Source organism: Parambassis ranga, chromosome 5 (assembly GCF_900634625.1).
Source record: "Parambassis ranga chromosome 5, fParRan2.1, whole genome shotgun sequence".
In the NCBI taxonomy this organism is placed as follows: domain Eukaryota; kingdom Metazoa; phylum Chordata; class Actinopteri; family Ambassidae; genus Parambassis; species Parambassis ranga.
Window position 1 is genome coordinate 20,218,632 of NC_041026.1, and position 144,179 is coordinate 20,362,810.

At 42.4% G+C, this 144,179-nt stretch overlaps 5 protein-coding genes across 11 annotated transcripts; 1 reads left to right on the forward strand and 4 right to left on the reverse strand.

The window, feature by feature from the left end:
* Nucleotides 1-11,180: 11,180 nt before the first annotated feature.
* On the reverse strand, nt 11,181-21,933 carry dyrk3 (dual specificity tyrosine phosphorylation regulated kinase 3). The gene is made up of 6 exons (XM_028404941.1): nt 21,060-21,933; nt 17,808-17,917; nt 14,886-15,091; nt 14,492-14,795; nt 13,947-14,363; nt 11,181-13,847 (listed from the first exon to the last, which is right to left on the reverse strand). Exons 1-6 carry the CDS (start codon nt 21,100-21,102, stop codon nt 13,116-13,118), a joined length of 1,812 nt encoding a protein of 603 aa, XP_028260742.1. The 5' UTR covers nt 21,103-21,933; the 3' UTR covers nt 11,181-13,115.
* A 2,024-nt stretch (nt 21,934-23,957) lies between these two features.
* rassf5 (Ras association domain family member 5) lies at nt 23,958-46,457 on the reverse strand. 2 transcript variants are annotated; one of them, XM_028404942.1, is made up of 6 exons: nt 45,581-46,457; nt 35,078-35,199; nt 27,263-27,376; nt 26,414-26,720; nt 26,220-26,335; nt 23,958-26,085 (listed from the first exon to the last, which is right to left on the reverse strand). In XM_028404942.1, exons 1-6 carry the CDS (start codon nt 46,341-46,343, stop codon nt 25,942-25,944), a joined length of 1,566 nt encoding a protein of 521 aa, XP_028260743.1. In that variant the 5' UTR covers nt 46,344-46,457; the 3' UTR covers nt 23,958-25,941. The 2 variants fall into 2 exon arrangements, with proteins under 2 accessions (XP_028260743.1, XP_028260744.1); XM_028404943.1 differs by lacking the exons at nt 35,078-35,199; nt 45,581-46,457 and adding an exon at nt 31,142-32,234.
* A 906-nt stretch (nt 46,458-47,363) lies between these two features.
* ikbke (inhibitor of nuclear factor kappa B kinase subunit epsilon) lies at nt 47,364-55,516 on the reverse strand. Of its 3 annotated transcripts, none has more exons than XM_028404938.1 (21): nt 55,326-55,516; nt 54,748-54,850; nt 54,405-54,542; nt 53,340-53,469; nt 52,998-53,179; nt 52,383-52,543; nt 51,814-51,924; nt 51,523-51,702; nt 50,911-51,107; nt 50,756-50,814; nt 50,570-50,661; nt 50,367-50,468; nt 50,090-50,147; nt 49,910-50,022; nt 49,750-49,826; nt 49,631-49,670; nt 49,421-49,522; nt 48,938-49,031; nt 48,688-48,779; nt 48,518-48,589; nt 47,364-48,428 (listed from the first exon to the last, which is right to left on the reverse strand). In XM_028404938.1, exons 2-21 carry the CDS (start codon nt 54,847-54,849, stop codon nt 48,365-48,367), a joined length of 2,166 nt encoding a protein of 721 aa, XP_028260739.1. In that variant the 5' UTR covers nt 54,850; nt 55,326-55,516; the 3' UTR covers nt 47,364-48,364. The 3 variants fall into 3 exon arrangements, with proteins under 3 accessions (XP_028260739.1, XP_028260737.1, XP_028260738.1); XM_028404936.1 differs by having other exon boundaries at nt 48,938-49,034; XM_028404937.1 differs by lacking the exon at nt 55,326-55,516 and adding an exon at nt 55,130-55,264 and having other exon boundaries at nt 48,938-49,034.
* A 1,051-nt stretch (nt 55,517-56,567) lies between these two features.
* On the reverse strand, nt 56,568-102,858 carry srgap2 (SLIT-ROBO Rho GTPase activating protein 2). 4 transcript variants are annotated; one of them, XM_028404931.1, is made up of 23 exons: nt 102,332-102,858; nt 77,562-77,754; nt 73,059-73,221; nt 69,775-69,837; nt 68,723-68,938; nt 68,332-68,460; nt 67,240-67,461; nt 67,063-67,164; nt 66,772-66,969; nt 66,574-66,658; nt 66,037-66,064; nt 65,738-65,768; nt 65,047-65,107; nt 64,809-64,886; nt 64,569-64,703; nt 64,372-64,477; nt 62,646-62,870; nt 61,337-61,416; nt 60,821-61,001; nt 60,100-60,237; nt 59,771-59,978; nt 59,580-59,690; nt 56,568-59,499 (listed from the first exon to the last, which is right to left on the reverse strand). In XM_028404931.1, exons 1-23 carry the CDS (start codon nt 102,396-102,398, stop codon nt 58,942-58,944), a joined length of 3,378 nt encoding a protein of 1,125 aa, XP_028260732.1. In that variant the 5' UTR covers nt 102,399-102,858; the 3' UTR covers nt 56,568-58,941. The 4 variants fall into 4 exon arrangements, with proteins under 4 accessions (XP_028260732.1, XP_028260731.1, XP_028260734.1 ...); XM_028404930.1 differs by having other exon boundaries at nt 60,821-61,019; XM_028404933.1 differs by lacking the exon at nt 102,332-102,858 and adding an exon at nt 83,202-83,233 and having other exon boundaries at nt 60,821-61,019.
* Nucleotides 102,859-103,473: 615 nt separating this feature from the next.
* On the forward strand, nt 103,474-107,840 carry LOC114435323 (protein FAM72A). The gene is made up of 4 exons (XM_028404951.1): nt 103,474-104,081; nt 104,316-104,393; nt 104,964-105,088; nt 105,171-107,840. The coding sequence occupies exons 1-4, from the start codon at nt 103,930-103,932 to the stop codon at nt 105,263-105,265; spliced, it is 450 nt and encodes a 149-aa protein (XP_028260752.1). The 5' UTR covers nt 103,474-103,929; the 3' UTR covers nt 105,266-107,840.
* Nucleotides 107,841-144,179: the final 36,339 nt, after the last annotated feature.

The window sequence follows — 144,179 nt, forward strand, 5'->3', positions numbered from 1 at the left end:
TGAATTTCTTGTAAAGTATTCATTATGTGCACATATCCTGACACAATTAGAAAACTTCAGTTTGAGGTATACAATCATCAACAGGCACAATTCAACAACCATTTTCCAAAGTTAATGATTTGGCTAACTGCACGTATCATTCACAAAAATAAGTTGGCATGAGGATATTGCATAAGTGTATCTGAATTCCCATGCTATAGAATCATTTACTGGCATTGAGAGTACTGACACCGTCACTTGGATACATTTCACCTTTATTATCCACAGTTATGTAAGAGAACCACATCACATGTCCTCATGGACCCCACACAGACTACACTTTTTTTTAAAACACCTATGTCAAGTGCACGCAATCATTCAAACACATCATGCACCTTAACACACACATGGAGCATGTCAGAGAGGTCTGAAATTGGAAACTGTTGCCTTGGCTTCTGACAGCTTTGTGCTGATAAATGAACACGAGCCACAGAGTTACGGTTACTTTGTATAGCTATGGGTGCACTTATAGCCTCTCCCCAGACACTTGGGACAACCTGTTCATTACAGTGTTTGCCCAGGGCAAAGTGTCAGGGTTGAGCTCTATACTCTGTATTCATCATCAGAGCAGCAGAGGACTCCTATCAATCTAACTGAATATAGAGGATGTCCATCCATGACTGATGGGTTATGCACCAATGTTCCAAAGTGTGTACTTGTCTACAAAGATCAGGAATGCATAACATTCTCCTTTTTTCCACTCCTTCCCAGAACCCCAGACATTCTTAACTTCCTGACTGGAAGGAAATGTCAGGGGCAGGAGGTGCATCTCCCTTTCCATTTCATCGCCCTTCTCCTCCTCCTCCTCCTCCTTTTCCTCCCTCTGTTCTTCATTAGCGCACATAAGTCAGAGCAAGTTTGGATCAGTTATTTCAGGCTGGCCAGAACCCGTCTTTCTCAGAATAATCCTCCGCCTGGGGCTGAAACCCTAACCAGGCTCTTGATATAGACCCATGGTCAGCACTGGCTCTGATATAGGATTCTAGCACCTGGACACTCATAGGCCTCCCACCCAACATGGGACCTGTTGAACCTGCTCACCCCACTGATGCATGCAGACACACTAACACCCCTCCTGATGCCCTCTTCTGAGCTTGCTCTCACTCACTCTCTTGCTCTTTAGTCTTTGTCTCTCTCGCTCCCTAATTGCTATGTAGAGCACCAGGAACCCATATTTACATATGATCTCATTTTACCCTGCATAATCCAACTACTGCAATGCATTTGTTTACACATGCTTGGTCTTAACATAGCCTTAAAGGAGATTCTGTAGAAACTAGACACTCTATCTATCAGTCAGTCTGTCTGTCAACCTGTTTACATGTCATTATCTTTGCCTAGTTTACCTCAGTAAAGCATGATAAAACTCTCTGAGGGCCAGAGAAGTGGTTTCCCTGTTCTAGTCTCATTGGACATGGATGTACAGTTCCTTGAAGACAACAGCTCTTGAGGGCAGCAGCTCTCCTTTTCTCTATCCTTCTTTTCACTCAGACACAAGGTCGTAAAAACCCAGCAACGAGTCACAGACGTTATTAGCTCCAAGGCAATCTACTCTTGTGATGAAGCGGTACCGAGTGTGAAAAGTCACTTTCAATCTAAGCTTTGAAACATGGGCCTCTGGAGGTGGAGGCATATCACAGCCTGCAGGAAATGTATTGTGTTTGTACTAGTTGTTTATATATGAGAGTGAGTGAGAGCAATTGAAAATAATATATAAATATTCATCATCTTCATGGAACACATTTGCCTGTTACTGCACTTCACTTAAAGGCCTTGACAACTTGGACCAAACACTAAATTCCTTTTCTTTTTCACACACACATAAACACCTGTGCATGTGAAACTAAACATGTAAAGGTATGTGTTGCACAGAGGACCCTTTGACAGAGGAGCTGCACAATGCCATGGAAATCTGCACAAGCATCTGCACACACAAAAGAAAGCCATACACGGCTTGTCCTCCATGAAATAGTTGGCCTCTTCTATAGCCCTGCAGGAAGCATGTGATCACCACTGGAATCCCCCTTTCATCTATGGACACAGACTGAACCATGTATGTCCCTGCATGAGAGCCTGTATGTGTAGACTCGCTCAAACTGCCTCTCTGTGGAATTGAAACATTTTGCGTAAGATAGACACGAGGAACAGATGATAGGAGAAACAGAGAATAAACCAGAAGCAGCATTCTTTCTTTTTAGGTTAGTGGGACAACAACTTGTTAGCTTATGTGTGAGCAGTTGCTCTCACGTTTTAATCACATGGACATTCCTGTCTCCCACCCCGCCCTTGTGTCCCTCCATACACAAGAGGCTGTTTGATGATAGGAGATGATTATTTAGCCCACTTCTGATACCAGCTCCTCTTTTGCCCTACTCAGCTGTAAAGAATGCCCTAATTTTATTTCAATGCTGCTAACAAACAACCACACACACACACACTCGCAGCCTCATCTCTTTTTCACTTGCATGCTCATAGCTCTTGCTTGTTGTCTCTTATTTCTCACATTTGTACACAAACACACACACACACTGATACACAGGTCGGATTCTGCTGACCCAGTGACATGAGGCTGCTGGATGCTCCATTTCTCCTGTACAGAGAGAGTCTCTGCACTTATTGATGCTTTGGCACGAAACTTGCTTCCTAGCAGACACAACAACATGTCATGCTGCTGCATTTTCTCTCTATGATTCACTGACCCAGTCTCAGAGAGAACATGAACTCTCAGAGTCCCTTATACTGACACTTGAATATGACTGTTTAGTTACATCAGCTCAGTTAAAGAGCTGCTATGACGACCTTGAAGGTGATTGGGTATTCAGTTACAGTATAAGATGCCTTCTATGTATATAAGTGTATCTGCAGCTCTTTGTCATTGAGATCAACATAAAGGTCAAGTGTGTTTATGCATAATTAATAAGTCAGTTAACAGTCCATATAGCTTAAACCATATACACAACATTCCCTTCTCCATTAGTCACGTCTATATAGAATATTAACACATGACACAAATAGAGCAAAAGGCACAGAATGGATTAACACAAAGTAAGCATTAGGAACCTCTACTTTAAAAAAAAACAAGTAAAAGAAAAAACATCATGCCCCATCAAAATGATCTAAGCCTCGGAGGTGTGATGTGATGAAAGTTATCATGAAAATATGCAACAGAATATATTCTAATGTTGTGTGTATTGTGGGTTAGAATGGCCAGAGAGACATGGCTTTGCAGAATGACATGTAAGACATTCTAAGTCTAGTTTATTTAAAAAAATAATAAATCTAAGATGGAACTGGTGGGACCATGAATGAGTGATATATCATGGTAGGCCAAGTGGGGAAGGGGCAACCTCTGCTGCATAGGCTCGTTTACTTCTCTTGGAATCTTTCTTCGAAGTTATATATTTTTTTATGTGTTTTTAATGTATTGACTTTGGAGGTTGACTATTGCCTTCATTGTTAATTCATTGTTGGTCTTCATGAAGCAGATGTCATTTATGTTTGGTACAGCTGGTAAACTCAAAATTGTTTTCTCAGAAATTCCAAGAATATAGAATAAAATGTATTATTCACCATCAATGTCAAACATATGTAAATATAATAATGCATGCTTCAAATGGTCTCTAATTTCAGCTATTCATCTTCTGTCTGTCTGACTTACTCCTTCTCTGGGGAGGCCCTTGTAATCCAATAATCCATCTTAATCCAAACTGAGATTATGTGAGGTGAAAGAGCCACTTTATGCATGAGATTATCCTACAATTTAAATCAGTCCTATGCTGTGTATTCATATTGTATGTGTGCATGTGAGGGGACACGTATTAATGACTGTGCATGAGTTTTGGTGCCTTGTGGTGGGAGGAGTGAGCAAATTGTACCAGTCCTGTTTAATGAGCAGCTGTTCCTGCAGCCTCCCCTTCTCTCTTCATCCCTTCCTGTGTCCTGTGTATTAGCAAAGGTCAGTGCAATGCTCTTTAATCCCTCCAGTCTGATCCCCATCACGTTTCGCCTCCTACACACAACCTACTGTCCCACTGCCCTTGCATGTCTGTGTCAGCTAGCTTCAACACAGACTCCATATTCTCCAGCTTGCTCTGGGACTGTGACACCTGTAACACATCCCTATCAAGACACACAATATCGCCCTAACCTACAAACAGCAGACTCCATCTGCTAACTCCAGTGTCGCATAATTAAAGAATGACAGCCGAGATAGTGCCCTAGTAGGCAAACTCAGTTGAACCATCATCCTCTCTTTGTCCAGTCAGTGAACACAGAGCTGAGAGAAATCTGCTGTGCATTACTACTTGGACTGGCGGTCATGTGTTCCTAGAGTCCCGTGCAATCCTCCACGCTACACTATTTTTAAGCTGCCCAGCTGGCACTACCACCCCCCACCACCACCACCCGCACCACAGATGCACACACCCACACAGATATATGTGCGTGTGCAGGGCTGGTATGATGGTCCTTTGCCTCCACTATACACCCTTGTATGGTTGTATGACCCACAGACCAGCATACCCAACAAGTGTAGATTTCCATTCCTGGAGCCCACTCCCAAAACATGTATTCCTCCTCCTGCCTCTGCCAATATCACATGCAGTCACACCTTATGCCAAGTGCCCTACTCTTGTCAAACATGTTCATGTGGACACGTAGCTAACAGACACACACACACACGCCTGTGTGAACTTGTGGCATTTTCACAGAAGTGACATAAATAGATCATTTTAGACCTTTGGTCTGCCTATACTGTATATACACGACAAAACACTACACTGCACTCCCTCACGTTTCCAGTGTACATTTCACCAACTGACAGGATTAGTAACATTAAGCCCTGAACTCCTGAACTCCGGACTTAATGCACTCAGAGAGCATAGCAGAGCTACCACTGCAGGGTCCAGCAAGGCTCACAGTATTTCTTTGAGCATGCTATTTACTCATATTAGCAGAAACATAGGTCAAAAGCGTGATGCCACTCTCATACTATAAATATGAATCCACAGCTAACAGCTAGTTCACTCTGGTACTTGCTTTGGGTCTGTCCCTTAAGCAAAATCTACTCCCAGTAAACAGTCTTGGTGGCAGACTTTTTAAGGTACCCATCAGCAAAAACATTTCGTCAAACAAGATGGATTGTGGTAGTCTTAGGCTAAGCTAAGACAGTTTAATATTTAGCATGTATGTTTCACCTTCACATTTTTCATCATTCTCTACCACTGAATCCATGGTGTGAAACTGGGTATAAGAAGCTAATGTGCCTCAAACATTACCTGCACTGCAACAGCCCAGATGTTTCTGCCTGTAAAGCTCTTTTGTGATGTTTTACAAAGCAGCTACTTTGCCTCTCAACACTGAGCTTCAGGTCTTAATATAGCACTGGTGTTCATCCACCAGTAAAACATAAACATTACCACAGTGCAGAATGACTGAATTATTCATGCAGAGCTGATGGGTTCAAACATTGTTTCATTCAGAATTTGCAGGAGAGAGAACAAGGGGTGGGAAAAAAAAAGAGAGCTAATGCAAAGTGCGATCATCATTAAGCCTCCTGAGGGGAACTCTCCTCTCCACTGTTCAGTAGGCCAGCGTGGTTCCTGTCAGAAGCAGACGGAAACTGGCTCTTCACTCTCTGCTACGGAAAAATACTCCTAGGACAACGGTTCAGCCAGCAGCTGTTACAAAGGCGACGAGGACGGATGGGGAGAAAGACGACATTTACAAACATATATCAATACATACAGTAGATTATCTACTGTTTGCACTGCTGGTGCCACCCTGTCTTACAAACATTGCCTTATAATGTACTGTTTGATACCTTCAGGGAACATTACAGTGGGGCCTTTGTTCCTATAACAAAGTAATGCAGTATGTCCTCTTCAAACTAGATTTGCTATAATCAGCATTGAATTGACTTACCAAGCATCCACTGGTGGAAAATCACAGGCTGACATGAGAGCAGTCGAAGTGCAGTTGGCCTGACTAAAGAGCACTTAATTGTTGTTGTTGACCAGCAGACAGATTTCACAGAATTTCTTGTTTTTACTAAATAACACTGGAACATAGCTACCTTTTTTACTTGGAAAGGAGTTTTAGCAAAAGTACAAACATGATGAAACATGTGACAGAAACTGATGAGTCTGTGTTTACTGATGCAAATACAAACATAGCACACAAGCCTTTAACATACACAGGGAACCAGATACTGGAGAGACATTTGCATGTTCTTCTATGCTTTATTGGTTTACAAAATATCCAGACTAGATCAACTCGTGAGAGGTTCGTACTGATGCTTCCTGAAGACACCAACAGGTGACTGTCTCCCAAACCTTCCTGCTTAAAGGTTGTCCTGTCTTCTCCAGGAAACATGAAACCAACCATAAATATCCCATTTACCCAGCAACAGAAAGGATGAGACAACAGTGTCCAGACTCTAGGTGCCTTTACCAGAAAAGAGGAGTGTGTAGCTTCACCGAAGATAACCTGAGGGTCCCATTCTGTTAGTGACAGCTAAGCTGAACACCACATAATGTGGTGACATGTTTAACATGGACACTCTTGGCTCAACTTGCTTGTCAGAACATATTGTATGGTTGACGCAGAGTGGGAGTGTGAGTGCATGTGTGTAGATGAAGAAGAAAAAAAACAGTAGTTTGGCAATGTTGTGTACATAAAGACACAAACTACACACTGGATCCAGCTCTTATTCATATATACTGAGTGAGTCAACAACAACAACACACCAGACAGACTACTTAATCATGGTTTCTGTCTAGTACACTAGACTTCGTTTACCACTGTCTCTTCTAAAACTACACATCTGTAGTCTTTTATTTGTTTATTTAAATTATTCTTTTGTCTTTCCATATTTCCATGTGATTATCTTTAGCCTTGGGGCTGAAAGTTCACAAGAACAAAAGTCTGGACATCTTTGTTCTCAATAATTATATTAATGCAATCTATTTATACAGCTGAGCTGGACCAGACTGTGGAGAAAATCCTCTGGAGTAGGTGTCTTCTTAGAGTGTTGCTATGCAAACCTGTTACCTCAAGGCTATACTGGAAAGATGCACTCACAAACACACATGCCAATATATAGAGGCACAGACACACAGTCAGATTCATTTCTGCAGACGGGGGGATGAGTCATCCTCTATTCCAGTCCCAACTCTGACCCGGCTGGGTCATGTAAACAAGAAAAGGAAACTGAAAACCTAAATGTGAGGGCTGCATATGCAGACAGGCGAGTGTAGTATAGAAAACGGTTAAATGTGTAGGCGTCAACATGCTGCATTTACCTACAAAGACAGAGAGAAAAACACATTGCATGTGCACATGCTCCTGTACCCTACGGTCTGGGTGGAATGTAGATTGGTGGGTGAGTGTTCTTGGAGTACTACCCCACCTCTCCCAATGATCTGCATCTGTTCAGCCTGTATAGACATGTGCTCAGCTGTGCATATGTTTGTGTGTGTGTGATTTGCAGCATGAGCTCAGCTGTGAGTGTGTCATTGTGTGCACATGAGTGAGGAACAGTAGGTTGTAGTCTGCTTTTGTGCATGTGGAGGCATGTGTTGTGTTTTGTGTGTGTGTACTGGTGCAATGGACTAATGTGGCATTCTCCTGCTGCTTCTATCGCCTGGTTCGTACCTCAGCTGTCCCAGTGGACCCAAGCCAGACAACACACATAGCTCTGGTGTGTCTCTGCACTCTGTGACCTGGGACGCTCTCTGGGTGTGTGTGTGTGTGTGTGTGTGTGTTATCCATTCGGACATCTAGCAAAATAAGACTTGTGTAACTGGAGAAATGAAGCACAGAGGATCCTGTAGAGTGGTGAGTCACTGTTCTAGTTGAAGCTTCGGTCCAGACAACACAAGTTCCACTGGTGGGTCGCAACATTACTCACAGTGACATCAAACACATCAAACAAGCCACATGGAATTTTTTTTTCTTTTTACATACAAATATGTGAACAAACAAAACATACAAAGGCTCAGTAAGTCCTCAGGGCCGTCTGTCAGGTTTGCCAAGACACATCAGTCACATCCCTAAATGCAGGTTACGCCAGTCCGGTGTCACATATTTACGAGGAGAATTAAGAAAAGTCCAACATTTTGAAAAAAGAAACTGTAAAAAAAATAGTAATATAATTTTTTTTTTCAGATTTATGTCCTTAATGAGTTTTTTGTTTGTTTATAGTTCACATACAACAGAACTGACGATCAGGAAGTGACAACAAACCGTGAAGATATGTTTTTTCTGTCTTAGGTCTGTTGGATTTGGCAGTTTTGGTCGTATTTATACTCCAAATAAAGCCACAATAACCTTTAGATGGTTATTAATGACACCTCTGATAAACAACTGAAGAGTGACCGACAGTCAAAAATATGTATTTTTGTGCTGTAAAAGCATTTATTTCAGCTCAAATCAACACCAAGTTTGAATAACTGGCTAGCTGTTATTGTAGCTAGCCAGCAATCATACACACAGCCTGTATTTACACATTGGCGAACTAGCACACTGCACTGTAAGCTCCTTTGTATGGATCTAGTGTTAAGACTGGCAGGCTGGCCTTCATATAAGCTGGAAGTGTAAATGAATTAGATGCTGGTATTGAAGGCAGTACTTTGCTGTTACAATATATGGTCATTCTATATCTCTGCTATTAAGTGGAATAGGCTCCAGCCCCCCTCTTCCCATCTCACCTGATTAGTGTTGTGCGGACCATCTCAACCAACATCAGTCGAATTCTCCTCCACATAACGATCTGTGGAGGTTCTCTCCCTGTCTCCAGACCACACCTGGGACCAAGCACCAACAATTTTATTTTACATACTATTTCACTTCTCCTCAATTAGCTGACACACTGTTTAAACTAAACCAGTGGGGTCTATTTACTTTGCTTTGATCCACTGAAGTATTTCATAGACAGTGTATCCTTGTTGGGATGTATCTCATTTTAACAATCTGAGGTTTAGGTGTTCTCCTAAGTAGGGCTTTAGAGTCATATTGTTACTGTGAGATCCACAAACTTCTTCATTGGGTAAAAAACTGGACTGCTGACCCCAAACAGCCATGTGACTCCCAACAACTGGAGATGGCTGAGAGTCTGAATCGACCTTTGAAACTAAAAATGGAGCTCTTGTCGTCAAGCACACTGGCCGGTGACCTATCTCAAACACAGATAGAACTCTAAATCTCTGGTATCCTCTTAACAACATCAACAAGAAAATGAAGGGAACAGAGGGACACAGAGAGAGACAGAGACACATGTTTACACTTGGAGCCAAACATGGAGCAACAAGCGGGTCAAGATTTCTTAACCTGCACAGTAATCAGAAACCTGTCACCACCCTGCCCCTCCTCATCCACACACAGGACCCAAAATCCTGCTGTGGCTCCATATGGTCTGCAGGCTTAGACTTGTAGGGAGTTTCTCATTATGGAGCACATGAGAGCCGAGGCACCATCTCGAGTGCGGTCCACAGAATAGAAATCAGTGTGTCAAAGTGGATGCAGGGACGGAGGAGCTTTAGAACATATGGTCAGAGGGTGACTAGGTTGAAGTCTAATGGGATTGGTCTAATCTGCTTTTACTAAAATAGAAGAAGAAATAAAGAATGATTTACACTGAGAGGATGTCATACATCAAGGAAGGAATAATCCAAGTAGTTTACATGTTGAAGAGATAATTGACCTCAAAATCAAGAAACTGATAGTATTACTGAGCTTTCCAAACTGGAAAACCTTTCCTTTATAATTACAAAGGCTGGTATCTCCAAACACATTGATAATGTCTTGAATTCTCTTTTTATCCCATGAATTTCACCACAATAACAGCACTCCGCGTACTCATCCATTATCTGTTTGTTTAACCAGGTATTATATTTGAATAAGCATGTTAACGAGAGAAACCTACTGCTGATCGAAAGACTGAGCCACACCCAGGCTGAGTGTCCATCATACTCTCGGCGTCAGCTGGCACTACACACCTGGGTTGAATTCTACTGCACATACCCACACACACACTCATCACACACACGCCTTTGGTTGTGGTGATGTTGCTGAACCAGTTTATCCTCCTCCTCTTCCTCCTCCTCCAGTTGCGTATTTACCTGACTTTTTCTTCCCTCTGGGCACAAGCCTACAAGTGTAAACATCCATGAATCATCACAGTCGATGATCAAACCAGCGTCATTAGATTCATAGAGTCATCTTTTTATTTCAGTCTTTTCCTTGTAAGGCTATTTCTGATAATGTTGAGCATCTGTTATATTGGACAGATGGGCACTGTAGTACAGTGAAGATATTTATATTTCCCTAGGTTTAAGGCTCATTTGATCAGAAAGAAGTGCTAATAAATGTCAACAAGGAGTTGACATTTGAGAACTAGTTTGTTTCAGTTTTCTGCCAAATGCATCTAAACAGCACAATCATTTCTTACCAAGTGTCACAATGGATGGTGAACTCTTATTAAAACTTCCCAGAATGACAATACTGAGCACCTGAGCTTACCTATTGACTGAAAGTGACGCCAGCATACACTCAACAGGCTGGTTTCACATGTCACCGCAGGACAGACAGAGCTGCAGCTACATTAACAATAAATATTATCAGTAATTGCTCATTAAACAAACTTGTACCCATTAGTCAGTTTACTATGTGCAGGAGCGTCTTCTCTGCTGTGCCACCACTGTAGCTCTTCACACACGTGTTACAAGCTTTGCTGGTCTGTTCCCCTTTTCATGGATAATAACAAGGCAGTGTCAGCATCACACGCTGCCTTGAAATTGTCACAGGCCACTGACTCATCAGCGTCCCAGTGTTCACTGAATCTGTAACCTAATCACTGACTGAGATCCAATTCACTTAATAGTGATTGGCCATACACAGCTGAACCAGAGGCCATTTTGTTTCATAACACAGGTGTCAAGTAACAAAAACAGGAGGTCGCCCCGGGATACAAAGCTTCAGGTGAGAGGACAAAGCAGAGGAGTATCATTTGGATCCAAGTGTATCTATTGTTTATGTATCTAAAAATGACAGAGCAGTCAGATGAGATTTTGGCTATTGATTTAGTGCACCGTGTGATTCATTTTGTATGTGGTTAAAATCAGAAATCACCAAAGAGCAGCACATTTTTACTTAATATTCATTTTATTTTTTAGAAAAAGAAACTATCACAACTTCATTTGGTTACTGTACAGTTTCTTTTCTCATTGTCACTCAGTCTGATAACAGGTTGTGATTTCATGCTGAACAACCAAACACCCTCCGACTACCTCACACCACTAGTACAACATGACAGTATATGACTTTCTCTCTATTTTCTCACACTTTTGCATTTTTTCATCCTCTTGTTATTCAGGAGGGAAAAGCAATAGAAACCACTTCTATAAAAATGGAGACAGAATAGAAATCCCTGACAGTTTCATTTAAAACATGAGGGACAAGAGAAAGAACTCTTTGAGTGGTGTGGTCCATACCAACATGCACCTGATGTGTTTCTGTGTGTGTGCGTGATTTGGACAGCACCATAATTCACTTTATATGTATTTACTTATGAGTGTCACAGAGGTTCTCTGCCCTACATGAGACAGTGAGAAAAAGGAGAGATGGTGGGGGAGGAGAGAGAATCTAGGTCGGATTGTGGAGCATGCAGACCCTCCTTGCAGACACACTTGTAAATGCAAACTCTCGCTCTCTGTGGACAGAACTGCATGCATGTTCATCCACAGTTAGGACAAAAGTGGAACACAGTAAAGGTGAGTAAGGGATGTATCAAGTATGTCTCCCTGAGAAACATTTTTTTCTTCAGTACCATCACAAAACAACAGCTCCCCCGAGAGAAAACAACACCTTGGCTCATATTAAAACATACTGCCCTTCATATCATCCCATGATCTTTCTGGCATTGCACCATTCTTCCATTAGGACTACTGCTGCCAACAATTATAGCAGCCAATTACAGACAAGGGCAGGTGACACTCATATAGACTTAAAACTTTCCAATGACAACTTTCCTGACAATCACCACATAGGTGTTTATGTAACTTGCACCTCTCTTTCTCTTTATATATATGTATCAGTGAGCCACGACTCATATAGCAGTCTCTTGCAAAACAGTTGTGAAGTACAGAGTGTGCTGGTGACACCTTTGTGACAGAGGTTTAGTGGTGCTACCATCTACCTCCCACCATTTTCCACCCATATGGTGAAAATAGGAGGAGGGAGCTTTATATAGAATGTACTATGCCCTCTTGATGACTTCCATAGTAGCACCACAAAGCTAACATACACACACACACACACACACACATGTTACTGTCACCTACTGAGTTGACATGCAAGCACCAGGGATCAGGAAAGGCAGAAAGAAGACTTGTTGCTAAAAATGGTTTCCTAATTATTCCCCAAATAAAGCCAGTCCTTAACTACCTGTATAAAAGCATTTCTGCTGTATATATGAGGGTTTACTCTGTCAGTGTTTGCAGGGCTCACATACTGGAGCGCGATTCCTAATTTCTATTAAATTACACTGGCTGAACCAATCTTTTCTTGCTAAGCTGATAAGAGATATCTCTGTAGCCCTTTTCGAGTTGCACTCATAAAACATGTCCCAACAAAGAAAGGGGTGTCCTACAAATGTTAAGAGTGTGAAGTGAGGCAAGTGACAGTGCAGGTGTGCTTGAGTGTGTCTTTACTGAAACGCAACACTCGTGAGATCACACACAGGTTAAAAACATTCTCATTTATGAAGCTGTCCACTCACACAAGGAAATTATTTTTTTTAAAAAGCAGTATCTAAATCAAACCTTACCAACCGGCTGTATACAGAAAATCCACAGCCGCTCATGGAAATCTGCAGTATAAAAACTTGTGTTAAAATTTCTCTCTCTCTGCTCAACTAATATTAAAAACCATAAACTGGGGTGTCGACACCTCACAGTAGAAAACAAATAAAAGACCAAACATTTTAAAACCTAGGATTTACTTCCTCCTGTGCTCCGACTCCTCCTGAGGAGTGCAGAGGAGAACAGGGAGAAGAGAGAGGAGATTAGAGGACTCTCTCTCTAAGAGACAAGTTTGGGGAGCACTGTGCGAAGAGGTATGGCCTCCGCTGATTCTCCCATCATGTTGCTTCGCAGTTTGTTGTTGGCAGCTGTGGTGCTTAAACCATGTCCCCCTTTGGCCAGGATAGATGGAAAGGAGGTGCTGTGGTGTTCAGGGAGTCGTTTCACAGTAGCCCCTTGGCTCTTCTCAGTTCCAGGTAGGGGTTTGGGAAGCCTGCGATACAGCCAAGGGTGTCTGAGAGCCTGGCTAGGGGTGAGGCGAGATGAGGGGTCCCAGTCCAAACACTTCTTTATGAAGTCAGTAAAGGTGGGGTCCTCACAGCCTTTGAGTGCAGCACTCCACTCTTTGCTACCTGGTGGGCCTCTCATCTTGCCACGGCGGGAGCGAGACCCTGTCAGTACAGTGGCCCCAGTGGGCAGAGTGTTGGTTCCACAGTAGCGAGGGTGGCCTTTGGAGTTAATGAAGTTCTTTGCCCTTTTGGCTTGCTCCAGGACCTTCTGTGGAGGCATGCCCAGCAGCTCCATGACACAGGCCAGCTGGTCACCCTCATCTTCACCAGGGAACAAAGGGTAGCCAGTCAGCAGCTCAGCCAGTATGCAGCCAAAGCTCCACATATCAATAGGAAGGCCGTAACGTGAACCCAGAATCACCTCTGGAGCGCGATAGAAACGTGACTGAATGTAAGTGTAGACCCTCTGGTGTTCAAAACAGCTGGAGCCAAAGTCAATCACCTGGCAAAGAAGGAGAAACACAAATAGTAGAAGTCAAAATCAAATACACAAAAATTTGTAAAATAGTCAACCAATTTCCAAGAATGCAAACTGCATTACCTTAATGCCGCTACGCCCCTGCTGTTTGAGTAGGATGTTCTCTGGCTTGAGGTCACAGTGGATGATTCTGTGCCTGCTTAGGGCCTCCAGGCACTGCAGAATGGAGTGTGCAAACTTCCTGACCAGTGGCAGACTGAAGCCCTGGAACTTATTGCGCTTGATTAGCTCATACAGGTTCATGCTCAGCAACTCAAAAGTCATACAGATATGATTGCGGAACGTGAAGTTTTCCAGCATGTGTACAACATTCATGGTGCCATTGCGATCCTGCTTGCGCAGGTGCTCCAAGATGCGGATTTCCTCTTGTGCCTGTCGGTGAAAACGCTTTTCGTTGCGCACCATTTTCAGAGCCAGGTGTTGCTGCAGTTTGTGGTCATATACTTTAGCCACCTGGCCAAAGCTACCCTTGCCAATAATCTGAAGAAAGAAAAGAATGAGGTTAGTTAAAAAAAAAAAATCAGAAACACAACATTATGGGCATTAGAGGCGCTCTACTATTGTGATTGCAATTAAGCTAGCATCAATATCAAATACATGTGACTGACCTTAAGGAACTCATAGCGGTATGCTAGGTGGTCATGGGGCACATGGATGTAACCACCCTGCTCATCATCATAACCACAGTTGTTGTTGCCGCCAGCAATGGCAGGCCTCTTCTTGGCATTGGGTCCAACAAAGTAGATGTCTGGGTAGGAGTGGATCTCTGTCTGCTCTAGGGTGGTAAGCTGAGATCGGTACAATCTCAGAGCCTGGTCAGGAGTGAGTGGGCCACACAGCTTGCTGCTGTTTCCTCCATTTCCAGCTCCATGTGGGCCAGAGGATTCACTGGACCCCTTACTGGATTCAGTGCTATGGCATACACACACAGATAAATATAACACTTAAAGAGGGAAGTTTTCGAATACTTGTGTTGTCATTTTCATGCGTCAACTTTCTCACCTGTCTACGCTGTGCTCCTTGGACAGGCTGGAGACTGGAGTGGGTTTACTGGGAGTCTGGCCAGTGGTTCCGCTGTTCTGAGTGGTGGCTGTAGTGATGGCATTGATTTTTCTGTTGTTGGTGGAGTCTTCATACAGGTACTTGACCTTCAGCTGGCCACCTCGCACAGTCACCTGATCCCTTATTACAGCCTTGTTACTGACAACCTATCGAAGGAAACACAAAGAGATAGACCAAATAAATTCCTTCAAAATGCATAGAAGTGTATTAAATAACAAAACAAGCTGCTAGGCTTCAAAGACATAATTTGAAATCATTGACTGAAATACATTTCATTTATTGATACAGAGTTAAGGATGAAAATATATGTAATAATTAAAATGTCACACATCTCATCCTTTTACCCCAAAAAGTGTATTCAATTATGATTAAAGCTACTGACATAATTTATAGCCAATAGACAGAATGAGCTCATGTTTTGTTTAACGTTGCCTTAAATATTAACAGTGAGAATTGTAAGAAGAGTGCAATTAGTAGAGATACAGCTTGCACTTGGTAAACCAGCACAACTGGCTTTAGATCCAGTCTGGCAGAAAATGCCACATAATGAAGTGACAGGCCCACCCCCAAGCAAAACACACACAAAAACGACCTGCATAGCCACCTACATATTTTTGTATTGTCTGTTAGAATTTAGGTAAAAAAAAAAGGTATAAAGCAACCATGGCCTATTATTCCATTGTTACACCATGAAATAAAGTAAATATTTTAAATGTATTTGGGCTGTGTTTATCTATGGTAACCACTAAAACCTACAGTATGTAGCAGATTTGTACCAATCACACAAAAATTAAGTGACAAAATAAAGGCAACCAATATCATTAAAAACGATGGCATCTAACTAATCAGTAGAAATCTTAGTAATCCCCGTTTGTCACAAACTGATGGATGTCCCTTTTCTTGAAAGACTCTGTAAGGTTAAAAGAGTTTAAGGAAAGGTCTAGAACCTTGCCAGTAAACAGTTTCGTTCCAGCAACCCCAGGAATTCATGCCTCCTCACTCTCTGTCTCTCTCTTCTCTCTCTCGCCAGCGGAAAGAACCCTCCACAAGATTATGGAGCACAAGGGAAATGACGGTCATTAAATTTAGATTATACTCTTACAATAAAGGAGCAGTGTGGCACGCCAGCACAAAATCAGCACAGCTTTTTCACACAACATTATTTTGATCTTTCTGGCTGTCTCTTTTTTGTTGTCTAATTCTAATGGTAGAGTGGTTTAGGAGTGAAGAAGAGATTTTGGTCTTTTATCTTATTGCCTTGCAGAAATATTTTTAGGCTTCTGGCTCAATGGCCAAGTAGGTCTTTGGCTAAAAAATGTCAGCTGAACTCATAAAGACAACACAAGGAGGAAATGTACATTAAAAGTAGGTGTTGACATGCTCCACTGCAAGAGGACTTAGCTGGGAGTGTGTTTGTGTTGTAAGTTTGAGTCCCTAAAATAGAGGTGGAATGCAGGATAGGTTTCCATACATGTAACCATATAGTCTTGGCTTATTACAACAGCCCGACTGCTGACCCAGGGGCCCAAGCACAGCTGCTGTCCCTGAGCTGTACTGCAATCACAGTGAATGTCACTGGTTGAGCCCCTTTCTCTCACACTGACATGAAAAAAATCAAGGCTACATGTGGAGCTCCAGCTGGGTTAGATAACTGAAGAATAGGAACCAGAGTGTGTGGACAGATATTAAGGGTGGACAGTCCTCTGTGTGTAAATCTGCATGGTGCAACAGATGGGGAAGAACTAATCTCATTGCTGTTAGAGAAACACCTAAGTAACTTTTCTCCTTGTCTCACACACAGGGTTGCACAACTCAAAACATGGAGGGGAACTTTGTCTATAACACATGGATATGAATGTGTCTGTGGTTGCCTTGTTATCTCATTCACACTCTTACTCATCACTTTTTCATTTTGAATTATGACCCGTGACTACACTTTATTATTATTTATCTTAGTAGTTCACCTGTTCTGGTAATACAAAACAGGGAATATGTTAGTTAATCAGTTATATAGAGCATGCAGCAGCTCTTGGAGCACTGAACATGCTGAACTGGGGAGAGTTACTGTCACTCTCATTCAGCAGCAAGGGACAGTACCTCTGTGAGCGTGACAGAAAATACAAAGGAAGAAGGACAAGACTAGAATAGAAAACTAGGCCTAACTTCTGTGCAAGCCCACTGATGGAGGGTTACATGAGCCAGGGGAAGGGGAGGAGGGGACAGAATAATGATTGGTGATTTTGTTTGTGGGTCACATTTTCAAGTCCAATAAATCTTTACAATATATCAAACCAGCCTTTTTTCTGTAGTGATGTGGGAGTGGGGTTTACTGTGGAGTATTATTGTCTGTGTGTGCACTTCATGCCAAAGGGGTAATTCAGAAAGAGGACCATAGTGAGTACAGCTGTGTTGCTTGTATTGATAAAATCAATTAGCTTGCTAAAATATAGGAGTGCTATTTGCAAGATTTCTGTAGCACCTTATAGTGATATATAGGTGAATTTGCTGAACTGTAAATGCACTGTTCTGCAGATTCATATACGTTAACATTGGTGTGTGCTGTTGGGAGCCCCCCAACACCACATCCCCTGTGCCTTCAGGCAAAAAAAAAATCAATACAACTCACATGATGAAGTTATCTGTACTGAAGGGAACAGAAATTGAGTGATTTCACATGTTGTACAGCAGTGCAAGAGATAAGCTCAGAAAAGAAGAATGAGGTGGACAAACGTGATGAATAGAAACAGGAATGACCGAGGGAATATCTCTCGGAGGAACAGGATGTCTGGAGACAGAGTGTGCTTCTGTGCAGGAAACAGGGCTTAACTGGCTTTGTGCGTAAACGTTTGCGTGTATACTTACAGTGTGTTTAGGCATTGGGGGCAGGCCAGACGGACTGTTTGTATCTGCTTCGTCTTTAAGGATGTGGTCTGTCCTCATGTACGAGTCGTAGAGACCGTCACCGTGGCGTGCTGAGGGGATTAAAAAAAAACAACAAATATATTAGGATCAATTTCCCAACAGACACACTGTGGTACAAAAGCTAAGGCTGATATCTTCATAATGCAATCTAATCTTCTTGACAGAGACAGACAATCACTTGTCTGCCCAATCTAGGCAAATTCCCATTGATCATTTCATTAATCAAAACTCAAGCAAGCTCAAACAGCTAACTTGAGACTAAAAGAATTGATCTTGATAACACCAGACAACTCTGACCTCTGCAGGCCTGGATCATTGTACTGTTCTCTGTAGAGCAGGGATGAATATTTTCTGCCACAACATCCTTCTATCCATTTACAGTGAAAAGCTCATTATTAGCAAATAAACCATTGTATCTATTGTGTCCAATACATTGTATCCAAGGCCAGGGCTCCGACCTGAACAGCTTAGATAGGGCTTAGGGTCCCAGATCGCTAGCGCTGCAAGTGGTATTATTGGCCTAATGGGGGTAACAGATGCCTCTCTGACGACAGCATCTTTCCGTCTGCCCATCTGTCCATTCAGGACAAGTCATGTAGTGCGCACACACACACACCAGGTGTGCTGAGTATTGGAGCTCATACAGAGGGGTGGGGGGACGTTTGTCATTCAATAGTGCTCATCCTCCATACTCACCTCTATGTAGGGTTGGGCGATGTTGGCAAAAAAATGAATCACGATTGATTTGACGATTAACTGATGACAATTGCACTTACATGTTTTTGACTCTAAATCGCCAGATTGTTCTAAAATGATACTGACAAATCATCAGTCAAGTTAACTACTTCATTCTAACAGGTTAAGCTGGTAAGTAGTGATAAGGCACAAACCAGCCATGTTTAAAATATTTAATGATATCAGATGCGTTGCACAATGCACAAACTGCTTCAGAATAATAATGAAGCAAAAAGTTAATGTAACTTTGTCCTTCAAATGTTCTTATCTTAAAGTCACAAAGCAGTGCATATAAACTTTAAAATTAAACAGGACAAATCAGTCCAGAAAAAGTCACATCAGTGATTATTTCAAATGTGTCTGGAATATGTCACACACTAGTGCATGTTTTCACTCATACTGTAGAACAGCAGCAGAAAAAAATTACAAACAAACCGGACAATTCCAGATTTAAATGTATGTCTGTGTAAATCAACCTGTTACGTTCTTCCAGCACTTACGTTGGTCGAAGGAGCACAATGACTAAACGTATCGCGGATTCTCGGCTGAGTGGAATTCTTTCCAATATCTGCTGGAGGAGACTTCGCTGTTGTAATGTTTTCCTATCTCGCTGTCGAGTCCGTAAATAAAGATCGGGAGGCAGGCATTCTTTTAATACGAGCAAACATCCAGTTACTATGGCAACAACCAACGCTCCATGCTTCACACCTAATGCATGTCGCGTATACATGCGCAGCACTATATACTACAGCTGTAGCCGGCGTTTTCTTCGTACTCCGGCTTATGGTGACAGATGTTGAACCTCTGTTAGGAACGTGCGGCTCCGCATCATTTAACTGAATACCACTGCCTTCCGCCATTATTGTTATTGTGGGCTCACATGTGCGCGCTTGCGGGTGATGGCGAGAGAAAGCCGCAGACAAAAATGCGTCATCATGACGAGACACTAACGCCGTAATCGATAAGTGACAAATATTAATTGGTTACAGTTTTTTCTGACGATTAATTGCACACGATACGATTTTGCACACCTACCTCTATGGCACTAAACCAAAGGCCTAATGTGAGATGACATGGAGAAGAGTAGATGGATGAGAATAGCATTTGGGACTTTAGGTTGAGGCCAGTTGCTAAAATGACAAACCCCATCAGCTGGCTGTTTATCTCCACCGTCATCACAGAAGTTGCTACTTCAGTAGAGTAAAGCTGGCAGCGTAATCTCAGATAGCTTGAATCCGGGTTGCGCAGCCTGTTGGCATAAGCGATTTATAAAGGTATTGTGTCGGGTTAGCTCATTAGCAAAAGCCTAAAATTGTGGCATGTTTTTGGTGTTCTTACTGACAAGCTCCTGAGAGTGCTGTAACCATGAGAAGGTGCGTCACAACCCACGTCCCTAGTGCTAGCTCGTCAACAGACTGGCTCCGGGACAGATTAGACCTGCTGCCTGGATACAGACGCATTAAACCTGCACAGCACAGCAAACAGCGGCATTAGGGCTCCACGCTCAATATTAGGCAAGCACAGAGCCATTAGTCCTCTGCAAACTCCTAATCACTCAGCAGGGGCTCAACACTTTCTGTTCAGAATCTGACCGTGTTGTCCAATAAGCAAACTTTCCCAAGAAAAATATTAAACAGCGCCCAAACATCCAGCTGGCTCTCAGCCCTTCTGCTCTCACTCGGTGCATGTGTATTTGTGTAAGAACAAGGTTCAAGCAAATACACACACAGCAGATCATCCATCCATCCATGTGAATCCGCTTCGTCCTGCAGTGCAGGGTCGCGGGGGGCTGGAGCCTATCAGCCCTACCAGCTAGAGGCCGGGTACACCCTGGACAGGTCATAGCAGATCATGTGTCATAAAATGTGAGTAGGGTAAAGTCACAACTTTTTGTCCTCCCTTGGACAAAGTGTCTCATTACACAGTGAGCCCAGTGTAAACCACAGGGTGCATCCGACAGAGGCTTCAGAGCAATGTCACAGTATTTTCCCTGACATGTTCTCAGGGAAGTATAAATCATAATACAAACACATAACAGAAGGCCAAGCTATACAAATAAAACCATCACAACAATGTGACGGCCATGGTACGAACTCCTAAACAATGTTAAGAAAAGCTATCACAAGGCTTATCAGACCTTAACACAGTAATAAATGGTTACGAGGGAGGAGGGGTAAAAACAACGCGGCGCTTCTTCCTGGATTGTCTACGAAAACACCCAGATAGAAGTCTTGTGATTGATACAGAGCCGCAAAGCAAAAGAAAACATGTTTACAACCCACATCTTGTGAAATGCCCACACCACTGTGGCACTCACATCTGCCTGTTCTGTTCACTGAATTCCAGCCGAGGGAAAATGCTCATTTCAGGACGACACTAACGCCACGACATACAGATCAACACAACATTTAGCAAACAAAGGTACTGATACAGACTAAAACACTATGTGGTGGTTACCTGTTGCTATTGGGCCCTCTGGTTTTCTGCTTATTATCATCATGGTTGTAATTAATGTGTGATGCCAGCATCCGAAGTGGAAAAACAAAATCAAGAATAAAAAAAGGGGAAAAAGTTCAAACTAGCATAGCAAAGTTAGCCAACAGCATTTAAAACTTTTGTCGTGGTAGTGTTTGCTAAAACACGGAGTCCATGTACACTTGAGTTGTGGTTTCGATTGAACTAAATTAAGTTATTTTTCTCCTCCGGATAAGCTCGTTTCTTTTGGCGTTGGCAGTATTTTTTTCCTTGTTTTGTGTTTCTCGGCGTGTCGCTCTCACACAGCTAATGTTAGCTGCAAATTGAAAAACCTGAACAGGCGGTGGGGGTCGTTTCCCTCAGCTAGCTTAGCCAGCTAGCTCGCACAGCCACAAAACACTCGTCCGATGGAGAGCCGCTCCCTCTGTTAAAAATAGTTTGAGTCCAAATATTACAGCTTGGTAGTCTGACCCGTGTGCCCCTCGCCTCGCTCTGACGGTACAATGAGTCGATCCAGAGCACCATTCCCGTGCTTATTCCCGGTTAGCTGACTTGGTAGTTAGCAAACACCGATGCTACCACTCGTCGAACCCCGAGGATTTGTCCTCCTTCAGGACAGCTTGGGGCTGCTTCTCTCGCCTCTGGGGATAGCCAGCCAGCAAAGGCTAGCTCGCTAGCTGTATTCAAGCCCCATGTTTACTGCACAAACGACAGGGGGGGATGCCCTTCGCATAAAAGCTTCTCCTGAAGACAGTGCAGTAGAGGCTGCACTGTTAAATCCTTCTTCTCTGTTGTTTGAGTGTCTTATTCGACGCAGCTGTATGGTGTTGCTAAGGGCGTCTTCACTGAGCCCGGAGTCAGCAGGCAAACAGAGGAGAGGGAGGGCGCAGGGCGGGCGCAGGGCGGCGCTTAGACAGCAGCCAGACAACCAGCAGAAGGGCGCCCCGCAGCGTCCACCTGGTGCTCCGTGGAGAAGCCAGCAGCAGTCTGTCCAAGCAATGTGCTGCGAATGGTTAGTATGAGGGCTGCTTTTAAAATATATTGCACCACAAAGTGCATTCAATATAATTTATGACATTCTGAATTACCTTAATGTGTTTCAAGTACTTTGCATTACTTGTCTTTAGTAATTCTTGCACGAACAGTATCTAAAGTAGACTGAACCCAGAGGGTGCTAATTATTTAGCAGAAGTTAGCCTGCCCAAAAAGCACACAGGAATTAAAAATAAAAAATGTTTAAGTTGTTCTGGGTACCACCCTTTTAAATACTATAACAAAAAATATAAACATGAAAGAATGCATGAATTAACATGAGTTAATGCCATGTAAGGGGAGACATTAAGTCTGTAGGTCTGTGAGTTATTAAAAGCGGTTTTAAAACATTAAATCTGCAGTTTTATTAGTAAATGTTTCTGTTGTAAAATATTTTCAATGTTTTTGAATATTGTTTCTGATTTTCTACAGCAAATATCCATTGTCCAATCAAGAAAATGATCAACAGATTAATTCACCATCACAACAATCTGCTGCAGCTTTCTGTTGAGCTTGACCTCTCTTCAGACAGACTTGGTGCTATTGGTCATTCACTGTGCATACCCTATGAGGAAAACTGCAGATTGAAACTGGAGAGGGTATGGAGACCTATACGGGGCTAGATATAGTTAGAGGCAGGGCGGAGGACGGACGGAGTGAGACCGGGCAGGCATGAGAAGGGGAACAGGCTAAATACAGACAGTGATACATGCTGGGCAGAGGGTGATGCTAATCTTAGCTCTTTCTCAGAGGTGAGAAGAGGGGGTCTGTCTATATTTGCTGCCATAAATACCCATACTGACACAGTTTCAGTCAGCCCTCCAGGCAGAGGCCAGCACTTAAGACCAGTTTGGCTGTGTTGATTATTCTTAGATGGTGGTGTTTAGAGCGAGTAGGGTGACAATACCTATAAAGTGATCTGCTTATTGCACTTCTCTCTCAAATGCACTCAAAGGGTAAGTGTGTGTGGACCCAGTGCCACTTTGATCACTGCCAGCAAGTTTACAACTACAGCAAGAGATGGGACCAGGTGCAGAGCTACCTATAGGTCCTCGTGGGGGGTTTGGCTGTATTTGGTCTCAGACCTTGTGACAGACACTGACACCTGTGGATTTATTGGTCTGACAACATAATTTAAATGGCCCAGTGAATGCAGATGATAAGTAATGTGTAACTGTGAATGTCACTACAAACAACACATCACTTTGTGGGGTAACAGAGAGAAAGAAAACAGCCATCTGCACCTAAATACAATCAGGTCTCGCCGCCTGCTGGTGATTTTGAAAGCAACAAGTATGTATAAAGCTGCTCTGCTTCAGTAAAAAAAAAGAAAACATTTCAATAAAGGGAATACCTTTTTATTTCATTTTCATATTCTGTACACTTCTACTAATATATATATATATATGTATACACACACACACTTCTTCAAATAAAACAAAATAATCTGCAAAAAAGCATAAATTCTCAACATCCTTGACATATCGTGTGGATGGGGTAATCCGTGAAATAAATACACACACACACACACACACACACAGAGGATTTGTTGGAAAGAAAAGAGTGTTAAGGGTGGGGTGAGGGCATACAATAGCACCCACACATATACTCAGGCACCTGTGTGCAAAAACACACCTTACACAGGGATACACAGGGGCACATGAAACAAAAGGCACTGCCAGCAGGAACAGCTCAGGTTAGGGCTTCGGGTGGTCATGGGTAGGTTTACTGTGAAGCATGTGCTTATGGACTAGAGGCCTCAATGATCAGTATTTACTCAGAAACAAAAGAAGATATGATTTTGTTTTAATTGCATTCATTTTATGTTTCATGCATACCCAAACTTCATTTTGCTGTTAACGTGTTATATTACATGTGCACTCACACGTCTTAATACTCAGTAACTGAGGGCTGATTAAGGGGGCGCTGATGACACACACACGCACACACACTCATTTTAAAACACTATTCACATTATCCTCACTGCCCTCGATGAGCGCACACACACACACACACACACACACACACACACCAACCAGTAGGAATGATACCAAAAAGAATGTTAATATTCATAATAACAACAGTTGTCACTCTTTGTCCAGTGTCTACATGATACATATGCATTGCAAACACATCATTGGTACATAATAGCCATTGCCATAAATTCTGAATATTTCTGTTTCTTTTTTCTTTTTTTGGTGGAAGGCAAGGAGATGAAAAGTCAAAGAAAGCATAAATGCATGCTGAGCCCCAGCGGTGTGGGCCATCCAGTGACCTGCATGTATAATGTGCAAAACAGAAGCGGGTTTGATTTTTGTTTACATACACCGCCTTTTACAAACGTTCCTAATCCCTTTAATATCCTCTGAATACATCTGTGCCTCTCAGCTTTGGTGTCAAATTCCTCTCACATTCAAATACAGCCAGAACACAATACCAGTGTATGTAAAGTGTATCAGTGAAGGTGTGCCTCTGTGAGTGAGGCTTCACTTGCAGGTTTGGCTAGGGTGAGGTTTAAGAAATGATATCACAGTTATCTTGGTTAGGGTTGTTGTGTTCAGAGGAGCAAGAAGATAGATGCTAACTGGGTGTGTCTGAAGATCTCGCTGGCATCAAAGCACCTAACAGCATCGTCAAGTCTTCAAGTTTTTCCATGTATAAAGGTACAATTTGTCAAGAAAGAAGAAGGAAACCATTTAGACATCAGTGTATGCACCATCTCCAGGAGCTATGAGAACAAGGCCTACTGTTGTATGGTGGTGTTCAGGAGGTCCGTGCTAGGCTGAAAACAAACTCTGATGACCCCTGTTGATGATGTTGCTCACCAAGACCTTCAGCAATTGTTGTGTTGACATTTTCTTTCATTAAAAACCTGTCACTACATGATAAGTGAAGCACTTTCTGTATCCCGAATAAAGTACAAATGATTGAGGATGATATAACCAACTATAGATTAAATAAAATGCAGACACCTTTGACATAACAACAGCTGCTATTTCTTCATAATTTAATTCTTAAAACGTTGTCATAAGCAGGCTTACAAATTGTACCTTTAAATGGACAAAATAAGAACAGTTAAGCATGTGCCAAAAGGAGGTGGTGTAAGGTAGAAGAGGATTTTTCTCCCTGAGAAAAATCTAAGTATGAATCCTGCTTTCTTACAGCCTTTATTTTCCAACCCTGACCCTGCACTCCTCCCCCACATCTTATATTTTCAGCAACAAAAATAATACATCTGCTAACAACTTACACACAATTCCCAAAAAAACAAACAATTTATAGAAACACATGGTATGATTGTCCTTCCATTCCAATGAGATGAGAAAAAAGTAATCATGCCTTCTGCTCTAATCCTCTATGCGCAGGAGAGATGAGCTGAGGGAGACTCATGCATAAGTAACACTTGCAGTAGCAGCAACAGCAGTAGCAGAAGAAGAATAGGAGGCTTTTTAAAAACACCACTGAGTCATATCAGTCTCATACGAGATCTCAAGTCACAGAGTTACAGTGCACATCTTTCTGTGTGTCATTGGCAATGAAATGTCCATTCAGTTAAGAGGCCACACACCCTGCCTTTCATGTCGCTTTCAACTCCTGATCCTCTCTGCAGGGAGCAGATGGATGGTGATGATGGTGTCGGGGGATTGTATGCGTCCTGAGAAAGGATATGCAACTGTGTGTTATCTGTCTGCATGTGAATGTTGTATATGTGGACAAGTTCAGCTCAGGCTCCACTCTGTGAACAGATCCCCGGGAGGCCTAGAGGTGGTGCCAGTGTCCAAAGGGTCAGTGTCTCCCAGGGTTGAAGTCACAAGGTAACAGGTGAGGGGGGTCAGGGGTCATGTTGTTGTAGGGCCTGCTCTAGTTTCTGTCGGTAAATGTTGTATTTTTGGACCACTGCCCGTACACGCTCCGCCTCCTCTTTTTCCAGGATTACCAGGAAGTTCTGAAGCTCAGGAACAGAGAAAGCATGCCACTGTGGGGTTAAGAGTGAGAATGAAAGGAACAGTTGTTATTCTATTGCAGACTATTAAAGACTATACAATAACCCCTACCTGCCAAACATGCATGTTAATATGACATAAAGCAAATGTCTCTGTGTCCTCTCACCTCCACTTCTCCAGTCTCATTCTCCTTCAGCACAAAGCTGAGCTGCTCTGCATCTGGTCCTGCAATCAACCTCAGAAGAAGAGGATGCTCACAAAGAGGAAGCTTCTGGAACAGATCTATACAAACAAAAAATATTGTTCAGTGTGGACTTGTAGGTATGTTTTCATATGCAACGACAGGCGTCTTTTCCTCACCCTGTCCGTCACGATGCGTCTGCCTGTACAATGCAAACTTGCGAGGATTGTCCAACACCTGGAACTTCTTCAGTAGGCCCTGAATGACCTCTCTGGTTGTAGTCAGAGAGCTGATGTGGATCTGCTTCACACAGTCGCTTGGTAAGTAAAAGGATGTTCTCTTATCAGTTTGTCCACAGTCTGTTGCTTCCTGGTCCTGTCGGCTGCCGCTGCCTTCTGAACCTGCCACCTCCACAGATGAGACTGTAACTGGTCGACTGAGCCTCAGGTGGACCTTAATGAAACCTGTATAAGACCCATCTGCAGCCTGGAGCACAGAGAATGAGAGACTTTTCTTACTATTGCTATCACTCAAAAAATCTGTAAACCTCTTTAAAGAGCATGAGACAACATATTGTTTGTGTAATGACAACGCATTGGGTTAACTGGGATGTACTGTTTCTTGGCTTTGAACCATCACTTCCTGGAGTCTCGTTATCAGTATGAAGTTGCCAGGCAACCATCAGTACAATCTGTATTGATGATCAGTACATCTGTACAATGGATGGCAAAGGTGTATCCATTGTATGGTGTATGGCTATGCTAAGCTAAGCTAAACAGCAGAAATTACATGTTTAGTTAAACCTGAACCAAGAAAGAAAACAATGCTGAACATAAGAAAAGTTTCAAATGATCAAACGTTTCTTCTTTAAAAGCTGTTTTTAACTCTTGCACCTTCGACACTACTGTAGTTGAGCAGATCATCACTGTGTTACATTCTAACTCAATCTGCTGTTCCTGTTGCATAATAAAAAATCTTGTTGGTTTGACATTTAACATTCACCACCTACATCCTGTTTTAATACTCACTAGTTTCATGCCATTTTCAGAGACTTGAGCATTATACGCTTCTATCCTGGTCCGCACCTCCTCCTCAGACAGGTCCTTTGTCCCCCTTTCCTCTTCTTCCTTTGCCTCCTTCTGCTGCAAGATGAAAGATACAACATTTCAGCATTGAAGTATTGCCATCATTATTTCTAACCAGCAGATGGCGCTGCTTCACCCTGCCCAGTAGAAAACACCCAGAGTAATTTCTTTGCTCATGTTGATGAATCAGAACAAACCCTTCTATCCTGCACCTTTTTAAAATGTGGACTTGCTTGAAGGCATACTGGGTTTCTAAATCTAATCCATGTTCTACTGATTACAACATCATCCTCCCTGCTGTTCTCCGGTCTGCCATCCTCAGATAGTAAAACTGATTCTCTGGCTGAGGCTGATAGGGATTCGTTTGCACCATCTCTACCTCCTTAGCATGGTCGTACAATCCTGCTGCTCAGCATCAGGACCAGAAATGTTGTGAATGGACTTAATGACGCATTCAGCATCAAGGCACAAGAAGAGTGACAGCTTTGCCTCCCTCCTTCTTACTCATTTCCCTCTGTGGCTAAAAACGGGAGCAAGACAGAGAGACGGAGAAGCAAAGAAAGTAGGCGGAGAGGGAGTCAAAGTGTGGGAGGTAGTGAAAGAAGGGGTAAGAAATGATGAAAGAGCGGCTGCTGAGCCAGCCTTAGCAACACAGAGTTTGACTGGGTTATTTATAGTACAGTGGGATGCATCCTCTCTATCTCACAATAGCTTTTTTTTTCTTCCTTCTACTGTTCGTTTGCATTTTCTGGGGCACAGGGAGAGAGAGACACTGTCAGAGAGAGAGAGAGGGAGAGAGGGAGAGCCAGCATGGGGCAGGAATCGTTTCTGGAGGGGAGTCCTCGGATGAAGTCACTGCTTCTTTCAATATAGACGCAGGGTGCATGAGTGTATCTGTGTGTATGCACATATAAAGCGAAGCACCTTTGTTTGACAAGACACAGCACACACAGATCCAATGACACTGAGTAAAGAGAGTTAATAACATAATTTGTAACTGCTGTTTGGAAAAATGTGTCCATGTGTGTATAGAAACATTGCCTAAAGCGATCCTTTATCTCCCTTCCACACTCCTCATAATGCCTTCCTCAAGCAGCTGTGTTAAGTGGCCATGGCAGCACAGAAAGAAGGCGATGCTGAAAAGAAAGTCCTCTCTCTAGGACACCAGTACAAATGTTATCTTATATGGGCCTGCATAAATATACTGTAGATCTGTATGTCTTGTCACTGAGTTTACTACAATGGCTACATTTTCTGAGGTTTAAGAATCTGAGGGATACGAAGGAGCTGAATTTCATCTATTCCACCCAGTAGAAAGCAACAAAGTGAAAAGAATCTTGCAGGAATTCCTGTGTTTGTATGCAAGTTTCTAAATGTATCGGAGGCAGTACCCTCCCTTTTCTGCATACCAGCGAGAGTAATCAGAGGACAATGGAGCCGGACAATACAGTAGTTCTGTTTGAGTTCCACACAGTCCTGACTGGACCTGGTCACAGAGAAGCTAATGACCGGGTGGATACAAAAACAGAGATTTGACACTAAATTAGAGTGTGTTGTGGTTGCAGGAACATTTTGAGAGGACCCAATACAACAGGAACATCTAGAGTGCAGAGCTCTATTTGTTTTAGTGTGTTCAGCCTGTGCTCTTGTATCAAGCCTTTTGGAGCTCCTGACAAAACATGTACCTAACAAACAGGTCATCACCAAGATAACCTGTTCACCCAATGGAGTTGTCAATATCTTTTAAAAAAACTAACATTAACAGGTGACAGAGGCCATGATTAGTGTCACACATCCACATGTATACATGCCATGCAGACACACCCTCCGGGTGTCATGACTAACAGTTGATGCTCTCAGTCTGATGAGAGCAGACAAGGTCATGTGACTGTTTGAAGTGTCACAGCTAAGCAGTCACGATCAGACCATGTTGGGTGTGAATAAGCTGACCACCAGCTCTTAATTTTGTCATTCAAAGCATAAACCCTCATGCTAATATGTGAGGACATGTGCTAAGATTGTGTTAGAAAACTGATATGGGCGTGCGTGCCAGAACCACACCTTTACTGGGTCAGGCGTCTAGGAAGAGAAGCACAATCGAGAGGGCACACGCTGACTCTATTTCACAGCTCAGAGACCACTGTGTGACTCCATCAGCATTGTGAGCACACACTCACATCTACACACTCACACACAGCTTAGCGCCAGCAACAGAAGGCAAAGCACCTATTATAATGAATATAACACTTAATATATGGTCGGTGTTGCAGTGGTCTTGGTGCTAATCCAACCACTTCTAGTGGTGCTGTAATATCTACGTATGAACTTCATAAATTATTGTGTTTTTACATGTGCACAACAAACTAGGCATTGTGGCCCTTTTGCTTTATCAACAAAACAGAAACATAATTCATTTGAGGCAGAAACACACAAATAGACACACATATCTCCTGTTTCACAGTGGCACACTGCACTCACATGCACACACTGACATGCACACGCACAATAAACTGGCTGGCTAATGTGGAGCAAAAGGCTCAGGTCTGGAAATAATTCATAAAGAAAAGAGGATCTGAACTCCATAGCAGTTTCAATGAATGTAAGCGTCTCTGTGTGTCTATATGCACACAGGCGATGAAGAAGATTTACCAATGCAGTGACTGCCTCACACAAATTATATGGTAATACCTGTGTTCACAGGATGCAATGAAGGCCTTTGCATACCTCTTTTCCATATTCAAACACAGGAAGGTACATAATACTTTACTTTTGTTAAAGATGTGGTGCACTCTACTGCAGTTACTGTAGAGGAGCAGTGATGCAGCTTTAATATAATTCACATAATTCATCTCTGGCTGTGAGGAGCCAGGAGGAGATCAGGCTCCCATCAGCTGGCAGCTTCTGTGCAGGCAGGCCAGACAAGCTAACCTCAATACCGTTCTGTGTCAGCATGGCAGCAACCCTAACTCTACATGCTGACAACACAGCTGGTCAATTATTCAGAGATTATACCATCTCAGCATCAGACAGCAGAGACGAGGACAGAAAGAAGAGGCCAGCCACAGCACAGTGTACATAAACTGTCTATAGGCTACATAGCTCACTTTTCAAAATGTTTTTCCACTTTTTTGCTACAAAAAAATCAGCTAATTGTCTACAAACTGCACTCTGCAGAGCTTATACTACTGAAGATTATTACACGATCATGTGTAATGTACAGTAAAGCAAAACAAAATCTCAGGAAGTGTGCAGAGTGCCAACAAAACCAGGGGTTGCTATGGTAACTACAAAGTAAGTACTTTGTAGCTACACACACTTGCTCACACACCTCTCCCACACACTGTAACCATGCAGCCTCTAGGGAATCTCAAGCTTAGGATCATTAACCCAGTATCTCTGCCTAAACACAGCAATTGCAGCACACAATCTGCTCCTTGGAAGTCCGAAATAACACAACCCTCCAGCACTACAGTAGGACTTCAGTCTCTGAACAACGTTTGGCTACACAAGCCATTTGGTTAATGGAGGCATCAAAGTTGATGAGCAAGGCTGACAAGCAGATCAATGATAGACAGCGTGGACGTATGGCAGTAACCCCTGCCTACACTCTTACATACAATCACACACCTACAGGCCTGCCTAAGCATGTACAAACACAACCACTTCCTCTCCCGACTTCTTCTTTTTGGCTGTGTGTTTTTGGTACTAAATGGCAGTTAGTTCCCCAGCCCCACTGAAACACCAACCATCTTTATTCATCTAAAATTTTCCCACAATGCCACAGTTCCATCTATCAGGGTGATCGTTATCCTGATTCTGTACCTTAGCAGCATGCTTGGGCTTGCGGAAGAATGAGGTCTTGGCCGTGAAGAAAGTGAAGTCCTCGCTCTCATCATCCAGGCTGCAGTACCCGCTGCTCATGCTGTTACTGCTGGTCATGGAGGGGGTCACCACTTCATTGACGGTCATGGAGAGGTCTCAGGTTGGCCCCTGGCACCAGAACAGCACCAGGGCGGCACGCTGACAGCTTGAGGAAGTGCCGGATTGTCTCGAAACGCAGGGCTGATGTGACACTCAGCCACGGTCAGAGTCTAGAGGCATCTGACTGTCCTTTGCTCATCCAAAAAAAGTCCGAGCTCCTATGCTGATGCATCCAGAGAGTCTATGTCCAACCTTTGAGGACGGAACAGGTGAACTCGGCTCAGATTCAGCACTTTGGCTGCTACCGGAGAGGGGACCAGGAAATACGAGAGCGAGCACCAGTGTGTCACTTCCTCCTGACGTGTGTGTGTGTGTGTGTCACAAACACGCAAAGACTATATAGTAAATGCACCTGGCCATTTACAGCTAATCATACAGACCGGTACACATTAAAACAAGGCTTATCTCGCTCTCTCACACATACACACACATAAAGAGTATATAGGCACCGGTGGTGTCATGGAGTCAGTTTACAGGTTGGTTTCAAGTTAACCCTGTTCACCTGAGAGCACCTGTTATACCCACAAACCAACACTCATAGAGGCATGCATGCAATACCACATCCTGCTTTGGTCCTGCTGCTCTGTGCGAAGGAATAGTTCAGTTCAAGTCCCAGTTGTAAACTCAGTTATGCTGGCATTTATTTGTGTAAGGATCCATTCGTCCCTGGAGTGTAAACATCGGCAAAAGATCTCTTGGCTGCACCAACAAGACGTTCACGGACCTCCACTCTCCTCTCCTTTCCGTTGCCCTGGCGATACTGGAGAGACAGATTCCTCCCACTCAGCTTCTATCCTTCTTATGCTCTCTCCCTCTTCTCTCCTCTTCTCTCTGCAACCGCTTTATTCCCTCACTTGCTTGCAACCTTGCTCAACCATCTGTGGTTGAGTGTGTTATCAGGCTAGCAAGCACCCTCCCCCTTTTCTCTCTATTCTCTCTCTCTCTCTCTTCCTGCAAGCGACGCACCCTGCAGAGCATGGCCACTTCCTCTCACAGAAGACAACAGAGACAGAGTGCGAGTAAGAGAGAGAGAGAGAGAGAGAGACCAGGACATGGGTAAACAGAGAGAAATGCTGATGAGGGAGAGATATGAAGCCTCATAGCTCCTGTATTACACATGTATAAGCAGCAGTGACAGGAAGCAGTGCAGGAACTGAGCAAGATGGCTGCTGCTGCTGCTACTGGCTGCAGCATGCAACGGTTGACTGGAAACCATCACAACCACCACAAATGTTGCTTTAATGAAGGACCTGCCTTAATTAGGCCTCACTGGCCAGCAGCAATATAAATGCAGCTGCTGATTTTTTAGTGGAGGGTATGCTTGAGGTGAGATTAGGAAAAATAATGAATGATTGCCCTCAGCAGAGAGATTACAGTGACCTCTAACCTTAAACTGAGCCTGCAATCTGCCCTTTGTCTCTGACAGTGACCTCTCATCAAAAAGCAGCTAATGCTGTCAATGCTGAGATTGACTGCTGAGATAGACTGTGCATCTGTCTGTGCATGCTGTTTCTGTATGTGTGATATGATTTAACATCTACTGAGACAGAATTAAAGCCTAGATGCTTCACTTAAGCTGCAACGTGCAGTGTGGCTCCCTTTTTATTGGATGTCATGTCAGGTTTAAGTCAGCTGAAGACTGATTACCTGCAGCTCTGCTAGTAGCTTCCATCAGTGTAATCACTAGAGGAGAAGACAGCAAGCAGGGGGTGGGATGCTGCACAAACACACACACACACACACACACGTAATGAACAACACACAGTGGCTTCGGGTTGACGTAAACTGGTCAATGTGCTGAAAGAAGGCGTGGGCCTGCTGCAGAGTCTGTCCATATTGGGGCAAAGGGGGATCAATTTCTGCTGAGGTTCACACAACAAGGATTTGTAACAATGGGGGGAGAAAAACGCACACACACAGACACACACAGTCACAGCTATAAAACAGAGTAAAAGGACTGCAGGAAATAAACTGTCAACCCTCCTCTAGTCTGCAGCAGCAGTGCCCTGCATGAAGCAAACCAGAGTGTGCACAAAGACAGTCACCTACCTACAACACGGACATCATCACTTCATTCTGATTTGCATCTTATTATATTCAACTACCCAGTTTTTATAGGCTGGGAGTGACAGTGGCTCAGCTAAACCATTAAAAGAAATGAGCATGTGTTTGGATAAACAGCCAGAACTGAAGTGTGAGCAGTAGCTGCCTGGTTCCAACCAACAGAACACTCCTTTTGGTAAAATGTATTCCATTTTTCTCCCTCTCCATCAACATGTTTCAGTTTTGTGTGTGCATTTGCTCATGCTTTCTAGAAGTGTAATAGTACTACCTGGCACACCACCAGAGGTCTAATTTTGCATTAGCTGCCCCCCAGGCATAAAGTCACTGCCAAATTTTTGCTGCAAGCTTATGTGGTAACCCAGCTTTCTTTTGTGCATGTGTGTGTGTGTGTGTGTGTGTGTGTGTGTGTGTGCGGACCATATTGCGTGGGTGGCTCCCACTGGGATGCCATGACAGTATGCAGACTCACACTCCTTTAGGTTTCTGTGCACAACCATGTGCTAAAGAGTGAGTGAGGTACTATTTTCAGAATGAATTTTACATAACTGTCATATCACTGGATATCTTGTGGCTTATATGAGTGGTGATTGAAAAGGTGTTTGAGGAGCTGGGTATCTCATGAGAAAAGGTCTTGCTTTGTAAAAATATATGCTGATGATTTCATGATGATGATGTCACCACACATTAGACCAGTGACAAGATCCATGACATGATCTTTATTTCTGAATATCCACAGACATCCACAGCCATTCCAACTGGATACCCGGCATCTACAGATCCTAAGATGACAAATTCATTGAGATCTGTGGGCAAGATCACTCGAGATCTTGCAAAATACAGTGCTGCTGTTACAGGGTCTACTAGTCTACTACACAGACAGCTATAATAGAAAATTCAGAAAGAAACCAAGACAAAGCTCCTGTCTACATTTAAACTCATCCCTGTTCACTCAGCTTGATTCACTCAGACTACTACCTATAAAGGAGGAGCTCATTGTCTGCCATGAGGATGTGTTTAGTACAGCAGGGATCTGTAGAATCTGCAACTCCTGGACTAAGTGTGTAAATGCTGAAGGGAATTGTGTTAAAAAATACTGTGTATGTGCTTATCAGACACAGGATTATCAGAGTAGGATTATTGAATCATCCTATAATGTAAACAGATATGATTTCTTTAATTGTGTTTTTTATGTTCTAAAATACTGAATCACTGTGCAGCAAACCTTTTGAACTACCATAAAAACATCATAGGGATAAGATAACATAGCTATGCCATAATTGATGTCCCCAGAGAGTAGTGATTAACTTATTTAGTCTGCACTCATCTGATGAAGAGATGAGGAAGTGAAGGCATCAGCATCCACCCCTCATTGATTTAAACAAACCCATAGTGCAGGAGAGAGATGATAGGGAGGCAAGAAGGTATGAGAGCAGGCAGGAGACAGGGAAAACAGGCAGATGTAAAGTAGCATCATTCTGTCCTAAGAACATTCTGTGACCAAAAAAAGCAGATGAGCACATTAATGTATTCATAAGTAGACAACCAAAGAGGGACTATAAAAGTAGAGGATGGTTACGTAAAAGTGTAGGCATGGAGAGACGCAGCAGAATGAGCCATAACATTACCCAATCCTGACTCATGTACACCTCTGCAGACACGCACGCACGCGCACACACTCCTACTGACATTTGTCTCACTCACTCTCATACTCACTTTGTGCTGCGTGGAGGAGCACTGGCTTCTGGGTGATGTAGTTCGTTCTGGCTCTCTGTCTCTCTGGTTGCAGTCAAGCTGGACATGGCTCTGACACTCCAGGTGGCAGGTGTAGCTGCAGTCTGATGAACACAGAAAAACATCAGTCAGAAACAAAGGACTGGATAGAAGCTGATAGATCTGAGGTTACTTATTACAGCATGTATGTCTCTTATTGTATAGAATATCCACCAGTAAACAGCTGTGATTGAAATCTGCCCTGATCTTAGAACATGGTCTCTACTCAACTGGGCTGTTTCCTATCAGAGTGTGTAATGGAGATCAGTCACCTGTATGTGTGTAACTTCAACATGAGCCTAAGTCATTCTTAAGCTCCCTTTGGACAGGAATCTAGCTCCATCTAGTGGAGAATCACACTTGTAAGCTGAGTATATTCATGAACAAAACATAACTGTACAGACCGATTTAGGCTAGATGTGCACACACAAGATACACGTGTTATGATAAAATGAGAAAAAACCCCCACAGATATAATGTATTTTAACCAGCTCACTCCACTTATATATGGTCAACTCCCATCTGCTGGATGAAAATCATCAGCTAGAAAATCATACGTTCAGCAACTTCCTTTGAAATGTCCGTAGAAATAGTACACCGTTGTTCTTTAATTTCTAGTTGGTTCCACATCTGTCAGCCTCTGCCTGTTTATGCCTTGCAGACTTTATTGTGGCCACAGGCCTTCCCACTGAGCCTCAGATCTCTTCGGTCGATGAGATAATGCACGCTAAAGAAAAAAAAAGATCTTAAGACTACATGGGCAGTAACACAGAGCTCAGGAAACTCTGAGTCAGAACCTTTTTTATGGCTCTCAAACTGGAAAGCTTCTTAACTGAAACACACTGCATGCTATCAACAAGATTGATTACAAACATAAAAACTATTTAGAAGCCAGCTGTTTGCCTCTAAACAACAGATTGTTTTCTGTAACACCTCTCTGCTGCAGCCAGTGCTGAATGAGTAGGCCTGTTTTTTCTCTCTCTGTCCTCTCATATTAGTGACTGTCTGCAAAGAGAGGCACAACAAGACCGCTGCGTCTCTTACACTCAGCATCAGCACTGTCACCATGGTAACAAGCATCCTGATGACCACTGCTGAAAGAGAAGAGCCCTACTTACATAAAGAACACTGTGATTAATATTTTGTATTTTGACATAGTTGGTTTGGGAATGAGATGCAGTGAAAAATAAGTCTGTGAAGTAAAATGTTTTATAGGGTGAGGAGAAAGTGAGGAAAAGGACTACTGACAGGGGCTATTGATAATGACCTAGAGGAAGAAAAGACAACATGAGATTGCGTGCAGTCATCCACTACATTGTAGGTCCATGACGACATGGTGATAAAAGCACGATGAAGAAGTGTGATACTGAATTAAAGCCCTGAAGATGATCTCATGCCGTTAACCACAACAAACTAAAAAGGAAAACCATGTGAATTGTAACCAAAGGTCACAGTGTAAACTCATCTGACACCTGCCATATTCATTTCCCCCCGACCCATTTGGCAGCATTTTGAAAGTTTAACAGTTAATATAAAGAATGCTTTGCTCATGTACAGGAAGTAAGACACACAGCAAGTATGTGTGTGTGACATTGAGAGGTTGGCAAAGGCAGAGTGAGATGGAAACGGGTGCAATTGCTTGCTGACAGCAGGGATGTGTCGAGGAAAGAGGAGAGTTCAGATAAGGGATGCTCTGCTCATGACACTTTAGAGGTCACTGCAGTGAGAGGGGGGGGGGGGGTGACAAAGAACAGAAACAAACAAGGGAAGGAAAAAGAGAAACTCCTTTCCTGTCTTGCTTTCCTCCATTAACTCCATCCATCCTTACAGTCAGTCTGTTGGTTTTGGAATCAGTGTGGGTGATGACTTAAAGAGGGCTCCGCCTGTTTCTGATAAAAAAGAGGTATTTCTCCTTTTGTGGAAATTGTTCCTGTTCCACGCCTACACTATGATGATACACCATTGTCAGCGTGTCATAGTTCACCTAGGATGCAGACTATTCCCACACTCTCGCATATACTTGAGAAGGCTTCAACACCTTGTTTTGTGCCCATGGTTATGATCTACAATGTACAACTTAATATGTGTGTAGTGCTTGTTTAGTGTTATGTGTGCCTCCTTGAGATGCAGTGAGTGCTAATGAGTAGGTGAAGGAACTGCAGCAGCTGATCCAGAGGGTTTCTGAAGGTTATGCAGACGTGCTGATGCAGGCAGAGAAAAATGAAGCAGAAGAATGAAAGAGAAAGTAGGTGGTGAGGGTAAAGTCAGCAAAAACAACCGTTGTATTTTTGTGTGACTTTTGAGCGATGGTGGTTAAATGCAAATTGCAACAGCCCCCTTCAGGACTCCACGCTGGGGCATGTAGGGGGTTTCCCTTTTCTGTTGCCTGGAAAGTACATTTTTACACGGTCTGTTAAAGGAGAAGTTCCTTGAATTTAAAAGCAGATTCTATTCAGTTTATGGTTTGTCATCAGATCCATTTACAGGAATTACATTCCTGCTTTCATATTTTTACTTTTACTCTGTGTATCTATGTCTGCACTCAACCAGGAGAATCTTGACATGCTCTCTTAGAGTGGAAAATATTTCAGTATCTGACTCTTTATAAAGCAGTTGTATCATAAACACTCACCAGCATCAGTCCCTCCTGCATACAGCCATAATATCTACAGTCTCTGTGTCTTGTCTCAACATAATGGGGGCCTCTGGTGTTATGTGTCACCATAGTACACAGACCGGGTATCAACTGCTCCTCCATGAGCAGAGTGAGATACATGTACAGACTCTGCTTTTGTCTCTTACTCCACCAATCATTCCAGTCTGACTGCTTTTAAACCAGCGCTGCCTAGTGAGAGAGGAATTTAGGACAGCAATGCAGACAGGCAGAGATGGAGAAAGACACAGCCTGAGGAAGCTCCATCAGTGCAGTGGAAAGAGATGAGGGAGCTTAAACATGCAGTATGTAAAGATCTATATGTGGCGGCTGTGTTAACTTCCACTGCTGCAGCTGGGTCGATAGCACCCGCTGAGAGGAGAAAGGAGGAGCTTCGACTCCGGCGTGTTTAATGGAGACAAGACTGTACTAAAAAAAAAGGACACAGAAGAGGCTGCTAGGATCATGTCTCTTATATCTTCTCTATCCTTTGTTCTCTTCCCATCATTGATGCAAACTCAAGGAGCCAGAAGTATGTCCCATTTCTGCTTCATCTCATGTAACCTAAGATGTCCCTCTGTGTGATTAGGAGCTGGACTAAGTGAGGAGTTGGAAGATAGGGGATATGGGTGGTTGTTTTTTCTGTGAGACAGTGGGTGTGGACAGACAGGGGAGGCACAAACACAGATTAGCAGTGTCTCTCAGGTCACAGAGGACGTCTGCGTGGGACTAGATAGACATATTGTAATTACTCTTAGTCTGGGTGAGGACAGAGGGGGGTACACAGGGGTTAGGTAGCTATAACACTGGGGCGAGGATATTAACACAGTCAGTAATGAACCTAAGGGGAGCTATAGAGGTCTTAAAGGGGCATTAAGAGCAGCTTTGGGGGTCTTTGGGGTTCTTTGGGAGGTGGGGATTTAGTGCGTCTGATCCCATTATAGCTGATTTGGAGCAGTTATCTATGTTCTCCTACTGTGTGCACAGACACACACATCATGCTATGCTTCACTATGCTTTACATACATCAGCACATTATAAAGAAAATCATCACTGCTCCATATTGCTTCCATCCCTCCTTCATTCACTGCAACACTTCACATGCTGACTTATAAACACATCTAATCCTGATGCTATATAAAGCCTGGCCCTCCTCTCCTTGACACCTGTGTTTATTTGTGTACACATTTCATATTTGACTTGACATTCTTAATTCCCTTCACAGCAGACTCTGTCATGCTCTCTCCTTCTCAATACTTCCATCTGTGCAGCTACAGATGCTCACTGGATATACAGAGCTTTAGATTGTTTTTAGAGGATTGGTCTGCACAGTGAGCTGCAAGTAAACACAGCTGAATGCTTAAAAGGGAATGCTCTGCTCTCTTTGAAATATTATTCTGACCCACGTGATACATGATTCTGATACAGAGTGATAAAACAAACTGAAATGATATAAGGTCCACCATCTTCTGAACCATCTCCATGACAACTGTCAGCTCATCAATGAAGCAGTAGACACAAAGCTCAAGCTCTATGTGTAAGTGACCGTTGGAGACTCCCCATGCACTGATTGAGACACAAGAAGCAGGTCATCATGCAGGTTGATTGGTAGATGATTTAAATACAGCACCACTGCTTGGCAATGGTGGACTTAAACACAATAATAAAAAAGCAACAGGCTGGTTGAGGTTAGGTTTCTTGGTTAAGTTTTGTATTATATGGTTGCTCTGAGTCTCTTTATAGAGACACCACAGTTGGATGACAAGATTGAATCCAATTTTCCATTTTACAAAATTTCATTTCTGCTTCTTATCATGAACAGCATCACAGTTTCGGCTTGCCCACATCTTCCCTTTAACTCCCTACCCCGTGTCAGGAACACATGTTTTCTGTTTAAACTTGTCCCTAAGCCCAGCCTCAGATAACCCTGATGAGATCAACAGGATTACTTTCACACACTTTCCTCACATGCTGAGTACTTCTCAGTGGCATTTGATGTGCAGTGGCACAGAAATATTGTCCAGCTATCAAAAGCCTCCTCTGAAAAAAATTACCACCTGTTACTACAACAATCCACATTATTTTATTCTGAGTAGTATCAAAGGTAAATTCCCCGTCCCTGTCTATAACACACTTTGGCAGAAGATGAATATAGTTTGAAGATGAAGGAAAAGAGAAACTGAGGAATGTGTTTTGGCTCAGTTGACTCTTAGAAGGGTTTGGTTTGGATTTTGGTTTCCTAACAGGGAACACCAGCTAAAAATATCCATTATCTGTCTGCGTTAGCTTCTGCTAATGATGCAGCTCTGCAGCTTTTTAGGTTTTTAAGGCTTCAGCATGACGTCACTCAAGTGGAGCTCTGATGACCTACTGAGTCATGTTTGATCAGGGGTCTTATCAGGTTGACACACACACACACACACAGTGAGCTGGTCATCCTTTTTTTACTCAGCTGTCTGTCTTGCTGTAAGTGAATCAATGACTCTGCAGCACCCATCCATTTTGCTGGCTGGCTCTGTTTAACCCAGCCACACTGTGCGCTAATGTTTCATTATGTATTCATCACTTCCAAAAAAAAGGCATTAGCCTGCTGACTATTTGGGGAAAACATTGGAAAAATCAATGCCATGCAGCCTCGAGCAGGCTTAATCTGATCTCAGATTTCTGCTACAAATATGAAAGCCAATATTATAATTCACTTACAAAAGATTGAAATTGTGACGTTTATCACTTTTTGTGTCTGTGACAGCTCTGCTTTCATCTGACCTGTTTACTGGACTGCTCTGCTTTCAGCAGCCTCTGTCCTCACACACAATCTTACACACAACACAATATGTGCTCCTATACAAAGGCGAGGGAGGGTGGATCAGCCGATAGGGAGAATAGACAAAGGCTAACAGAGCTTGACAGCATTGCAGTTCAAAGATAGGCAGACCGGTGCACACAATACAGAAATATTTTGGCCCACACCGGCCTTTGAGGCCAACCCTGCTGAACCTGTCTAATCATCATGTTTCCCTTTTTCCCAAACCACTGAGCCCTCTTTTCATCACCCCAAACTGTGACTAAGTTTCCTTTTTTTAACCCTATTATCATCTCCATACCTGAAGTGTTTAGCAGAGATCCATTAGAGGATGACCTTCTGAGGATTCGTAGGCTGTCACTCCAGGAGCGGGATTTGGGCAGCCTCTTCAGCAGCCGCCCGAGCCGCCGTGACACCTGACCGAAGCAGGCGCTGCCGGCCTCCCCTTCTGAATCAGCCCTCACCTCATCCAGACACAGTGACACCTGACCGAGAAATGTTCGTCCCACCCCAACACCTTCAACTACCCCTGATCTGACCCCCACCCCAACCCCTGCCTCCACCCTCGCCTTCTTCTTCTCCTCCTCCTCCTCCTTCTGCCCTGCGACCAGAGGTGCTATCTGTGCCATAGACGGAGCATGGTGGCACCATCCGGCAGGCACCGTCCTGTGTGCGTAACCCTCGCTGGATCTCCTGTCCTGCCGTCGGCTGCCCCTCTCCTGCTGAGGACTGCCCCATCGCCAGCCCCCCCAGTGCCCCCCTCTGCCATCCCAGCGCAGCCACTCTGCCACCGGTGCCACGCTCCGAATAAAGAGCCCCCTCTCCACTCGCTCTGCCACCCCTCCACCTGTACTCCTCACACACTCCCTAATGCTCTCACCTCTCTGCTTGCCTTACACTTTTTCTCCTCTGGTCTACTCCTCAGCGGGAGGACATGAGCCCTGAGTCTTTGCTGTGCTGCTTGTTCCTCTACCGTCCTATACTGTTATCACTGCTCCCTCATCCTCTCTCTCCCCTTTTTCTCTCTCAGTCTGTACTGCAGCACCCACACACTCTGCAGTAACAAACAGCCAGCTTAAAGAGACAGATCCCCAAACACCATCAAGCTCCACTTCTCTCTCTCCTCTTTACAGGAGCCTTTATCTCTTTTTCCTGAGTGAATACACACTTCATTCAGTGTCTGTGGACATCTTCACGTCACAGACTACTGCAGACTTTCAGACCCCCCCCCCTTCTATCTCATTGTTGTGAAACTCCCCAGCCTGGTTGAGGGGAAGTGACTCAGTCAAACACCACAGCAGTGACATATCTGTCAGTGATATGCTTAACCTTAAGTGCGTGTGTGTGTAGGCTGAGGTAATGCGCAGTCTGATGGTTATTAATATGCACAGTGAAAGAGAGCAGGAGAACTGCTGGGAGGTCTCCTGCCCTACTTCAAAAAAGCTGGGAAGTTTGGAGGAACAGGATGTGCTCACCAGTTTCACTCACATGATATAATCACACTGATGTCGTAACAGATTCACTCTGACGTCAGTTTTTCTCACTGAAACACCTGTTGTGCAGACAGATGCAATGTGTGTGTTTTTGTTTGTTTGTTTTGTCCAAAATCCCAAGAACACACTCAATTTGTGTCTAAAGAGTGTCTTTGTCATGTTCTTTCTGCCCTCACCACCTCTTCCTCTGCAGCCCTGCTATCACTATCCACCAAGGGCAAACTAAATATAGCCTGCTTGAAAATCCCCACTGTTCTGCCATACATATGTACAGCAAAGCAAAGAGAGCTCAAAACACCACGCAAAAACCATCCTTATCTGCATGCCCTACATTTCTAGCTTTATTGTGGCTGAATAATGACAAGCAGCCTGATTGGTGAAGACTCCTCTCTTCCAAAACACTCTATTCATAAATACATTCACACAGAAGAACATGCAGCTCTCACCAGTCTGGATTTAAATGTTCTACAAGCTCTGAAGGAATATTTTGGCTGAAGTCTATTTCGAACTATATTCATCACAGACCTGGCACAGCAATGGTATGTTAGGACAAGAAGGTTATGAGCCATTTAACACTGCCCTCCTCCTATGTTTTCTTCCAATGTGAATGAAGAGGTCCTATGAATGTTCCTGAGACAAGGCCTGTTCTGTGCAGAGGCAGGATGAGGAAGAGCTAGAGTTTAAGGAAATAGTATGTTCCCTGGAGAGACATGAGGAATGCCATGGGGTATAAAGAAGGGAGGGTAACCGTGAAGGTCTGCAGCACATGTGTGGAGGGACTTCCTGGAAGATTAACACTGGGATGTATGTTCATGAAGGCTTTTTCTTGTTGTGAAATTGTGTTTGGGCTCCCGGGCGTTCACCTTGTCATACAGAGCTCTGACACTGGGAGCAGAGACACACAGGCCATAACAATCCAAAGTACAGGCAAACATGGTGACTTTCTCTGCAACACGTAATCATCTGCTGTGACACAGCATCAATGAACTGCATGATACATTAAATACCATTTTATCAACCCCGTTGAGAGCTCTGCCATGTTTCATTTACAATGAGAGTTGTAGCCTGTCTAATCATCAAACTCTGACTTTCTTAATTTCTCAAAATTACTTTAGTTGACAAATACGATAATATCACGGTATAAATTCTAACACAATCCTGAGTGATGACTCATCAACATATTTTGTTTTTATAACAGTATTAGGATGACAACAGTTTAAACACATACATCTACATCGAGCTACATTAAATGGTTAATACCTGACCTGAAACTGTGTAAATACTGTCAGAGGTGTGTGTCCTACTGCCTGACAGATGACTAGATCCACTACATAAATACTACATATAATTAAATATTAATCTGACGTCTGACTCTGTCTGTAATCCCAGCAACTCTGCTCCTGAGCTGAAGACACTCAGAGCTGGGATTAAGGAGGCCGCTGTTTCCCTCTGTCACTAACTGCCTTTCCAGGCCAATGGAGGAAATAAATACATTACCTGTACTGTACATTTTGTTAAGGATCTACATTTTATAATCAGCCTTTCTGTGTATCTGACAGTAAGCTTTGATGTTTTGAATCTATAGAACAGTGAAGACAGGAGGAGGAGGAGGATGAGGTCCTCTTAATAAAACAGATGAGTAAGCAAAGCAGAGCTCAGAGATGTCACACTTCAGATAGGTTGGCCACATGCTTTATCATTTCATACCCTGTTTGCATGTGGATCTTATTGTGCATTGAAATGGATTTCTGAATCACAAGTCACACAAGTTCGTATAACTCATATAACTCCCAGGACGGGTAATAAAGACATGAAAGCCAGAGGGAGAAAGTCACAGGACTGTACAACAACAAAGAGCAGCAGTGGGAGCCCGTGGATAGACTGACAATTCCACCAGACCAGGACAGTCCCAGGGGGACGTGCTGTATATCTGTTTCTATAGCTTTCATATACAACAAAGGCAGTACTGATAGACAGAGAGGGTGATAAATTGAAGAAAGGCAGAGGGAGCAAGGAAGGAACAAGACAAAGGCATAATGATGGTTGTTTATGGTTGCACAGCCTCCGTCTCTCACTCCCTGTTATTTTCTGGGTGTAGCTAAGAGAAGAGCGCGTGTGCGTGTTTCTATTCTGGCACATTTGGTTGCAAAAAAATACCTTGACATTTGTAAAGCCTGGTTACCCCCATCAGTGTTCACCACACTCACCTCTGATGTTTTCTGAAAAAAAGGGAGCGAGCTTACATTTGCTCCAGAAGACAACTGCCAATTAGCTTGAAGTTAAAGGGAAAAAACCTTGGTGAAGTTTCTTAACTGTAAGGAAATTGCCTGTGTCCCTCTGTGTGTGTGTGTATGTGTGAATGGTGCTTCAGGAATCGCTGCTCTTGCTCCAGTGAGCTCTTGCTGATAGCACACTAAATCAGACAGCTCTGCAGTGCTGGACAAACTTGTGCTCACGTTGGCTCTCTCTCCCTAACTGCTCTTAGCTCTTTGTCTCTCCTCATTCCTATCACCCTGCCAATGCATCCACTTATAAACTATAAATCCCTCCTTCCAACTTCATGTCATCTTGAACTTGCTCCATCCCTCCTCAGTTTTGTTTCTCCGTTTCAGCTGCTCCATCTTTATCTGTTTCTTTCTTACCTCACTGCTTATCCTCGTGTTCAATCCTCCACTTCACCTCACACTGCTCTGCAGCTGTAGCCTTACCATGACAGGCTGCTGCTGACACAATGCCAAGTCAGCACTGACACACATCCACATGCATTTGCACACACTGGCAAAAGGTGTGTGTCTAAACACATCCCCATAGCCTGAACTGCTTGGACCAACCTTTGTGTCCTCGAGCTGTGCAGCAGGAGTGACGTCACTATCTTACAACATCACTTTCTTAATTTCAGCCAGATTTACATGTAGACACAATTACTCTAGAAAATATTAAACTTTGCCTCTAAAAAGCCCACAGCCACACTGAGTTCATTTCCTCAGAATCTTAACCAGTTTCCCCTTCATGTTTCAGGATTTTCTGCTCTCTTCCCTTCTCCTTTGAGCTTCAGCTATGATTCTCTGACTGGAACCCTGGGAGGCAAAGCTGGAAGGACAAGATAATGGGCTTTCCATGGAAGGATATGTGTTAGTGTGTGGCTGCATCTGAGGAGGAAAGTGTTTGGAAACGTCCTTCCCTGTCAGACAGGCTTTCCTACAAAGGCACATGCACTATTTTCTCTCTCTCTCTCTCTCTCTCTGTGTGTGTGTGTGTGTGTGTGTACACAAACACACCAGTATGGAAGAATTAAGCACCCGGCAATGTGTGCCTTTCTTTACCCAACAGAGTGCTAGAAACAGGGCTTAAAGCCAAACCTCCTGCATGGTCAACAACAATTTCAACAACCCCTCAACCATGAAGCAAATTAAAATGCACGTTTTAAAACCACATTAAACTTAGACTCCCTCTGAACACACACAGACACTGTTACTGTCTGACAAGCTCTAACTTACTTTGACACTTCAGTGCCTGCGCAGTGATTTGTCGGCTACAGGCGTCACACCAGTCCTGCGTAACAGGCTTCGTCTCAAAACGGTGTCCTTCGCCCCTCTCGGTCCTCATCCGGGGGTCCATTCCTCCAGGAAAGATAGACCAGGCCTCCACGCGGTGAGGTTCGGTACGGGCCAGCTTCACGACTCCGGTCCTGCCTTGCGTGAGCCTCTCCAGCGGGGGACCACCGCACCCTCGTTGAACTGAAACCGAGGAGGAGATGCTCTGATGTCCGCTGTCTCCATTCCTGGAGTCCCGTCTGCCGTGTGGCGCGTCCCGGTGCCGGTGCGCTCTTTTCTCTCCGTTCGAGGCCGAACCGCTTGGCATGACATTGGCGCGCGACCCCTTCAGCGATGTCCTCCTCCGACCACCAGTGTTATGGTTTGAGTCACAGTCGATGCTTCTGTTGCAGTCATTGGTCATGTGCGCCGTTTGACTGTCTGGTATCCCGCCGGTGCCCCTGTCGCTGCCCGCGCTGCCCTCCTCTCTGTCCGGGCTACGTGGCGCAGCATCACCGGGCATCATCCCTCCTCTCCCCGCTGGAGCCAAGGGATGTGATTCTGTCTCAGTAGTAGTGACGGACCCGCACTCCCCGTTGTTCCCAGAGCTTCTCCCGAACATCATCCTCTCCCAGGACTTCTTCGACATTTTCTTCCCGCTGCCTGGCAGTTTGAAGAACGGGAGCTGTGGCTCCGGGTGCTGTCCCACCATGCTGACAGACGCCATGATCCTGTCCGCCTATAATGCGTGTGTGTGTGTGTTTGCTTGTTTGGTATGTGTACTAGTGTGTGTTTTCACTCTGAGCCCTGAATGTAAACTCAACTCTCGCGTGTAGTAGTGACGCAAGGGATTCCACAGCCTTAAATGCCACGGGCGCGCACACCTATCAGCGCAGCAGGAGCGCGCACTAATCTCTGGCTATAGCGTTAGGCTGTTTAATGAATTATTGAGCGCCACTTCTTCACTGGATCATAACACTAAACTTTCTGATGAGTCAGTGTAATATGTTAGCCGTTTTACTGCACCCAGGCATTTACTGTAAATGAAGCCATAATCATCGACTAAAAGTAGACTACAGAAAATAAACTGGCACGACGCAGAAGCCACAATCATAGATTAACTCTGGAGAGCTCCCAAGGATTAACATGACATGTGTAAATTATAGTTTTTCAAGGTAATCGTGCGATGTGTTGACAACATAAAACTATCTGTTGTGTGCAACTATAGATCAAGTGGGTTTTAACAGCATCATAATGGTTTGTGTAGGCTACTAACAGTAATCAAACTACCCACGTTGCCAATAACACGTCATATGAGAAAAAAACCCACAGTCGGGCTCACCCTCTAAACTACACCTCTCCTTCAGACTGGGAGCAAACTTTTAATGTCATTCTCTGTATGCTTTTGAACTAAGGGTCTTTAGACATGTAGTGTTGTCATGCTGTTACTGTAATGTCAGATTTGTGAGGTGATTCATCCTCACAGGACTGACAAGAGAGGACATGAAATGTTTGTTACTTTCACTTTTCCTCTTGACAATTAAGATCATATTACTTCAAAAATACAGAATGGAAGTAAAACTAAATTGTGGGAACAAATGGGTTTTTACAGTAAAGTACAATATCTTTTTTTCTAACCTCATGTATTGGCCTCTTTTTTAAATCAAAACAAATAAACCCTGGGATTTCCCCACCGTTATTGTGCTGCAGTGGCACTGACCAGTGAAGTGAAGTGAAGACACTGTGGTGAGAGCTGGTTTCATCAGAGACGGTTTCTTCTCTTTTACAGTGAATCCATTGATATAAAAGACAACTTATCATTCCAGTTCAGTGACAGGAACAAAGATACATACAGCTTTAGAACTACAGTGGGTTTCCCAAAATAATCAGCAAGAAAACATCAATGATTATCAATCGCAGATTCATTCATTGAATTTAAAGTGATACACTTGAAGTAAATCTACACACAAAACCATTTGAATGATAAACCACTGAGATAAAACAGCAGAACTTCTTTCATCACACACACAAACACCGACTACCCTGTTTACACTTGGTTTAAAAGCACATTTCAGGGACTGTAAGACAAGTGGACGACTAAGATTCATCTCTAGTTACATCAGCTGACTAGCTCCAGGTGATTTAAGTGGCCAGATCCCAACCTGGTTTGGTAGTTGTATTCATCACTGTCTGCTGAACCAAAGAGATTGGCATTAGAGTCTATATGAGACTCACACCAGTTTCCATGTACACACACCACACCTGAAAACGATTTAAACCAGGATAAGATTCAAAACCAGGATACTAGCACACTGGGACTGTAAATGCACTCATAGATGCAGTCCGGAAAAATTCCACATGAAAGCTCCTCCAGAAACTGCACTGCTGCTTCTGTGAGAAACAATAAACAAAACCATAAAAACACTCCGGCAGCTGACTGTGCAATCATTCTGTTGTACTACCATAGTCTATCACTATGGCAGCCTATTAAAAATACAATACCACTAAAGGCATTAATGAGGTTTGTATTGAACTGCTGTACTCAGGCACAGCACACACACCGATTAAAAATCCATACTTGTTCTTTCTGTGCATCTTATCTAAGCTAAGATTCACATTTCATTGACGGAAGTCCGTCCTTGAAAGAAGACCCAGTACATTGTCTATTGATGGCAGTTCAAATGATGTGATTGTCAGAGAGAGTGCATGTGAACTTTTCAGTTAAGCTCCAAACATGTTGCATTTTTGTCACAGAGTAGAGTGTCTGGCAGGATTCGGCTCCAGCGCTGCTGTAGAATTAACTGCTCCCAGACTACAGGACCAAAGAAATACAATAAACACCAGGCTGTGTGAGGTTCGACAAATGGGATTTATAGACCGAAAGCTGGTCACTTAACTGACCTTTCAATAATGTTGTTGTTGCACTGTAGTTCCCGCACCAGAATCTCCATTTCCTCCTTCAAATGGTGCATTCTACAACAAAACATGACGTGTGTGTCAAAGCAGTGAGAAAATTGTCTCCATTATACACATGTATATGTGTATACACACACACACACACACACACACACCTGGAGACCATCTGGTCCTTGTCCCTGGGTGTGCCTCCTGGCTTTTGTCCTGCTCTTTTTGACAGCAGAGTGAAAAGGATTCTGTCCATAGCCTGAAAGGATTTACAATTTACAGATCCAACAAAAGACAAAAACATCTAAATAGTGTAAAAACAAGTGTTGGCCTGCATGTTAATGAAGGTGGTATACAGGGCAAGGACAGCCCACACTTCACAGTTTTTAAGCCAGGCATGCCGAGTGGGATGCTGACCTTATTCTGGCGCTGCTCACACATCTGCAAGTCTGCCAACAAGCCTGTGGAGAAAGAGCTAAAGTCCTGAAGTCGTGTCTGCATCTCCAGGATACTGCTGCAAGTACAAGAACACACGTAAAAGCAGGAGAATATCAATAGGGCTGACAAACAACTTTCCTAATTTATTCAAAGAGAATTTCCTGGACTACTCTTTTATTTAGTAAAAACTACTATGTTTATTTTTTTTTACAATACCAATACAAAAAAGAATGAGGCATTAACCGAAGTATTGTTAAACAACAGTGAAGTGGGGATTAACAATACAATGCTGAATAGCAATGTCCTCCAGGCCTGTGTTAATCTTCTCTGTATAAGCTTTCATCATCTCTCTGAATGGATGTCAAATCAAACCAATCAGCAATTTTTTTTTCTTTTTATATGAGTGGATGTGATAACAGTGTTTACACAATTTCAAAATGCAACTTGAGAGCTTGCTCTGACCTGCTCCATGTCCTGGTTGAGGCCAAAAGCTCTTTGTATCTCTGCACACAGTCCTCTCTGAAGAGAGATTTCACTCGCTTAATGTGGGTCGACAGGTGGATTCTGGCAAAGAGAGATTGACAAACAGATTACTGGAGAGCTCAGATACTCTACAGGCTGGAACACCGGCTGTGTGGTCATGCAAGTGCACAATCAAAGATGCATACTCACTTCTCAAACTTGTGTATTTGCTCATCATTGTACAGCAGTTCTGTGGTTAAAATATAGGTAAATAATCCAATACTTTAATAAAAAAATGAAAGTATAGATAATTGAAGAAGCATGCATACTGCCAGTCAGTCTGTCTTTACGATAATGCTGATGAATTGCCATTATCTTCTGCAGCAGCATCTCCATTTTCTGACAGCTGTGGGAGACAAAGAGGCCAAAGTTTAAATGCCAAACCCCACTGCTCATCCTGATTCTTTAATCCCTGCTCTCCCAGAGTACCTCTTGTCATTAGCCAACACGTCTGCTAGCTTGGCCTGGTCTATCTGCAGGTGGTCCAGTCGGTTCTGAAACTCCTGGATACCAGCAGTATATATAGGCAGGTGTTCATGGATCTGTAGACAAGGTTGTCATTTATAATATGTTATTAATCCTCTAATGCTGCTTCCTGGTGATACTCACCAACTTCAACTTTTGACTGTTATCAGCTGAGCCTTGATTGTCTGGAGTATGAGGGCCTCTAAGAATCATCGCAGATATGAAAGAGGAAAGAGGAAAAGTTAGGTTACAAGTCAGTTTATTATCGATGTTCACACACGTCAACACATGTGGCAAACTCAACCTCACGAGACAAGTACAGTAAACCTGATTTCTCTTGTAGTAAATCTAAGACAGAAGACGTAAGAGGCTTTATAGTCATTGCATGACTGTTGCCTCCAGTAATGGGTTTGCAACTCACAGTGTGTGAATCCTGTGTTCTTCTGTGAGGCAGGACTGCAACCTAATGGTGATCTTTGCTATACTGTGCATAGCGTCCCCACACTCACTGCGCATCTTCATCCTGACAAACCATGTAAGAGATGGAAGAGAGAGAGTACGGTAGGTGTTGCACTACACAATCTTACGATCACAAATAATTTCTGTTTTATGTGTGTGCCTCACATGTAGCTGTAGTATCCTTGCAGAAGCAACTCTTTATGCAAGTGCAGCAACTTTACTATCCTCAGATACTGGTGGACCACTCCTACAATAACCTGGATGGGTCAACAAATGTGAGGTTTGAAGCTTATAGTACATAAAATGAATCTTTGGCCTGGGTAGAATAGGAAATCAGCAGAGTAGCAGTACCTTGGAGAAATTGTAGTCTGCCACGATGTCAAACCTGGGTGGAATAACAGGTGACTCTGCTACAAAGAAATAATCCAGACACCACATATATGGAAAAGCTGTAGATGCATTGTTTGAGGTTTATGTCACAGAAATCATAGCAAAGATTGTCTTACGTTCTCTGAATGGCAGGCCAGCGCTTGCTTCATGTATGCTGCTGAGCAGGATGAGGGGCTGACAGGGCGATGTACATGGAAGGTTAACCACCTTCATGCTGCCCTCCAGGGGGAGGTCATGACCCAGGTACATCAGGCATTGATGCTGTATCCCTATACCCGTCTGAGAAACCACCTCCTCAAAGAAGACTGAGACTCTAGTGAAAGGGTGGAGCAGCATTTGTAGCATTTAGACAGGCTCTCAGTTTTCAAGATTACATTTTCTGAAACTGTTGCATCTAAGTACATGAACAGGAGAGGCCACAATCACGATACTAGCAGTCTACGAAACCACAACCACTATAGATTTCAGTCAAAATATATACCCTGCCATTATTTAACTGCAAAATGGCAAATGTAACATACACAGCCATTCTTACACACTCAAACCAAGATGTGCTGCAGGGATTCAATTAACTAAAAAGAAAAGGGTTTTAATATAATTTAGGATCACTTTTCTAGTATTACTGCTCATTATCTGACAGCTGTTGCATATTTTTGTCAATGACTAATGCAAACTTTCATAGAAATGCCATCATCCCACTACTGTTTCTAAATTTTTGCCATGCTTACGTGTTATAATGATGTATGTAGATACTGTGAGCTACAGCCTGTTGCAGAGAGAAGAGGTGAACTGCCTGCCGTTGCAATATATCTGTGGTGGCTGTGAAGAACTGGTCAAAGCCCCAACACCTCTCCTGGCCAGCCTCCAATATACCTGCCAGTACTGGAACCAGCAGCGCCTTCAGACCCCTACATTCAGAGAGGCATAGACAGAGAGAGAAATATGTGGAGAGAAGAAAAATTTAGCATCACATGGTCCAGATGGATTTTTTTTAAAAAGTTTTGCATTACATGACATACTGTGAGAGTTGGCAGCTGTTAGGTAGGTGGTAGCTCCACTCTATAGGTCCTCCCTCCACTCGTTGTAATCCAGCTATTGCACCCATAGGCTTCTCTGTGGTTATTTTAAACCTACACAACAGAAGACACAGGTCAGATGTATGGATTGTGTTCTAAAGAAACAAAACTCAGTATAGCCAACAGCATGCAATATGAAGGAGACTCTAGCAGGAAAACCTAAAAAAGCATCCAATACATGTTTTTGATCAATAAAGGAAATCCCTGATAGTAAGGACAAACTACACATAAGACTACTAGCTCTGGAAAGTCCCAGGCTTGTGTCCAGGAACAGTTATAAAAACAGAGACATTTCCTCAACCAAGACAAGGACTCATTATTTGTTTTGGTACATACCCTTCTTAAAACAACAATGGGAATAAAAAAGGTGGTAAAAGCTAGATTTATTGTTTTTTCATGAACAAAGGCAATACTAACAAGTTGGTTCGTGTGCAATCATATAGGGCAAACAACACACATTACCCACCAGTCCTATATGGTTATTTATTTTCTTTTTTTAACACCTGACTTACATGGTGGGCTTGTTCCTGCGAGGTCCTTCATATGGTGTGAAAGGAAGACTCCCAGTTGCAGCATGATACAGGGTGACACCAATACTCCACAGGTCAACACTGACTCCATAGGTTTTCTGCTGAGGCTTACGCAATACAGCGCGCTCATACATGTCTGGGTGCTAAACACACACACACACACACATGGAAGGAAGAGAACATAAGCAGGTCTTCAAAAAGTATTTAGGACCTATAAGCCACCATTCATATATCCATGCACCACATCAGCCAAGATTTTATTGTACTGTTAATCATTCTGTTCATGCATTATTTCCATGTTTATAGCTCTTATACTGAATGCATTTCTCTTTTGACCACTAGGGGGCCACCATGTACTGTCATCACCTCAACTCGTGTCATCTGCATTCGCCTCTAAACCTCACCTGTTGTTTGTTTTAAGACCTTTGCTATATTATTACACTATTATTTGACGGTCCTAAAAAGCATTAGTTTTTTGTAATTTGCAGCCTTTACAAAGACACTCCATTCCACCCATGCCCAAGTCACTTTTGACCATATACACTCATATAGCATAAACGCAGGATTACTAGGCTCCTTGTAGGACTGTGATCTTACCAGATACTCCTCTGTTCCATAAATGGACACAAACTTCTCATCATCTTCCAGTTTTCTTGCTGCTCCAAAATCAGTCAGCTTGTAAACAGACTTTCCGTCCTCCCCAACCTGCCGCATGATGTTTCCTGGCTTAATGTCCCGGTGCACCACATCATTTTCTCGCAGGTGATTCATACCCTGCACTAAACAGAACAGCAAATGGCATATTTCAGAAACAAACATATGTTTGTATATATATACATACGTATATATATATGTTTGTATATATATACACACATATATACGTATATATATATATATATATATATACCCATAGCTATGGGTCAATACACAAACACCTACCTATACACTGCAGTACAGTGAGGAACTCTGTTTCAGGCAGACCAAAGGCATTTTCTGGCTCCTCTAGCAAGCTGAGTAGACTTCCTCCTGAACAATACTCCATCACCAGCACCTTCTGCTTAGAAGGAAGCTTGGAGGAGAGAGAAGCAGAAATGAGCTGCACTTGTTTTCTACAATATAAACATCAACTATGTAAAAGCAAGGAGGCATTACTGCATTTACATGGATCAGGCATAACATTATGACCAGTGACAGGTGAAGTGAATAATACTGACTGTCTCTTCATCATGGCACCTGTTAGTGAGTGGGATACATGAAGCAGCAAGTGAAAAGTTTGTCCTCAAAGTTGATGTGTTAGAAGCATTAAAAATGGGCAAGCATAAGGATTTGAGTAAATTTGACAACGACCAAACTGTGATGGCTAGACGACTGGGTCAAAGCATCTCCAAAACTGCAGCTCTTGTCAGGTGTTCCTGGTCTGCAGTGGTCAGTATCTATCAAACGTGATCCAAGGAAGGAGCAGTGGTGAACCAGGGACAGGGTCATGGGCAGCCAAGGCTCACTGATGTGCATAGGGAGCAGAGGCTGGTCTGTGTGGTCTGATTCAACAGGTGAGCTACTGTTACTCAAATTGCTGAAGAAGTTACTGCTGGTTCTGACAGAAAGGTGTCAGAATACACAGTGCATCACAGTTTGATATGCACAGGGCTGCATAGCCGCAGACCAGTCAGGGTGCCCCTGCTGACTCCTGTCCACCACTGGAGGATCTGCTGCTAACATCTTTGTGCCAGATACCACAGGACACCTTCAGGGGTTCCATTTCTCAATAGGTCAGAGCTGTTTTGGTAGCAAAAGTGGAGCCAACACAATATTGGGCAGGTGGTCATAATGTTAGGTCTGATTGGTATAATGCCATCTTTCTCCAAGACAGCAGGTTCACATTAATAAAATTTTGTTCTACTTCAGCAGATTTTGTGTAGAAATCCTAGTTTATTATGGCTTCAAATTATACTTCATAAAGATGTCATGATAATTATTTCTTTCACAGCTATATGGAGGCCTTACCTCCTCCACAGTGAACAGCCTGACAATGTTGCTGTGGTTAAGCTTCCTCAGCATCTCAAACTCTCTCATCTGGACTTCATAGGGGCGGTTGTAGCTCACCATGTTAAACACCTTTACAGCCACAGGCTCGCCCGACCTCTGCTGACACAAACACAGTGTTTACATCTGCATACAGGACATGAAAAGATCACAGAAGTACGTCAGCAACAGCCCACATCACTGAAACCACAACATTATGTGTCTTATCACACATCCTGGTGTCGCCCTGCAGCCAGAGAGATGGCTGAAACATGTCGGAGGATGGCAGCAGTGATGTGGGTGAGAACATCCTCTTTGTTGCTACCTTATTGCGTGCCTTGTAGACACTGGCTGTAGCCCCTTGGCCCAGGACATCTTGTAGCGACCACAGGTAGTTAGGCGTGCTGGCTGTCACCACCACTGACATCCTGGGAGAAGGAGTTGGGGAAGGTAGTTATGCAAATTCATCAGATTACTCTAAAACAAGTAGTGACATGCTAACTCCCGTTAGGACAAGTGTAATAAACTAAATGAAAGCATTATGCTCGGGTGTTATTTTCTTCTTGCTGTAAACTAGCTATATCACACAGTACATTACAGTACATATTACAACTGTTGACTCTTCCTCTGAACAAAAACATGACTTATTAGCGACAGTTAACAGTTAGCAACAAAGTTAGCAAGTTATGTAGGTCGTGTTAGCTTACCTGCAGTTAGCGGAGCTTTAACTTGACGCCAAGTTAAGCTAAATGTTAGACCTCTGTCTGTCCTAAGACGATAGTTTATCCCGTCAAAACAAACATAGGTCTTGTCGGTAACAACCGTACTGCTCAGTAACTTACGGTAAGTCTACAAGAAACACGCCTACGTGTAAAACTACTTCTTCCGTAGAGATGCACATACCTGAGTAATGTCTGCCGTCAGAGCAGGTAAGGTGGCGGACAGGACTTGTTGCTGTTGGAGATGTCAGTATTATTTTCCTTCTTTCTAACGTGGCTGCGGACAGGTCAGGGTTTTCCTGAAAGGTAGCAGCTGGTATCATTGCTCCTCCGCGGGGAGACATTCAGGAAGTGTGTGGGTTTGACACGGGGGGCGGACCGTGCTCTGCATAGCATGGCGGAAACACAGTTTCATTACGTGAGTGCGAGAGCAGCAAAGTCCAGGGAAGGCCCCGAGGGGGGCTCCCGGTGGAGCCACATGTGGGACACCACCTGGTTAAAGGAGACCTACTGCAGGATTCCCATCCTGCTATTCACATCTACGCTGCAAAGCACAAAAGGGGAGAAGAACACCATTTTTATGTCACATTGAGAGACATATTATTAAATAGGCCTCCCTGCTTCAGTATGTTTAAGTGACTGTCATACAGGTCACTTTTAGATTAAAGATCATCACAACACAAAGGTCTGCTGATGTCTCCACAATATTAACCATGTTGAAAGTGAGCACAGGATGTAGACCTAACCTAACAAGACTGCTGGAACATTTTATAAAATAACCAGGGTCCTCATTCATGAAGATGGAAAGTGGAGAATGTCTGAAACTCGTGACTGAGTAAAACTGAATTTCCAGAAATGTCAGTTGCGTCTCCATTGTGTCATGTGATTGCAAGACAGAAACAGAACTTCAGACTCATCAGAACACAGCTCTACAGTCTTACCAGAGGTTATAGACACCACAAAGACCGGGGATCATATAGAAAAATGGAGGGACCCTGTATGACTGAAGCTGTGTGTGGTGGCTCCCACTGTCCCACTGTTGTGTATATTTCCCAACTACTTCAAAAGATTCTGCGTTGGCTTCTGGTTGTTGTTGTATCTTGAAGAACCAGCTAATCAAAACTACATGTCATTCATTTGACTGATAGTATTTTGATATCCAAGACTAGGAAAAAACAATCTGTGTAGGCAGCTATAATTCCCTGAGGCTACTTCTCAAGGAAACTACGTAACGTCCCTTTAAATTCACCCTAACTTTAACCCTTTCCTGCCTCTTCAGATTAACAAGCTATCCAGTGGTTAATTGTATCAGTTTTGTTAATTAAAACTCTTCAATCCAAACCCATATCCCTGTGCCGTTTTCTTAATATGCTTCATATTCATAAATTAATGGATAACTTTGTAACGAAGTTCCAGGTCAACAATATTTATAGCAAGCAATGTTTATTTAAAAAACAGATCTACTACATGAACTACACATAGAATTATATAAGGCCTATTTGATTAAACTACTATTGCTATTACTGTACAATATTGTACCAAAAAAAGAGTGTACCTCTGTAATGTACAACATTGTATATACAAAGTACATCTGAACACAGGATTCTCCAATAATACAGAGACAACTATAAATAGATTTGACATTACAGTCGTTCTTTTTTTTTAGTTCTGCTGTTTTGACACAAAAATGCATATTTAACAATATTCAACACATCATCCCCACACACATTAGTCCACATGCAAGCCAAGTGCATGATGATTGATTTGAGATCGAAGAAAGTCCCAGCTCCCCCTTGACAGCACAACTGGGACATAACACACCAACCACCCACACGTGCATGTCTGTGTGTCTGTGCTGATGAGAAAAATGTTTCTGAACCACACACACACACACAGCCCCTCCAGTTGTCAAGATGAGGTAAGAGCAACACAAATACACCAGGTAATACACAAACAGGATACAGAGGATTTTAAACATAACAGTTACAGTTCATTACCTGGAAGAGAGCACACTGGAATGCAGTATGTGCTGGATTTTTTTTTACAGAAGGGTGACATGATAGGACTCCTGGGTAAAGTAAGTTCACCTCTTTTTAAAGAAATCTGACAAAAAAAAAGGCTTAATTCAGTTAACCCTGAATGGCATCTGTCCACCTCCTAACTCAGTGTTTGCAGAATTATTCACATATCCATCACCAGATCTAATTTAGCAAAGATACAGATTGTATTAGACAGAAGAAGTTTTGGGTTGTTTCCTAATCTTTCTACTCAAAACTGGCTTGTAGCTGGTGTTGTTACAGCAGAAGCAGAAGATGATGTTTTCAGGTATCCCTGCAGGCTTTTCATCTGCTCAGATGTACACAGTGCATGTTTTAATTCAGCACAGAGGCTGCATGTACTGCAGAACTCAGGGTTCGTCTGTGTCTCCAAACTGCTGCTGCTGGGTGGTATTTGTTTACGATGCCTGGGTTGGGTGAGGTGTTTGCAAACTACATGCATGCACATGCACACAATCCTCAAAACTCTCCGTTATGACAGAGTCTTAGCATTAACTGGAAAAAACAAAAAAAACAAAAAATCTCCTTAAGAACAGAACAGATGAGGTGGTTGGTTGTGCTTTTTATCTCAACACACTCAGGAGGATCCTCAGCTCCATGCTTCCAGTTATCATCATGATTATTAAATATACATACACACTATTAGAATATTCACCCTTTTTTTCACTGTTAAGTCCGATGTATGTAGTTGAAAGGAACAAGATGTGATTTTTTTGTTTGAGTAGCTGGTTCTACTGCGGCTGCTGTCTATGGCCCAGCATGCAAGGAAAACCTGAAAAGGCGTTTAGCTGCCACAAAACACAACCACGCACACATTTGGAGGAAAAAAAAAATATATGTGCATGTGTGAGTGTACAGTCCAAAATGACATATAAAATGCTGGGTTTCAGTGGTCGCCTACATACATTAACAGAGCTGCAGGAGACAAGCAGCACAATGCCACAAATGACCAGCTTTCATAGTTTTGTTATTGCTTTATACTGAATGTACTCATGGCTGTGTTAGGTATGCGTTATGCTCCTTTTGTAATAATAGTACTAAACAGCAATTAAAAAAAATAAATCACAAACATATCAAACACCGGAGGAGATAAAGTAAAGCTCTTAATCACATGACTTACACTGATATTTGGCCCAGTTTTCATTAGTCTAACTTTAAACTCCAGTATTCCACTTCTGAAGCAGCAAGTCAGTGTGTTTCATTTCTACACAGAGTGAGAGTTTAACATTTCACAGTCTATTCTCAGAAATCAAACACTCGGTCTGCTAGTCATGGGGTCATTTAAAAAACAAAAAAAAACAAACTGTCATGTCTACTGTACAAAATCAAACAGTGCTTTTTTGTTCATCACTTAGATCTGTTGTGTAAAGGCAAGTAACACTCCTGCACACACACTCAAACACAATTTCATACATCACAAACTAGTGTATGCAAGTCTCAGGTGCTGTGTGTCCTGTTCCCTTGTCAAAGATTTTAAAATCCAGGCAGCGACCTGTGGAATCTCTGAGAAAAAAAAAATCTTTGCACAGGGTCTTTGCTGACCTGTAGTAAAGCAGAGCTGCCAGGAGAGGGCACAAAACATCTCTTGACACTGAGGAGAACACTCGAAGAACTTGACACTAAAAGGATCTGAATGCTACACAAGAGTAGTGGGTTAGGGGTCTTTTGGGAAACAAACTGAGTGCTTATGGCACCTGGTAGAAGAGTTGTAAGAATCGCTGTTGTGGTTCAGACTGACGTGACCTAAGCTGGGCAGGATTTATCGTTAGACTGGGGTGGAGGTGGGGGAGGAGGGGTGTGAGGGAGAGAGTGTGTGTGGCCTGCAGATGGAGTTGGTGGTGTTGGAGGAACAGTGGATGTTGGAGAGCCCATAGCTGGACTGCCACTGCCTCCTCCACCCTTTGGGAACACCACAGGCTTGGGTTTTGTTGCTGGGGGGCGCAGCTCTCTAAAAGAAGGTACAGATGAGGAGAGAGAGGAGGAGGACAACGAGGGGGATGTGGCAGAGGGAAGAGGGCTCCGTGGCTGGCTTTTAGCGGGCCGGAAAGAGGAGGGCACATCGCTAGCTGAGGAGGCGCTGCGCTGAAGCGGATGGGTATGTGAGGAGACCCCTTCGCTGTCCCGCAGACGGGAATGGAGCGGACTAGAGGGCTCAGAAGCCCCTCCTCCTCCACCTCCCACACCTTTCAGTTGTTCCAGTGTGTCAAGGACCACGTCAGGGGTGTGTGTATGTTTCGGGGTGCCCTGCCTCTCTAACTTACTGAGCTCACTCATGGCAGAGCTCATGGTTGTCTCGATGTCCTGCAAAAGAGGAAGCAGACATAATGTAAACACACAGACATAAAGCCGCAGCCAAGGAGGAAGTGAAAGGAGAGCAGTACCTGTGAGCTGTGCTCCACCTGCGCTATCACCTCAGGGTCAAGCGGTCTGTGGTTACTGAAGCTCTTGGAGCGCCCTGCTGTAGTTGTCTTTCGCAACTGTGGACTTTCCACCTAAATGTACAGAAAGGTCACAGCTAAAGGGTTTTCACATTCCACGGTCTATTTATTATTTCAACCAGTGGAAGTCTTACCTTGGTCTTGAGAGAGGAGTGGCGAGTGACTGAGTTGAGGATGCTGTGAGCACTAACTGGTCGTTTGTCTCCCGTTTCTTTTACCAGAGCTCCTCCAACAGGAAGAGAGGCTGTTCTCACCCCACCTCCACTGGTCCCTGGACTTGTGTTGTCGCTCTCTGAGCGGAAAGATCTTCGGATGCTACCGGACTCAGGGCGTTTCCTCATCCTGAATGAGACAAATGTTTTACTTAGATGTTCCTATTAATAATACTACATTCTTCTGTTTCCTTACAATGGTTTAGCCTGCTGAATCTAACCAAAAAACATTGACATGCAATGAGACGCACTTGTTCAGGTTGGCCAGATAAATATCAGCCACATGAGCTCCAGTAGGAGAGGCCGCGCTGCCTCTGGTGGAAACCCTCTCCTCCAGCAGGTCCCTGCTGTCAACATCAGGCTTTGGGCTTCCCCGTCCCACATCAGACCTGAAACAATCCATTGAGAAGCCACATTTACAATCACAGCTGCTGTAGTGGCCCTGTACTGCTGTACAAATGTGCTTTTTCATTTTTCAAAACTAAGCGCCTCTTTATTTTAACCATGAGAAAACCAGCTACAAGGTAAATTGATGATGAGGGCTATAATAACATAGTCCTCACACCCTAGTGAATCCCTGACGCCGTTATATAGCATTGTACTTGGACATTTGTTTGTAACCACTTGACTCACATACAGATAGGTGTAAAACTTTTTACAGATATTTAAATGAGCCACTCTGCCTGCCAAATACATCAGAAGAAGTTGAGAGGGAAATGGACCTGATAAGATGTGTACGGTAGTTTGTATCAGCTTCCGTAGCTATTTCCAATGTACTACTTTCTGTTTACTTTAGGTTAGACAGATCAGCAAGTGTGTTTGACATCATCCCATTTATGTTTTTTATAGAGGACCTTTTTGTTCTGTGAGTAAAACATTAACATATCAACAGTCATAACTGACAAAAACCTGTGAAAGTCCCAGGCTGACCTCCCTGATGCTGTAATGACCAAAAACTAGAACACATCTTACATGTCTTGGACCACAATGTACTGGTGTGGCACAAGTCCATCCATGCCGTTGTGCCGTCCCTCCCACCAATCATCAGAGGCTCGCTGGTAGAGAAGCAGTGAGGCACCTTTTTTGAATGACAACTCCCGGCTGGTTCGGCCGGTGTAGTCGAACCGAGCGATGGCTTCTATAGGGTCAGACTCTGAAACAGCCAAGGAACCTGAGAATCAGAGGAGGGCAAAAGAAGCCAGGAAGTGACAAAGCAGCGAGGGACAGCCAGAAAAGAAGAGGTGGTAGAGAAGGGGAGCCTGATTAGTGCATAGCAGGTTAGTGCTGGTGCATTTGATGACTGAGCAAGGGTTAAAAAACAGCAGTAACAAAACAGCATAATTAACAGGTTACTGGGAGCAGGATGTGAGCTCAAATAAAAGGTTAGAGCCACAGTAACTGGTGAAAAGCAGGATGGGATCCCATAAAATAGAGGAAACTGACTTCACAAAGCAGTGCATGTAGTAGCATGTGTGTGTTGTTACACACCATCTTCGCTGTTGTGGCTGACGGAGATGGTGTCAGGTGCTGGTTCTTCCACAAGAGGAGGCTCACAATGCGGACTGTCACTGCAGGAGAGCAAAGCGGGGAGAAGAGGTCAGAGAGCGCAAAAGAGTTTAACTGACATGTGTTAACGACTCAGAGCTCACATGCTTCTACTGACTTTAAAAACTTACACCACTTTACTGCTTAGTGCTGAAATCCTAACTATCTTGCAAACGTGTGCATTACATGAAGCTGCAAAGACCTACAGCTTATCTTAGGTGCATCCAGGCCAAGGTCTACACCTTCTCAGAAAACTCAGGCAGTTACCAAATAAAAAACCCCTGTAGAAACATGTGTAAGACTGACACATCTAAAAGTCTGCCTTCTGTCTACCTTTCGATTCTTTATTTACTCCCAAATGCAGAGAATCCCCTTTCCATTGTTATGTATATATGATAGAATTCTTTTAAATCAGACCAGTGTTTTTTGTGTTTTACCTTGACTTGACATGTTTCGACTACTTCCTGCAGTCTTCCTCAGAAGTCACATGATGTTATGTGACGTGTCTGCCAGCTGATCTTATGCAGGTTGTGGCGCCATTCTCCCACTACTCCAGGTAGTGGGGGAACAGCGCCACCTGTAGTCCGGCTTCCTCAGCGCTGTGTCCCAGGTGTGGGACAGCAGTCTGGTCTCCTCAGGACAGTGTTCCAGGTGTGGGACAGTGTAAAAGTTCCATGAACCGGGACGAGGGAACTTTTACACTGTGGCGCCACATGGCGCCACAACCTGCATAAGATCAGCTGGCAGACACGTCACGTAACATCATGTGACTTCTGAGGAAGACTGCAGGAAGTAGTCGAAACATGTCAAGTCAAGGTAAAACACAAAAAACACTGGTCTGATTTAAAAGAATTCTATCATAGTTCATAAATAGGTGAAGACCAAATGAACTTTGTCGAAACATTGTTATGTATAGTTTAGGCCTAAAATGTCAATGTATCGTATTGCAGACACTGTCTGCTAGACTGCAACTACATTACTGCATGAAAGCTGCTCTTCCAGCCAGACTTACCATCTATACAACTGGCTGGTCATTATAGTAAAACTGAGAGTTTGCCATTGTGTGACTGTGTGCATGCTGCGCTCTCCCAGACTGCTGTGGTCAGGCAGTACTTTAATCTCTCATACATGTGGTAGACAAGCTCGTCTTTGTGGACCCCACTGAGTTCACTGAGCTTCCACACCACCCCAAAATCATCCATCTGCCACCCCACCTTCTCCTGCTTGTCACCCTGTCTTCCATAGTGCTTACCAGAAGTCATCTCCTGCTCCAGGGATGGTGTAGATGGGACCTTGCAGGTCCTGAAGCCCAGGAAAGATGGTGTCATGGTGAATGATGATAGTTTTGATGAGCTCGTTGACATGGGCCTGGCAGGAGACCTGGTCGTGGCCTTCAGGGACAGACATTAGGGTGGGGCCAAAGCAGATGGCAAGGTTGTAGGGGTCCATCATGTTTTCCTCACTATACTGAGACAGGCTGGGCAGAAGGAACAACAGAGTCATTTAAAGAGTGTATCTCATCCCTTTGTCTGAAAAAAATAATATACAAAACCAAGACGTGAGCTGGGAATATATGCAGTCTCTTTGCAAGGCCTGTGGTGATAGAGAGACTGATGATGTGTGTATGTGTGTGTGTGTTTGGAGTGTGAGATAGAAGCAGGAACAATGAGGTTGCTGTAAGTCAGTCAAGAAAAAGAAGGAGCTTCAGTCTCTACATGAGCTGTCTGAGGCCACTTTGGTTTACCCAGGAGTCTCAAATGTCTCACTGCAGTTTCTCTTTCACTTCCTTTTGTCACATCAGTCTACTGAAAAGTATTGTCATGGTTGGCAGAATGGAATGTGTGTCTTTGTGTAAAAATGTTTTTTTATGTACATGCAGAAATTTTCTTTGGCTCTCCATCAGCTAGTGCACAAATATGAGCCCCGTTTGTGGAGCTGGTCCTTGAGAGCTGATGAGATGCTATTAGGCCCACTGAGAAATCTGTGTGCAGTATTGGACTGTAAAAATAAACTTGTCTTAGAGGGGGAAATGAAAGATTTCACAAGGCGGTCAGCGTCCAGTTTTTGTAGTATGAATGGCTAGTTATATTATTTGCACTTTGAACTGTCATTGACTGCTCACAACGGATAACGGATGTTTAGAGTTGGTGTGAGAGGGCCAAACAATATCTGATGTTTATGTAACAAGTGTGTGTAATGGGATAAGTGGATAAGAAAAAAATAGATGTTTTCAAGGGAGCTGACATTTTATCACTCTGGCCCCCTTAATGTATTTGTAAGCATGTTTTGTGCAGATTTTGAGCTCTTGCCACAATCATTTATTTGATTAAGGGTGCTATCTTACTGTGTCCCATATGAGCATTTAATAAATTGGTTCAGATGTAGCTGTCTATTCTCATAATTGTATTCTCATAACATCAGATTATTTCACATTCTGACTGGAGAGACTGGTGTAGGCTGGATGCTGGGACATTTTACTGTTCTTTGAGGAGGATTATCAGAAAACAAACCTGAAGATGCACTGTCCCCAAAACTGTCAATATGACTTCATTTAATATTAACACAAGCCTCTCACTGTGACACAGTGGATGTTTTTTAGAACATTGGTTTTGATATTTAAACACCTTCATTTATGTACCTTTGTTTAGTAGCTTGACTTTCACCCATATGCTACATGGAAAATGTAGTGATATTTGTAGCTTCTGTGCCATATAGCTTTCATCTTGCAATTAATGGAATTATTAGTTTAAAATATATTTGACTACCCACCTTACTTTGAGAGCAGCTTCTTTTCCCTCTTGTTTAAACTCCTACATTTCTCAAGGGACCACCGTGTTAAAAGCTTTTCCTTAAGTAAACTGACTTACATCTTCTTAAAACAGCAACACTACTGAGAAAAGTAGTCACACTACTAATGCCGCTGTATGTAGCCCAATACAGCCAGAGTGCAATAGCCAAACATTTGTTCTGTTACTCACTGGTTGAGGAAGGCAAACAGGTATCTCATGATGATGAGGGTTTTACTTGGCAGGGACTGCAGAACCTTCTTAATGTGGACTGCCCGCTCCTGGAGGCTCTCCATTGCTGGAAAAATAACAAAGCCAGAACACCCAAGAGATTACTCACACAGTCCAGCTCATAAACACACAAACAGACAAAAGGAAGCAACACGTACAGACACAGGATATGAGGTCATGGAAGACTTCTTTGGGGAAGAGGGCATGATCAAGTCCTCTAAAGTACAGCTTTAGTACACCAGCAATAGAGTCCATGTCATGGTCATTCTGGTCCCCTGCCAGTGGGTCCTCACCTGTGGCCGGATGAGAAGAGGCAGAGGAAGGAGAAAAGATAATAATACACCAGATAAACACATTAATTTCTAAAATGCTCATTTCCTGCTGGATTATATTCTTACCTCTCTCAAAGGCATTCTTGATGTCATTGACTTCTACTTGAGAGCCTGACACTCTGAATATGCCCTCATGCTGCAGACCTACACAGTCATAAACACACAGGCATTTATTACTGTGGAAATGTTCAAATTTTGTCAAAACTCTTATTCGATCAAACCAATCACATTTGACATGATAATGTAACCAAGCATCACTCAAGGCTGATCCTAAACATCTCACTTCACTGGAGTATTTTCTCACCATGGCGGCTGATGAAGCGGATGCAGCTCTCGACCATGAGAGGAATGGTTTCACCTGAGTCCTGAAACAGGGGGAGGAAAAGCTCCTGTTAGAGAGAGAGACATGACAGGAGAGCACACTTCTCCCATCTCACATGTCTGCACATGCATCGTTGCACATATTTAGGAAGCATGGGGAAGAGACAGCGGGAGCAGCACCCAGCTGTTGCTAGGAGACAGCACCTTCTCCCTTTCCCTTTGTTTGTTTCCAGAAATATCTGCTAGATGAGGTGAGGTCATGGAATATGTGTTTAACAACATTTGCACCCACTGCTGAGTAGATAAACATATGGTTTTGTGTTAACATTAACAATCTGATATTGATTGTCAAGAATTGAAGATATTTTTATGGAAAAAACACAAGCCACTCCACAAGGGGGAGCTACAACTCCCCAGTGGAGCATGTGCTTTATGATCACCAAATACTGATTTGACTGTAGAAACTGTAGAAATAAGATGCATATATTTGTCTTTAATATTAGAGACATTAGTCTAATGTAATAAAACCAAAGTGTGGTCAGCATTTAGGTGCTAGTACATCCTGTGGGTGGAGAGTATTGTGAGAAAACATGTGGCTCGAGTTAAAAACAAAGCTGCAGAGGCTCAGAATGAGAAGTGAGCAGCCACTCAGAAACAAACACATAGATAATTACCTGCTTCCTTACTGCCGAGTTTCTCCGTCCACTATGCAGATAGAGAGAAAGAGAGAGAAAGATTGGCACTCTGTCATTAAGTTTCCAGTGAAAGTCTATTTATACTCACAACTCTGGTAATGCTGTATTTGTATACACAGACACATATGCACATGTGTTGAGAAAATCTATAAACAGTCAGGAGGAAAATAATACCCCTGACTGCCAAGGAATTGAGCTTTAATGCTGCCGTGGTATATGCAAGAGTGTGTGTGTATATGTGTGTGTGTGAGCATGTTTCCTTCATTCACCACACCTACCTGGCAAGGCAACAGTCAGTCTTCTGACCTAAAGGAGGGAGAAACAGGAAGAGGGGGAGGAGGGAGTGAGAGCATGTGGGGTTATGATAGAAAAGAGACACAGAGATAGGCAGTTAGAGCAGAAACAGGACACATGAGGAAACCTCTTCAGATGGAACAGAAACCAGGAAACAAGGAATAAGAGGTTTTCCTGTTGTGGAAACACCGACACACACGACCCAGAGGAACACCCTCTAACACAAACAGCTGCATCCACATATGGTCACCGTCACTGTGACCTACCCCTCCACTCACGCACACGCAGCTTGTGATTATTAGATAGATTAAACTCGTTCTGTTTTCCCGCTGGGTCGCTGATGTGTACCACTGCACTGCTCATCTCTCTGATTTGCTCTCTGTTTAGCCCCCAGGCACCAGACCTCTCTTGATTCCATCTCCGACCTTCTGCAGGGGGGCTCCCAGTATACACACTCACGCAGATGGAAAACAAGGACAACATCTAAAAAGTATGAAGGACACTGTGGCAGTCCCACTCACTCTCTCCCAGGGTCTTCTCGATGAGGTCATGCTTGGCCTCCAGCTTGGTGATCAGGTTCCTGCCTTCCAGAAACTCCTTCAGCTTCTACAGTGTACACACACATACACACGCAAGTCAGAATGTGTGTGACAGCCACAAAGCATGCAGCTTTGTCAGCTGGATTCTGATAAATTGTTATGACGCTAACTGGAACAGACCGTGAAGTAAAACTGCTCTGTCTCCTGCTGATTGGCCCGTCTCTTGGCCAGGCTGGGTTTGCTGAGATAGGATTCACTGAAAGTGGACTTGACCGACTCCATGCTGTTGCTGTGGTGGAAGCACTCAGAGACATCATAGTCCTCCACGGTCACCATATCTTGAATGGTTGACAGAGTGGCCTCCATGGTTTTCTTCACCTAAAAGACAAGGAGAAAAATGGAACAAGACTGTTGCATCGGATGGAAAATGTAGCAGATCAATAAATAATGAAATAAAAAACGATGCCTGACCTCTTCATTCTCAATCTTAAGTGTGGAGAGGCGGGACTGCAGCTGCTGACACCTCTGGAGCAGCTCGCTTTCTAGTGGCTGCTGTGCACACACCACTCCCATCTACAAAGACAAAACGTTAACATATTATAACACTTACATCTCTGGTACAAGCCAACACAAACACTAGGAAACTACCGTGTCTCCCATGTGGGACTGGAAGTCAAAGCGAGCCGGTGGACAGAAGACGTTGTTGTAGGTCTCCATCAGTTTCTGTTTGTCCCCGTTGGGCTCCAGACTCTCTGCTGCTCCATCCAGTGTCTCGAGACCGGTGTGTTTGGACGTCTCTACATTCTGCTCTGCAGATAAGTAGGTCCTCAGGGCGCGGTGCAGGCTGGCGTGGTAGCCCAGGTCACAGCACTGTCACACATGCAAATACATTTAAATATACAAACATTCACGTTATATAAAGTTAGCTTTGTCCCTATGTGTTTGCATGACAAAATGTCAGCATGTTTTAACATGTTGCTGCATTTTTAGTACATATACACAATATCATGACACATGCATCTTAGGATTTCTTAAATATCAAAGCTATTGACATGCAGGATAAATTCCTGAGCTCTGTTTTTTTTTAAACTTACACATTCACAACAGGAACCTGCCCAGAACAACCACAGCAGTCTGTGGCAAGAGGAGCTGCTGGAGGTTTTAACAGGGACATTTGGATCATAAAAACCTAAGCTTTTCCTGACCTTTAGGCCACATACGCACAAATACGTGCATGTGCAAGCATTGTTTTTGTCTCCAAGGACAACAACAAAATAACTGAGTGATATAACACAGTCCACTAACCAGCAGAGCTGTAGTAAAGCAGAGCACAGCCTATGCCTGTTATGTGGCTTAAACGGAGCAGGTCAGGTTGGAGTTGGAGTAGGTTTTATGGTTAATTTAGGAGGGGGGCACCTAAGTGACGAGTCTGTCATTTTAATCAGGATGGAACACCTGCTGTTGACATCAGTTCAGCAGGCTGTGAAGTTGTTATGAACTTAGAATGAACTGCTTCTCTGAATTTTAGATGTTTTTGCCACTGGCTGTCTGCGGCTGAAGCCATGGGAAGCCAGGGGACTTAGGAACAGAGGAGGACCAGTCTGCTGCCTTCATTAGGAGCACTGAAGCTAATGTGAAGAGACTGACCAAGGGGGCCTCCCATGCAGTGAAACTGGAAAACACACACATACAAAGGGCACATACAAATGTTAGCTGCTCCCATGGTGAGTTTATACTTACATCAATGATGTCTGAGAGGTCATGGATGTAGTATTTGAAGACACAGCTATTGGTGGCCTCGAGAGCTAGCAGGTACTCATTCCTGGCCTTGATGGCCTTCAGCTTGTTCTCCGTGTATTTAGCTTGTCTCTGATAAGAGAGAGCGAAAGAGAGGGGTTAAGAAGAAAAAGAAAAGTGCTGACATACACACCTCAGTATTGATTAGGGATAATAAGAAGTGGGGAGCCATGTTGCTGTGACAGGCCCCAGCTGCAGCAAACAAGGTTTGCAATGAACCAGTCCTCCCATAAATCTTTCATGAATGTTTGTGACAACAGGTGCAGCACTCTCAGACAGCCTTTTTTCCTGTACTCGTCAATTTCCCTTTCCCCACCAAACCTGCCCCACTCACCTTCTCCTTCATCTTCTCAATTTTTTTGACACTAGAGCGTCGGATGGGTTTCTCATCGCTCTTGATGCTGGTCAGAGTGTCGGGGGATCTTGGTGTCTGGCGGTCATCTTGTCGGCCAGAGCGTCCCATCTGCTTCTCCTCCTGTTTCTCCGCCTCCTTCAGCTTGGACTCAGCATTGATGCTGTCAGTGTTGTACATGTGGTATGTCTTCATCACCTGCAAACAAGGGTGGAGATTTGTAGACAAATATAAATGTGTGTTTCCTCATGTTTCTCTTCCTTCGGCTTTGGCTCAGGATCAAAAGTGGGATTATGTCAGTCAGTATTGAGGAGAGAGCTGAGCGCTGAAGCTCAATACACAAATACCACAATACACACACTGACGTTTTTTAACAACCAACATCTACTATACAACACTGTTGCACTTACAGATGGAGTATAGGTTTACTGTGAAACATAAAAACGAGTGTGTGTGTGTGTAGTGTAGTGTAGTGTCAGCCTTATTCTAGTGACCACCACTAGAGCTATCATTAAACTGCTCTCCTCAAACCGTCTGACAACACTGCAGACAGACACACTGGTCTGCCTATGAGCATGCCTGTGAGCGTCACTCAAACCAGATCCCTATTTCTATCCCTTACTACAGACTATAATTACAATGTAAGACTTGCTTTCATGGGCCTGGCTGCGCTGAAGCTATCTATACACGTACTTGCTGTAGTAGAAAACCCACAGACACAGGCAGTGAAACACTCTGATTGCCTCAGTCTTTTTGGCAGCACCATAGACATGTGCAACCAGACGCTGCGATGCCTGTAGCAGCGTACAGAGACCAAAACAACAGACAGCGAGATTTGTAGCAGGGTATCATTTGCTAATTATCTCTAAACACTCAAGAACTTAGGCTGATGTCATTGGTTTACAGACATCTGGCCATAAACTAAAGAAATCTGCCTATGGAAAACCTTTTGAAGGCTGTGACTGTTTCCCAATTTTGGTATTGTTACAAGACTCACAACATATATTGCTATAGGGAAGAGTTATCTTTCTTACCGTGTAAAGCTCATTGAGAACTTTCAACAGGTCCTCATGCAGCTGCACCCCGACCTCTTTGCTCTGAGGACAGAAAAGGACAGATCAATGTGAATGAGCAGCACACACTCTCGACATCAAAACTTCTATTTGTCCATCTTTATTTTACTTCCATTCAGCCATGTGATCAACCAAATGGGGCCGCTATAAATCAGGACTAGATTATCTGACCAGAAGTGGAGAAGCCTCTAATCCAGATAAATGAGCAAGGCAGTGATGGAATTGACAGATGTGGGGGAGCTACAGATAGTGATCTCTACATGATGGCAGAGACAGCAGAAATACAAAAGAGTCAAAGAAAAGAAGTCAAGATGACAGAGCTGCTGTAGATTAAAAAAAGAAAAGAGAAAGAGAGGGGGTGATGGAGAGTAATACAGGCACTGCCATTCACCACACATAACTGCCAGGAGCCATTAGTGACTGATGACCTAACAGCATCCCACAGATCAGTAGACTACACACACAAACACATTCATGGTTCTCCTCACTCTTTAGCATAAACATGTTGGGACTCTCCCAAACAAATCAAACCATTCAAGCTTTGTTTTACTATCAATGGAGAAAAAATGCATAAAACCAGTTCAAGGTCAGTTTTATTATTACAGCTGAACATCACAAATATACTGTAGGGGGCCCTACAAGTGGTACACCACACAACTCCTATTGTTATCCCTTGGATAAAGATACACAACTTTGGAAAAAAATGTTTTCAAATGTATGAAACAAATTCACACAAACATGACAAACTTGTAGACAATATTGCCTTAACACTGAAGGGCCACATGATCTTTAAACAGAAAAGACAGGAGTTAAATTAAAGCATTTACATATATAGAACAAGTTTAAATATACGTAGACAAAAGCATAGGACCAAGAACTGAACCCTGGCACCCCAGCTATTATTATGTGACCCTGTGCCTTCTTATGTTGTGGCCCTTCCTAGCAGTCTTTTAACTAGTACTAGTACAACCACCACAAGCACAATATGAGCCATAAATGGCAAACGGCTAAGGGACAGCTCAAGTGGTTAGGATTGTGTTTATCATGGCTGATTATGTGAGATAAAATATGCTGCTTTAACAGCAGACAAAACACACTTGTAATTCAATACACACTTCTGCAATGAGAGATAGAAACGTTCACTTTTGATTTACTCCATTTACATTCCAGTCTTCTGCAAGCATGCTTGAGAGAATGTTGTTCTTCAGTCAAACAGAGACATCTCTGACCATTAGGTAGAAAGAAGCACAACTGGAACAATGCTGCAACTTTGTCAGAGGTGCATTATCAACAATCCCTGTCACTGAAGTGAAAGAAGCCAGAGGAGCTCACAAAGAGGAGCTGGTCAGGGGGGAGAAAGGGGAGAACCTTGTTAAATGTTAAGAAAATGTTTAAAAGAATGTAATGTAATGTAAGCATCTAGTTGTCACTGGAATTCAGAAATAAGTCTGTATAGAGTGAATTGATCTACCTCTCATCGATGTAACATCACTACAATACATGTATAGTCACATGTATACACAAAATGCTAATTTTGAACGGCCTAAATTGAAAGCAGGCAGGTGAGAGGCAGCAGAGGACAAGAAAAAAACAAAAAACAAAAAAAAAACAGAACAGACCAAAAAAATGGATAAGGAATGCAGAATGAAAGCAAAAACACATTTCACCCGCGCATGTCGAGCATCTGTCTCTCTCCTGGAGGAGGGTACAGAAGGGTTGAAGGTGGGGGGAGGTGGGGGGAATCTGGGGTTTATACAGTATGTGAAAAAAGTCAAGGCCGTTTAGATGAAAGGTTAGTTAGGAAAAAAGACCAGATGAAGAGAAGACAAGGGAAGATAAAGTTTACATAGTGTGGGGAGAGGTGGACAGAACTATTAGAGAGAATTACAGCAAACACAAAGGTCAGGAACAGAAGGACGCATGCTGCAGACGACACACCATGGGAAGAGACCCAGAGAAGTACAGAAGATAAAAGAAGCTGCGCTGCCCTCACTCTTTAAAGTGCTGTGGGAGGCTCATATCAGGTGACAACATCCAGACCACAGCCAATCAAAAAGCAATCAGCCATGGCTGTGCCGTCCTATCTATCAACTGTGGATGTTGACCTTTGAACTCCTTATTTTTTCCTGTGGTCCTCTAGTGTGGCTCAACAAGACTGCATCAAAGCCTATGGGAACTAGCGCACCATGACACGTGAGGTACAGGCTGATTAGTTCTCCAAGCTCTAATAAAATCTTTCACACACACACACAAACACTGAATTATTCTGCACCTCTTGGATGGAAGTGATGACTTCTCAAATATGTGTGGGCTGTGTGTGTGTGTGTTATGGCCCCTGGCATTCATGCCACTGACTGGAAATGTTATAAATGGACTAATTATCCTCTTAATTAGCCAGCAGAGGATACTGTGTGTGTGTGTGCGTGTGCAGCCTGTTTATGACCCAGACATGATGGAAGCAACCTTCATTTGCAAAACGCAATGAAAAAGACTACATTTGGAAGGCAATGTCCATCCATGATCTAACTAAGTGTAAGAAAAATAATGGGAAAGTGTGTTTTTTATTGTTGTGGTATATGAAACAGGCAGCAAAATGTGGGTGGAGGTTTGTTTGTGTGTGTGTGTGTTCTCAGTGCCAATGATCAGAGTGTAAGCGTAGTTCAAAGACAACATATCAGGTTGGAAATCAGCAGCCTCTGCCATAACATTCCACACACAGACGGCTTCACTTTGCCGTCATACACGCAGTTATCTTTCTATACTTGTGGGGACGTTCTACTGACTACATTCTTTTCCTGCACCCATACTAATCCCTCCACACTTTTACCTATGCTAACAATTTGATCTGAAGCTAAATGTAATTTTAAACAGAGACAACTGCATTTGAAGTTCCAACAATCAGCCAAAGTTGTTTCCCCTTGCAGAAATTCTCACACTCACACACAGCTGAACAAAAAAAACACTAAACAGGTCACATTAAATGCATAATGTGCAGAAGATCACAGCGAAACCCAGGCAGTATACACTCTCCTGGTTTGACTTGCTGTCAGTTAATAAATCACAACAGATGCTGGAGAAACAGATGGAAACTGATTTAACATATCTGCTGCAGCTGCTGAATACTCCTGCTTATTGTTTGAAGCTGAGAAGAAGGAGAATGAGGAGGACTCCCTTCAAGCTCCACCCTTTACAGGGTATATAACCCATACACTGCACATGGAAATGTCTGGTGTCTGTGTGTTTACCTTCTTGAAGAGGCGTCCTGAGTCTTCGCTGATCTGTGCAAACCGGGGAATGATGTTGTTGAGGTAGAGGTCGGACAGAGTGGCGCGGTCCCGGCTCTCCCTCTTTACCTGAAGTAGCAACAGGTTCCAGCAGTTCACTGGAGATAAAATACTCTGCTCCTTCCTACACAGAAAGAGAGAGAGAGACAGAGACAGAAATTTTAAAATGTATTCAAGGCCCCCAAGCATATTTTTAGATAAATGACGTTAAGTCATTTAACATTAGGTCTCTTTCATCTTCTAAATCCACCTTTTCATCCTTGACAGATGCTTACACACACACAGGACAGCTACTAAAATGTGAAGAAAAGAATACGTTCAGATTAATCAAGAGTTTTTAAAAAAGAATGGACTCAGCATTAAGATGACAGACAGACCAAAAACAGCCCCCCTGCCTCTTTACACACACCCACACAATGGCTCAGTAAGCCAGCCCAAACACAGGATTCAGCCAGGGTACAAAACCCAGCGGGAAGAAGTAAGACTCCCCAACAAGCCCAGCTGTCATTGTAAGAAACAGGAGACATGAGAAAAGATGTTAAAAAACAGAAAAGAAATTCAGCTATTTGAGGCGCCTGATAATTTCCGTCACAGCGTAATAATTCAAAACTGTTGCAGTCTTTGTTTTAAGTACCCATAAAGCTATTACACAAATGCAATGCTTTAAATTCCCTGCTTACAGGACAACACAATCGCTTGCATGTGCATGCAGTATATAAGTGTGTGTACAGCATGAGTTATGGATGATCCACGGATGATCTAGTGGGTAAAATGGATTATAAATGAGTGTAAGTGGATGAAAGAAGGCCTTTGTGTTGTCAAGAGCAGCTTTAACAGGATAGAGAGTGCAAAGAGCTTCAAGGCATTTACACACACACACACACACACACACACACACACACACACAGATGGAGGTCAGGGAAAGTAGAGCAGTGACCCAAGCATACACAATGTCAGACAGACAGACAGAGAAAGTGTTTGATTTGACTGAGGGTATACAGTGGGGGTGGCCTCCATGGGGAGGGGAGTGTGTGAGCGTGATGGGGGGGGATCAGATGAGATAAATCAATGACAGTGATGTGATAACCTGGTACTGGATGTATCCAGTCAGATGGTCAAATGACTAACTAAGTGAGCATCAAAGTGACAAAACTGAACAAAAAATGCTGTAAAATTATAAAAACTGAACACAAAAAGTCTCCGTGTATTAGTAGGCTAAAGTCACAGATCACGTGGCCACAAATTGTGTATGTTGACCACATTCTCTTCCAACTTCTCTCTGCTGTCAGCTGCTTTTCCGTTGTGTCTGTCTTCACTGGTTGCACAACATAAAAAAAAAAGAAAAAAAGGGGCTACAGTTCCTCTCAAGAAGCCAGCCTCTCTGCCTCTACGAGACATGTCACTCTCTGACAAAGAACGAAGTCCCTGCAACACTGGGTGAAGCATCACCTCGTTCTTTTTGACCCTCAGCTACCACGAGGTAAATACTGAAATGTCACGTAGTCCTTAAAGGTCATATGGTTGAAATGCTGTTCCATAATATAACACAGATTTCTGTGAGGAATTATTTTCCTCAAGTCATCATAGCACTGTGTGTTGAACTGATGTTTTTTCTCTAGTGAAACTATACAAAACAATGGTGTTGTTCCAAGTGATGCTAATACATACTGGACATAAATGCAGCCACAACAGATGCACAGCAGCCATTTTCAGGCCACGGGTGGTCACACCATCATGTGATCAGATTCTGAAAACTACACTGAAGTCATATGTAGCTACTGGTTGTGCAACTGGCCTAAAACTTAACATACGTCTAGGTTTTGAATCGGCCTACAACTTGTGAGGGCCTTTGCATGTGACCAATCAGCCTGTCAGCCTCAGGGCGTGAGTGCACACACACACACACACACACAGGCACACACACTTAGTTCGGTTAAAATCCCCCCACACCCCAACCACTGCTAGATACAGTCGGCCAAATAGCAGAAATACCAGGGGTCTCCACGGGATCCACACACTTGCAGCCCTCACACCCCACATTGCTTGGAGCACCATCAACGCCTGGCTGTACAGAGAAGCAACCACAGGCACCCTCCAATGCACCCATACACACCTACAGTGATGTGCACACAAAAAATACACACACATAACCGGAAAATAGCTGAAATTCCAGCGTGGCACCCGGACTGAGTAGCAGCAGATGCAGGGAGACTGTTAAATACACAGATGGAGGAAGAAGAGAAAGAGAAAAAGAGAGAGTGGAGGACGAGGAGAAAATCAAAAATAAAAATGAAATAGTCATTATTCAATGGATGATATTTATCAATGCCTTGTGACTCTTCTTCTGATGTGAACAGACCTGCTGCAGCTGCTGCAGTAGCTGACCTGTCTAAATACATTTTATTCTCTGTCCACTGCCTTCCCCTCTCCTCTGTGCTCCTTCCCTCCCCCAATATGCAACACAGGGAAGCACACATTGCTACTCTCTCAGTATTGATCTGAGCTGGAGGGTGTGTGTGTGTGTGTGTGCGAATGTGTGTGTTGTGCGATATGTCCTCGCAGCTGGAATTGGGTTTCGTTTAGCGGACCTATTGATCCGGTCCTTTAGACCGTTCCTATGTGTTTACACCCGGCAGACAAAATTAATATTTCTAAAAGAGAGCACAATGTATAAGACATCAAAACGAGAACAGTGCATGGAATAGAGGGAGATGGCTGCCATGGTTAACAGGAAAAAGTCTTGATCCTTCTTAAAGGTTTTTATAATTTTGGAAAATCCAGTCTTTGAAAATGTGGGGAAAAATGCTTCCTCGAAAATAATGATTTACCAAAACACCTGTGACACTAAAGTACAAAGAAATGCTGCTTATCACAGCTGGCAAGCAGAGGAAAAAAATGTACCTACTAATTATTCTTGTAGAGAGACATAATTATTTCTCTTAGTATTTAATTTTTACAAACAAAGTAAAATTAATTTCACAATAGTTGATTGGAGGCAGATTCGTTCACATTGTTTGATATGAACGAATAACATGCATCTGCCTAAAAGCATTAATTACTACTTCACAATTGAACAATCGTGTCTAAATTGTATTTTTTTTCCCTGATTTTATCAAAACATACAAGTAACACAATTTAGCAAAAACAATTGGAAAATGAGTTTTGAAGACTTACTGATGACACACTTAGCACTGCTACTGGTGTCTCCATGGATTGTTTAATGATTCATTAATGATCACACAGGCCTTTGGTTCCTTCAGATCAGCAGTTGTGATCTACCGTTATATACTTTTCTATCAAAAGTGTAGTGCCAACTGGAAAGCCAATTTTTTCTTTAGAAAACGTACTCATCTGTGATACTTTTGAACAATGTTTGCCATCACTTCCTGTTCACTTGCCAGTAAAAGACCACCAGATGATGTAACCTGCATCATCTGGAGGTCTAAGTAGCTACCACAGCTGAGACTCTAATATGCACAACCAGGCAGGAAATACTAACCGTAGCCAGTGTGGCTAAACGGATAGAGGAGCCGTGATTAAAAGAGATAACAGTGATTTGTAACTAAAATCAATGTTACAGTGTGCTAACATGGGAGTTTAACCTCACATTTGTAGCAGATAAACCTAGGAAAAGGGAGGATCTTTGTTAATTTCCAAGTCATTGGCCTGAAGAAAGGGAGGCCTGATGAAAAGAGGCACTTTCATCTATTTGGAAAGAGCCCACTGTCTCCATTTGTCAGCAGTAGCTCTGCCAAAGTACAGTATGTGATTTATGATGAGCTAGTGAACTTCTTTCTATCAAAACCTCCCAGGTAAATTACATAAGAACACTTTACACCACTAAAGCTGATGAGCTCCAGTGTGTATTTGCATGCATATTATGTACCAAAGAGAGACAGACAGACAAGACAGGGAGGGAAAGAGAGACCCGCTCTGCTAAGAGAGAATCCCTGTTTGGGCAAAGTTCCCTCACGGCAAGACACTACAAAATAGTCAGAGCACAAAATCACCACCTGGCCATTTCTGGCAAGAGTTTCTGGCAGTACACACGACAATACACACACACACACACAGAAATTCAGAGATAATAAAAAGGAGCTTCCTAAAGAAATGCACAAGCTATACTTCACATGCTGGTCTACACTGAGAGCAGTGACTGATGTAATCCAGTACACTACACAGACACACACTAATGTGATTTCTGACACCATTCATTGGGACAACCTTTCATTTCTTTGCTTGCTGCTACTTCTCTTTTCTCAGGAAGGAAGTCACCAGTCTGTGCTGTTTAAAAAGTTAAATAAGGAAATAGAGTTATTTTTATGCAACTTGGAAAATTTAAAAAGGAAGGACGTTAGCAGTCTCTGGCTCTTGAAATTAAATGTACGCAATATCCCAAACTGTAACCTGCAGTTTAGTGCTGTAGTGCCTAATGTGATGTGTGCCCACATGATTGTGCCGTACTTGAGTAAATGGTCCTTAGTGCTGCGCGTCTTTGTGAGAAACCTCTCGGCCAGCTTCTCCAGGTTGCGGCTGTAGTCCATCTCGATTTCTGCTTTCTTTCTGAAGAAGTCCTGCAGGTCCTGAAGCAGCTGCACCCTCAGCTCACACTGCTGGTCCAGACACTTGAGTTGCTCAACCAGCTGGGCACGGATCTCTGCCAGAGGGGACAAAAAGGGAGCACAAGATGAGTTAAACCTCTTTGGAAATTATGCCAACACTACAATCCAGGTGAATCAACAAAGACAAACAGCCCATTTGGAACTTTTGTTTCCCGGCATCTCTAAAATTAAAGGCTTCTTTTTTCTGAAAACCACATACAATTATCAAGACGGCACTGCAGTACGCAGCATACATTACTGCTGGCGATACAGCTCTATCATTAAGATACATGTCACAACAATGTGTAAGATGTTAAAGCTTTTTACAGCTGATGCGGATGACTGCACTCCAGTGAAACACCTGGCAGAGCCTGGAGTCTTGGCTGAATTTCCATTTCCCTCCCACCACTTTGTAAAGCACAGACTGCTGAGTATATTTTATACATCACCATATTGATACGCAAGTATGTGTGTGCGTGTGTGTGTGTAATCAGATATCATCTTTCACACACAGAGACCTCCAGAGGCGGGCATTAATCCAAGCTTATCAGTTTTCATTTTCCTCCTGTCTCCTTCCTCTCTCCCTCCTCCACGCTGCTCTCCAGTCTGGCCTCAAATTAATAGAGAGCACTCAGTGCAGACACACTCAGTAACCATATTCAATCACTGGCTACAAAAAGTCCTCTGGAGAATCCTGCCCACTGCAGCTACAGACCAGGACACAACAGCAACACGTAAGCATCAACAGCAACACATGTACACACTTCCAAGGACACACACAAAGGTGATAAACTGGATCCGTGCTGACAACTGACAGATTAATGCTATGCTCTCATAGCAGCCTGCCAATGCTGAGTATGCTGAGTTTCAGACATTTCTCCTGGCTTGTTTGACACAGCTTTCCTACCTTTACAACGCTGGCTGTACAGAAAGCGGACGGTTTTGGCCTCCATCCTGGCTTCAGTGCAGTATGGACTTCACACACAGACACATACACACACACACACACACACACACACGCTGAAAGGCAGGGAGAGAGTCAGCCGCCTGTCCAGCCATCAGCGAGTGTTGATGCTGCCTTTGTGTTTAACAGCTGAGGGTGCACTTTTTCATTACCACAAAGAGAAGTGGGATATCTAAATGTGTCTGTGACCAGTCTGCTCCTCCCACTTCTCTCTGTCTCTCTCGCAAACACAGACCTAAACATTGTGCCACTAACCAGCGGCTGTGTGCGTTCACAGTCATCCATTGCTGATTAAAAGGCCAGAATGGAGGAGTATTGTGGCATTATGGCACTGCAGCACAAATAACTGCATGCACACAGTCTGTGTTCTGTGCTAATAACCTGGTGTGAATATTTGCTTTGACAACATGTGTCGTTGTCTTGTGGTGTTTGAGTGTGTGTGAGTGTGATTGTGTGTAATTTGCTCATTGCACCATGTTGTCAGTGATGGAAGTGAGTCAGTGCCCTGCCTCCTAAGGCTGTGACACAAAACCTCAACATGGAGGGCCTTGTCGTTACCCCATCCAAACCAGCAACACATGACTCCTAACATGTGCTCCTATCTATAAGGAGTGTATAAAATGGGGCATATGGTGTTGAGCCTGGAGACTGCGCGAGGTTTGAGAATTTAAAAAAGCAATGTTTTGAAAGCAGGTTTGATAGGAGGAGGGCATGCACTGCACCTTAACCCCCCCACTCAGGCCCCTAATATTTACAATAGGAGGACAGCACACTCTAATATTAAAATATATGGCTCTCTGAATAACTCTCAGCTCTCTATTGGCCTTGGCTGCTAAACTGAATTTCCTAACAGAATGTAAAAAACATATTTCCATCTTTAACCTTATAAATGCAAGAGTAGAAACAAATGGCTCCCATCCCTCTGCAATGATCATCATCCCAAGCAAGAAAGAAGTGGGATGTGAAGTGGAATTTGACGCTTCCACCCCCTCCAGACAGAACAGTTACATTTTCCAGGCAGATGAGAGCAGGTCCTGTAATCGGGCTCTGCAATTCTACTTTACTGATGCTCGTCTCTCTCTCTCCTCCTCCTCCATATCTGTCTGTCGTGTTCATGGCTGTCTGCCTCCTTGTTCCTGCACTTTTCACTTTCCTCATCATTCCCCACCGTAACCACAACCAGGACGTGGTTGGTAATTTTTAAAGCCACTAATGCTACAGCACATATTCATACATTGAATTTAAAAGGTTATTGATTTGTGGACTGCCTTTTCTTTTTTCCTAAACATCTGCCTTTATTTTCCTCCTGTTATGGCAACTCTATCCAGTCACAGCAGCCACCTGTTGGTTTGTTTTGGCACTCAGTTTGAGTGAGGGGGTGGTAACATGTGAAAGAGGAACATCAGTGCATATATGTCTGGCACTCTTTACAGAAGTCCAAAAAACTAGTATGAATACCAGACATTAACTTTCAGGCTATTTCACCTAAATCAGTCCTTCTATTCATCCATTACTGATTAGTTTGCTGCTTATGACCCTGAGCTAGGAAGGCAAAAATAAAGAGATTACAGGTGTAGATAGCATATTCACACAAGAACGACATCACCACCATGGTTAATTCCTACTGTTAATTTTGTAGCAGGTCTGGGTTAAAAGCAGCCAATCTAGGTTCAAGTCACACCACAATCAGATATGTGAAAACAAACACACTGCAAAAGGCACTCACATGAAACTCATCTTATTTTGGCAAGCACATTGTGAAGGCTAAAAATAGTTTTACTGCAATGTTACCGGTACCTTTTGTAGCTACTTTTGCAGCAAACTCACCAGCAGCTTTAGGCTGTTTTCTTTGGTAGCTGACAGGAGTGATGGTTTCCCTGGATGCTGTTCTGGCCTAGATACAAACGCCACACATACTGCTGCAAGGACTCATTATACCTGAAACACCCTGGGCTATGGGCTCACACACTCATAGACTCACACAGACCCACATACACACAGTAATGTGACACTGTGAGTCCAAGCTGTCATTCAGAGTTGTTTTGACAGCAGCTATCCAGACTGCTCTTGGAAGCCCCACCCCAGTTCTGTCCTCCTCTATTACTGTATTATTATTGTAGAGGGGCGCAGACACACACACACACACACACAAGCGCCAACTGTTTTCAAGTGTATGTGATGAGTGTTTGAGACAAGATTTGAACTGGCTAGAGAGTGAGTGTGACAGAGAGCACAGAGGAACAACAAGCTAGCACAGTCCTGACAATTCTGTTGAAATAAAGAAGAGTTTTATTATAGTTTCTTATATCTGATGGTGTGTGAGTAACCATTATAATGTGATATGACACAATTGAAGCACAAAGATGCAAGATGTAGTTAACTATTAATTATGTTGTGTTTTAGAAATAAACTTATGTGTTCAAATTCTGTACTAGTGTCTTGCTGGATCTTATAACCCCTTTCAAACAGAGATCATAATGCAGCTATTGGAAGAACCTCCTCCTTTGGAGCCATACAGCTTTTAAAGGTGCAGCAACAATCCTCCACCATTCTGTCTCAGCACCAGTCGTGCAGAACTGCAACGTGCAATAACAGCACAACAGTTTCTCTTTGAGCAAGCTGTGACAGAGGCTAGAGATTGTATTGTTGAGAAAAGTCAGGCAATCCACAGCGTGTAGAAATGCACTTTCAAAAGTGCCTTGCAGCCATGATGCTGTATTTTGTTTACAACTTCATCATAGCTTTGAATTCAGTTTTGCAATCCTGTCCAACACTGTAGCTCTAAGATTTTGGCACAATCAATAGAAACCACCAGAAATCACAACTTGTTCCAGGTAATCAAATAAAGGAACACACACACTCAATGGTTAACTAGTTGTAAGAATTTTAAGACAAGCAATCAGTAAATGAAGAAACCAGCTAGGTACAATATTACCCATTCTTCTTGCTCTGTGTGTGTGAGCACGTGTATGTGCTGTGTTTATGCAGTAAGGCCTGGTCTTTGTTGCTCCGGGGGCTGATACTGCAGTGCAGACTACAGAGCAATGGAAAAGAGGAGGGGGAACACAAAGGGGGGGTAATGGTTTTGAGTTGTACCACTGTGAGCTCATACTATTGTCCTCAGAAGAATGAAAGAAGCAGAAAGAAACACAAAGTAGTGTAAAGGGTGAGTAAGAGGGCGGGCACTGTGTCTGTGTGAATAATATGTCCATTCATCCCTGTACACACAGGAAGAGCGGACAGAGAAGCAGGAAGTCAGTCGGACCTGTTCACTGCCAGTAGGGAGCACATGGGAGGGGAGGGTCATACTAAAACAACTACAGGAAGCATATGTGTGTGTGTGTAAGACAGAGTACAGCAGGATGGGGGTTACACTGGGGTGTGTGTGTGCAAATGTGTGTTCTCCAAATATAAGGGTCTGAAGAACAAGGCAGCTGTGGAGGTTAGTGGATAACCCTCTGAACCTGAAACCGGTCAGGACAAAAGTAAAAGAGAGACTGACGGAGAGAAACTGGGCCAGGGGTTTGCAGGTTGAAGGGTGGGGGTGGTGGGTAGGTAGACTGAAGCCTAAGGTTGCAGGTAGTATTTCCTATTAAGATTCTTCAGAAGGGTGGAATATATTAGTTCCAGACATGTCTGCTAATACTGCTTCAATGTATTCGTGCATGCACACATACACACACACACACAAGCGAGCAAGTGAAAAGGGGAGTAGGAGAAAAGCTAGAATTACAGTACAGTGTGTGTGGAGGAAAAACTATTGCAGGAATGGAAAGATTTCAGTCAATGTCTTTTCCTTGGGTCTGGACATTTCCTCTAAAAACAAACACACATGCACGCACACACACACTCAAACTCACTAAATCTTATATAGGCATTTCCTCTCTCACCCAGAGCCTAAAACCTTTAGGAAAAGTAGTGTCATCTTTAGGAGGCAAGTTAACAAGCTTAGTGACTCTAGACATGGAAAACCCTGCTGCAGCCAAACCACAGCAACTGTACTGTGCAGCAGAGGCAGTGAGACTGGCAGCGAAGTAAAGGGTACTCTGAGCTATGGCCAGCCATAAATAATAAAAAGGTAGAAGTCTGGCACTTAATACATTTTGCTTTCAACCAAACTTCAGAAAGGAGAACAGGGTACTGAAAGAAAGCAGGAGGACATGCAAAAAAACTTCTAAAATGGCTGCAGGAAGTATTTAGTAGTTTTAAATGACAGCAGTTGGACACTTGTAGTATGCATGGATATTGTAGCTAGAAGCTGGCATAAGAAGCCTTTTCAGTCCAGTTTGACTGATTTAAAGACTTGCATTCACACATTCAGCTCCTCTGGGCTTCGGGGTAGCAATGAATGTGCAAAAGCATAGTGTGTAGCAATCACCATTAATTGTCTGTGTTGCACCCTGCATGGTTAATGCGAGGGAGCAGGGAGATGAGAAGGAGACTGGTTGTGAGGAACGTGAAAAGGAGGTGACAGGGAGGGTAGAGGGGAGGGAGGCAAGAACTCAGCAGGGGTGAATTCCGCTCCACTACTCTACACACCTCTCTAGTCAGATCAGGAAGTCATTAACCCTTTACTGAACAGTGAGACGCTTCATCTGCAGCTGCAACAGGAAAGAGACAGGAAGATGAAAAGGTGTGTCTCTACGTGTTTTCTGGTAAAGGATCTGTGGTCCACTGTCTGAGCCATGTGGGCTCTCGTCAGGGTTCCTTGCACTCTGTGAGATGGGAGCAGAGGTCAGAGGTCAGAGGTTGCAAAACTACTGGAGTGGGGTCAGTCTCCCACACCCCACTGGTTCAAGACACTTAACAATACAACTATCAGTTTCAGTTCTGAGGAAGAATTGCACAGGTTTTAAAGTGTTCTCGCAGCCCGAGTCCACTCATTCATGCTCTCTTCCAGTTTAAGTGTAGTCACACTTTCCAGGACAACATTCACAAAACATTATCCTTCCTAACACCAGAAGCCCTTTCCAGCCATCACATGCTCTGATTCCTCTTGTATGGTGGCAGAGGGCTTGCTGGGTTGGAGACATGGGGGGCTGGGGTTTTCTATGCATAATGAAAAACACTGCTTATCAAAAGTTAACTAGCTCCTCGCCATTTTACAGGCCCTGTCTGCTCCACTAACCCAGTCTGAAAAGGCGCTGGGGGAGGGCCACATGAAGTGAGGATGGAAGAATTTCAAGAAATAAAATGGGGGTTGCAACATTATTTTCTTTAATCTGTCAGCTGTGTTTCATTAATCAATTGGACTGTAAATGAACAATGAATCACATGATGCTATTTGCTAAACAGAAACTAACATATTTATTCGTTTCAGCCCAACATTAACTGATAAGACTGACTGCACATTCTTTTGTTGGTCATTTCAGTGTTAAATAAGATGACATATTATCCTAACTTACAAGTTTGGTGACTGGCCATCCTGGATTTGTTTGCCTCCAGGCTAACTTGTGTGTGTGTATGTGGTTCATCCTCAAGGGCACCATCCACCTGGTGTCACCTCTATTTCCCATCTCTGCTGGACACAGCCATCTGGGCCTCAGTCTGTTCCAACAGGCTCCATCTCTGTCTCTCCCTCTCCATCTGACTTGCTCTCTAGCTCTGGCACACACACACAACAGACAGACACGCAGTTCACCGTAGGGATGCAAACCATGACTGTACAGTGTTCAGTGCCATCTGTCTGAGGAGGTATGGATAGGTATCCCACATACACATCATATCATCCTAGGCCAACTGGGGGGAGGCAATATTAAGCTTCCCAATGTGTGTGTATGTGTTCACCATTTCCAGTGTTTCAAATGGCCAGTGCATAACACCCCCCTTAATCAGCTTAGCAGCCAGTCAGGGGATTTAACTAATCCACAACACAAGCATGGGAAGAAGCCCACTGAGTGTGTGTGTCTGTCTGCGTGAGTGGTCTGTCTGACAGTGTGTGCAGTAAGTTAAATCAACCTCAGCAGTCTTGGACAGCATGCCCCCTCTCTATAAGCACAGTGCATTACACGAATCATCTAATAGTGCTTTCAAATTTCGATGGATGGGTGCGGACGTCTTTCATGTGCAGACACATCATTGGGTAGGTATTAAGGGTTCCTTCCCATCTTTATTATTAGCAGGTTACTGCTTGTCATAATTCCAGTGAATGAGTGACAGTGGGTAATGGCTCAGTACTTTCAGAGATGCAGTCATTTATCACATAGTCATCCCTTCATGTTTTTTCTTCATCTTTCTTTCACTCCTCACTAAGTTTTAGTCTGGTCATCAACCAATGATTCATGGCGACCTTGAGGGCTGCGTAGGCATGTACGCGTAAAGGGCTCCCTGAGGGAAGTGTCACTGCTTTAAGGCCTAACATAGCGTATAATGGCCCACACTCCTACCATCTACTAGTGGCCCATAACAACCTCTGTCAAAGAAAACAGTCAACACATATCCTCAGAGCAAATGAGAAATGCATGATCCTAAACATGCGTGCGTGACTGGTATGTTCGTCCTTACACAGCAAACTCTTATCGAGGCATTCCAAGAGACATCAGTGGCATTCCAAATGGCTGAAGGAAAATGGTGGAGATGAAGATAGGAGATACAGTGAGAGCAGAGACCAGGGAGAAACACATGAGTTTAAAGACTGTATCTGCTGATAGCGACTGATCCTTATCTGAGTGCAGAGGCAGAGCGAGGGCAGCAGAGGGATATGTTCCATCAAACAAAGACCGAGACCCACAAGAGCAGTCGATAACATGAGATACGATCTACCTTGAGGTCACATCGTCACTGTCTTTTACTTTCTCAAAAAGAGGAGGGGCTTAAAGGGGCATTTTAAAATATATAGCCTGTGTGCACAAGTGTGCAGCTGTGTTTCCTTTCACAATAAATGTCCTGTGTTTCGCTAAAAAAGCTCATATTTGTTGGCACTATTTTCTTACCAAGGAAAACTCATCAGACAAGTATGAGAACTTCAACCTTGGAAATCACTAAAGAAAATATGTATATCACATTTAGACAACAGTATATGAGCCACAGAAGTACAGTCTAGTCAACAACTGCAATTACACCCACCTTTCCCATTTTCTTTCCAAGCCACTGCCCACGGCTATAACTCACTCTCCAGTCAGATAATGTGTGTAAGTGTGCATGTATGTGTGTTTGCACACTATAGAGTGGTGGCCTTGCGGTGTAATAACAGCTGCAAGAGCACCAGCTTGGTGAGCCTAAGGTAGCCAGCAGTGACAGCTTGGCCGGTGAAATATGGAAACCATATAAACCAGGCAGCAGTCTCTCACAACAACCCCTGTACAGTACCAGGCATGAGTGCACGAGGAACAGATACAATGTGTATGTTTGAAGACCCCGCGCCCCTCCTACCTCCCCCTTTTACGGATTGGAGAACAGGTGCTTATACAGAGATTTTAAAGCTTTAGTTTATTATTAAAGTTATTATTAAAGTTTATTCACAAGAACACAACCAGTCAGCTGAATGTTTCCTCGTTTGCTTTCCTACCTGCTCACATACCCACCCAGACATGTGCCAAAACGCTGCAGAGAACTAGAGGGGAACAGAAAGAGAAACTGGGCCAAGCTGCATGAGGATGCTCCCAGTGAGGAGACCAACTCAGCACAACAAACCACCGCAAAGGCACAAGAGCAGCACAAGGGACACAGAACTGAGAAAATGACTCTCATTCTGTTTCTCTGCAGCACTGTTCTAATTTAAGCCGGTTTTACATTAAAGTTGTTTTCATTATAACATCGTAATTCAGCCCTCCTGGGGCAGGCCAACAACGCTTTCCTTACTATCACTCTTCTTTCTAATGTGTGTAAATGAAAAACAGTTGTCATGTGACCATTTAGGCTGTAAATGGAACTGACTAAAATTGCAATAAAAGGCTATCAACAAAAAGTCAATTTGGTCTGTCAGTTCAGTTTGTGGTAGATAAACGTATGCAAACAAGAGCTATTAATAGAGGAAGTGTCAGTATATTTGGTGCCAAATGTGTTCAATAGTTACTGACAGATTGAACACCATGTCTTTTTGCAACCTGTAACAGGGATGCCATAGGTCAACATAACATGTGATAAATGTAGCACACAGGTTTAAAAGGGGACCGCTCAATTAGGGCTGTGCGATTTGACGATAAATGATCGTGAAGGATTTGAACGTATCGGCGATCTACCAGAACGGACAGATCGTTTTATCGTCCATAGAGCACGTTCTTTTAATTGCAGTTCTATGTTCGCGCAGCTGCATGAGTTTTTTTCACTCGGCCAACTCTCAGTGCGCTTAATGTGAACCTGACCAACCAATGACAGCCTCCCTGTTAGGAAGCTACGGCTGAAAACGAAAAGAGAACGGAGGAACTGGTCCCTAAAACGAACTCCACCTTTATGTTCGGTGCTGTTTCTGCCGGCAGCAGCGGCGCGTCTTCTACGCCTGTGTGTGCGTGTGTGTGTGTGTGTGTCCGCGCGACGTGTGTCGCAGTGGAAGGGCCGCGTGTATTATAATGCTACGAGCACGTACGCGCCACCTCTCACCATTACCAGCTCGTTATATTCAGGTTCGCTCCTGTTTCTGCCGTCAGCACCTGTGTGTGTGTGTGTAGGTGCAGTGGGAGGGCCGCGTGTGTACATCAGATGCAGACAGAGGCAACAGCTAATGACGTCACCAAAACAATAACGCAGGCATTTGATGAAGAGGCTCCATGAGGACTCTAGTAAACGGTGGACAGAGCTGACAGCAGCAGCTCCGTTTGTCCTTAGATATGATTCCCATTAAAGTTTGATCATTTGTTCTAAATCACATTGAACTTTAAGAGTTACTTAAGTATCCATACTGTATTTATTGTTTAACCTTAGAAGGCACACTTCAGTCTGTTTAAATGACTGTTGAATAATACTTTGCAGAACTACATTAGTCTTCTTTTTAACCTATTTGAAATAAAACTTTATTTTGTTCTGTAATTGTTATTTAAATTTTCATGTTTATTGAAAACTAATACTGAGTGCACGTTATCAGAGTTGTTGTTTGCCTTTAAAATCTACTGATAGTTTTTGAGAGGTGACAGAGTAGGCTACCTGACGTCATTTACACAGAAAAATGCAAATTAGTGTCAATGTAAAAACAAATCGTGATAAAATCGAGATCGTGATTTTATCATTAAAGAATCGTGATATAAATTTTTTGCCATATCGCCCACCCCTACGCTCAATTTATCACATTGTAAGAATAAAACCCACTTCCTATTCAGAATTTCTCTTTAGAGCTTAAGACTGTCTGAGTATTCTGTGCATCTAGATGTAGTTAGAAAAGGAGGAAAGTGAGCAAATCAGGTCATAGATTTCAGCAGAGTGAAGCCAATTTCACTAACCTGTAAGAAACTTGGACAGTGAACATGTAATACTAACGCAGCAGCTGGATGACAGAGCCAGAGTTTACAATTAGAGCACTACATTGTTTTCTAATTCTTCTAAGCTGCAGCATTGATCAAAAAACCAGCTGAAGGGCACTTCTCACACCTATTTACAGTCTAATGAGACAGACTGGAGCCAGAAATAAGTCAGAAAAGTACCAAACCAAACAAGCAAACAGACATTTTCTACATATAGTATGGTGTTAGACTTGTTTTAAGTGACAATTCTAACACAAATACAACTGGTGCAGACTTTTGCACACCTACATCCTCCTGTGGAGTCTGTGCTGTAAAGTGAGGCTCAGGCTGTTTTGTAGTACTCCATTTAGCTTAGGTGAGGGGTGGTACCCAGTAAAGCATGAAGGAGGCAGGACTATTGCAAACATCAACATCAACATCCTCACCTAGTCACATTATTCCTATTGGACATTATAGAGTGGAGAAGCCTGTTTATTGTCTAGCTGATTCCGACATTTGTGTTCTCACACACACCACTCAATTGGGTGAAGTCTAAATAAAGTTTGGGACCGCAGTGCATGTGTGAAAACAGCCTTTGTGAGCTCCAGTGAGTAATCAGACTAATTAAATCTTCCAGCAACAGAGCAAAGCTGGGTCAGTTTGAACTCATTGGCTACATTTCACTTTGTCTGTGCACGGGTCAGTGTCACAGACTGCATGTTTCCACAGTTAACTCAAGCAAGACAAAACCTTCACAGCAAGTAAACACGTTAAGTGGAAACTGAACCAAATCACTGATACCCTATTGCATTCTTGTAGATAAAAGTCTAAGAAAGGCATGCTGGTTAAGGAACCCTCACCTGAGGTCAGCCTGAGGACGCCTTAATACACAATGAACACAGCCGTCCTGCTGCTCCAGCACACAAACACACAAACACATAAACCCTGTTGTTCTGCTCTCTCACACATTCTTGCCCACTTAGCAAGCATGACATGTCACCAACATGATTGTCTTTACAGCTCCGATCACCATCTCATGAAGTCTGATTCACACTATATAAGGATACGGTGCCTTCCTCACTGGACAAGCTCTGATTTGGGGAGCCCACTGCATTATCTTTTTGCATCCTTTTAATGCGGCCTGGTCAAGACCAAACTGCTGCACTTTATTTCCACCTAGCCATTAGAAAAATATGAGACAGATATGGACATTATTGTTTTTTAAAAAAAATACCCACAGGACACCAATGCTGCTCTTAAAGTACACACTGGTGTAACATCATGTTCACCTGCCTATTGTGGCTGAGCAAAGCAATAATTTATACTGTGATCCCTGTGTAAAAGGTTTGTGTGACAATAACATGGTGTGGGCTATGACACACCCATACAAAGTGCATAGGGTTTTCTGCACAATAAAGTCCCACTATTAGAACCTCCAGAATAGTGTTTCTCACATGTGACAAGCATTTAGGTTTCGGTATATTTTTTAAATACTTCCTGGTCTGTATTTCATCTTCTCATCACCTCCTGCAACAACATGCTCACTCCCACGCTCACACTGTCACAATGCTGCCATCAGTTTAATGATTAAGGTGATTTTCTTAATCCCTGTGCTCGATCCTCAGTGAAAGCACACATTAGCTGGAATGTGCACAAGCAAGATGCTGAACAAAGAGTGGCTGCCTAGTAGCAGCTGACCCCAAGATTGGACCTCCCTAAGGAGGAAAGGCAATGATGGGACACACCTCTGGAAGTATCCCACTGCATTAAAGTTCCATGTTCCAAGCTCTGCAGCAAAGTATTACTGGTCAAGTATTTCTTTCTCAGGCTTTCTGCCCTTTGACCCACTGGGAGTCTGATGTCTAGTGAGCTTCAAACACATGATAGAAAACAAAGCAATCTGTACTCAGGAATGACCTGCCCTGATACCAGGAGAATACGCCTCTCCAAAGAGTGGAACATAGGGTCGATGACTCCACACAGTATGTGTGTCCTATTTTGCGTATGATGTGGTGTGTTAGTCAGAGAGAGGATATGTTGGAGTCAGTGCAACACAATAGAGTACTGCAGTGTGGGTGGCCACACCCTTTCCTCCAAGCTCCCCTCCACAGCCTCTCTGGCCCTTCAAAACCACCTTGACGATACTTAAAAAAAACATGACACAGGCAAGGAAGGGGAGGGGGTGGACACAACAGGAATTAAATGTCTTATATATAGTAAAGAAACATCAGGAATAAAGGAAAAAAAAGCTAATGAATGCAGGACAAAGTGAAAGGTCTCAGAGGCCAGAGCTGTGAATGCAGCAGGAGGGGCATAAAGAAACAAAATGGGGGCATAGTAACAGCCTAAGAGGTGATGGATAAACACTGAAGAGTCTAGAGGGAGGAAAAGAGAGAGCAGTGTGTAGCATTGTGTTCTGCAGTGTGCAGCTAAATTATTGATGCTGCCTTTAAGTTGGAATGGTGAGAAGAGGGAGCACTTTCACACTGTGTAATCTCTGCATCGTCAACACGCATCCTCATGTATGCAGCGCTGTCAGGAAAATATATACGACCGTCTCAATGACAGCAGGTTTTAGAGTTGTAAGCATGTTCCCCAGAGACAGAGACAGACAGAGAGTCTATGGGTGGCAGGGAAGTGAACAGGTCAAGGGTCATAGTAGACCAGAGGGAGACATGTGGTGCACACCTGTTCCAAACTTATTAGACTAACATAGACAAATCATCAGAAGCTGGACACAAGACAAATGAGACAGTCATTACCGCTGATTTTATGCTGCTGCTATCTCTTTTTGCTTTCCCGTATCCCTCGTACCCCTCGTCTGTGTTTCTTTCTCCCCCTGCCTGGCTCTCTTTCTTATCCACAGAGGAAGCCTGTTTGATCTAGCAGAGTCCTGCTGTTCTGACTCTCCAGCTCCCAGACGCTCCTCTTTCACTCACTACAAGAGAAGAGCTCCCTTTTTTTCCTTTCTATACGTCTTCACAAAAAAAGGAAGAATCAGATTCTCCCAACCTCTCCTTGTCAGAAATCAGACACATTCTCCCTCTTGTACCAGAGACAACAAAATAATTCATGAATCCAAAATGGCCTCTGTGTTGTAGAATCTGTGCTGAGGCCAGCTGTGCTGTGTGCATATGGACCACGTAGAATGTAAGCTATGTCAGCGATGTATTTCATTCAGAGGACAGTGGCCATCATTGTCATCTCCGGCAAAGCAGGACACAATGGAGAGGGATACAGCCAGGGACCTGACTCACACATACTGTAAGCTTTCCTGGCTGTTTTTCGGTCACAAAGGCGCTGCAAACAATGGGCAGTAAGTGTCAACGTGTTGTGTTGAGATACAATGGCTGCTGTACCACACAAAAACACTGGAAGTCTGTTTTTCTTTGGTTTTACTGGATTCCACTGTCTTAGGTCACAGGTGTAACACGTTACACTTTTACAGAAGCAGTTGTTTATTTTAATACATCATAATGTTTACTCAAACCTACAGAGTAAACAAAAAATGTCTTCCTATAATAAATTTACATTCTCAAAGATCACATGTCATTTAAATTCTATGCCAACATTCAATTCGATTGCATGCATGTTTCCATGGTTACTAGCTAAATCTGCCATTCCCCACTGCCAAAGAGTCACAGTAAACCACAGAATGCACATGATGCAGAAACTTATGTTTCCAGACAAATAGTTTGGAAGATGCTGGAGAACTCCTAAACTATGAAGTACCGATATGAACACTGCAGCAATGTAAAAGCATGTCAGTGGTTGGTATAGCAGCAATCTACAATGACATGGATACACATTTAGGCTCTATAAAGCCTGGACTGTTAAGTTATTTGTTCAACCAGTCATCATAAACTCATCAGACTTTTTTATTTTCTGGACAAGTGCCTTCCCTGATTGAGGACCTAAAATGGGATCCTCAGTAGCCCCAGATGGCAAAACAAAACCCAAAATCCAGAGAGCACCCACAGAAGACTCTGGAATGAAGAATGTGAAGTCCAAGCAATCTGTCACTCATGCAGGTGTAGAACATACATGTTAGTTGGCCTCAGGCCGACGTCTTTGTTGTGCTTTCAAATGCAATATTTTGGCCCTTACACTGCTGATATGAAGTCATTTATGACCTTATTAGTCCAAGTCCTTTGTTTAGTCTGTCTGGGTCTTACACAAAAAGCTTAACCATGCAAAGATCTCAATTTCTTTCTAGCAGACTTGAATAATTTTATATAGTTGATGCTACAAAAATGTACAAGCAAAGTGGACCAGGACACTTCCTAAAGCTTTACAATTATGCTCAGACTACACAGTAGGAATCCTCCATTGTACACTGAGAAACTCTGCTTCACATTCCACAGAGGGAATACCACCAGCACATGACAAGAGCCCCACTCACACTCAACCACTTAGCCTGCTGCCTCCCACTGCAACCTTTACACACAGAGAATTCCTGTATGTGCATATGTGTCATGAACAGCAACCTCTAACATGCAACACTGCCCTCAGACAGAAAGAAATCACAGACAAGGGGGGTGAGCGAGACACGTTTCTGAGAAAAAAAGAGAGTGTTGAGGGTCCTAAGAACATACTTGTGTCAAGCAGCTATGCCACAAATGTGATGAAGTGATTGATGGCAGGGTTCTTTGTGCTAAAGGACATCCCCCTCTCATGGTTCTTTTCTGGTCTTCTTTGTCAAAGTCTCCATTGCCTACCCCCTATACTCACAGCTTGTCTTTGCTTAGTTCTGAGAAAAAACACCTGTTGGTCTCAACTTTTGACTATCAACTGGTCCAAGCAGAAGTTTACTTCCTGCTTCCTCCTTTCTTTCCAACATATTGTAGTAAACAGTGTATTATCTGTATGGAAAGCTCCCACCAGCCCCTCTTGAACCCTCAGTTGTGCATGGGCCACTGCACAACAGGAATGAGAACATGTGTGTGTGCATGTATGAGGGGTGGGATGTTCCAATTTCCACTCTGTTTGAAGCACATGGACTGAGTCGGAATGTGAAGGGGGAGGAGGGCAGCAGAGGGAGCGTCAGAGGATGGGCGAAGGGAGTAATCAGAGAGGGGTGTCCCACAGTGCAGGCCAGCACATGGTCTTTACACACACTACTGAGGGCCCAGTGAATAAAGAGAGGGTCACTGACAGAAAAGGCATGCCTTTCAATCACTTATTGGAGACACCAGTATAAAATTACCTGCTAACAATGTTCCTTTGGTGCTTTAAGAATCCAAATCAAGCTCTAGCTGAGTAAATATCTGTTTTGTTGTCAGGATGAATCAGTTTATGCTGGATGTTCTAATAAAATCCACTGAAACTGTTCGGTTTTGCAAGATGCTCACGACAACATCTGACTCTGGAGTTACTTCTTCTGCATCACCACAGCTTACAAAGATTCCAGACAGTTCATGGTTCTTCTTTATCTCAGCTTAAAACTCAACTCTTTAACTTCTCAAACAATGTGATGCTTCAGTTGACCAGAAATGATCAACAACCTTCAAAAACAACCATCAGAAAAATAAAAAGCAGCACTCCATCTACGACCACTTTACTACAGTGTTCTCATAAAGGCCTGCACACATCAGCCTGAACTATCTCGAAGTGAACACATGTCATGCTTTGCCCATACATTAACATATTTTAAATACCACAATACACAAGGTATGTACACCAAGTGTGTTGCTTTAGATCTACTGAATCAACAGGTTTTAATGTCAACAAAAACCTAGACATTGATCAAAGTCTTTACTATCAACTTGCTAGCTTGCAAGCTATGAGGATCATATCATAATTGACACCCAAGTTTGGGCTGATAATAAAATGTATTACGCACAGCAAAGGAACTGTCTCCATCACTGCTGTTTGTGCATGACACATTTAGGGACTAACACAGCACATATTTGCTGCCTGAGGATACACTTAAACATGCATGAGTGAAGAGCAGCTATAAGCTTGTTCTTCACACACATATATTTCCCCTGGCCATGCTCAGTGAGAGGCACCACCATCAGACAAAGTGTCAGCTAACAGGCTCCTGCAATGAGGTAAATATCAGGCCTCGGGTATGTGCTACAGACCAGTACAGTTCTGAACGATGTGTGCTGAAGGTAAACCACATTTTTCAGGGTGGGTTCATCCACACCAGGCAAAGCACCAGCCCCAACATGTCAGTCTAACACAAACACATGAATGCATTCAAGGTAAGCAACCCCACATGCTCATACAACCGCACCTTGCAACAAAATTCTACTGCTACAAATGTACAAACACTACAGGTCATCTGACTACCTGCACACATATCTCCACAAAACAGTGCAACACACACACAGACAGAATCTGCACAGCATGACGGTGTAGTGCGTCTGAAGGAGGGGGTGATCCGAGGGCAGAGGATGCTCCTCTTCTCGATTTTTATCGTCATACTGTGAAAAAGGAGTGTGTATGTGTTCACCGTGGGAAAGAAAACTGCAGTATTCCCACATTCAAAGTAGATTTAAAGTAAAGCTAGGACTCAGCACTTTAAACAAGCCTCTCTAAGCCTGCAAGAAACTCTGGGAGAAAATGGGAGAAATCTCCACCAGAGCAGCTCTGATGCTGGGAACAACCAAAATAGAACTGGTGTATTCACATAGCAACCAGGGGGAAGAACACAGTGTTCTCACACTCATTTATATAGAAGGAAAGACAAAGCAAGAGGCTGTGAGTGTGAGTGTGTGAATGTGTGTGTGTGTGTGTAAGTGATGCAGATTCAGCTGAGAAGAAGTGATGAATGGCTTCATTAAAACAGCATTAGGAGAGGTGTGAACCCGAATAGTGAGTGCCAGTGCTGTGATTGCTCTGTTCCAACACAGAATCTTGTCACAATACTGAAATTCTCAAGCTGGTACCAGCACGCTCATGCACGCGTGCACACACATTGCTAATAGTTTATGGTGTTTGATGCTAATGCATGTTTGAAGTGGAGTCTGCTTTCATAAATATCAAGCTTAAACATCAATGACAGGCCAAGTTATTTTTGAGAAACAACAGTAATAATTCAGAATACTCTTTAATCAAACAGGACCTCGCTCAAACTCATACCAAATCAAAACACCCCATCGCCTGAGGGAAATGAGGAAACAGCAGTGACACCATGGAGAATTAAAGGGATGAGAAGAAGAAATAAAGAAGGCGGAGGAGATGAAGTACAAGAAATAGGAGTGTAAAGCAAAGAAAGCCAAAAAACTGAACAGAACCTGGAAAGACCCAGGTCTGAAGTGTGCGCATGTCCGTGTGTGTAAACTAGTAACCTGATTAGCCAGACCCTACAGGGGAGGCAAATCTACATTATTCTTTCCCGTTTTCCCTCTGCTCCTCACAAACCCAGAAAAATGGGGGCAATTCAGTAACCCTAGCAACCAACTCTGCCTACGTGCAGAGAGAAGCTGCTGATAGAGGGGGAAGGAGAGAGAAAGAGACAGACATGGGGAGTAAAAAGACACTAATACAAGTGCTGCATACTATACACACATGCATAGTGAAATGGGCAAATGGATCATACTGGTCTAGTAGAAGTGGGGTTCTTCACCCTTTTTGAAACCCTGGTCTATTCAAGACTCCTTTTGCATGTCTTCCTGTTTCAGCCCTCCTTCCTTGCTCCTTTTTTCCTCCTTGGTTAGAACCCTTGCTTTTTCTCCCCCTGCTCTATGTCCAGTGTGAGGGCTGTTCAAACACAACCTGTTTCCTCTAGCACCCCTTGGGAGCATTATCCAACCTTTCTACTGTTGTGTTTTCTCCGTTTTCTTTCTTTGTCCCTCCCTACTATTTATTTACAGCTGGCTGTCTGTTCTCATATTGATTGTTTTACAGAGGATATGAGTGGGTTTTGTCTTTGGCCTGCTCAGCTTTATATAGATCCCTCTGTCTTTAAAGATGTTCTCACCAACACACACACATCCTCTCAGCTGGTTGTGAGTGAGCGTCCGGTGGAGAGGCTCATGCATGCACGCACGGCATGTGTCACATATGCTGCAATCATAAAGAGATGATTATTGGTTTAAGCTGCCATGGGAGGTTTGTCGAAAATGAGTGTGTCACATTTCATCAGAGCTGACAAACATCATAAGGGAAAGAGCAATGAGAGAGAGAAAGAATGGCAGAGAAAAACTAAGAATTTCACTTGAGGACTGGCGGTTTTCACAATGGTCTGATTGTTCATTGAATGTAGGCTGAGAGAATGAAAAAGACTGAGAAAAGAGGGAGCGGGAGAAGTAGGGAATTGACTGACAGAGAGTGTGTGTGAGTGAGTGAGGAGGTCGGGCAGATCATGGTTCTGTTTTTTTTTTTACATTTTTACACACTCTCACTGGTTGCTCTGCTGTTGCCGTGTGTGTGTGTGTGTGTGTGTGTGTGTGTGTGTGTGTGTGTGTGTGTGTGTGTGTGTGTGTGTGTGTGTGTGTGTGTGTGTGTGTGTGTGTGTCAGATAAAGAGAGTGGAATTCGAATGAGGCACCCAAACAAAGGTCAAGACCTCAAACTATAGTGCTCACGTACAGGACTGGGCAAAGTGCTCATTAAAAATAAATATATATCAAACAATCAGAAGACTGGCAGACAGCATTTGAACTGAATGATTAGTCATCATGGAGGAAAATATATTCTGTAATGGAAAACAGCAATTTGGTGTTTAACTTGTGCGACCTGATAAGAATACTCTAGTTCACCAAATGTATAGATGCTTCATGCATCCTTTGGTTGCATAATAGACAGGTTTTTCTACCTAAATCCAACTGTCAAATTAAAAAAAAAAGTAGGCTATTTGATCACATACACAAAAACAGAAAAACACAAATGAGGGACACAAATACTAGTACACCAATACGGTGCACTAAAGAACCAACAGTAAAGCTATAATGGCCAATCAAAAGTCGGACAAATGGCAACCAACAATGGTACATGCATTTAGATGGGCCTTTCTTCTGTATTGTGGAAGATTAACTGCACATTCATGTATAAGGTTAGCAAGATCAACACCTTCACTTTTTTGACCACATCCACTAGCAAAATTTTGTCATATAAAGAAAAGGATATAATGTCATACAGTGACTTAACAAGCCATAATGTTGAGCCTTTGTGATAACAGGAAACACCCGTCCACACCAATTAATGCTACTTTTTTTATTTATTTATTATTTTTGGTCATGTATACTGGATAGAAACACTACTAACTATTTTTGTTCGTCTATGAAAAGGTTTTTCCTATTCAAACTCTAGACATAGAACATAATATGACACATGTTTAAACACAGACAAGCACTAACTTCTCCACAACACTGTTTAAGTTCATTATCTTACAAAAACAAACTGTCTGCGTGGAATGCTACAGTTGACATTATGCAAAATCCCTCACAGCAGGTAACAACAAGGTCTGTCAGACTGACAGGCAGCTCATTGATCGGGCACACACACCTGAACATTTGTCTTCTGTACGAAAGCAGGAGCACCTGGAAAGAGGGAGGGGAAGTTTTGACCAATCCCAACCTGCCTCAGTGCTGTAGGCCTAAAAAAAAGGGGGTAGTGGCCAAAATGTCAGGATTGACCAACCAGTGCAGGCAAAACATCTGTTGCCCAATCACAGCATCTGGAACATCTGGCACCAATGAACAGCAGTCATACAGCAGATGAACTCTGACCTTACCCACTTTTCTTCTCCACATGTTGATCTTTTTTTCAGTCATTCTGTTGTTCTGTTCTGTCTTACTGGAATTAATGAGCTGTTAAAACACAGATCTGATACAGTGGGTGTTGCTTTATGCCTCAACCAGTTCATCTGCATAACAGCGTGAGAGCAGACATTCCTCTTTTATCTGTAGGCGATTGACTGCATACAGAATGGAGGATGGTAGACAGAGATGGAGTAGACATCTCATTCCGAATCGCAATAACATGCTTGTTGAGTTGTGAGCGGAGCTCTGTTTATGTGTGCATTGAAGGAGGCCAGCTCAGCACTTAGAGAAGACGTAGAAAATTTAGTACTGTGTGTTTTCTCAGGTGCTGCAGCAGTCCTGTAGTAAATTGTCATATTGGAAATTGAAGAATGAGGAAGCACATGGGCAAAAGGGAACAGAAAATCAATGAGTGTATTCAGCCACATCGTGTCTGCTGCTGACACAGCACACAGGGACTGTGCCCACACACACACACACTCACACCTAAATCTGAAAGCACAGTGGGACACCTGGGTTGGAACACATTGTTCTATTGTGATTTAGCAGAGGGAACAGAGGATTTTGTTGCTTTTAAAAACTCCATCTTTATCCATCACTCTGTTCCTTTGTATTTTAAGAGGCAAGTGCAGTAGCTGCAGTGCAAAAAAAAGCTTTGTGCACTACTGTGTGCGTGTGTTTCAGAAAGGCTGCTAATTGTTTTGCCTGAACACAAAGCTGTGAGCCCAAACAGGAAGCTTCACACACACACTCCTGTATGATCCATGTGTTCCAGCCTCCTGAACCTCAGCTTTATACAAACATCCTTCCTGAGTGATTATTTTAAGCTCTGTCAGCATTTTCATTTAGCTCACAATACAACACTCCAGGATCCGGGACCCCAACACTCTCTGGCAAATGTACAGGCTGCAGCAAGTAAATGATAGCATTGAGGGTTGTGTGATTGACTTGCGGTTGATAAGAGCACCACTAAGTCATCAATACAGTCCAGCTCTCATTAACAGTGGGTGTTTAAAAAGATCACACACACCCTAAAACTATCCTTAAATTATATACTTAAAGATGTCTTCCCGCATCCTTCCAACCAAATAGCTGATGTAAAGTCAATCATCATCAATCACTCCCTATTCCCTGATATTTTCTACTTCTGTGTATTATAGGTGTCAATCAAAAGATTATCTGTGCTCCTCTTGCTCAAATAAATATTGATCAATACCAATGCACCCAGCCACCCACAAACAAAAATATAGGCCAAGCACAAGAGCCTCATATAAAAACAAGGACACAGACCAACAATCCTGTACGCAACCCCTCTTGCTGTGTCATCGCTCTTCCTATTGTGTGCTCCTGAAAGCAGTCATTTATCCTAAATCATATGTTCCTCTGGCTGCCTTGTAAACATGCAGCTTTGTAATGTACACAGAGACACACACAGTTTTAGTTTGTGGCCACAAGCACTCATCTGTTTTCAGGAGGACAGATCAACATCATATCTGCAGAATTCAATAAGTTTACTTTTTATATTCTAAACAGCCACTTGGAGTTACAATATGTGCATATTTCTTTGTGGGTGGCTGTCAGTGTTTAGTATAGAAATCAATAACAGTTATTCAGTACATCATCATGTGTGGATGGTCACTCATAGACTACAGATTGTGTTTCTCTGACAGACCACAAAAACACCACAATCAATATGCCTCATCAGTGGCAACAAAAACTCACTTAATGAGCGTAAACACACACACACTGACAGATGTGGATAAACTTTGTACCTAAAAAAGTCAAACAAAGACTTAAGACTCTGCACTCCATGATTTTCCACTAAACTGTTCCCCACTGTCTGAATTACACCTCTTCATTGAAATAGTATGGGAGGTTTGCTGATTGATAAATTATGGGTGTTAGAGCTTTTACAAATACTGCTGATAAACAACTACTGACTGTTCTTTATTATCTGTCGGCAAGCAATGCTACTGCGGTACTGTTTAAACTGAATGCTTTAATTAAAGCATTGGGACGAATGGTAGCATGGAAGCATTTCTAAAAGCAAAGCAGAATTCTTTTCCAAAAACTCTAACTAAACTAAAAATGGCAGACGATAAGCTCATTCCTCCATTTCAACAAGGATAACTATTAGCATCTGTGCTGCAGCGTGCTTACCTCTCTATAAACTCTCTGTTTTATCCATTTTCTCTTTCCTCCTTTGTTATGTCTGTTTCTCCTTTTCACACACATACACCTTATTGAGTGAGTAGGAACTTTCCTCACATCAGCCAAAATCACACATTATACTATGAGGACACCGTTTGTGTGAAAAAAATAACCCATTATTAAGAAACAAATGGTGAATTAGAATAAAGAGCAATATCCTGCAGCTTCCATGCCAACAGGTGATTGGACAGTATGTGGTGAAATCCCAATGCCTCCTCCAGCAATCCACACAAACTGTTGTTTGCCTTCATAAAATGTAGAAAACACAGCATTCAAATGAAGGTGGAAGCTGGCATCATGAAAAATGACAGGCCATATTAGGCTGAACACATTATAAACAGCATGTGACAGCTGTGTAATGGCTGTGAGAAACCAAGGTGCCTGGAACTGCTTCCACTAGCCAGACCACTGTCACTGACTTATGACATGATGCTGAACCACTGGACCGTAGGGATGACAGTTTACCTGAGCAAACTGCGACTGGTGCAATGCAGGGCAATGCTATAGACTGACTTTGTCACCGTTGGTTCTTTATGTGTGTTTAGTGTGTCTCAGGGCTTCAATTCAAGCAGTCAGTATATATATATATATATATATATATATATATATATATATATATATATATATATATATGAGTTCTCTAGCAGAACTGAAAAGGCAGCAAGGAGCTATTAAAGATCTGTGAAACAAGACAGACAAATACAGAGAGCTGTGATAGTAGCTGCTCCTAACAGCAGTGCAATTGGTAATGACAGACTGTCTGTGTCTCCCAGAGAAGGCAGACTGCTGGGAATGTCACAACAGACACACAGCATCTGGAGACACACAGATGGAAAAACACACACCTTAAACAGCTATGTGGATGCACAAGTTTGCCCTTTCATCTTTTCATTCCAGATAAGAAGGCTGGTACGTGGAAAAACCACGCAGACATGGTGTGGAAAGAAGAGAAAGGCACAGCCCAGCTGTACTGGAGAGAGCAGTCAAGTAACTGACAGGAGAAATCGATGCAGAAGGTCGATGGACAAACATTAAGTCCACAGTGTGATAAACAGCCGACTGCCCTCACAATGCAGCACAGACATAAAGCCTTTACACAGGCTGCCAAGCAGATACAGCAGTCTAAATGGAGAGTGAGACGACAACACTAATGTCACTGTGGTGACAAGTAAAGGACGTTTCAAATAAACAGGTTAGCAAGCGGACAGGGTTAATAAGAGGTGGCTAACATTGACCTCACTGATGAACATCTTTTTTCTTATCTGTATGTTTACAACAGAAAGTCCAGTTTGCCAAGATTGTGTCCCATAACAGCTCTGTAAACACACATCTCCCCACTGACCTGAAGCTGGATACAGCTCTCACAAGGGAAAGCAGCCCTACAGAAAAACAGTGCAATGAGGTGACAGCTATGGTGGCATGTTTTGGAAGAGGGCTGGTGTGCCAAAATGGAAATGAGAAGCAGCAGAGATGGGGAGACCGGCCTGTGTCCTGTCTCTTTCACATCCACCCCCCCCCCTCTCAACTCCAGGTGTGTAGCCACCACACAAGCCTGTAGATCCGATACGCACTCACTATCACTCTTGACTGACATCTAAATCCAGTGGGCCTGCCTGACGACAGAAACATCCACACACACACACAAGCCAGTAAACGGTTAATATCTGAACGCCCCTTTTTAACAAATACAATCTGCTCTCGCACCCCTGCTCCTGTTTCGTGTCCTTGATCATCAGCAGAAGCGGCGCCAATGAAATGTGATCAATGAACAAGCTTTCACGCAAATTGATCATTTAATTGCAATCTGCGTTTAACACATGAGCGGAGGACAGCGCAGAGCAGCGGGCAGCGCAGCCACGCAGGAGACGGAGAGGGAAAGAAAACGCCCTGCCTCGTTCAATGTCGAAACCTTAGCCTTTCTGAACAGTCTACACAACATACACACATACACCTTGACATGAGCTTTTGTAAGAGGCCGTGTTGAGCCACATCTGCACAACACCGCTGCTTTATGTGCTTTTTTTTCTCTTTGTTGGCCATCTGTGCGCTGCCTGAACGGCGTGCGATCACACGCCTCTTGGAGACACGCTGATCATGATGTTCCATTTACGACTGTCATTATTTATATATCCGTGATACGCCACGTTTGGATGATGACAATTAAACCTTCATAAACGGTTGCTGAAATACAAAGGCAAAGCCGACCCCCTTCACGCTGAATAGGAGAGGTGAGGGAGCAGGGGGGAAAAAAAGACCCATGCAATGAGCCAAGTCCGGGAAAACACACCATATTGTAAGGAAGGCACAGATTTCACGCTGTATCGCCTCAGCTTATGCTGTCTTTCAACATCTGAACAGCTCTTAAAAAGTTTTACCTTTAACTTGAGTTTCATATTCGGCCACGATCTCCTTGTCCTTTCGGAATTTCGCTGGAGACGTCATGGCTGAGTTTGGAGATCAAACCACTTGTCCTCGTAGAAAAGTCAATTTCCTCTCAATCAGGAAAAAAATCAGCCCTAGACTGAATGGTTGCCACACTGAGGCTGAGTTTGTAAAGAAAAGGAGAGCCCAGATGAGAGACTGCAGCTCCCCAGTGTGTGTCCGTGGATCTGTATTGTCTCCCTGCCTCTGCTTACTCAGGGCGCATTGTGAGTTTGGCGCTGCTGCTGCTGTGTGTGTGCTCCTATCCACCGCCGCGCCTCACCGCCTCCTCAAAACCGGTTATGGTGCAAACAACTTCAAGTGAAAGGAGATTCATTCCCTTCTTAAAAAAACACTAATAATGTGTCAGTCAGCACTTTAAAAAACGTCTCGTTTAGTTATTTACCATGAGTGGGGTTTGGTTGCCGCCCGTCCGCCTGTCTAAAACTAAACTGTCTCTCCTCTTCCCCTCTAGAAGTGAGAGAGAGGAAACCGAGTGGAGATGGAGGGGCTGTCTGCTGCTCGACCCCAGTGCGCAGGACAGCCAGGCATGGATGCACACATGGAGGCTAGGACAACCGCTGCAAGCACGCTACTTACTGCAGGTATGTGTCTTTATTGACCAGGTAAGTTCAGTGTGGGATGTTTAACAAAGTGCACTTCTTAACTCTACTCCCAAATTTGCCAAAATGTTAACTTTTAGCTTTAGCGTGTTAGCAAACCATTTAGTATCACCCGTTTTATGCATTCACTAGTGGTACTAATGAGAATACATGCTTTTAAAATCTTTCGCTGATAACAACTTTCAAAATACATATTTATTTGTTCTTTTATTTTTTTGTAAATGAATCATTTAAACGTCACCGAAGCATCAACTTTTTTTTCTCTCCAATGGCCCCGCCTAATTTTCTGGAGAAAATACTTCCTATACAACAATTTGTTGAATGGAATTTGAATGACATTTTTGTACTCCAATCAGATTTCAGTAACTCTGAACGAGGGCGTTTCAACCTCCGTTTCTAACTAATCTGATTCAGAATTTGTAATGAAGTTGGCCAATAGCGCCAGTCCCTGTGGGCTGTAGCCAATCAGAGTCAGGTGTATGGTCTTTTAAAGATAGTTTCAGGAAGGGTCGTGAAAGACCAGGAAGTTGTAAACAAAGCTGACAGCTATTGAGTTAGCTGTGTCAAAACTACATCTGAATGGATGCCGAACCAGCTGTGTAAAACAGGCTAGTTAGTCGCTGGCAGCGTGTGTTTATTAATAATATAGAAAACCTGATTTTCATGCTGTAATCGCGGCGTGGAAACAGATATTATTCCGTGTGTTGATCTGCAAGCTAACGTTAGCTTCCTTCCGTGTTATCATTAGGAAAAGGCTAACGTTTGCACAAGGACGTTGGAGCTATCGCCTGTGAAGTTAACTTAAAACGATAATTCTTCGAAGTAGACGGATAAGCGAACAACATCGTTGTCCGGTTGTTGTTTTCTTCTGCATTTGCTCTCTGGAGGCAGAACAAGCGAGAGAGGTCGTCCGTTTTAGCAAAGCTACAATGTCTACATCCAACGCCAATTTTAAAAACAAGTGTGTGACCCAGGTGAACTGCATATATTGTGACAGTTTGCTCTGCACGAGAGGAATGAAAGCAGTGCTTCTTGCTGACACTGAGGTTGAGCTTTTTTCGACCGATATACCTCCCAATAGGTAAGTGCTAATTTTGTTAGCCATGTTGTTAGCCTTTGTTTACGTCTGTTGCTGTTTCCAGGACAAAGGTGTACTGTAACCGAGAGACATAACTAGTTATTTATAACTAAGACAAAAGCACAATTTTCACCTATACTATGACCAACATAGATTTATTATATGGAAATGCAAAATTAATCAGTTGTATCCTTTTATGGCTATGTTTGTGTCTGTTTGCACGCACCCTCCCCCAAGAACTGTTGACTTTGTGGCCAGCTGCTACTCTACTGAAAGCTGTAAATGCAAACTGAGAGACATCGCATGTCTTAAATGGTAAGTACACCTTGCAGGATTATCTTAAAGGTGATCATCTGCAGCTGTGAAACAAGTAGATCTCACAATTGTTCAGTGTTCTTATAGCACACAGATGTTATGTGGTAGTATTATTGTTACTGTAGATTTATATGATGGTTAGTGAGATTATGTAACAGTAGAGAATGCATGCCTATTATGATTCCCAAATGTAATCTAATGATGTCAATTTTGCAATGAAATAAAACTGGTGGACATGGTCATATGGGTATGGAAAATGATCACATTCAGTTTGCTAGAACTGGGGAATATCTGGTGTTTTAACCTGCAAATATTAGTTGATCATTTATTGTTGCCTTTAATTATTTGTTGATAACAGTTGATCAATTTTAACTTCAACCATTTAAACAACAGTTTTCAAGTTTTGCGCTACAGTAAGGCTTTATGCTGCCTCTTTTGTATTCCCTGGCTTTTGTTGTTGTACACACGGTAAAAACAAACATCTGTTAGATAATAGACACACACTAGTGGAGTTAGCACTTTCCCCTTGTGAAATGCTGACTCAAGTTTCTTCTTTATCCTCTGTCCCAGTGGCAATGTTGTTGGCTATCATGTTGTTGCCCCCTGTAAACCGTGCCTCCTCTCCTGTAACAACGGCCATTTCTGGATGTTCAATAGTGATGCAGTATCAACCCTTAACAGACTGGATGCAACAGGTCCGTAAAGGCGTCCCTTTGATACAACCTGAATTCTATACAATTTCAGTCTGATATGAGCTTGTGTCTAATGTGTCTGCAGGTTTAAATCTGCTCCTGTGGGGAGATCTTCCTGAGTTAGATGACAGTGAAAATGAAGAATCAGAAAGCCCATCAGAGGAAGAGTGTATTAGGTAGAGTGGGAAATGGACTATGTGAGACACCTGGAGCACCAACATTTGAAAGATGGAGCAGAAGGAGTGTGTAAACCATGTCGGGGTGAGACGGAACAGAGAAATCTTAAAGGGTAATTGAGCACTGAATCACAAAAGGTAGACATGTTCTGCCGTACTGCACTGTGTGGCCTGAAACAGTAAACCATAGTGCACTTCTGGCCAAAAAACCCAAATAGTGATGTCACAGCAGGTGTTAAGCCTACAACGGCTGACAGAGCACACCTGGTGTGACATCAGTGATAGGGGTGTGGCCAGAGTTTGACTCTTGTGATTGGGTGTTGAATTACCCTTTAACCTGTGACCATGCCTTTCCAGATCACTTTTCACTGTTGAAAGCACAGATGCACAAACATACATTCACACACATACTTTTCACTCTATTTTGTATATTAGTGTGGGTTGTTAAAAAAACATGCAGCTGAAGTAACCTGAAAATAAGAGAAGACTTCTTAACCTAGTGTGTTCTACTCTTCTAAGCTCATAGTTTTGATCAGCCTCATGAGAAGATGAGTGTGGTATGATGAGTCAATGGAACGTAGCAGTGAATGCTGTGCTTTTTCACGCTGCTTACGTTAAGATGAGATTTTCTGATAAAAATGGCCACGAGTCGCCTCTCCTCTTCTTTAATGGCATTCAGTATGCTGTAATAAGGAAAACCTCCCATTAACTGTCATGTCTTAAAGGCTTATATAGTTGCTGTGTGACTGGGTGCTGACTGAAAGTTTGAGTGCATTTTGAATACCACACATTGGAAAAACAGCACAATTATTGAATGAGAAACGGTATATATTCTTGCTTTTAAAGGGCATATTTAATTTAGGTTACCTCACAATCTGATGTTGTATCAGTAATAGGTTTTGATATGCTAATACAGTGTTTGCTAAACTTCTGACAGCAGCTGTGTATGTGTGTAACACTCAGATAAATCTGACTGTAGCAGTATCCTATACTAACATACTAACCTATGACTAGGGTGCACTTAAAGTTTTATTTGAAACTCAAATGAAGTAAAAAGCGTCAGGATCATTCAGTTTGTTTACATGCACAGTAATGTTTTACCCTAATTCAAAATATGACAACATTCTGTTTGGATTTTCTAAATGATGCCTTTCTCTGAATGTTGTATTTCCCAATTACTACACATGGTGGGATATGAGGATATCGTCTCTACCTGTTTACTGTCTGCTCTACATGTTGTACACTAACAGTAGCCAACCGTTTTAAAGGCTAGGATAAAGATGCACATCCAAAAAGAGAAGGCCACATTTTTATATGAAAAAATGTTTTGTTCTTAATAACCTCTGTGCATGTAAATGTACTGAATGTGGAATGATATGTTCTAATACAGGTCTGTTTTTCTGATGAATCAAAATCATAAATACACAAGCTCTACATGGATGTCAGTATCCATGCTGTTTTTTTGGTAACACCTATGTTTTATGTAGCAGCATACTGTACCTGTAGCACCTGAGGATGAGAGGAGTCCACTCCAAAGAATCATGGAACATATCAGTATTTAATGTACAGACTCTGCTATCCGTATGAGCAGATAGCTATGATATTTGTGGCCAGTTTAAAGATGAGCATTTTGCTGAGAAATTAAGACATTTCGGCCAAACGTACAGCTTCTAACCTTTTGCGTTTAAGCCTTATTTATATTGTGTTGACTGACAAAGAAACACTGTTCAGTGTTTTGGGTTGATGATACATCAACTAACCAGGCCTTTTTCTTTACAGTTATTGAGTAACAAGGGACCAAAAGCTGTCCCTTTTTTGGCATTAACATCTTTAAGCTTTTGTTTATGTGTCACTGCTGTGTCCTGCTAATACTATGATCCTGTCTAAAAGAAACTTAATATAAGTGAATGAATTTTGCCTGTTGTCGGCAAACACTGTTGAAGAAGCAAACGTTGAATGTCACATTTCTTACCTGAAGTAAAAGGATAAGGAAGCAGTTCATACTGATTTGGCCTCTGTGGTCAGTTTATAGATGAGCAGGAAAAACCTGGTTCAGATTTTCACGTCCTTTGCTTTTCAAAAATTATAGTTGACAGTCTGTTATATGTTTGCACCAAATACTGTCTGTGTGGATAGGATACAGTGCATCAGCTTGGTATTTATTGAATCCACAAACCAAATATGACTAACCACATACTTCCTTTTTGTTTACAAACTTTGTTTACAAATGCTTTGGTTTGTACTCTGCTATAGTACTTATGTTTATTTGTTCATGTATTTAATAGTTCATTGTGTAGTGCTTTGTTTTGTAAAGTTTAAAGATTGGATGTGTACAGTTTTACTTCAAGAAGGTATCACCTGTGAGCTTCCTCTGGCTAGGACAATTGTCAAAAGATAATCAAAAGAACTATTTAAGTGGCTGTTTCTGACATGAATAACTTTGATTAACATGCCCTGCTGAAAATGTATATTTTGGAATTGCACTGAAACTGCATTGGTAGTTTAAAAATGATGATTTGTTGTTTTGTATGCTTGTTAAATTAATAAACTTTTTTTTCCAAATAAAATATATTATGGTATCTGTTGTCATATCTTTCTTTTTTTCTCATTTGGAGGCAAAATTGGTCGGTCAAAGATATTATGGGAAAATAAAAGCACATTTCATGACCTCTGCAGAATGTTCTGGTAAAATCTTGTAAATCATTTTTATATGCCTTCATATTGGTTTAATTACTCCTCCACACACTGCAGTGCAGACAACACACAGTTGTGTAAATGAGGAAAAAATATCTGCCAAAAAAGCTGAAGATATGTCTCTTATGAAGTGATACATTATTCTTTGTTTTCTACATCAAAACAAAATGTGAATTCACACAGCTGAATGATTTCCAAGACTGATAATGACATTATCAAATGCATTATTTATAGGCACAAGTCACATGTTTATCTCGGAGGATTTCACAATTTGTCTAATGTTGCACCACTTTTATGTTCTCAAGCTGAACAGCAGATTGTTCAGATTGGGGAAGAGTTGGAGAGATGTGAGCTAGAACAAAAATCAGGGTCTCATCTGCAAGATGAACAAATGTTCAAGAGGTTTTATGTGCATTAATATGTAGCATAGCATAACAGAAAGCCCACAGACTGACCGTTACTATATGTCTATGTGCACTTTTGTGCAGAAAGCTGTAGTTTTTTCTGGACTGACCTGAGAACTGACTGAAGTTTTGGAATTTGTTTTTGCATGCCTCCATTTGAGGCATTCTCTGCTGCTGTTGGGACATGCATAAGGCAATTTAGGTAGTGCAAAAAATGTTGTGGCTCGCTTTGTTTTCACATTTTTGTAACTTCTGCAAAATCACAAATCATGCCTGCACAACGTCTGTTCTTCATTTTATCTTGCAGCATTTCATTTAGTGTTTTTTTATATATTTGATTGACTAACTTGCATACTTCACTACAAAGATTCAAACAAGATAGCCCATTCTGTTAACATGATTTATCTGATAAAAAGGACTTTCATTTGTAGCCTCAGTGGAGAAACACTGACACACACTAAGTTTGTCAATGTGCCTTCATTGTGCCCAGCAGTCAACAGGGCGACTTCCAGGTGTGTGTGTGTGTAGATGCTGAATGAATGCATGACAGGGTGTTGCTTAATAAAAGAAAGTACACATAGCCATCTCTTTGGTGCATGGCTGCATATTAACAAATAACAGATACATTAAATTCAGTAAGTTGTTTCTGCCTCATTGACAGGCACAGTTTAACCAAAACCAGCTTAAAGGACAACACTTATTTGCTTTTCTTGAGTCAAATAAATTATATGACATCTTGAGATGTTGAGATAATCTGCCCCTTTCACACAGCATGAATATGCACAAAACTAGAGGATAGATCTTAATGTTAAAAACAGAAGTTTTCACTCATCACAAAGGTGAAACCGCTCAATCAAATCTTTTCATTAATAATGGACACTTTTCAAAACTTATTACAAAGTGCTTTACAATAAAATGTGCAAACTGAAAAGGACAGTCAATTAATAATTAGATACAATACAGTAAAATTCAATAAAATAAAATATAACAGGATTAACAATTTGAGTTTAATAAGATCAATGACTAGGTATAACGATAAAAGTGAGTTTTAAGAAGAGATTTAAAAGAGGGCACTGATTTTGCCTGCCTGAGATGCTTTGGTAAGGTGTTTCAGAGTTTGGGGGCATGGACAGTGAAGGCTTGGTCACCCTTAGTGACTAGCCTTGCAAGAGGATCTCAGGCTGTCTTAAGGCTCATATGAAATTAAAAGGTCCTAGAAGGGAGCCAGGCCATTCACGGCTATAGAAACCCACGGGAAAATCTTAAAATCAATTCTGAAACTCACAGGAAACCAGTGAAGGGCAGCTAGAACTGGTGTTATGCGGTCACATCTCCTGAGTTAAAAGCCTGGCGGTTCTGGATCAGCTGTAGTCTGTGAATGTTATGTTTACTGATACCTGAGCAGAGGGCGTTACAATAGTCAAGTCTGGAAGAAATGAGGGCATGTATGACAGTTTCAAACAGAGGTGGGGGGAGGAACGGTCAAATTTTTCTGAATTGTGTATCAAAGGAAAGCTTGGAGTTGAAGATGATATCAAGGTTGTAGGCCTCAACATATACCGGTACATTGTTTGACAAGGTGCCAAGACAGGAGGACAGATGGGTAACATTACTGGAGGTGGGGGTAGGAGAATAATGATTTCTGGATTGGATATGTGTGTCATTAGAGCTGCTAGATGTGAGTGGTACATAGAGTTGAATGTCATCGGCACACCACAGGATGGGGGATGCAGACAAGGAGGATGCATTTCCCATCCTAACTGAAAAGGACCTATTTGATAGGTATGAGGTATAAGGAACCATTCTAGTGCTATTCCACTGAGTCCAACAGTGTGCTTCAAACATTGTTATTCACAGTGTTGAATATGGCACTGGGGTCCAGAAGGATTAAAATCGAGCAACAATGCTTTCTAAGGAGGAATGTGAAATCTTATGGAACAGTTTTAGGGAGAACTGGGTGGAACAGACCTGAAGATGTTAATCATTCCTATATGCTCACAAAAATACGTAATATCTTCTTGTGACGTTGATGTCGACAGTGTTTCACTACATCTAGAGCAATCTGCAGTACTCAGCTGAACAGTGCACAATATTCGCAAACCTGATGCCTCTTAGGCTGCTACTCAAACAAAACACTCTGGCGCTCTCTGTTGGATAAGAGCTGCAGTTACACACAAAATTTTCTCTGTGACATTACGCACCAATAAAAGCAGTTTAAAAAATAAATATATGTTAATCATGTTGAAACAGACTGGGATACACTTTCAATCCTCTTGTTGTTGTGTTACATGATATTTAGTTTTCAGGGGCTGCTGCTGTATGAATTAGCTGAACTGTTGCCTCACAGCAAGAAAGCTAAAGATATGCTTGTTAGGTTAATTGGTGACTCTAAATTACCCATAGATAGCCGGGATAGACTCCAGCCCCATGAGCCTGTACAGGATGGATAGATGATGTCTGGCTTAAAAGGCTTAGTGGGTTTGGTTGAAGTCCAGCTGTCCAGTTGCCATTATTGTGTTATTTCAAATTCTAATCTTTTCATAGTTTCCATTGTTCCAGGGAATCATGTTAAAATAAATAAATAAAAAACTAGAGGTGTCCCTCAGCCAGTGACATGCCATGTGACTGATGGCTCAACAGCACTAAACTGCATATTTTAAAGGAACAGATGAGGCACCGGGTTACGTTAGAGATGGAAAAAAAAATATATAACGGAAGAATATCAGCCATTAACAGGTCTGCACGAGTGCAGAGCAGCTTTGTACAGACAAAACACAACGTAAACAGAGCAGAGGGGGTTTGTAAATTTGACTCATAGCTCATATTCTGTCTGTTTTAATGAACATGAGGTGTAGCTTCATGGAAATTATGAAACTCGATAGCTTGTATTGAACAGTATTCTTAAAGAAAGCACCACCTTCACCTCAGTGACCCTGGGAAATTAGTATAATACACAATGTTTATTTCCATTTAGCTGCTCTCCGCAGCCAAACATGTTTTTTTTCTTATCTACACTAGATGGTGCAGTTGTACTAGTAACGGAGACAATCTGAATAGAGTGGCAGCTTCATCCAGCTCCAGTCAAAGAAACATTTGGGAATAGATGCCTAATTAGCTGTGGGGGAGTAAGGGTTTGTTAATGCTTGCTACATCACCATTAATATACTTATTTTAGCTATGACAAAAAAAATCCCTAAAATCCAAATTCCACTTTTCCCAGTCACTAAAATGATGATGTGCCGTATAAAGCTATAAAAGATTTCACTCAACACACAGAAATTGTTTTAATTTGAGAGAGCCCTCCAAGAACCAAACAATATTTTGTAAACATAATACGTGCATTTAGATTTACCAAGTAAAATGTCATTATTTTACGGACAGATGAGGAGGACTGCCATCAAATTAGCGGTCACCTTGATCATCAGAGGGTGCAGAATATGTCATAAGAAATATAAGAGGGTTCATAAATGCTCTGCAGTCTGTCATGGTCATCTCCTAATAATAGACCTAAAAGGCTAGACTAATGTCCAGCTTTGCTTGATTATGCATTTTAATGACACCTCAAGAATTCTTTACAAAAATCTTTTTTTTTTTTCAGTGGGTGAGGAGGCCAAACGGTAATAAACGGCTGAATTTATTCACTTTCGAAATAATCCCTTTAATCAGGAGAGGAAAATTTCCTGAGACTGGTAGGCCAGGCTGCTTGAATTCTTAAATAATTTAACAAAATCAATTTTATATGTAATATGATCACTTATCTGTGAAAAACAACAAATCCTTTAGGAACTAATGAGCCCATAAGCATGAGAATACCCATTTTTTAATTAAAGGATAATAAAAACAATTGCTTTTCTGTGCTTGGTCTGGGGAAAAGGGGACTGCAGGTGGCATACGCAACAGTGCAGGTTTTCAACAACTGGGCTGCCTACTGGCCCAGCATTATACTCTTAGGCAAGCTGCACTGGGCTTTTGTTGAAGTACTCGAGATAACACAAAGGAAACTTCAAACAGGCTTCTTATTGTGTTTTATTCTTCTGGGCAAGCTGATTACAGTTAAGGATAAAAGTTGTTCCTATACAGTAAACTAATGCGGGGAATCAGAGAGCACTAATTAAGTCATGGGGGATCTGAGGCGGTCGGCTTGGATGTGTTCCCCAACACCCAGACCATAGGGGTTTGCTGGGAACTTTACAGCCCAACAGCAGTCAGCATCAAAGGTGTTTGTTGTCAGCTGAATGTCCAGTAGAGGCATGAACTGCTGGATCTCCAAAGCCACCTGGGAAAAAAAGGAAGAAGCTCCAGCTTCTTAGCCTTGCTTGTCTATTCTCCTCTTGTCTTCTCTCCATCTCACTGCCCCCAGCAAGAGATTAGAAACTTGCAGCAAATGCCAGCAAATGCAGCCAGTGACAGCAGTAAAATGCAAAATTATCTTAACACAATTAGACAAAACCTTTAATCTAGTCTTAATTTTGGCAATTACAATAAAAAATCAATGAAATTTAATGGGCTAATAATACAGAATTAACTCTCTGATGTAAAATCCAACTGTGAAGCTATGAACCTTTCTTTCAGGTCAGTGTCAGCAAAATGTAGTTTCAATAGAACAGATAATACTGTGTTTAAGTGGAGGTGTTGGAAACACTAATGACAGTTCTGAATGTGTCATTATTGTTTGGTCTGTGACTTCAGCACACATTGAATAGTCTGAACCTGTGTGTGTGTGTCTGTCTGTAAATGTATGGATCTTGTAATCTGTAAATCTATGTTGGTTAGTTTTGCATCTTTGCATTAGTATATATTAAAAAGCATAAATTGCAATGTTGTCAGCCACTGAATAACCCTACACACACACACACACACACACACACTCACACTCACATTGAGTGTAAAGTGTTCCTGGCCTCTCTCTCTGCTTTTCTTTTCATCTGTGCTGGTTTTGTAATTTGTCCTTGTGTTAGCCTGTCCTCTGTGTGCTCTTACATTTCTTGCATGCATCATTCTTTTATTTGTATTTCTTTTATATACTGTACACCTGCTGTATCTGATTTGAAGCTCTTTGAAGGCCTCCTATCAGACATTCATTCCAGTATGAACAAAAACATTTTAATGTGCTTGAACAGCTCTGTATTTTTTTTGATCATCCAGCTGTTATTGAAAAAAGTTATTGATCTGCATTTTTTCTTTTGCATCCCAAAATAAATCATCTTAACAGGTTTAACAAATGTGTTTTTTTGTTTGTTTAATTTGTGTAGCAGTTTCTTAGATGTGTTCATTTGTTAGGCTGACTAATTGCATATCTTGACCCTTTCTCTCATAAAGGAGAACATGTCCCACTGTAGCTATCTGCAAATTACAATTTAGTACTCTAACAGTTAAGAGTGTGTTCTTTCAGCTCTGTGTGTGTGTGTATGTGTGTATGTATGTGTGTCGGGGGAGGGGTAGAGAGTGTCTGGTAGAAAACCTTTAATCCGGGTGCTGTCAGGCCCAAACCCGGCTTGACGTCCCATTGATGTGGAACAGAACAAAACACAGGGCCCCCTTACTAAGCTCCCACTGGCACACACACACACACACGAACAGACACACGCGCATGCATCCACTCTGGGCCCCTCTCTGAAGCCCCCAGCTTGGGCCCCCACTCTAACTGGGAAGGGCATTCCTCAGCCTGTGCACATGCATGTGTGCATACACAAATTCACTCACTGTCATGCATGCGCACGTGCACAGCCAAAAGATCACAATGTTAACTCTTTGAGTGCTGCACTGTAATTTGCAGGTGGTAACAGCTTGAAAGTCCCTCTCTCTGTGGTCATTCTTTCCATATATAAATATGACTGTGTGTGTGTTTGAGGGGTGGTGAGTGTTTGAGAATGTCTTAGCCAACAATCTGTTCGATTTGGATGTGTACACTGTGTATGCACACACGCGCATGCACACAGTATACATTATATGGTTGTGACACACACACATGTGAGATTTTTGGATACAGTTAACAAGAGCCAGATGCTCCAGTGTGTGTTGGCAGTAATGAAAGTGTGTATCCGTGGTGACAACAAACAGCTATTATTGTCCTGCTGTTTGGACAGCTCCCAGCCCACAGCATCTCTGTTTACTATTAGCTTAAAGAAAGAGAAACGGAGAGAGCAGACAAAGAGCAGAGACAGAGAAAGTGTGAGGCAGACGCATGACCGAGCGGATACAAAAAGTGACTTATATTAGAAGAAACATGTGTTTTAGGTAATTGTCTGGAACTGTCCAGGATATCAGTATTTATTTGCTTGTTGTTCTCTGGGTGGCCAGGAGGTGGGGATGTGGGCGGCCAAACCTCCTGCTCCAACTTTGACCCAAAGTTGGCCTTGAGGTTGAAACGTTTTGGTTCATCAGTTCTGTTTCAGTCAGTTCCACTAGAAGTGAGGTGGTCCTTAATGGTTAAACATAACTCAAGTAGGTGGACATAAGGAAGCCACATGCCTACTGTATGGAAAACATTCACATCTGTCATACATACCCACTCACACCTACATGGTCAGCTTGTTACCCCTTTTTCACCTTCTTCAAGGACCAAACTCACCCTTGGTTTCCGCTGTTAAATTGCAAAGATCTTTATTTCTCTGCTGCTAGAGTTATGCTGCTTCCGTTTTGGAATGTTAGAGCTCCGAGTGAGCCGTTTGTTTGGTCCGGGCTGCAGTCCAAAGAAGCTTGAGCAGTCCCAACCAAAATGTTTTTATTGACGGCTGAAAGCAGTCGGACCGACAGCAGCGATTGGCTGTAATTGGTCGGCAAGTCAGTGGTGTGTTTGAAATAGCCTATGTAAAGTGGCAGCCTTTAAGAGCGCACACACAAACACACACATGCCCACCCCTGTTCCTCCCCTCCAGTTGCCTTAAGAGAAGCCAGATGGGCCACAGGGAAGCAATCACCTCTCTATTTGTCTTGGTGCTGATCAGGTTAGTGAAGTGTTCTCAGGCCTGGCCAGGAGTCTGCACACACTGCTGCCTGTTGTCCTGTCTGCTGCACTGCACTACACAACTGTAGCCAACTGGACCAGTCAGACGGCTGTGGGACTGTCTGAAGAGCAGTACAGTGAATGTGGAGGCGGACTTTGTCACCAGTAAAGAGCTGAGACAATGAGTTTTGTTTGGTATTGATTGGATCACATTTCGTCTTATGGTTAACAAATATGAGAGTCAGCAAGAAAGCTGGTAGCTAACATCTTTCATCTCTTGATATGAACACCACCATTTAGCACTGGGTCAGTGGATGGGAGGTGTTTAGGCAGCAGTGTGTGTGGAGAACATTCCACCCATTGAATACACAGATGGTTTGGTTTAGAGCAATGAAATGAGCACCAGACACAGAGCAGTGACAGTGAACGAAAACCTCAGTGATGCACACACACACACACACACACACAGTGTGAGTAGCTCTGACTGCTTGGGTTAATGGAGTGACGGAATCCAGAAGGAATTTACTCAAGGACTCAGGGAGTGAACTATTAGGTAGCCCCTAAACTGCCCTGCATAAAGTCCATTGTATGTCCAATGTATCTACAGCTTCTCAAGAATGTCACAACATGTATAACAAAGAAAGAGCTGCGCACAGGAAAATAAAAAAAAAAAGAGACCGCAAAAGGACAAACCACAGGATGGTGAAGTAAGTCACACACTCAGGGAGACTCCTTGGCAGTGAAACCTGATCCCACCTCCTGATTGGCTGGCCCTCGTATGAACCCTGACCCTTGACTTTGTCTGGGTCTTGTGACCTTGAGTAAAGTACAGGCAGAGGGTTGCATCTCCTCCCAGACTCTCTCATATGTGCTCTTTCTCCTCTCTTTCTCCCCCGGTTTTTCCTCTCTGCCCATTCGTCTCCAGCGAGAGAGGGTCGGTGGGGAGGAGATGGGGAGCAGAAATGTCAGCGAGACATTAAACAGAGTGCGTCTGTGTGCTCTCATAGTCCAACCTGTCTGATTTCCCTCTCCTCCGTCTCTCCCCTCTCTTCCTCCTCCTCACATCCCCTCTATATACGCCTCTCCTCAGAGCAATAAATTCATTCTCGTCTCTCCAGCTCTCCAAATCTCTTTGTCTTTTTTGCTCCATCAACACCCTTATCGCTTTTTTCTGTGGATCCTTTCTGCTTCCCTTTGCCCTAAAATGGTTTATTATACCCAGTGTCAAGGCCAGTACCACCAGTAATTCAAGAAAAACAGTTATATTTCTTTTGTGTTTAGGGAACAGTTCAGCTTTAAGGAGATATACCAAGCATGTTTAGAAGGTGTTAAACTTGGCAGTATGGATATGTTATTTAAAATGATCAATATTTATTTAATATTCATTCATTTAATATTCAATTCAAGTGTTGCACTTACAAACTGAATGTGTCTTAGCTGGAGCTGCGACTTACATACATGCACTCATACACAAATGGCAGTTGATTGCCAGGCACACAACTTACAAGATGGTTTGGCTGAGGTAGTATAAAGACTAAAAGTAAAGCTATTTACCTTTCCTTGCTTCATCTACTCTACATCCTCTGCTGTGCCTCTCACACCTGTAGACCCGCATGTCTACATGTTGTGCAGATACACACAGAGGTCCCTCTGTGTTGCTTCTGTACAGAACACGGCAGCAGAGTGCAGCAGAGCACAGCCGATTGGTGTTTATTTTATTGGATGTTTATTTCGCTCTGTAAAACATGCCACTCAGAGACCTTTAGGGTGATCAAACCCCTTTCTCTCTCTCCTCACTCCCTCTCCTAGTGTAAACAGTGAGTATATTGGGAGTGTTTCCTTTACTAGTCTGTGTAGATGTGTAATCCATCCAGTCAGACATTGTAAACAACATCTCTACGTGTTTATAAATACTGCCCAACCACTCTAATGAATTTATGGTAATGCCTTGTTCTACTGCTTCTGCTGTGTGTATATGAGCATGTGAGTGTGTGTATGCATATGTGTGAGTAGGTGTGAGTGTGCATGTATTACTTTCTCTGCTAAAAAACTCTGCACACACTTTTACTGGTTTCTGGTGCTTCTGGGAGGCGTTTTATTTCTCGGTGCATACAGCCTGTTTAAAAGCTTAAAACCTGTGACAGCATCAAGCTCTGAATGACTGTTATGAAACAATGTGCCACAGTACGAAGTCCATTAGCAAACCAAGCCAGACTCTTATTGTATCTACTGCACTTCAACTCACTGCAGCTAGATCTAATCTTTTAATAATGAAGTACATGTGTTTAATTTTTGGAGAAGTTTGCTCCAGTGATTTTGACTTTGATGATTTTTTTTTTAAAACAGATGGCAAAGACAGCTATTATTAAACTTGCTATTAAACTGTTGGAGTCATATTTCTCCACATTTCCTTAGTATTATATTATTATTATGTTTTAGAGCAAAGTGTTAATCATTGAAATTAAGCCATCACATTTATTCCATTGTGACATTTGTGCGTCTGTGTCGGGTGTTTATATTAGACTCCATACATACACAATAGACAGATGCCCCAAGTCCTCCTGTCTATCAGCAACATGATGATGTTTGTAACTATGGAACTCCCATGTGTGATTTTGTTTTTCCAGTTACTGTTGCAGTATCAAAAATGACATGTAATATAACAGAATAAGTGTCCGCCTGATTCAGAAGCTTTACATACTAAATATAATCATCACAGGCTGAGGACACAACCATAATGAAGACAGACATCATTCTTCCATATCTAATCGAATGTGTGTCTGTACTGGTGTGCGAATAAATGTGCTTGTTATTAGGTGACTCCTATATTGTTTTACATGTGTTTTTGTTGATTTGATTATTGTGTGTGTGTGTTTTTGCACATATGTGACCCTATGCGTGGATGTGTGTGTATGTTGCTCTCAGACTAAGCCATCAGGGTTCCCCGTCATCACGGCTGACAGGTGTTATTACATTGAAATGAGAGCAGTGATGTATGCATCTGTAATGTGGACCTGTCCTCTTCTGCTTGATGGAACCTGACGCTTTTCATTACCATGACACATCTGAGAAAAGAACAAAGTACCAACACTTCGCCCGAAGTGCGGCTCATATAAGGCATTATCAAGCATCATAAGCACATCTCATGTGGACATTGACGGAAGGTGGCACATCACATTTTAAAGTTCTCCCAAAGCGCTAACAAATCTAATGTCAGTTCCATTTAGTACAGATCAATGAGGTTGCGGTTGCACTTTGGGCTCAGGACAGTCAGATAGATAACCGGAGTATAGCAGAGGATTATGTACATTATTCTGATGTTCAAAGCAGTGTTATGTAATTGTGTCAATACTAACATATGGTACAGAAACAGCAGGGAAACATATGCTATGCTAAAAAAAAAGAAAAAAATATTGAAACAGACAATGACTGCAGCTTCTCTCTTCCTTATAGAGAAGGTGATGTGGAATTTGACATATTGTTTTAAATACTGTTGGAAGTAAAGAATCTGTGCATATAAGATAAAACATAAGAAACAACTACTTATTTACATACAGAGACAATATTTACAATATAGATGTTATTACTCATTATAGGTGTTTATTTCCATTCAATATACCCTACATAAATCTCTTGGAACTCATAAACATCTATTCAGTATGCAATCTATCTTCCCTGTTCTGTGTATCACTGCGGTTTTATTTATATTGTTTTTCCACCTTTAAAATGTTTTATTCAGTTCTTGTGTTGGTTTGCTAGGTTACTAATTGAAAAAAGACAACACCCCTTTGTATTATTATTATTTTTTTTTTATTATTAAAGCTTTGTGTTGTTGCTTCATCCAGTGGAGTGACTCTTGTGCCACGGAGACTGAAGAATTAACTGTTTTTTTTTGTCTTTAATGTGCTGCCGCAGCAAACTTGAGTGCTGCTACGCCACTGTGATCACACACAATGAGCAGTGATAAAATAAAAGACACTGATAAAGGCATTGTTAGTCACATGAAAAGAAGAGAGAACAGGGAAAAACAGAGGAACAACAAACTAAATGTTTCCTCTCCACGGCAGTACACAACTGATCCATCTGTGCATGCAAATTGAAACTGATTTTAACTAGTTTATTAAACAAACTTTACAATGTATGTCCAAATGACTGTATTAACCCTCACGCTTAGTAAGTCAAAATCATGTTTTGAAGTCTGAGCTGAAAATGAAAAAGCAAAACAAAATATTCTTGCATGTTTGCTGCAAGAATATTTTGTGTGCTCCCTTCTGGGTTGAGATGCGACCTGTCCCGCAGCCTCTCTTCTGCAGGCTCACCACAAGCACAGAGTGCCCTCTCCCTCTCTCACTAGTTCATCAAGGTGCGTTCTTTTTGAACAATGCTGCCCGGGTGATACAGCAGAGATGTATTTATCCAGTTTTCTGTTAGAGCTGACAGCTGAAAACTTCTCCTGGCTGTGTGGTGTTGTGGTTAGGGTTAGCTCAATTTATTAAACCTGTTTAGGTCTACAGATTACAAACCTCATTACACTTACTGTTGGAGTCACATGCTGCTTTTAGTGTGTCATTCACACTGCACGTTGTTTCTTATTAAGTATCACATCTGCATATCAGTTGAAATTTTACCTCACAATCTGTTGTAGTATATTTGTTCCAACAGAGTAGCCTTGCATTACAGGCTACTTTCTGATTTGTATCACAACTGCTTCTGCACCCTGTACTTAACAATAATTATATGTTCTCATAAAACAAACGACCATTGTTATACTCATAATAGCCTACCATTAATGCACTATATTTGTCATCACAGTTGCATTTTATCAATTTCTTTTTAAAGTGTATATATATATATATATATATATATATATATATATATATATATATATATATATATATATATATATATATATATATAATTTATTTTTGCATTGCAATGAGGGACACTCAAGCCCCCCTTTTTTATGCCAAATCCATCCATCTTCTGAACGTGCTTGTACCAAAAGTAAACCCACACAGGCGCAGGGATAACATGCAAACTCCAGACACAAAGGCCCTAAACCTCTGACATTTGCAGCTATATCATCCCCCTGATTGGATGACGCTGGGCAATAACATAAATGTAACCATGTGTCTTATCTGGCAGATGCACTATTGACTACATGTGCATTTTTATAAAGGTTGTGTTGACACAAAAAGCAAATAATTTCAGTTTCTTGTCATCTTTTGACTACCAGCTACATGTAGAATAATATCCTCAACATCACAAATAATTTCCTGTCTATCAATGGAAAACACTGATAACTAACAGCCTTCACACAGTCAATGACTATCATTGCTGTTTCTAGCTTACCTGTGTGAAAAAGCCAAATTAAGCCTAAAAACTGCATGAAGCAACTTTTCAAAGTGGACAAGAAAATCACCAATGCACACTAAACATCTGGCTTCTGTCTCCAGTGTGAAAGGAGACAATCAGCATTCATTCATGAGTATTCACTGGGGACCTCTGTGTTCCCTCCATTTCTTCAGAGAGACTTCAGTAAAAAAATGCTTTCTTCTTTTCTTCAGAAAGGTGAAACCAAAGAACAGAAAATTGGAATCTAATAAACAAGTCTGACACATTTTGACAGATTCACTTAAATTTGAAAACCTGGTAATTACCTGTTAATTTTAAAGTAAAATGTGTATTAGACTGAAGAGAGCCAATACCCAAGTCCTAGCAGCAAGCCTGCACTGCTACAATGTCAATGTTCTCCAACCAGTACTTGGGTGAATAGCCAGCTTTGATTAGACAGAGGATGTCTGTTATGATGGCAGCAGGCTTAATAAACACTTTAAGCAGCACTTTGAGTAAAGTTTTTCCATTGTAAGGCCGTCGGTTTGATAACTCATTGTGACTGTAAGCATGTTGCTGATTCCCTCAGAAATTCTATTGGTGAATAGCACGAAAGGACAGTCCAAGTGTACTTGTGAATAAGTATACAGATTTTATTACCCTTCATCCCTTTATCTGTGGATGTGAATGGGTCTATTCACTTGGCTGAGCTTATGCAGTGCACGAACAAGCAGCCAGTCCCACGTGTGCTGGCTGAGTTTGTCCATGTTCGCTCCAACAATTGAGAGGGACAAAGGTGAACCAACTGATTTGTTGCAGTCGCTAAAATAATAGAGCAATTTCTTTCCTTAATGCTCATGGTCTGCTGTTGACTCAAACACACCGTCTGATGCATGCACACACACACACACACACACAGTCTTTTGAGAACAGGCTGTTCGCTCAAATCGTCCTCAAACAATGAAGTGCTGAACAGATCACATCAATCTCTCTCAAGAGAAATATTAGTTTCCCCCCACCTTCCTTCTCCCACCCACACATACAGGAGGAGTCCTGAGTTGCGTATGTGTTTCTTCTGTGTGTGTGTGTGTGGCAGTGAGCTAGACAGTGGAAAAAAAAGATACATTCTCAGCTTGTCTCAAATTTAACTCCAGTACCCCCATGAGGTTTACACAACTGGTGAAAATAGTCAGTGAGAGTCCACTGCCATGAACGTCCTGTCGAATCATAAAACAACCTCTAACTGGCAACTCAGTGCACATCAATTACACCTTTATTGTTGGCTGGAGGTGAAGAGGCCTTAGTCTACAGCAGCTTCAAAAAGGGATTTTACTGCAACAGCAGCAGTTTGTATTTCTATTTTAGTAGCAGCAACATTGTCCTAAAATACACAAATCCTAAATGGCAGGATGGTACATGAGAATGTAGTTTTTAAGTTTAAAAAATAATTAAAATAAACAAGAAGAAACTGATAAGGCCAGTTTAGGGGTTTAAAGTTTATTGTATTTATGCCGTTCTAAGATTTTTTAAAGTAAGCCATTCTCTTTCCACCTCTCTCTCCCACTCCCCACTAATCTCTGTATATTAGCTCTCAGGAAGGGAAAGCTCTCTCCATGTGTTCTGGCTGTTTTAATATCTGTCATCTTCATCCTGTGCTCCATCCCTTTGCTTCCTCCTCTCTTATTTTGGCTCTCTGTTTCCTCCTGTCTTCATATTTCACTCCTTTGTTTGACTCCTCTGTCCTCATCTCCGTTCACGCTATCAGTCCTCGTCAGTGACCAGCGGTGGATACATGTGTGTGTGTAGCTTCAAGCCGGATGACGATGGTGTACACCATTTAGTGTGTTGTCTCGGCATTCCTCATTTCACTCGCTTTTTGTCAGCACTACCCAGGTTTCTTGACAGTCCGTATAAACACGCTGATTACAGCGAGAGCTATGGGACCTATGTGTGTGTGTGTGAGTGTGTGTGAGTGACTGATGCTTTGTACGCACCTGTGTTTTAGTGTTAACTCTGCAGCAACATCTTTCAGCAGGCCATCTATTCCATTACGTTTGTTTCAAAACATGTACAAAGATGCACTTTTTTTTAAAGATAACTTCCAAGAATGTCTAATTAACTTAGTAGAGGCTGCATAATATACACCTACTGTACCAGTGTAACACACTTTGATATCCATTACTGTCAAGATTGAATTTACAGCATGCCCTTGGACCATGGATTGGCTAAACGCAAAATAAAACTTCTTTCAGCTGAATGAAAACTATTGAATCAAATGGTTCTCTTTAGAAAATAAATTCTGTGCCATGCTGAGGAGTTCAGTTCAACATGTTACAATATTTGGTACAGAACCATTCAAGTGTGCTATAAAAACTTTGTATTTGTAGAGATTACGATGGTCATGTGCACTGTCTTTTGCAGTGAATCTAATTAATCAGTTAATAAACAGCAGGAATGTTTTCTACATGTATCCTTGACCGCATTGAACGCTGCAAATTGTTGGACCACATCAACGACACTTCAGTGGTTGGGGTCTTGTTTATGTGTCTGGTCAACAACGTATTTAATAGGTCCTTTGAGAAGTAACATAAGAGCTGTGCGCGTAATGTTTTCAGGGACAATGAAAAAGGGGCCTGTTTGAAACTTTAAGAAGCTCTGTTGTGCTTTTAAAGGATTTCCGTGAGCCTAAGAAGTAGGGGTCATTTTTTTCTGAGGACATACTGTTAAAACACAGAAAATCCCTTAAATATATCAAAAACATCAACATCACCCTACTTGGCAAGACTTGACATTCACTGTATAGTGATGATACCAAGCATTGAATAATGTTATTACCTTCTCTCCTAAATTTAGTTATTGCTGGTCTCATGTCCTGTGACACCGCACACATGCTGTTGGCCTGTTCAGGGTTTAAACTCCCCATTATGACAGACCTAAATCTGCTCCTAGCAGCTACTTATTTTTTCTTTCCTGACAGCAGAGATTAACCCAGAGAGCACGAAGCCAGAGGGTTAATATTATCTATTCCACACTGAGTGAATAAGTGCCCCGAGTGTCATATTTTTCACCTGTTGTATATGGAGGCCCATAGTGCCATATTAGGTGTATTTTGACCAAAAAAAGATGGTTTACAGGAACAGTCCTATAATCAGTGCATCTAGCACTTGTGATTCTACTTCGTTCATGCAGGGAGGTAATTAATCAATAAATTGCAACCTGCACCATAATAGGCAAAACAAAAAGGCTTCACAGTTCTAGGGCCAATCAGATGTACCCACCCCACAGTAGGTTTTTTTTAACTTCAAAAAAACATACTTAAAGGGGGGAGTAGGAGGAGTTCTAGCTGTAGAAATGTTTAATGGTGCAGCCCATCATACAATGGCCCTGTAGTTGCAGCATTAAAAACACCTATCCATGTAAAAAGGCCTTGTTACATAACTTGTTAATAGGGTATTCCATCCATCCACTTTCATAACCCGCTTTGTCCTATACTATGGATCGCAGAGGGGCTGGAGCCTAAACACTGGACAGGTTGCCAGTCTATCGCAGGGCCTGATGGGGTGTCCTCTATATGAAATATCAAACCATAGCATGTTGGAAAAACTGTTGCTGGATTACCAAACTGAATTAATTATATATAACTGTCCTGCAGCAGGAATTATACTATGCATGCTGTCTAAACAATAATCAGTGCTCACTGAGTGTTCAGAAAGGTACATTAGTAATTTGAGAGTGATTATGTTTAACTTTCAGTAGCTTGATTATGTTTTATAAGCAATTATTGGTCAGCTCTGAGAGACGTTCGGACTCCTGGCCCTGCACATCACCCCAAGCAGATTGATTCCACACACCTTCCTGTTTGGTGATGTTGGCACAGCTTCAGCTTCGTATGGCCAGTGAAACACTCACACCAACTCCAGTATGAATTGATTAAATTCACAGACTGTTACACATTCAGCATATCTGCAGTGACTGTTGTACTCCCATTGAAATTCAAAGTGTTTTCTGTGTTTTTATTGTAAAACCTGAAAGGCCAAGATGGAACTAATTCTCTCAGCCTTGTTAGTGAAGGCTGTCGCACTTTGTTTGCGTGCTGCAGAAATGTGTCTATAACTTCCAAAGCTCGCCTGTTCTCATTTCTCTATTTGCTTTTATGTCTCAAGTACATTATTTTGTTATTTTTATTAACCAAAAAGCCAGTCTCTCTCTCTTTCTCTCTCTCTCTCTCACTTCCAGGAGTGCGAAAATTGAATATTGCATTTAAAAGTCAATTTCCACAATGGGATTACGCAAATCAGCCTCTCCCTGTTTCACCCTTTTGCTTCCATTCATCTCTCATTCATCCTCCACCACCTTGATGCATCTCTTCATTTGCTGTGGTTTACTCTATTCATTTGAAGACGTCTTCTTTCACACTCCACAGCCAGACTCATGTTTTTCCACTTTATATTGTTACGTTGCCCCCTGGCCAGCCTGTGTGTGTGTGTGTGTGTGTGTGTTTGTGTGCATATACAAATATCTTGTGCAGGCTCTTTCAACTGTTTTAAAAAAAAACCCCTAAAAGCAATTACTCCTCTAAAATGTAATGTTTTTGGTCAATGCAATTTCACGATTACAAGTGGGAGTTATTTATTTATCTTTCTATCTATTCATTTGTATATATCACCTTGAAAGAGGGGGAATCAGTGAAATTGTGCCTGTGCAATGAATAAGGATAAGAAGACTTGGGTGAACAAAAGCAGACATCACATTCCCACAATCCTTCAGCTAACTTGTCTGTGTCTCCTGATAGTAAAAACATGCTCTTAGCAAGAATTTTATAGTGACCAGGATATTCTAGAAATTTCAGAGGGAGGGGAAATTTAAAGAATTTCCCCTCGAGGATAAATAAAGGAATTCTGATTCTGATTCCCCGTCACTCACTGGTGCAGTACAGACACCTACGTCAAATTATTTTAATTATTTTAGTAATGGCTTATACAGTCTTCACTATTATTTGCAGATATACTAAATAATCAAGTCCAATATACTGTGTGTACTTTGGCATTCACACAAGTTAGAGTGCCTAAGTCATGCCCCTTCCCGTGGACCCCATGGGACTTTAATTCCTAAAACAGTATCTGCAGCGGCCTATGGGAGTGACAGATTCAGTTTGAGTTGCACCCTGGATTCTACATATAATGTCTGTCAAATTAGAAGATAACTGAGTTTGCAAAAATTGCAAAAAGACAAAATGTAATTCTGTTTTTTTTTTTTTTTTGCACAAAGCAGCTGTTTCACATTGCTTTATTTATTTAGTAAAAACAAAGCCAAAAAATTATACTTGATAGGATTTAATTAGCTTAGCTACAGCAGATGCTGCAGACTTCTTTAAAAGCAGACATTTTGGTAGTTTGCTGCACTAGAGCATTCAGGCCGAGAGGGAAAGACATAAGCTGTGGTGTTAATAAAGCAACTGTTGCTGCACTTAAATCTGGAAAGGCTTCCAAACAATTTGCAGTTCAATGTTCTACAGTGAGAAAGATTATTCTTAAGTGAAGGTATTCAAGACAGCTGTGAATCTTACCAGGAGTGGACGTCCCAGTCCCAAAGTCAGACAATGCAATAAAAAAAGAAAAAAAAAAGAAAAGAAAAAGGGCTGCATGTCAGAGCCTACAGGCCTTACTGAGCATGGTTAAAAACCAAACACAGCATTTGAGCAGAAACACCTCCAACCCATTGTCGAGCACGGTGGTGGAAGGGTGATGATTTGGGTTCGTTTTGCAGCCACTGCTAGCCAGCAAGTGTTAAAACAAATTAGTTAGTTACAAATTAGTTACACTTATTCTGTATCCTAATTATGTGACTCTGACATTTATTTTGTTCCTCCTGGCGATTTTGAAGTTAAATTTAGAGTTAGTTTAGTTAGATTTAATGGAAAGTGCGTCTACATCTTTAGGAATTATTTGTAAATGTTATGTCAAATTACAATTTAAGTTGATCAGATTTTCTGTCTTCTGTAATGATTACAGCCTTTCTGTAAAGAACAAAAATCAGAACCTCCACGAAGGCCTAATCTGTATTTTTATTTATTTATTCTTTGAAGATAAATACTATATAAGATTAAGAAAGATTAAGAAACCTTGATTAGTCCCACAATGGGGAAATTGCATACTCATTGCATACTCATGCTCCTGTGAGTCTATGGAGGCTCTATAGCTATATGCACAACATAATAATTAAAACTGAAATAATTCATGTGCAGTATTAAAATACCTGCAGTGGCTTAACAAAATAATCACAGCATAAAAATGCAAATTGTATTTGACTTTATTAACAGCTATGATTAGCCATAAAAACATGATACAATAAACAGAATATCTAAACTGGAAAACACAGATAACTAAATCTAATGTCACATTCCTACGACTCTTAAAGATTGCCTAAGAGTAAACGTCTATTGGAATGTTTGTATTACAAGCAATTATATTTTGCATCCTACTGGAAAATGATCAAACATGAAAGGAAAAGAAAAAAAACATACATATTGAAGCACAAATTGATTCATTGTTGCATGTGGTTTTATTCTTTTATTTTAAAATAAATCTGGATATTTTACAGATAAACTGAAGAAATGTGTGAAAGATTTTGCCACAGTTTTCTGTTTATAGGTTGGCCTGGGAGTGTGTAATGGAAAATAAAGGTTTACAATGGAAAAATAGTTCAAAAATATTTTATTGCAAAAAATATTTTTTTAACTTCCGTTCTTTACCTGGAAAGTGAACAAAGAGTCAAACTCTGGCCTCGCCAGTTCTCTAACACCCGCCCCCACCACTCCTTCTCCTCCTCTCCTTGCAGCTTTTTTCATTTTCTGCACCTCTCCAGACGGCATCTCACACCCGCTCCACTTTCCTCTCTGTTGTTTACAGTAAGCAGGTCCGAGCAGGATGGTTTTACCTTTTATGGCCATTCTTCATCGACGGTAAAAGTGCACTAATACAACGGCATGTTACCCACCTCCCCCTCCTTATTCTGATCTCCTGAGTGGGGTACTAGGGGTGGGTGGACTTTGTGTGCTTGTGTGCATGCAGACTAGATTACCAAGTCTGTGAGGTGTTCAATTTCTGATGTATTGTAGGAGCACCTTTTAAAAATGTCTCACTTTTCTGCATAGACACATAGTTGCCAGGGCCAGCATTTGTTTTGAATGCCTGGCTGTATAAAAAGCTCATCTCACAAGTGTTTACGTTAGACTGGTGGTGGGGGGGGGGGGGGGGGGGGGGGCTCCTATGTCTGACACATACACATGCATTCACATGTCACACACTCACAAAGCAGGCAGGTGTTATTGAGTAAGACCTGCTGTGAACGTATTCAAGTATTCAAGGGAGGGATGAGTGTTAGCCGGAGAGAAAGAGATGACATACAGCATTGTGTAGACATAGCAGGCACACACAGGAAATGTCATTTTTCAAAGCAATGTTAATTAATATGTGAAGCCAGCATTAACTCTCTTTTCTAACTTAAGCTCTGTAATTCCACCATACACAGCGCATCAATTAAAACCCTTCAGACCTTCTCCTCTGATGCTCTTTGCTGCATGTCAAGGCCGGCATGTTGGTGCTGGATCCATCCCTGTGACAGTCACTACGAGCTACAAATGGCTCTGGTAAAAGTCATTCAAGGCACAAGAACTCATGTTGGTGTGCTAGTGCTGCTTCTGTCAGTGCTTTACTGACATACTTTCATGCCTGTTTGGGGCCTATATGCTGCAGTGCAGGCTTAAAGGGTGTGTGCTGGGATCTGACCTCTGCTGAAACGTGTACATTTGTGTGTGTGTGTGGCTGTGGAATGCCAGTGTCAAGGGCCTGAGAAACAGCCATGTACAAACAAACACAGGCTCGTCTTTCCCGGTTGCCCTCCTCTGGTCCCTATCACTCATATGAAAACACGCACACACACACACACACACACACACACACACACACACACACACACACACACACACACACACACACACACACACACACACACACACACATGCACACACAGTGTGGCTGCATAGGAGTGGTGTTTATTGTCTCAGTCTTAACTAACATTGATGCCATATCTGCCCTCTGTAATTAGATTTACCTTTCCTTGTTTTCCTTTTCTTTCATTCACCCTTTTCCCGCTCTCTGCCTTCCGTCTTTCCATCAAAGTTGTTTTTATTACATGAACAGCCTGAACAGAGGGGCAGCGTCTTTCCTCTGCTGACTCCTGACTCCTACCTGCCTTCTGCATCCTCTGTGGGTAGCAGCACCCTGCTGTTTGTCCCACAGCGACGCCACCAGGATCTGCTCTCTTTTTGTCTCTCCCCCCTGCCTCTCATCATACTCACACCACCTGAGGGGGTTGTCACCCTCACCTGGAGGGGTGGAATACCTTGCTGTGGGGGATACATGCACATGCAAAAACACAAACACACAGTTGGGTGCGGCGTCTCTGCAGGCACAGTTAAAAAAGAATGTGTTTTCCCACAGAGCTCTGGCTGCAACTGTCAGCTCAGATTTTTTTTTTACCTCTGTTGTTGTTTTTCCTTTTATGCATTTCCTCTTTCTGTTAAAGCTCACTTCCTCTTTCCAACAGGTGCTGTATGTTTTGGGATTTGGGAGACAAACAGGAACATTTAAAAGAAGACACAAGTTTATTTTAATTATTGCATATGGGCCCAGAAGAAAATGCTTGTTTAAAGTAAATGTGTTTCTTTTTGTGTGTATTACTGGGTGATTTTAGCACTAGCTCATTTTTAGTGATTCAGTCTCTGGTTCTGTTTTGGAAAGAAAACCTAAAAATGTCCCTGTGCTGGTTGAAATGACCCCTGCATGCCAGCTGTAAACTCCTCATATGGTAGTGTTATGGCCATGTGTACAGTACTGTGTGTGTGAGTATGCCACTTTGTTTTCCCCTCTAGATTTAAACCCTTACATGGAGACAAACAGACACCAGAAGCTACATGGAAGTTCCCCAGACAGATTTTTGTTGTGTGCACACATGTGTGTGTCATTCTGTGTCATAGTGTACACAAACCTTAGAGGCCCATGGGTGAAGGCTAGCATATCAAAGGTTCAGTGAGTAGGGATTAAGTATCACTCCCCTGCTAAAGAAGGTTAGGTCCTGTTTAGAAGTGACAACAATAGGTGGCAGAACATTAGACTGTCACTAGAGGGGCGAAACCCAGTCTGCTATGCCCTGAAGTGCCTGTGTTTTAATCTCTCCAGTTTAAATTTGATGGGCCCACTGCTGGCAAAGTGAACATCTATCACATCTACCCTTCTCTGTAGCCTTTATTCACCTGGTCTGCTCTTTGAATCTCTTTGAATCTTCTTTGAATACTGAGACACATGGCTGGAAATGAAAGACAGAAGAGTTGAGGGAAGAGGGTATTAAAAAAAAGAACTACTTCACTCCCCCAACCCTTTTTTCTCTCTCCCCCTTACCTCCTCCTCCCCAGCACTCCCCTCCAGGGAATGTTTTGGGGCCCGTCTCATATTTTGTTTGCACAATGCATTCCTGCAGGCTCTTTATTTATGTCAATCTTCCTTTTGATCAGAGTCCGGTTACCACCGGTTACCCACTCACTGCTCCTGTGAGTGAAGGAACCCACCTGTGATGCAAGACTGTGTGTGTGTGTGTGTGTGTCTGCAGGAGTCTGGGGCCTTCGTTCCAGGGCAAGTTTAGCATCAATTAATATGGCTAAATGATTCCCTCACATGGTAAAGTATTTATGTAAGGCGATCTGGCTGGTGGCGGAGACCAGGACATCTGGCTGTGATCTACATCACAGATGGTTACCTGCACGCACACTAGGTACACACACACACACACAAAAGTCTGCAGGCAGAGAGAGATTGTGTGTGGGTTCATGTGTGCATATGTGCTGTACATTTTAGGCATTAGTGCCGCTGCTTAAAAGGAAACGGTGAAGTCAGGTCTTTTGGTGCATGTACACACTGCTGAGAGCAGAGGTCACACATGCTTTACTTCTGGGCTTGGTTAAAACACAGTTTCACAAAGAGGAGAAAAAAAAAACAAGTTTATATAATTATAACATTGTCAACATAATAACAAAAAATAACACTAACACCAAATGATCTGCTGTGTAGGTCATTGTGTTAGTCATTTTCATACTAACACGATAAATACCATGAGAATATATATATATATATATATATATATATATATATATATATATATATATATATATATATATATATAGTGTACATTCAAGGTCTTGGCATTCACTTTGCCAATAGGAATGGAGAAGTAGCAGGACTCACACTACAAAGGAAAGGTTCACTTTTGTGCAAAACATTACCCAGTTACATTTCATTATTGTGTGGGTGTATTCTATCACTTTCAGTAGGTAGAACAAATAGTTGGTTACACTGTTATTTCTGTGTTTTAAGAGGAAGAGAAAAGAAATTTATCACCCTGTCAACACCACTACTATACTATACATAAGGGAAAAAACGATTGTGGCCTGTGTTTTTATTGTCCGTGTGGCCATTACTGTAACATCATTTTTTTTCTAGGAACACAAAGGTTGTTGCAGATGGGTGGGGTTTGCCTTGTAAATGTGATGCACCTGACATGGTATTTGATATTTTCTAAACCTAATTGAGTATTATTTGTGCCCAATTCAAAGCAAAAAGTCATTTATTTGTGAGGATGTGTTGCGTCCCGGGCTGAATAAAACTGTTCTGTAGGCAGTTGAATCACGAACATGCACAATACTGATAATGAGACTTATCTCAAATGGCATTTACTGTACATGGAACAGTAACCTTTCTGTTCCTGCATAGATGGAAATAGTCTAATGTACCATCTCATTAATAGATTAATTAGGGTTTCCAAATATATAAGTGTTGTGCATGGCCTTACATAATAATGACATAATGTAGAATGAAGGGGGAATAACACACAGTGCACTTTCACTTGCATTAAATGTCGTGGTATGATCATGAAGTGTTAGATCTATGCATCATAATTACCAAGACTACTTCCTGAGCATACCAAATATAATTACTACAATTTTGGTAAAAAATTGTAGTAAAAAGTTTAATCCAGACTGCAGAGATATAGGCCTGACTGTATGATTTTATGACTCTTGAAAATGCTTAAAAGGGAAATTGTAAAAAAAAAACCCTGATGAAATATGACATTTATGTGGCTGTATTGTGATTTTTAATCACATGCTTCATTATTACTTCACTCCTTATCAGTTTTCCACACAGCATATATATATTTATTCAGGTGTTTTTAATGCCAGTTTGAATACAGTGATGGGAATGTACTTGCTGCTAAACTGAGGTGATTCATCTCTGGCAGCTGTTCAGTGGACACCAGCTAAAGCATGATGTGCTTGTGCTGCTGAAAAAGACTCACTCAGTCAAATTCCCCAAGATGAATAAAGATGAAAATACAAAAGCAAACATGACTTTAATTTTGATTTGCTCCCCTGTCTCTCCCTTATAGGTGATATTAGTGCATTGCAGAGAGAGATGAATGCCAGTGAATCTTTCCTTGAAACCACCCCTCTCGCTCTACACTCTTCCTCATCTCCCCCTCCTCTCCATCCCTCCATCCTGAAAGAGCCCTCAAGAGATGTGTGTACCCTCTCGCCGGCCGTATCCAAATAATTAATCCAAAGCAATTACTCTCCTCCTTCATCTGTCCGTCGGCCCGCTAACAAAACATTTCGACACGTGTCCTCATCACTCCCCTTTAATTAAGGCAGAACTATTTATCACTCCCCTTTAATTATCCTAGCCTGTTTATCAGTCTGCCTTTAATGGAATAGGCACCAGAGAGATACTCGTACAAAACACACCCCGCTACGCTTTCCTCGCTTCTGCCAGTTTTGAACTCAAGAAAAAAAAAAAAACAACAAAAAACAATTAGTGAAGGAAAGAAAGAGCAAAAACAGAGAATTAAAGAGTGAGAAACTCTGAGTGCTGAAGGAGATATAAGTTGTTGTTTTGCTTCCTCTGCTGGCAATCAGAGTGATGGCCACACTCACACGCTCCGCTGTGCTTTTGTTCCCCTTGCAGAAAGCTTCCGCAGACTCCATGCAGTTCACACTGAGTTCAAACACACACACACACAAACGCACGCACACATTCACACACAAACTGAGATCAAACGCACCTCCACAATAGTTCTTTTGTGTTCAGTAACCATGGTTTCTGTCAGGTTTAATGCCTAGCAACATGTGTCACGGGGCAACCACTCACTGAGAAAGGGAGGGTCTCTGATACACTTCATAGCAGCACAAGTGTTTGACCATGAAACAAATTTTACTATCGTGGCACTGGCTCAGAGGAGCTGAGTTTAAACATGGCTGTAGGAGTTTTTACTTTCTACCTACACACAGTGGAGGAGAGTGTGTGAGTATCTGCAGCTGATGTGTAGGCCCAGACAAACCACAGGGAGGACCTTGTTTAGCCTTTCCTCACATGCTGTATATTAACAAAGTTGTCCATCAGCCTTTAAGCAGCTCAGACAGAGGAGAAACCCACAGGAGAAGGGTGTTCCAGAATCACACCCAGATAGAGTGCTCCTCCCCTGGATATAGAACTGTGAGGCCTGGCTGTAGCTGGTGCAGCCTGGGAGCAATTTGGTGAATGTAAATTATAACCACACATGGGTTGGAAAGCTGGTGGGGTCTCACACATACACACATGGGCAAATAGCAGGCGTGAGCACACACACATACACACAAGCTGCTAGTGGGGTCAGAAGTCTGGGTGTCACACCCTGTCATTGCAGATTAAGTTATGCAAAGTGAGGTGGTCAGGCAGCCAACCCCTAGGGCTTAACAAGCAGGAAACACTAATTGGGTCGGCTTGCTGATTGCCATAATTGCTACTGTGTGTGTGTGTGTGTGTGTGTGTGTGCACTTGACTGACTGAGAGAGGAAGGCTGAGCAACCTGCTAGGTAACATGGCAGCTTTCAGGATAGACCACTACCCTCTGGGGAGAGGTAGAGGAAGATGAAGAAACGCAGAGGAAACAAGCAGGAAGCAGGATTAAAATGATAAGACGTCAAAAAAGATTTTCACAATAAACACAAAAAACCAAAACAAACATACTGAAAGTTCATTAGGTTGTAATATCACAGCAAATATCTCTGCTTTTAATTTTATTTATACTCATTAAAATTGATATTTTAAAGGATCAGGGTGCAGGATTTAGTGACATCTAGTGGTTAGATTGTAAATTGCACCCAACTCAATGCATCTCCTTTACACCTCATTTTCCAAAGATTAAGGGCCCTCTCCAACACCATTGTGTTATATTTGAAACTGTCAAACTATGGAAATTTAGTTAAAAATGGTTAGCTGGTTTTGACACATTAATAATTGCAGCGATGATGACCTAAGTGACCTTGGAACAGAAAACATTGTTCAATGCGTTTTCAATAATGTGTTGCAAACTTACGAATCTTTAAAGTAGTGAAAGTAAAGCAATGCTGAGAAGCTGCCTCGGTTTATTTTTTGTGTCTTTCACCTGTGTTTACATGCTTAGTCAGTCTCAGGTGGATGTTTCAGTAGTCAGAACATGGATCAGATCAAAGCTTGCTGGATCTGAAATGGCCTTTTGCACTTGGATATTAAAAAACACCCTCTTCAGTAGTATTCTGTTAAATGTCATCATGTAACCTGCACACAGGGAGACTCCCCAGATAGCAAAATTATTATGGCCCACATTTGGGCCAAAACTGGCTTGCCATTTTGGTAAAGTTTTGGCACGGCACATGGCCCCATTTTGGCCCAAAATAGGAATGCCAAAATTATAACCAAAGGAAGCCAAAACCAACCCTAAACCTGCCAAAAACCCACCATGGAACTCCAAAACATAGCCATAACTGCCCCCCAAAACTCCCAAAATCCCACATTCAGCCAAAGATTAGCCAAAAGTTACCCAGAATGAAACCATAACTATGCCATATGGCTTATTCATTTATTTATTTATTTACATTATATCTTAGCACTCTATGCTCATAAAGTTATATTGTGAAATTATAGGCTATGGTGTCTATTTGTAGAAAAAAAAACAAGATTCAGTTTCACCACAATTCATTTTTATTATTAATAGTAATAAACATATAACATTAATAATCAATAAACATATATATATATTTATATATATATATATATATATATATATATATTTAAACCTCACCACAAATAGAAAGCATCCTTTCTTTCCTCCCTCCTTCCCTATCCCTAGCCCAGTAAAACCAGCAGCTGTGATGTCTGCGTCCGTGGCAGCGGCGCAGGCAGGGTTTCTTCTCACAGCATCTGAAAGTCAGAAACACACAAACAAAGACAAAACAAACTGAATTACTCAATTTGTTATATAAGTAGCTACAACACCAATGACAAGTTAATAGTGAAAAGTGGAAGTAAACATAAGTAAATAAGCAAATTCATTTGGAGAGAAAAATGCACTGTAAGGAAAAAAGAACATAGGAGTGCAGGGCAGCAGTGAAACTATTACAGTGATGAAACTTACCAATGATAACAGCTGTCATCTTTTGGCAAGGTCATTTTTCATGGCCCTCTTTAGAATCTGAAAAACGGTGTCTTTGAGGGTGGCACCCCCAACCAATCCAAGAGTTGTAGCCTAAGGAGAGCAATGGAAAATTACTATAATTATTTTTAAATCACACATTATTGCATTACTTTACCTTAAAGAGCTCAAATGTACTCACCAATACTGTCTTTATTTGTGGACAGGTGTCCACAAATTCTTCTAAGGGCTCTTGTTTTGCCACTGAGTGCAAGCCATTACGCACTGAAAACAAAAGGGAAAACAAATTAGAAATAATTTGTTTTATTGCAGATAAACACAAACCGAACCTGTGGAAGCTTGATCCTGCTTGTGTGTCACCGGAGCTGTACAGAGTTGCGGCACTTTGTGTGTGTGACAGAGAGAGAGAGAGAGAGAGGAGAGAGAGAGAACACGAAGGGGTGTTAGCCGTTAGCTCGCTTGCGTACATAAGCTAACGTCGGCTGTGTTAACAGCAACAAGTCTGTAAATGAAATATTTCAACAGAATAAAATAACCGAATGTTAGTGAGTATCAATGTAATATTTAATCTACAATTATGTATTATATGACGTAGTACCTGTTAAAGTCTTATGCATACAGTTAAAACACCTCAGTGTCTACTGCCTAAACTTTAACTTTGAAGTTTACATTTGAACTGTTTCCGCAACACACCAAAACTGAAAGGAAAAGTGAAATTAACGTTTAAACGGTTATCCACATCAAAATCTTGCCCTGTTTTCCCTGTAGTTGTGTAGTTACTGGTAATATTTGAAGATAGTAACATGCACTTACCCTCTTCAGTGAATGTGCTGGAGAAACTGAAGAAGAAGGGCGTCTTTCTCTGAGTAGCTGTTGAAATTTCCCGGGCATCTGTCAGTCTTTTGGCTTGCCAGAAAGATGCCAAAATGCAACCCGAATACGTCACAATGCTTTCCCGCTCTTTACACATTCTTTGGGTTGACTTGACATATGCCATAACTCAGCCATATGATGGAATACCGTTGGCGCCTTTTGATGTATTAAGGTAAGCCATAACCACACCACAATGAAGCCAAATGCCAGGGTTTTGGCAAACCAGACATATGCCATAACTCGTGTCTTTTATGGTAATCCATAACCATGCCAACGTTTGGCCAAAGCCTTAGTGCTGTGCCAAAACACAACCAAAAAATGCCAGATGTATGCCAAGCCACAGCCAAAAGGTTTGCTATCTGGGTCTACTACCTCTGGTTTGTCAAAGTTTTTGTCCATGACCCGGAAAGACTAAACTCAATATTGTTTTTGTTCCAACTAAACCTCATATGTCTCCTATTATGTAGCATAACAATTACTCATTACTTACATGTGTAAATAATGTTCCATTTATAGACCTGTATAGGTTTAGGAGGATATATATATATGTATATATATACAAAGTGTTAGGGAGTAATGAATTACATGACCAACCATTACATAATTAGAATACAAAATATGAGTAACTATATTCTGTTACAGTTACAGTCTAAAGAGATGCTAATTAGAATAGAGTTACATTGTTGAAATGAATAACACAACTGTACTTTCACGTGTTTATTCACTGGATAAAACAAGTCATAAAAATCATTGTCATTTAGTTCATGTCAGCAAGCTGCATGCTGCGGGCGTCAGAGAGGACAGTGCAGACGGACTGATGGGGTTCGGGGGATGAGGATGAGGATGAAGAGTGAAGGTGTCGCATTGCACGCTTGTAATGCTCCTCAATTGTAATGCTGGTACACTGTTAGCGTAACTTGAATGAAATAGTGAACTAGTTAGCTTCTAGCTAACTCTGTCCAAAACTGAGGCTGATTAACATTTAAGTACAAACGTGTGGCTTGCAGTCAGATAGTTTTATACATGGTAATATAAAGAACCTCTGTTTTATGTACATACTGAAAACATTGTTTCATGTGTAAAATGATCTTTGGTTGCATTGTTTATAAAAAATATTATTTTGACATCATTACGTTCCGTTTCTGTTTCTCTAAATAGAACAACATTGATATGAATGCAGTCAGCTGGAACAGTCTGGACATTTTTATTTAATGTTTTATACTGTTCTTTGTAGTAAGCATTCAGTCACTTAAAATGCAATTCAATGTGTAAGTACTCCAAGTATTCAGAACACATTACTCAGATTGAGTAATTTAATTACATTTTACTTTATGTAATCTGTATTCTGTAAATGAATACTTTTTAAAAGTATCCTTCCTATCACTGTATATACATACACACTTCTCTCCCTCCCCTCCGCCACCACACACACACACACACACACACATCCTGATCTACACTGTCTCTGCTTAACTTCCTTATTTAATGTGCTTTGGATGGTTCCACTTGTAAAGCTGAATGAACCAGCACACTACTCTAGTCCTAATTGCCTGCTTTCATCAGCCCCTCACTGACACACACCCATACACACAACATTTGTGCACTTACACACTCCCTATGCCGTGCTAGCACCCAGTGTGGCTAACGATACACAGCTACAAAGGCAGTGTTGGGGCCCTTGCCAGTCTCTGCGCAAGTGCTCCCAGCAAGCATGCTGGATTTTAGGGTTTAGTGTCCCACTGAGACAGAATAATAAGTGTATGTTTCTAATCTGTGTGCATGGCTGTGTGTGTGCATGTGTGTTTGTGTGCAACAGTGATGCGGGAGAATAATGAGTGTGTTGCTAATCTGGGCCCTAGGAGACTACCTCTCTTTGCTCCTCGCACACTGTCTCAAATCAGCGGCCTCTCTCTCACTCCATCTCCTCTCTCCTCCTCTCACTCTCTGTATGTAGGCTAATTTAGCACTGGCTTTGATGCATTCTCCTGCGGGCCTGCGTTTCTCATATCCAAATGCAGGGATTAGCCGGCTTTTATTCTCCAAAGCCCATCTCATCCTGTTCTCCCTCTTTCTGTCTGCTTGCCGTCTCCCCGACCCTCGGAAACAGTGGCAGGGACTTAACAACTTGACAACAACTGCTTTGTTGTTGTGTTTTTGTGTATCGGTTGTTAGATTTGGCTCTTAGCTCTTTGTGGGCCTGGTATTTGTGTGTGCGTTCTGGGGATATGTGTCAATAGGGAGCAGGATGGAGGGGAGATTTGCCAGGGATGACAGGAAATAAAGATGAGTAGAGGTGAGAAGAAATGAGAAGAGGAGAGTAATTTAACAGCCACTATCTTGTTTTAAGATTCATTAAGAGGAATAATGGGAAATTATGTGGAACTAAGTTACGTCTCTGGGTGACATCATGAATCCCTTTGTAGCGAGCTTTGTGCGGGCATGTTTGTGTGTGTGACTGTGTGTGTGTGTTTGTGTGAGAGACAGAGAGGGAAAGAGATGGCAGGTCTCTTGGTGATATCCTAAATCCCTTTGTAGAGACAGGGACTGTCACTTCTGAGCGTGTGCGTGATGAAAGTGAGTGTTAAGCAGCAGACGCAGCTAGCATTCTCCCACACACACACACACACACACGCACACACACACACACACACACACACACACACACACTGAGATTGAGAAAAAGTCTCTTGATGATCTTTCAACAGATCTGTAGAAGTGGCTTAGGCAGCTAGGGCACCTCTGGGACTCTTCACAGACTTACACACACACACATACATGTACCACACATACACACCTTTAAACTTATGCAACGTTTGTATGTAAAATATGTTATCTACATCAGATGGTGATGTAGATAACATGTGGGAATGGAGCTGTAACTGTGATTTCATTGGTCACTGTGACATAAAACCTGCATGAGCATGGCTTGAATTAAAGTACATGTGAACCAGAGCCAAAAAATATAATACATAAAATATATGAGTAAGCTAATATCACAAAAAAATAACAAATACAAATGTACCAGTCCCTGCTAGGCCATTAATAATATGAGTAATTTTGATTAGGTATAAATGCACCATTGTCTCTTTCCCCTGTCATTGTTGTGCTTCTTGTAGCCTCATGATTCTTTGCTCTGTGTTGACTGTGATGGAGAGTGACCTCTGACCTTTCTTGCTCTATGGAATTCCATACATGGTGCGTCTGTGACCCTCTAACCTCCAGCTGGGCTCTGATTCTATTGGCTGAAAGGCTCGCTGTGCTGTAGCAGCAAAGTGCCACCAGTCAGAATCAAGGGGTCAAAGGTCGAGACTTGTGGAAATGAGGCAATGAAGTATGGTCTGCCATTTACAGCCGAGCCACAATGCCATCATTCTGTACACACAGTGCTGCGCATGAGAAAGAGAATGAATGTGACAGACAGATTGCAGAATTTAAGTGAAACTGAATTCAGCCAACAGCAGCTTTTTGAAGAGTGACATAACCATCAACAGTTAGTCAACTACAGTCACTACACAGATTACAGTTTTTGTCTATTTATTTATTTACTAACATATTTTTAGACTGCTATATGGATTTCTTAATATTGGGCCTCGTATATTAATATTATTATAATATTGCACCTCGTATTTGTGTTTCGATCAGGATCTTCTTGACTAATTTTTAACAACATCAGCAATTTGTGAGTTAATATACTGAATCAATTGATATCTCCTTTTTAGGTATGTTGACCAAGTTTGATCTTGGTAAATCAAAAATGACACTTATTGCTCAAAGATTTTGCAGCTCTTAACCACAGTAGCAAGACTCTACATAGTAAGTCCATTATTGGCTCATTAGCAGGTTGCCTTTGCTGCCAGGCAAGCTCTGCAGTGGTGACCTGACAGCAGGAGACAGAGTAAGACAGAAGACCTTTAATTCTTCTTTCCCAAATCTTGATTGCTTACTGTTTATCACTTGTAATGAGGGATGATAACCCCGTATGGCCATATAGCCTGCTTAAAGCTAAAGCTGGTCATATTAACCCTTAGTTATGACACTAATAACCACTGATAGAAGCCATTTATGTGCCGATAACCACAGAAAAGCCTGGCCATGCTGGTTACACCCTGAAAGGGAAATGTTCGGCCAGTAAACGTCTACCACAGGTTTCAGCTCTTATCAGTTACTCACAGGGACAGCACAGAGTGTCATGTCCATAAACAAATCCAAATTATGTGTGGAAGAATTGATTTATTGGGAAGCCTAGATCATGTCAGTAAACTGATTAATATATGCAACAGTTATGTGGGGAAAATGTACCTTTTTTACCTTTTTGAAGCACTATTTTATACAGTTTTATATCATATTTTGTAGAAAATTAATTCATAGTTTAATAAATAAAATAATGCACACTTCATACTTGACACACAGCTCCCAGCTTTTGTCTAATAACCCCAAAGCTCTGTTCTCTGAGATTATGGGCAGTTCAAAGATCTGAATTTATCACACATGTCAATAGCCAGACTGTCCAAAACTTTCTTTGATTCCTCTGTAGTCAAACTGCTCATCAAGTATAACCCACCGACTCCACCCCAGCCCCCAAACTTCTGTCTTTGTCAAAGTGAAGTGCACTCCATCTTCCAGATTTAGGAGGGTGGTGGTGGAGGTGAGGCTGTCAGCAGTGCCAGCACCTTGCTACAGAGCAGCCTTGATCAAGGCTTTACATTGGACATGAACATAGAACGCTCATCTCCCCAAACTGCTCAGACTGTGACACTCTTACAGGACAGGCTGACAGACAACGCCTCCACTGTAACTCTCACCAGCCTTTGAATGTCCTTTAAAACAGGCAGGTGAGGAGAGTGGAGAAGACGTGGTCCTTCCTCTTTTTGTCTTGAATCTGACAGGTCAGAGACAGGTTCTTCTCAGTTTGGTCTTTACACCTTTCGTCTTTTGGTGCCAACTCCCTCCTCCTTTATCTATCGCTGCTTTTCTTTTGCCCTCTTCCAGGAGAAAGATTGATTCAAAAAAAAATCTCAGAACATATAAATGTTGAACCCTTTCTGTTCTCCTGTCCTCCATGCAGAAACTGTGCTGCCTCAAACCCCCTTTGTCCTCCCATCCCTGTATCCCTACGCTCAGCTTGCTGTTTTCTGTTGCTTCTCTTGTGGGATTACTTTTCACAGAGGGAGGGAGCGAGGTGGAGCATTGAAAAGAGAGAGTAGAAGGTCCAGAAAAGAGCCCTAAAATAACTGTCATGCAAGTGGACAGGCAGTGATTAAGGATTTAACTGATCATCCTGCGGCTGACAGTGAACCAGCTATTATCTAGCAGGAATCAAACGCTGCTCAAAGCCCTGGGAGGCTCTCTGCGCCTCTCAGCATCTCTCAGCTCCTCTCAGAGGCCTGGCCAACATGAAAGGAGACGTCAGGGTCTGGCAGCTGACAAGCCATAGAGAGAGAGAGGAGAGAGAGAGAAAGAGAGAGGGAGAGAGGGAGTAAAGTAATGAGATCTTTATTTTGGCCGTTACCTCAGGGACTGTTGATCTGTGTTGTGGTGATGTGCAGCAGAATACAAAGACCCACTCTGTTTGTTTATGTGGGAAATATGTGCAGGCTGTGTGCGCTGCATGTCACTCAAAATTAGTTAAAGTCATTCATTCATCTTGCACTGCCTAACAAATGACAGGAAACTAGATGCTACCAGATGAATAAAAGTCAATCTCATTGAGACCGTGGTGAGGACATAATTACAGTCAGGAGGAAATCTATGGATTGGTGTGTGTGTTTGTGTGTGTGTGTTATGTTGGTGTGGTTACGCTGTTTGTATTCTTCTTCATCAAAGGCCTTTCCATTACACAAGAGACTTTACACTTGATCCTTCGCTGATCTCCTCACTGAAGTATGTGCTTCTGTAGGGTGTGTGTGTGTGTGTGTTTGCACCATGCAGCACCATGTTGTGATGAAGTCTTTGCACTGTAGTACCTAAGCTTTATTTCCTGGATGTGTTTAATACCAGCACTGATCTCCACTGCTTTTCAGATGAGGCACCAGCAAGTGGATAGTAGCAGCAGTGGTCATGAGAAACCCATAGGTGCTGTTTTATGTGGTGTAGTTGGTTTATGTTTCTACAAAATAAACAACAAAATGGTAAAAGAAACAGGTGATGTAACAGTAGCAGGTGACACAAGCCTTTGCATCTTTTGTTGACAACACTGCTACAACATGGTGATCAGCTGAGTGAGCCACACACCCTGGCAAATCAGGTCTCCTGTTAATTCTGCTGTTTAACAGTTATTCGTTATCTTGTTCTGACCATCATGATTGACACAACTTCAGAATAACCATATAAAATGAAAATATCTAAGTGCTACTTCTTCCTCCTCTCAAGTGCAGACTAGATGCTACATTAACTTGCTGTCTCTCCTTGTGGTATGTTACCACTTCCTAAACTTATAATACAGGCAAACAGGTGAAGCATGGGTGGTGATGAGATGGACAGGCTGTTGTGGATGCAAGAAGCTTGGGTGTGAAATGCACTTTTTAACACTTTTCAACAGCATCATGTCTCAGCCTTAGAAGTAGCTGCTTGGTCTAAACAGATCAAGATATATTACTTTGATGGTGAATGTCAAGGAGCTGAGATTCAAACATCCTTTGTACAGTCTGCACACTCACCTACACACTGTTTGTCTGTTTCATTTCTATTTTCTTTTTTCCCGTCTTGACTTTAAGCCTTCTTAAGTTGCTTAGATAATGAATGACCACAGCAGCACAAAAAAGCATCATTAAAAAAAACAGGGTTTTGGCGTATTACATAACACACTGTTTTTGATAGTGCCATCAAGTTGATGGCACTTTTTAGACTTTACAGAAAAATAGAAGCCCTGTCTCACAAGAAACAAAAAACTACTGCGCAACTCCATCTCACCTGTGATCAACCAAACAGGTGTAGGTAGGTGTGTAGGGAAAGGAGAGATGTTGAAGGAAATTAGCTGTACTAAGACTAAATGGTAGATTCACAAAGGCCTCCCTCAATGGCATTTTCTCAGTGTTCCTCACCCACGTGTGGTCACACTGTGAGCATCCTTCTCCTAAGCTGCCATTTTCTGTCTCAGTGTCTTCTGTGTTGTCCACACTATTGCAGCAGTACTAGGGTAGCAGTGCAGCCTTGAACTTGGCACTTCTAATTTCTCAGAGTCTTCAAGGACCACTGCATTTTATGTGTTTTAGCTGCAAGAACACACACACACACACACACTCATACACACAGGCCCACTCGCTCATGCAGAGATGAGTGCTGTGTTCCTTCCTGAGGTCCCTTCACACATTAGACCAACTCTAATAATAAAAGGGAGAGGAGTCAGAGTGGATCCTTTGAGTGTTCAGTTGAGGGCGGGTGACCCACTTATCCATTCCTCAGGCTTTGTCTGGGCCTCTGGGTTAACCCACTTACCCACTCCCCAGGCTTCTGTCGGGCCCTGGAGTGAAGGCCGGCTCCTTTTCTCATCAAACAACTGCTCTTAATAAAGGCCAAGGGCTGGGGAGCCTGAAGCCCACGGAGTCTTGTGTATGTGTGTGTGTGTATGGACATACACACACATACCAACATATACAACAGTGCACTCAGAAGATCAGAACAAAAACCACTTACATGGTCCTCAATAGTGTAACAGTGAATTTGTTCTAAACCTTTATCATTGTTTGTTATATTCACACACAGAGTTTCTGCTTGTCTGTGTTTTCTGTAAGGGTTTATCTGTGTTTGTGTGAGTGTGTGTTTCTCCTTCTGTGCGTCTGTATCTGTGTGCATATCAGCTTAGAGATCTCTCTCTTTCTCCTCCACCACCAAACTGCATTTGCATTTTAATTATGTCAATGTTTGTTCAAAAGCATGACAGGCGCTCAGACATGACAAAATGGAAATAAGGGACTTAAACTGGGGAATTACAGCCTATTCGCTCATGTTTTGTGCAACGCTAACATGATGTAGATCCCTGTGTCCCGCATGTGAAACCCTTCTTTTTCACGCCTCTTAATCCTGCTGTGGGGGTTACAGAGGAGGCTCACTCAGGGGAACCTGAACAGTATCAAGCGCACAGGAAAGAATTTATTATCTGCCATCAGATTTGC

Excerpts from the sequence above, each read along its gene's own strand:
- rassf5 (XM_028404942.1), bottom strand. The coding sequence starts at position 46,343 with ATGGCGTCTGTCAGCATGGTGGGACAGCACCCGGAGCCACAGCTCCCG. Across the intron at positions 26,721-27,262 it reads CTGAAAATGGCATGAAACTA|GCTGCAGATGGGTCTTATAC; the intron begins GTGAGTATTAAA and ends TCTGTGCTCCAG. Across the intron at positions 26,086-26,219 it reads ATGAGACTGGAGAAGTGGAG|TGGCATGCTTTCTCTGTTCC; the intron begins GTGAGAGGACAC and ends TTAACCCCACAG.
- dyrk3 (XM_028404941.1), bottom strand. The coding sequence starts at position 21,102 with ATGATGATAATAAGCAGAAAACCAGAGGGCCCAATAGCAACAG. Across the intron at positions 14,796-14,885 it reads AAGGAGCACAGCGTAGACAG|CACTGAATCCAGTAAGGGGT; the intron begins GTGAGAAAGTTG and ends TGTATGCCATAG. Across the intron at positions 14,364-14,491 it reads ACCGCTATGAGTTCCTTAAG|ATTATTGGCAAGGGTAGCTT; the intron begins GTCAGTCACATG and ends TTCTTTCTTCAG.
- ikbke (XM_028404936.1), bottom strand. The coding sequence starts at position 54,849 with ATGTCAGTGGTGGTGACAGCCAGCACGCCTAACTACCTGTGGTCGCTA. Across the intron at positions 50,469-50,569 it reads CAAGGATACTACAGCTACAT|GATGAAGATGCGCAGTGAGT; the intron begins GTGAGGCACACA and ends ATGGTTTGTCAG. Across the intron at positions 49,827-49,909 it reads GTGTTGGCTAATGACAAGAG|CTGTCAGAAAATGGAGATGC; the intron begins GTACTCTGGGAG and ends TGTCTCCCACAG.
- srgap2 (XM_028404930.1), bottom strand. The coding sequence starts at position 102,398 with ATGACGTCTCCAGCGAAATTCCGAAAGGACAAGGAGATCGTGGCCGAA. Across the intron at positions 64,704-64,808 it reads CAAGAATGCCTTTGAGAGAG|GTGAGGACCCACTGGCAGGG; the intron begins GTAAGAATATAA and ends ATCCGGCCACAG. Across the intron at positions 59,691-59,770 it reads ACTCCTCTCTCAAGACCAAG|GTGGAAAGTCCACAGTTGCG; the intron begins GTAAGACTTCCA and ends CTGTACATTTAG.
- LOC114435323 (XM_028404951.1), top strand. The coding sequence starts at position 103,930 with ATGTCTACATCCAACGCCAATTTTAAAAACAAGTGTGTGACCCAGGTG. Across the intron at positions 104,082-104,315 it reads ACCGATATACCTCCCAATAG|AACTGTTGACTTTGTGGCCA; the intron begins GTAAGTGCTAAT and ends CCCTCCCCCAAG. Across the intron at positions 104,394-104,963 it reads GACATCGCATGTCTTAAATG|TGGCAATGTTGTTGGCTATC; the intron begins GTAAGTACACCT and ends CCTCTGTCCCAG.